The 142,787-nt window shown below is 42.1% G+C and overlaps 5 protein-coding genes, 1 long non-coding RNA gene and 1 other non-coding gene across 15 annotated transcripts; 4 read left to right on the top strand and 3 right to left on the bottom strand.

Moving 5' to 3' along the window:
* Window positions 1-40,972: 40,972 nt before the first annotated feature.
* TRNAT-UGU lies at window positions 40,973-41,045 on the top strand. Its single transcript has one exon. It is a non-coding gene; the product is annotated as a tRNA-Thr (tRNA).
* Window positions 41,046-41,276: 231 nt separating this feature from the next.
* HHIPL2 (HHIP like 2) lies at window positions 41,277-54,392 on the bottom strand. Its single transcript, XM_015857273.2, has 9 exons — window positions 53,925-54,392; window positions 49,665-50,317; window positions 48,566-48,709; window positions 47,888-48,219; window positions 46,542-46,668; window positions 46,073-46,218; window positions 44,471-44,552; window positions 42,569-42,651; window positions 41,277-41,830 (listed from the first exon to the last, which is right to left on the bottom strand). Exons 1-9 carry the CDS (start codon window positions 54,297-54,299, stop codon window positions 41,466-41,468), a joined length of 2,307 nt encoding a protein of 768 aa, XP_015712759.1. The 5' UTR covers window positions 54,300-54,392; the 3' UTR covers window positions 41,277-41,465.
* A 3,989-nt stretch (window positions 54,393-58,381) lies between these two features.
* On the bottom strand, window positions 58,382-67,512 carry TAF1A (TATA-box binding protein associated factor, RNA polymerase I subunit A). Its single transcript, XM_015857276.2, has 10 exons — window positions 67,304-67,512; window positions 66,839-67,008; window positions 66,342-66,455; window positions 64,778-64,976; window positions 64,303-64,433; window positions 63,312-63,470; window positions 62,193-62,259; window positions 60,891-61,011; window positions 59,567-59,727; window positions 58,382-58,716 (listed from the first exon to the last, which is right to left on the bottom strand). Exons 1-10 carry the CDS (start codon window positions 67,380-67,382, stop codon window positions 58,595-58,597), a joined length of 1,323 nt encoding a protein of 440 aa, XP_015712762.1. The 5' UTR covers window positions 67,383-67,512; the 3' UTR covers window positions 58,382-58,594.
* Window positions 67,513-69,386: 1,874 nt separating this feature from the next.
* MIA3 (MIA SH3 domain ER export factor 3) lies at window positions 69,387-92,163 on the top strand. Of its 7 annotated transcripts, none has more exons than XM_015857182.2 (29): window positions 69,387-69,578; window positions 70,177-70,310; window positions 74,883-74,969; window positions 75,953-78,884; window positions 79,533-79,799; window positions 79,969-80,078; window positions 80,848-80,979; window positions 81,601-81,622; window positions 83,191-83,279; window positions 83,427-83,504; window positions 83,593-83,703; window positions 84,519-84,590; window positions 84,807-84,911; window positions 85,670-85,792; window positions 85,902-86,025; window positions 86,858-86,907; window positions 86,995-87,085; window positions 87,213-87,351; window positions 87,775-87,876; window positions 88,015-88,075; window positions 88,185-88,220; window positions 88,312-88,379; window positions 88,773-88,870; window positions 89,010-89,141; window positions 89,329-89,397; window positions 89,529-89,605; window positions 89,752-89,823; window positions 90,446-90,608; window positions 90,961-92,163. In XM_015857182.2, exons 1-29 carry the CDS (start codon window positions 69,434-69,436, stop codon window positions 91,293-91,295), a joined length of 6,024 nt encoding a protein of 2,007 aa, XP_015712668.1. In that variant the 5' UTR covers window positions 69,387-69,433; the 3' UTR covers window positions 91,296-92,163. The 7 variants fall into 7 exon arrangements, with proteins under 7 accessions (XP_015712668.1, XP_032299594.1, XP_015712669.1 ...); XM_032443703.1 differs by having other exon boundaries at window positions 69,434-69,578; window positions 89,755-89,823; XM_015857180.2 differs by lacking the exon at window positions 69,387-69,578 and adding an exon at window positions 69,730-69,994 and having other exon boundaries at window positions 89,755-89,823.
* Window positions 92,164-92,570: 407 nt separating this feature from the next.
* Window positions 92,571-116,586, bottom strand: AIDA (axin interactor, dorsalization associated). Of its 3 annotated transcripts, XM_015857185.2 has the most exons (11): window positions 116,333-116,557; window positions 113,948-114,017; window positions 108,335-108,388; window positions 106,341-106,395; window positions 103,016-103,079; window positions 102,535-102,641; window positions 100,261-100,272; window positions 98,378-98,500; window positions 96,407-96,529; window positions 95,819-95,936; window positions 92,571-95,319 (listed from the first exon to the last, which is right to left on the bottom strand). In XM_015857185.2, the coding sequence occupies exons 1-11, from the start codon at window positions 116,440-116,442 to the stop codon at window positions 95,223-95,225; spliced, it is 933 nt and encodes a 310-aa protein (XP_015712671.1). In that variant the 5' UTR covers window positions 116,443-116,557; the 3' UTR covers window positions 92,571-95,222. The 3 variants fall into 3 exon arrangements, with proteins under 3 accessions (XP_015712671.1, XP_015712675.1, XP_015712672.1); XM_015857189.1 differs by lacking the exon at window positions 100,261-100,272 and having other exon boundaries at window positions 116,333-116,586; XM_015857186.1 differs by lacking the exons at window positions 100,261-100,272; window positions 116,333-116,557 and adding an exon at window positions 114,773-114,843.
* Window positions 96,536-99,215, top strand: LOC107311021. The gene is made up of 2 exons (XR_001553832.2): window positions 96,536-97,626; window positions 98,316-99,215. It is a non-coding gene; the product is annotated as an uncharacterized LOC107311021 (long non-coding RNA).
* A 60-nt stretch (window positions 116,587-116,646) lies between the features above and the next one.
* BROX (BRO1 domain and CAAX motif containing) lies at window positions 116,647-132,185 on the top strand. Its single transcript, XM_015857184.2, has 13 exons — window positions 116,647-116,811; window positions 118,050-118,180; window positions 118,944-119,050; window positions 120,209-120,305; window positions 122,254-122,349; window positions 123,004-123,076; window positions 123,411-123,516; window positions 123,947-124,036; window positions 124,459-124,544; window positions 125,379-125,460; window positions 126,193-126,343; window positions 127,639-127,798; window positions 128,288-132,185. Exons 2-13 carry the CDS (start codon window positions 118,080-118,082, stop codon window positions 128,372-128,374), a joined length of 1,236 nt encoding a protein of 411 aa, XP_015712670.1. The 5' UTR covers window positions 116,647-116,811; window positions 118,050-118,079; the 3' UTR covers window positions 128,375-132,185.
* The last annotated feature ends 10,602 nt before the right edge of the window (window positions 132,186-142,787 follow it).

Below are 142,787 nucleotides of genomic sequence, written 5' to 3'. Positions count from 1 at the left end.
GAGGCCCAATTTTTAAAGGGAAAACTATTCAGCAGTTAAAATTGCTACCAGAACTCAACTGTTGTCAGCTTCACTTTTTAAATCTTAATCTGCAGCTAGATTGCACAGGAGAGCTCATAATATAGCACTAATTGTGTGATATAATTCAGCTTTAACTAGCCATCTCTTTGACACTTCCTGAAGTAATTTGTCTGTAAATCATGTAAACCCATTTAATTACAGAATCAGTCAAATAAATTTAACCACATATCAACAGCTTGGAATTATAAGTAGCTCAGTTTCTACTCATAAATCTAGACAAAACTCACCAATCACCCTGGAGAACACAAGCATGGACAAGGTGGATGTTCTTGAATGTTGGAGGACTCAAGTATGCTGGCCTAAATGGCAGCAAAAGAAGGAGGCTGTGATGGCAGCATCTTTTAGTGTTTGGTCCCACAGTCAGAACAGAAATTCGTAGTAGGCATGAAACATCAAAGGGTATAGATTTTTCCTGGACATTTTAGTTACTGTTTATAAAAAGAGGGACTTCACTAGTTTATCTGTGAAATAGCAACCTGTTACATTCTGAGAAATAAGATGCACAACAGCAGTCCCCCTTTTAATTTCAATTATCAATTCAAGAGGAAACTATTATAATTCTTCATTAATGTAGTATCAACAGGGCCAACACCATTTAAAACAGTGTTAGAGGCTGAGTCTGTTAAAGATACATTCACACATTTTGTGAAGAGCTTTTCTCTTTAAAAGGGAAAAGAGCAAGCAGAGTCCCTCTACATTAGCTAATCCTTCAGGCTCTCATTTTAATAACCTCATTAACTTTATCCAGAAATTAGACTGGGTAATGCTAAGTCATAACAAAGGCTCCAAACAAACACAGGACACTAAAAAATGTGTGTCTTATCAATTATTACTTTCCAGCGTTGGATTGCATTTGGCACATATCTAGATAATATCTGGTTTATCCAATGCCTCTTCTTGGTAACTCTTGTGTGACAACTTTCAACTATGCTTGAGTCTAAAGTAACAAGAATTATTTGAGTGAGGGTACAGATGGTTTTTGGACAGAGAAGTGACTAATTTCATCCCTGCAATTCTACATCTTCTTTCATACCTGGTGTATCTAATTAAGAGCTGTTGTTGAAAGTGCCTTGCTGGGCAAAAGACACAAGAACATCCCTGACTCCTGCAGTTAAAGCTGGCTTCGGAACTACCCTCTCGCATCTATATCTTTGGGCTCTGGTGCTAAAAGAGTTTGGTGTTGGCCCGATTATTTAATCCAGTACAAGCTGCGACATTGTGCGCAGGTCATCTTAAAAGAGGAATGGAAGAGAAGTAAATGTCTGTAAATCATATAAGTCTGTGAAGCAATGGTTCCGCAGAAGAAGTGATCTGTACGTGCTGTTATTTTGATAAGTCAGTGTACTACACAACAACCTAATCACCAAGTGTACAATAAGCATCTTAAGGATATTTTCTAGACACAGATTTCATGGAAGAAGCTTTTCCACCCCTCTGTCTGTCAGAATATGAAACATTCACACCATTCCCTCTTCAGTATTTGGATGACTTTCAGTGTACCGGCTCACTTTATCCTTATATCTACCTGTATTTCAAGGAGAATAAAGAAATAATTTTCAGAAGGGATTTTCAAAAATAATTTACTACCATGAAACATTCTACAGAGGTATAGTTAAGAGCCTGGGCCCTTAGTCATCCATGCTTTTCACATTAAAATGAATGGATGAGATGGTTCTTCACATTCAGAATCTAAGACAGGGCCAGGAAACAAAAAAGTATCTGAATTTGGATGGAAATGTAATATCGTCCTCCAAAATTTTCACATGTTCTGGAGTGGGAATTATATTGCATTCCCACTCAGGCCTATTTGAAGCAATGGCATTTAAGTGATTCCAGATTTCATGCAAATTCCTTTGATGTCTTTCTAAATTGTTTTTGTATTGCCTTAAGCACATAGGAAGGTTTTGGCTAAGGATATCTCCTCTTAGCTCTGCCTCTCAGTTATTCACTCTTTGGCTGTACACTGAAGTATCCAGTACTATTCCTCCTTCCCTAGTCATCTTCAAAGGCAGAAAACCTAGTGCTTTTTTGTGGTGTTTATTCACCTAGGTTTGTGTGGAAACCAGAGGATAATAGATCAAGGGAATCATTTTTAGCTGTAGTGCTGGAAGCTGCTCGGGGCAGACAGGGACTAGATGCATCTTTTTTCCATCTAATCCTTACTGTAAATCACCACGTTCATTTCTGCCCCTTTTTCAAACTTCTTATAGAAAAGTTGGATGGCACCAGAGAAACACAAGCCTTATTCACTGGAAAATTATTTTCCATTGCATCTTTCCAGATAGCCCCAAACACATTCATCTGGAAGACTTCTTGATTTCACACTGATTACTGCCATCATTTATCCTCCAAACTATCCTTGCACTAAGATTAGGAGAGCTCCCTCTGTGCTCCACACCTAAATCCTCCTACTAGGACTTAGTCCCTACTCTGAGGAGCCTGAAGTCAAAATGAAGGATGAAATGCATGAGCAAGTTATAGAGTGATTTGCCAGAGTTCACACAGGCAGTGTAGAACAGAGCCAAGATCCAAGCCCAGCTCTCCAGAATTCCAGTCCCAGTTTCTAACCACTTCCTCAATTCAAGTAGTCCATTTTGGAATAGAACCCACCACATTTTTTTTCCCATCTCTCAAGTTAAATTTCAAATCCTTTGCTGCATTTCATTTGAAATAGTCTAGTTTCATTATCATTTCCAAACCACACTTGAAGACATCTGCAATTAGCAGTTCTTTTTATCTTACTGTGACAGCACAGGCTGTGTATTAAATACAAAGAAAGAGTCATAAAAACATATACCAAGATAAGCAGCTCTGCTCCTCATTCACTTTCTTCCAATACAGTAGTTCCTACACATGGTATATAATAAAGACAGCTCTCTGTTTCTTGATGCTCTGTGTTTTGTGTCATATAGACTCAGAAAGCAGCAGGGGAAATCACAGGTGTGTACAGGCACAAGTGAGAGCAAACTAAAATGAGAGTTTGGGGGGTTCATAACGTATTGTTATAACATATTATTTTTTCTGTCTCCATGGTGCCCTTTACCGCATCACTTCTCTGCCTCTCATACCCTGGCTGTAAGATGAACTCAAATAACATCAGTGGTACCAGCACATCATGCCAGAAATCAATTTCTTGAAATACTGTTTAAAAAGCCTTTTTTAACAGTGTTCTCCTTGACCAGAGAAGTGCTAACAAACAACACAATTTGTTGGGAACTGAATACAAAACCTGTAACTCTTTGAATTAGAAAATACTTGAGACACTCAGTACTATTGTTCTTCTCCATGAGGCGCAAAGGAGCCCTTCTCACTGCCCTTCTCTGGACACATTGCCAGTGCTTTGCAGTTGTTAGCGTCTTACAAGAATCATTAGGAACAAGTTGATTATCATCAAATTTTGGTTCACATATTTATAAGAAGTGATATCTATTGTTTAACAATAGAACACATTGTGTTATTAAAAATAACAGCAACTTTAGATCTATTTGAGATTTTCTGTGATTTTAAGCAGAATATCCTTTTTTTATTTTTTATTTTTATTTTATTTTATTTTTCCCAGGATCTAGAATTCCTGGAAAACTTCTTTTTTGACAAAAACAAAACTCTGATGCCTTTCTTGTCATTGAGACCTGAGCATCCTTGTGCACCTATGATTCCTGGAAAGGTATCAATAGTTCCTTTACAGAAAAACCACAGAGACCAACTCTAGAAAGAGCATAAGAGGCAGACTTGATCATTCTCTATGCCATTCCAGGAGCAATAAATAGTACCTATGACCTTTTACCAGAAATATTTTAGCCCATACTTAGAAATCTCCACCAGTAGTTTGCGCAGTGCTGATGTTAGAAAGCCTTTCCCACTGTCTAACACAGATTTCTTCCAACGGCATATTAGCCTACTACCTCTGTTAGCCTACTACCAGATACCTGGTACTGTCTGCACTAGGCATGGCGCACATCTCCTTCCTTAAAGCAGTTGTTTTACTTCATGAAGTCTCACATATCCACAGCTATCCTGTCTCTAGATTAAATAAACTCATTCTTCCAATCTTCCCTCACTGCCTGTGNTAGATCTCTGATATCCATTCAGTCCAAGTTTCCACATGGGGACAAGAACCAGACAAAATGCTCCAGCTGGTGCCTAACCATTGTGAAACACAGTACAAAAATTGTTTCCAGTGCTTGGGCACGATGGATTCTTGTTTATGTTTCCTTGCATCTCTATAACAGTCCTGACATATGTTCGGTCTGTTATTCACTATAACCTCATATCCTTTCTTGTGACTTCCAGATAGGCAGTCATTCCTCACCATTTAATCCTGCAAATAATTTATACTGAATCATAACATTTTGTACATGTTCTAGAATTGAGTGCCACTTAATTTGAGTGAATTCTTCTAATTATGATCTCTTTTCAATACTGATCCCTTCACCCAAACACTTGCAGCCTTTCCAGATGTGCATCGCCTACAATGTAATCTGTGTATTTTCTAGTTCCTTGTACAACTCATAGGTGAATTAAGACCTGTTACCTCACTCCTGATTATACTCATTATCCTAGAAAGCAGTACATAAACTACTTTCTTCATTGTGTTTCTTTATCTGTAAGCCTAAGTAAGTCATTCATATTATTTTCTTCACTAATGACCCAGTTTGTCAAAAATGTTCTTTTAATTAGAATAACAGAAAGGTGCTTTGGTATTGCTGTTTTTGTTGGTTTTTTTTAAATTTCATCCTTCATCTCCATTCCATTTAAACCAAAGGCTATTAACAGTTCCACTGTCTTTCCATCTGATATAATCAACTTTCAGAATACCACAGATCAAACAACATATATATTGAGACAAACTAGGTAAATGGCTATTAACTTGGAGAGAAACAAAGAGCTAAAGACATTAAACACCTTGGTGCTTGACATAGCTACCTTTTCCCCCCTTTCACACAATCACTGCTTTTTATTTTAAATGACCTCCCCATGTGTATTCACACTTGGGTGTCATCCACTATGAGCACTCACCCAAATCAGTTTATAAGAACTGTCACAAACCTTTGGCTAACATGGATTAGTAGCAGGTTCATTTTAAAAGGAAAAGGTAGCGCTTGTCTTGGGGAGAAGAGTGAGTTGCTTTTAACTCCACGCCGGAGTTAACATCCATTAACTGCACTGTAGTAACTGAGGTCTGCAGGTCATGGAGCACTCACAGGTGCACAGGGAGCATGGACAGATTTTTTAGCTCCATCTGATTGGGCACACAAGCTTTTTCTGGCCCACGACCACTCATTTCCTTTAGACAAGTTACTAGTTTTATGACCAAAAGAGGTTATTTGATGAAACTTTCTTTCCAAGCAGAGATGGAGCACATGCACCATTCCTACAGGTCAACTGTCTGCTGTTACTACTGTGTATAGCTGCAGTGGTGTCTCTGGGCAAAATTGCTTCACCCATTGCCCAGAGATTTCATGTTGCCTGGAAGAATAGATGGAGTTACAAATTGCATGCCCACTGTTTACTTTTCCTCAACAGAGACCTTAACTAGTTCTTCCACAGGAAGATAGATGAGTCAATGAACTATAATAGGGGCTCATGACAAAGGATTCAGCAACTCCCTGAATTTGTCCTTGACTTCATGATTCAAAATAACATAAACATTACACAGGAAAAGATCCCTGGTCCAACGAAGGGAGAAGATTATAATACGATTCCATTTAAACACATGATGGATTTCATTTGTTGGTCCCACTGCAAGCTTTGGAGTAATTTTTCATCCTGTGCTGTCAGATTTTTATTCCAGAGAAACAACAGAGGTCTGTTCATTGAACTAAAGAACAAGACAGTCCCAGCCATTTGGTCTCTACACCCCAGCTAACGACAGAAACTAAAAGAAAATGTTTAGTTAAGTGCCTTGGCCTGCAAGCTGGATGCAAACCAATGACATTAATAGCTCTCATTAGGACAGACATAAGGACTAAAGCCCAAGATTATATTTCCGTCATTGTGATTACAATAGGTTTCTAGTCACTGAAATATGTGTCCCAGTTTATCAAGGTCTCTACTGTTACTATTTTTTAACTATGTTAAAGCAACAAACAGTTCAGCACTCTCCATTTGTGATTCCAAGAGAAATAATCCTGATTGTATTTCCACAGTCTTTTCAACATCAGAGCTCCTATCTGTCATCAGCTTTTTTATTACACTTCAGTTAACATATTACAAGACAAAATTATTTCTCCAATTCACAATGTGCCACTAGCAATAGCAGTTCTATTTAATTAATCCTGGGGTCAACTTATTTCATTTAGTTCTGTTGAGTAGCAATGGTTTCCTATCCAGCAAATCTGTTCTCTCTTAGCCTACATTTACTCATTATCATGACCAAAATGCATTTTGATTTTTGTCATTTCTGAAGATACAAACTCAGCTCATCTTAGAAAGACTAGTCGTAGCAAAGCATTTAATAAAGGAAGATATTACCCCTATCATACAGGTGATAGGGTCACTGAGGCACAAAAAGATGAAGTGGTTTCACCTCAGGAAGTCAATGTAAGAACTGAACCCAGCTCAAAGGACTTCTGATGCAGTACTATATCCCATTATGAGATTCAGATCCTTCTTGTATTATTCTTGTATTATACTCAAGAAAAACCTTCTCAGATTCGAAAGGCTTGTTCTGGCAGCTCTGAAAAAAGATTGGTGACAATTTCTGCTTGAGCTCACACAGTGGATAACATCCTGGAAAAGAGAAGCTATGCCTCTTGCTCATTAAGTGATACACAGCTGTTTATTACCTGCAGTATCTACTCTGCCTTACAGGAGACAGACTGCTTAAATATGTAGATACACATATATATGAGAAGCACATTGATGAGATGCATCATTAAATCTTACTTGTTCAACCTAATTGAATCTATCTGAGACAGTAATAACACGAAAGAAATAGAGGAATTTCAACGCCTCTGTTCCCATTTTCTTTTTCATAAAAAGCTCAGTTCTGAGAGTAATTCACCAGGGCAATGTTTGAACGCTACAGTGCACAGATGCAGTCACACAGAAAATTAGAACTGTTTCCCCCCCCAAAAAAGCTATAGCACATAGCTGCAGTACCAGCTCAACGGTGGAAAAGTACTTCATCAGTTTAGCCTCCTTTCTTTCTACTCTGTTGGTGATGTCAGTCCGGCACTAATGCAAGGCCAATTAGCATATCACCTTCTGTGCTTGAGTGTACAAGTAAAGCAGCCGATGATTCTCTTCTGAGATTTTAAATAACCACCAAGGCTGAGCCAGAACCACTGCTTGGTAGGAAAGGTTTTGCATCATAACATACTCAGTTTCCTATGCAACACAAACAAAGAAATATGCCAACGAAGGCAAAATGGATAAATAAATAAATAAAACAGTCCAGCACAGAACAGATGCATTTCTCTGAGGGAAGCAATACAAACCATGAGGGAAGCAATACAGACCATCATTTTCAATATGGAAGTACATCAATAACTGGCATTAGGTTTCACTTCTGATCAGAACAATTACTGGAGAAGAAGATGAGATGTGAGGTCAAAAAGGTGAACAGGATGTTCACCCAGGTGAACAGAGGCAATATAACATCAATAGAAAAGGGTGAAAACACGAAAAGCCTAAGCCTGTTTCTCTATTGAATACCCTGTGTACAGACAGAAAGCAGGACTAGAGATTGCTGACAGACTTCACATAAATCCTAAAGGGCATCACAGTTTTGCAACATTTTGGAACTAGAAACTGGAATGTCTGTCTTTATCAGTCCAAGCAGTGACGGGAAAACACAAGCATCTTTGTAGTGCCCTGATCAAGAACTTCACCCCTGACCTAAACAACACTATTAAAAACAAAAAACAGGAATTCAAAACCAGCTGGACTTCTTTGACATCTCTCTTGAAGTTACAAGGCTACTTATGATGTCAACTGATTTGTAAAGCACTAGCATTTATCATTCCATCTAAATGAACAGCCTCTGTGGAAATCAAACCCTGATCACAACAAAATACTCCAAAAGACACCAATCAGTTCACATACAAACTCACAAACAGCTACCACCCACACCACAGTCCTGCAAGGTACTGTAGCCTACCTAACCATGGCACTCTGAGGACACAACGCAACCTGCAATCATCAGTGAATGCTTCACAAGTAGGCAGAACTATGACAGTTTTAGAAGGGTTATGTTAAATGAGCTTGTGACATGGACTGACTTTCAGCTCCGATCCAACTACACTCTTACTCATAGTCAATCACATCAACAGGTGCCAGACTTTACAGAGAAAAGGCAGATGATAATAAGTCAAATAGGAAGATTATACTGCATCTAGACCTTTATTAAATGTGGCTACACTGTGCACAAATGTAATTAAAGCTTACGTTTTGGTTTGGCAAGCAGCCTCTATAAATAGTCTTTCTGTTATGCTGTTCTTTTTCCTCTGTGCTTCATCAAAAAGACATCCTTCAGCTCATCCCCCCTCCATGGGATGATCAAAAGTTTTATAACCCTGCAAACCTTAAAACAGCCAAATGCTATAGCAGTAATATTTAGATAACTCATTTTGTGAAGAAAGAAAATTATCTTCAAGGTGATTTTCTCTCAGCAGCAAATGTTTTCTGTTTTCTTGCCTGGGGTGGGGATGCTTACCGGAGGGCCAGTGAGGCCCCATTCCAGCATGCAGAGTAAGGACAAAGACTCAATACTGTGGCTCTTTGCAAGTGGCGATCCATCTTCTAAGTGATCTATGGGAAAAGGAGCCTTTATTGAAAAACAGAGCGGTGGAGCTTGCTATTCTTTACTAGCTGATATACTCCATCTCATCATTTCTCATGGCATACATCATTTTGCTTAATTATACCTGATTTTTTTTCTTTTGTAGAAATAGTTCATTCCCATAGCACTTAGAAGAACCTGCCATGATGATCCAAGCCCGTGCTTCAGTGTTTTAGTCAATATAGAAGGCAAACCTACCAGCAAATAGGTTTTTAAAAACACAGCGATGAATAGAAATATGGTTTACTTTTAGTTCTACAAAGAAATGCATTCAGGAAACTCAGCAAACAACAAAAATCAGGAATGCAAACACCAGCTGCATAAACAACAAAAAGAAAAGATGACATCTAATAGTATTTATTTTAATACCAGATATAGCATCCAATATCAGTATTGTTGAACGTTAGAAAGCAGGAGTGCTTTAACATTCTAAATCTGGAGATTTAAAAAATAAAAAACAAATACATTTTTGATTAACAGATCAGCTGGCAAATCAATTCTGATAAAGAGAGATTTGAACTGAGCAGCAGCCCAAGATGGATCTGATCTTTGGAAAAGTTTTCTCCACAACCAGCCTCACAGCCTGAAAATGCCCAAGAAAATGTTAGACACAGAAAAAGCAACAGTGATACCACAGCTGAGACATCACGAGATCTTATCCCCAGATTGATTCAGAGCCATAGGGTAAAAACTATTTGCAAGTGCTATTGTCCATTTTTATGTCAGTAACAACCTTAAAGAGTGGTATTACTTATGCTACAGTGAGTCCAAATAAACTTCCAAAATGCCTCAAATTTGCCTGTCCCCAGTATGCACGTAGCCAGTGACCTTCCTTATCCTAGGAAAAGAATTCCAATACAGAACACAGTTTCAAGTAAGTAAAATGGAAAGAGAACTGAGCTTCTCCTTTCTAAATTGACAGAACTCCTGCCTCCCATTCCTAGGGCTGGACAATGCATGGGCACAGAACATCTGGGAATCCAGAAGTCCTCAATCCTCAAAGATCATTGCTTAAAATGACTAATCTGAATCAGTAAGGTGGATACAAGTAGTTCTCTATTTGCTTCCACTGGCTGCCCTTACTGACTTACAGTATACCACACTTTTAAAAATCCCAGGGTTCTTTCTTTGCTTCCAGAGAAAACACTTATTTCAGAACATCTTGCCTCCACAAAGTTATTTTTCCATTTTCTTCAGTCCCATTTATGCTTGCAGGAATGTCTGATTATCCATAAAATACCTTCTGACAGCTCAGATTCATTACTAAATTACCACATTTAAATTTTTCATGTGCACAGGGCAATTACTTCTATGAATGAGTGCCAGCAACATTTCACTGAATCTGAATGAATTTTTAAAGGATTCTAATTGCCACTTAGATGCCTCTATAAGTCTTGTTTTAAAGGCTTTCATTTCTTTTAGTCCTAGAGTTACCCACATGCAACAAAAATGTGTTCCCTCTCACATTTTATATCAGAAGCAAAGAAATATGAAACTGGTGGTGCTACACAAACAGTTGGACTGAAGAGTAGAAATGATTCATAGCCTAAGACTTGAACATGAATAATTACCTGTTACCCTCGCTTGGAGATTTTACATCAACTTACATTATTCATTTGGGCTTTGGCAGGGGAAATTAATGAATACCAAGCTGACAGACACCTTAAAAAAAAATGAAATTTTTCAAGTAGTTGGGCCAAGATTGTGCATCCAATGAAATGAAAAGGGATGACGTTCAAGAAATGCTTTTTTACCTCTGAAATGTTAAAAGGCAGAGATACAAAAAGCTGTTCAGAGAGGACGAGGACAGGTGTGCTTTTAATTACACTCTGAAGATGGGCTGGAGTTCTGCCTTATCTCCCAGCAGAGCGTCATCAGGAAATTGCATTAACACAGTCTATTTTTTATGCCAAGGTTGTTAATGAAAATGCTAAGCAAGATCAGAAATAAACTAATCATTGATGAGCTATTCCAACAAACTCCAGCTAGACTGATGTTTTTCTTTGCAGTTCCACATTCTGTGCACTGATCTTCAGCCAAGCGCTGGCCCACTTCAGTTATTTGCTATGTCTCTTTCCATTACCCCAGTTTCCTGTGAGTTTGTAGAGAGGCTTCAACTCAAATGATTGCTTGAAAACAGTTGGATTAATGCCCTTGTATATTGCCTAGAAAATCAACCATTACATTTAAAAAGAAGGAAGCAGAAATGTATGTCTAATATGTCTTTCGAAAGCTGTCATGAGTTTATTCTCAAAAGCAAAACCACCTGCTGCATGAAGAGCAAAGGTGAGCACAGAGCTCCATGCAGAGCTCACAGCTTAGAAGACCACTGAGAATGCTTGTCCAGGTCACCCCCTCTGGGTGTGCCAGCCAGTTAGGCAGAAACCTGGAGGTACCACAGGCAAGGCATTGGGCATAGAAATAGCTGCATCAGTGACAGAATTACAGCACCCAGATTTATGCAAAGAGAAAACTAAACTGGCTGCACATCCTAAAATGACTCAAAGATAAGTTGAAATTAAGGAAGAAAAAAGGTCTAGGAAAGAAGTTTGAAGAGGACTCCCTCAAAAGGAAAATTTTGCAAAATAAACTTTGACAAAGGGCTTCATTTACTTAAATTATATATGAAGCAAATGACTCACCATAATCTAAGACTTAGATTGGCTTGCTGCTTTTGCCACTAACCAACTGCAAAGATGTAGGCAATCAAGTGAATTTGTCCCTGTCCCTTCTCCTATTTTTAGGGGGAAAATATGTGGCATATTCAATTCTGTAAAGATTTTGAAATCTGCAGATAAGTGTGCTGCAAGTCATTTCAAAGCAATGTAAATCATCTGCTTCAGTAACCTATTACGCTGCAACTTTCAGCAAAGGCCAAAACCTCTGAGGGACAGTTGCCAGCTGTAAGCTGCACTTCAGCATCCAACCTTGCACAGAATCCAAGAGTCTTCATCTGCATCTAAACTCTAATTAACAGCTCTCATAAATCTGCATTTGATAACTTAATTCCAACACTGAATATTGTTCTCAACACTTCTCTATGTGTATTACCCAAAATACACACCTATTTAGGAAGAGAACAGTGCATCATAATACAGAGGCAATGAACAACAGGTCCCTTGTTGAAGCTAAACCAAGGGATGCAGTAAACTGCCAAGGCTATTCCCTGCTTCCCAGTGGTCATGTGTGCAAGAACTTAATGAAGCCTGGTCTTCTGATCAGTTCCAATACAGCTAAGCTTAGCTGTGGCTTCAGCCTCATTGGTGTGCTTAGATACAGATAAACAGTACTTAAATGTAATTTCATTCAGCAGGTAGCAGGCTCTGTTTTGCAATTATTACGGCTTGACTTTAAAGAATTACAGATTGTTATGAGAACTGTATATGTAGAGGAAGAACTGTTGTTTTTTGTATACATCAGGCCACAACCTCACATTTGCAAATCCCTCCAGTGTTTTGCATATCAGAGTCCTTGCATAAGGACTGAAAGAGTTTGAGCAAGCTGCCTCACTACATTCCCTTGATTTCCTTCTACCTCAGGTTCCCACTTTAAATTCCTCCCAGATGACCAGCAGTGAATGGCTGTGGCCTCCAAAGGCTTTGATGGACTTTCCTGTCCTGACATTCTCACAAGAAAGGTCTGCATAACAAAGACTACTATTTGTCCCAGTTATGGACTTATTAACTGTACCAGTAGAAGGTAAAATACAGAACGTTTCCATGTTTTCACTGAGACATAATTACAGTGTGGGAATGCCTGTAATAAAGGCATCTCACATGGTAACCATCTGAAAAATAGAGGTCGTTCCTCATTTGACTGTATGTCATGTTGCCCAGAAATTAAAATAAGCTGCATTCGTTTATTGATGAGAACACTGCAATAGCAAGAAAAGATGCTAAATTGAATGGCACCTGTCATTACTTCTTGTTCCATAACTATAACCAAAACCACTTCTTTCCTGCTAAAGACACAATGTAGCAGATTATCACAGGCAGAACAGTGAACAACAACCTACAGTGCAACTGGATACTGGGGTTTATCTAAGAAGCAAAGAGATCAGAGCTTTAACCTTGCCTGACTATCTCACACATTGACTTGCTATCCTCCAGGCTCTACTTTCTCTAATTCTTGACTTTTCCTCCCCTTGGGGAGATCGCTGATAGTCTGGGAAAGCAGGGCAGAAGATTGAGCTCTTGCTGTGTGGGCATTGGTAGTCACCAGTCTCAGGAGTAAATGGCCAAAATCCTTGCACACCCCCAAGAATTTGCCTCCATGCAGCTTTCTGATCTCCAGGATCCACACCCACTTCAAGGATCTTTTCTCCAGCCAGAATCTTCACCTTCTTTCCAGGTCTCTTTTTTTCCCAACACCTCTTTTTAGGAAGCCTTCTGATTGGCCTCCTCTTTCTTCCAGCATCCCAAGCCTCTGATTTTTGCAATCTAAATAGTCTAATGATCAGCCTCCTCACTTCTTGGATCTGTCTCAGGCCTGTTTATTAATCAGAGGATTTGGGACAATAATTGGAAGAACTATGATGAGTCACTATTTTTCAGTCTAAATGTTATCAAAACTTATAACCAGAGCATAGCAATAGTAGCTAGCAAGTAGAAGGCTTCTGCTTAAGAGCCTGAAAGTTCAATTTCAGACATTCCCCCTATACACACAACTATCTGTCAAATGCTTACATTCAAAGTTTAACCTATTTTTTCACATAAGATACAGAGAAATCTGTCAGCCATGTTGAGACAAACTGAACTCTGCAGATCATTTCCACATATGAGCCATGTATCCCAAGAGACCAGCACGATAACCAGGTTAGGTAATGTGTCATCCTCTACTCTTAGTTAACTCCCCACATGTGCTCTGGAATCAGTTCAAAAGAAACAAAAACGGCCTTAATGCAAAGTGCACTGAGGTCTGAGGGTGAATTTCTCCACTGGAAACAACTGGATCATGTCCCCATCTAGGGCTATCACACTGTTTGTGCTTTTGTCTTGCCTGCTCAACACTCAACAGCAGTAAAATAAAATATCAGGCCACAAAAATGAGAATCTCGATTAATTTTGATTTTCTGCATGTCAGTAGGAAAGTAGAAATTAAAAATATCATAAAAATTTACCCAACAATTTTAAACAGTTTTATGACTGGATAAATATTTCTCTCAAAGCTGACAATGGTAATTTATAATAGCTCAGGCTAGGAAGATTTAATGGATTATGTAAGACCAGAAAAAAAGAAACAGAAACAACCAGAAAAGCTTCAGGACTTCTACAGGACCTACTTTGTTCCAGTTAGACTGGTGGACCTAATAAAACTTTATCTGCCTCATATCCTCAGGCTACAGGAACTCTGTTATTCTTAATAACTTAACATCTTACCAACAGTGAGAATCAGACATGTTTCCTTTTAGAAAGGATGCGCAAACATAGAGAATCATGCTTTGGAAGACTTAACCTGCCACTCACACATCAGAACATTTTCTTTCCATGGGATCTCAAAGCTTTCCAACAGTATTAAGTGTACGTGGTAAGATTAATCTTAAAGTTCTCAAATGTAACAATGGATCGCATGGCTGATATAACTGCCTTTTCCTCAACAGATTAGAAGATTCTATCTGTTGAGTTTGTCAGTTACAGAAACTTTCTTTAATGTGCAAATAACCAGATATGATATGTACAATCAGAGCAGAGGCCACCTTACCCTGAAGCTTCCATCCGTTGAGCTACAACCCCAATACTGCAGTGCCCAAGTAATTCAGAAATCTCTCTTAATATAAATCATCTCTTTGAGATTGGGGATATTCCATTATCCCTAGTAAGCAGGTAAGGAATTCAGGCAGAGAGAGATGACCAGTCAGTCTAAAGACATCTGAACTTTACAGAACTGTTGTAATTTGAACTTTACTCATCTGAGTCCAAGTTGACAGTTCTCAGTCCTGACCATTCCCAACCAGTCCATCCTGGTGGGTCATCTTTGCCTTCACAATGCACCTTGGCAGGTCCTCTTCCTACCTTGCTGGAAGAACTATTATCCATCGCATTGCTCACCCTCTCTTCACAAAGAAATGAAGAAAGATCTTCAGAGCTAAAAATCCCCAAAACGTAGCTACATGCAGCATGGACAGTCACAACTAATGGCCTTGCACTAGGACTAACAGGAGACAACAATAATAACACTGAAAAAAAGAAAAAGAAACGCACTGCTTTCTCCTCTTTTTTTAGACAGCACATCTCTGTCTCTTTAATTACAGCAGCCAGGATGTGAACAGATGCTTACTACACCCAGCAGCCCAATGATTCAGGCAAACTTTCAGCTATTAGCAAATCCTTTAGGTAGCTGACTCAGGCAAACAAGATGTGCAGATTCCCCCCAGCTGATTAACCACTGGGTTTGCACAGGCTTGGCTCATTCACCACAGATGTTGGAGACAGAAATGTCCTCGGCTGACAGTCCGGTTCTCAGTTATATCATTGTTCTGGGTTGAAAACAAAAACATTAGCATTCACAGACATCTTGTCTGGAGTTGGGACAAAATACCCCACATTAGTAGGTGAGGAATTTCTACGCGAGATGAATCATAATTTGAAGTTATTGAAATCAAGAAAAGTAAAAGAAAAGAACAAGATGTGGGGCATGGTGATAACCAGCCCACATTTCTCTTAAATATATCCCATAGATTTATATACTGCTTACAGAAATCTCACTTATGAGGTCAGGCTCTGAAACTGCCTCCCAGGTAAACAAAATCCACGCAGATTTTCAATGATATCTAAACAGCACGTGAATTCAATTTCTTCAATAATCAAACCCAGCTCCCAGAATTTCCTGCTGCTGTGTCCGTTTTCAGCTTCCACAGTCATTTCATCAGACTTCATTTACAGCAAAGACACAACACACCCATTGGCTACTGCTCCTTCAATACCTCCAGTTTTACACCTTCTAGAAAGAAGATCGTCCCAGAATCTCATGCCACAACACATATGTGCCTACTGACAGCCTCTCCTGCACCAAGTGTGCACAGACAGCTCAAGAAAAGCAAAACTGATCCTACAGTCCTTAATCTCTCATCACATCTGTGCCTTTAAGCTGTCTTTAAAGCTGATCCAGGGACAAGGAACATAGAAGCTTCTTCCCTCAGAAACGATACTTGTGCCATCCAGTGTTGCACATATCTATTAAAAGCCATGTGGCCTTAAAAACCTTTGCGAGTTACTGAAGCTACAAAGTTCACGTGGCCCATTTGCTTGGAGGACAAACATTTGCTCTTAATGGCACAAAAAGGGCAGAAGGGGAAAATGAGAAGAAATCCTCCTTCCTACCAGGAAGTAAACCCCTCTGGGTTAGCAATGGGAGTAAAACAAAACTGCATTGCTAGTAATCTCTGTGGAAAAATCCATATTCTCATCTTGCATATGCAAATGCAGTGCCAGGCAATGACTTTCCAGATTAGCAGGTTGTAGTATCACCATATCCACTTACCAAACCAAATGATTTCCAAGGAATCAGAGCACAGATTTATCAACAGTACCCAGCAATAACATTCCCAGAATTACAGCACTCTGAATATTTAACAGGAGAAAAGTTGTAAATAATTATGTAATTACAATAAGAACTTCACTGCCTCTTAGGCTTACTAAAATAAACAGCATAAATAGTCATAGAAACAATAAACTATACTGTTTATCAAGTGATCAAGGCCTACCTTGATCTTAGATCTTAGGCAGGCAGTCAAGGCTTAGGCACAGCCAAGCCAATCTTGCTTTGTCACAGCCAAGCTGAGCAGAAGTTATACTTACAAATCCAGCTGAGGGACAGGGCAGCTGCATTCTGTGCAGGGATCAAACTCAAAGGGAGACACAGGATGAAGAGTTTTCAGGGGAAGATGAAGAGCTCTGGGTAATAAGGCTCTGCTTAAACTAAAGATTATTTGCATCTGTGACAGGATGACTAAAACCGCAGTTTGGATAGAAGAAGATGAGTGCAGAGATAGGTTTGTGAACGCAGGCCTGATCCAGGTCTATAAATACCTGATGTGGGGTATTTATACCCCAAACTCACACTCACAAAGTGGTGAGGCCAGGCTCTTTTCAGCAGTGTGTGGAGACAGAACAAGAGGAAACGGATAGAAACTGGAACATGAGTTCCACACGAATGTGTGCAAGAACTTCTTTACGGTGAGGGTGATGGAGCACTGGAACAGGCTGCCCAGGGAGGTGGTGGAGTCTCCTTCTCTGGAGATATTCAAGACCTGTCTGGACGCCGACCTGTGCAATAGGTTATCAAAAGCCTAACACACCAGTATTTTTATGTGTCTGTTCAATGTCATCATTGCCAACCTAATGTTAACACAGTTGTTGACAGGTAGGTATTGTCAGCAATGGGCTAAGCACAAACCTTAATGTGACTGTTTATTAATCAGTTCCATCTCACAAACCCTAATATAGCAAAAAGAAGCATAAATTAACGCCTGATCTGTTAGTGTACGGCTTTCACATCGAGAAGTGCACCTATTTTAAACTTCTTGACAGTTTTAGTTTAGGCTTTGGAAAGTAATATACTAGCTAAATGTATTAATGGTTTAACTTTGATTTATGTTTGGATTTAATTTGCAGGGAAGTTCAGCACTGCTGAAAGGTGCTGTATCAATAGAGCTGTTTTCAGCACATTTGTCTTACTGGCTCTCAGATGCGAAGCAACATTCAGCTTTGCTGGTACTCGGTACTTGCTCATTTCCCAACTTCTGAGGAACAAACCTAACTAAAAAATAATGTGGAAGATAAGCACCTTTCAGAGGGGAATTCAGCCACCTGAAATCTGCTTGCTTTTTCCCTGTTGTCTATAGAGAAAAAAGTAATATTCAAGGTTCAGGTACCCCACTCCCAGTAGCTCAGGTGGCTTCTTCCCTGGTTTAAGTGCTTGAGAAATCCTACTGCCTGTTTACTGCCTAAAATCCAACACGGTGAATCCAGATCTCCCTCTTTTTTAACTCTGTGGTATGCGCACAAGCTGAAGTGGAACTATAAAGTTCAGCTTAGCTTTAATATGAAGCAATCACAAACAGGGCTAGATAACGCCTATCACATTCCTTGCAATGACTGTGCACAGATGTTCTATATTAAAAACCAATATTTATTGAAATACTTTCAAAGTTGCATCAGAGCTCCTCAGAGTATGTTAAAAATAAGCACATGCAAAATATTACATGTAGCTGGGATTCAGGTTCCTGCACCAAAACTACAGACAGGTACACAACTGTTTCTTTTCTAATACGATAGTTCAAATCAATCCCCTTCATCTAAACACCTCTGAACTCTGAGGCTGTTTTTATCCCAAACTAAATTTGGCCAAATGATCGTTACCCTCCAGTGAGTACATGACCACATTCAGAAAAGTTCACTGCATGATCAGTTTATTACGTGAAGTAATGTAATAAACTGTGATTTAAATTTAATAGCCCAGGACAAATTTGCCTGTTTGTTCAATGGAGTGAACTCTTAACCTCTGCTCATTTACAGGGATCCAAGATTCCTCAACTACACAGAACGATCCACACTGCCTCAGCAATTTGTTAAGAAATATTTGTTTCCCCTAATAATAATAATGAGTAATAATAAAACAGCACATGTGGTTCTGATAAGAATGAGTGAAATAGGATGGCTTCAAATTCCTATCTGATTAAGAGACCATCAGATGACAAATCCAGCAGAAATAAGTATCTGCCTGAAAACCAGGGAAAGTACTTGATTTACAGCACTAAGTGGATGTCTGCCACGATTTTCACACACTTGGCTATTTGGCTGACCTCTCCCAGACTTATTTTCTGCTCACCAACAGATTTCACATGTTTTTAAATATGGTGACAACTGGGAATTCATAAATAATATATCTCCACAGAAATATAACTGCCATGTCTGAGAAGTTCCGGCTCCAGGCTGGATCTGCAGCAAAAGCCAGACAGCTTAAGTTTATAGCAGCACTCCACATTCTATGGCTAACCTGTTAAAGTGACCCCGCTTGTACTCAGCTGCCCAGGTGTGGAAGGCACAAAATAGCGGCACCTATACACAAGCATGAGGTACTGCCTCTTGTCAGCAGAAGTTACAGTAATTCACGACAAATTTAGGCAGGTTAATGCCACAGGAAAAAAACTGGAGCATCACTCCTACACTACAGGGCACACTCCCTGCACTCCTTACACTTCCTTGGAGAAAGCAAAGCACAGCGGTATCACTTGCAACAGGACTGTTTTGGAGCTAAATGTTACAAGTCTGGCTTGCTGGCTATCCTGCTATTCTTTCTTGTCTCACAAATTGTCTGAATTATTGTCTTGGATAAGAAATCTGAGAAAAAACAGGATTCACTCCATAGCCCAATTTTTTTGTTCTAGATTCAGTATGAAAAAGAAATCAGAAATAATGAGCATAGATGGGTGTTTTCACAGAAGAAATACATGAATAGACATCTCAACCATCTTGCCATCATCTCCCCTAATCTATTCTTATTTTTCTTCTGAAGGTTTGTTATGTTTCTATGTTTCCAGAGCTACTGTATGCTGTTTAAAATACCCCATAAGATCTGTCCTGGTCTGAAATCATCAGTCACAGACTGACTGATGCTAAAAACCTCTTCCTATGCCCCCTGCTCTGCTCCAAAATCATCAGATGCCACCACGTTCTGCCTGACTACAACCATAAGGCACCATCTGAGCAGTAACTGCAACCACACTCCCTTGTTACTCATTCCAGATTCAACAGATCTGCAATTATAATAAAGTCCCGCCTCTCTTCCTGTAAAATACAAGACATGGTTCACTTAAGGAAAACTGCTCAAAATACTAAATTAAACCACCTCAGACTGTCAGGTGAGTTAAGACTTCTCAGTATTCATGAAAATCTTAGCATTTTTAATATCTCAGATGCTAAGAGCAACTTCTAAACTTACTTTAAATATCCCATGTAGTCACCTCTGTGCAAGTGACTTATAAGTGTCCTATTTTATTTTTTTTTAAATACTGAGAAAAAAGATGAAAAGCAGCCACTGAGGTGGTTACCATCACGTGCAAGAGCCTGGTATTCTGTGGGTGTGAGAACTGCAGCAGACAGCCAAGGCCTTCTGGCACAGAGGAAGGGGGTCCTGTTACTCTCTTCACTCAAACATACAGTCCTTGAAACTGGAGATGGGAAAGTCAAGTCCATCTCCCAGTCTAACAAGCAAGAAGCATCATTCCCCAGGGCTTATCCACCCATCACTTTCCAATTACTCAAGTGGGGGATTCTTCTACCTCATGTCCTGGGAAAGTATCTGTTGGTGTAATGAAACTCACAGCTACACAAATTTCTGGCACATCAGCCTGTTTTCCTTCCCTTTGTCTCATTCCTTTACTCCTAAACATCACTCTGAAAGCATCTTCTCCTTCATGTGGCTGTCGACTCCTTTTCTACACCTTCCCAAATCACATGTGACTTTCTTAGGTATGATCTGGTCTAGCAGATCCCTAACAGACTGTACTCAAGCAATTCTAGACATCCTTTCCACAGAACCTCTAACACATTTAGGCTACGATGATCCTTGTATCTTGGTAAACTGCTGAGACATCACAGCGGATTTTAACCTATCTTAACCCCAGCAGAACCGACCATGGCAGAATGGAAGTACAAAAGAATATGGGCACAGAAAAGCTGTTATGTTACTGCCATCTCTGTAGCATCTGAGCCCCTTTTCACTGTACCCTAGCAAGCAGCTTCTCCCTCCTGTGGTCTGTCCTTCCATCCTGTCCCAGAAAAAAATAAACAAAACAAAAATACAATGCAGAAGGAAGTTCCAATCTGGCAGAGCTAATGGTCTTGTTTATTTTAATGTACCTTCGTCGTGCATCTGTACCAGTCAAAGAAATCAGTACTGGAAATAAAGAGCAAACTAGCTTGTAACAGTCATGTGCAAGATTGAGGACATCATCAGGATAGCTGGAAAATGTAGGGCAAGGCCAGATGCAATAAGTGAGTTATAAAACATGCATTCTTCCCCACTTGCAAACTAAGAGGGTTCGGTTCATTCAGTCCCTCTCATCTGAGCACTGCCCGTGCTGTGGAGAACTGGGACAACTCACAATGATGTATGAAAGCTCAAGTGCTAGTGAAGACATATCCACCCACTCCTCTGAGCACAGGACAGCTCAGACAGAGCAGCCACGTGGTCAACTGAGCGTATTAAGTGTTTCCTAATACTCTATGCATGCACTGGGAACTGTGATGGCTCTTTGTGAGACATTTTCCAGATACTGCCTGACTCTTCTGCAGAGTAGGCAGTTTGCATTAACATTTTAATAAATTGGGTCAATAATTGCAGTAAAAACCCCAGTGCTCCGATATAGTGCTAAGATGAAAAAGCACAGGGAACAGCACTTGTTTGGAGCATGTCCCAGCATTACACAAGGCCACCTTTGAACTTAGCAGGGTTAGTACTTGTAAATCTCATCAAACTCAGTCAGAAGGTTATATTCATCTTCTTGAGAAATCCCATGGTGGTTAAGAGTTGCAGTTCCTTGGGGACAGGGTTGTTTCAGGGCTTGTTCCTAGCAAAAGTCAGTGGCTGAACTGCCCAAGAAAGGGCTGCAGTCAGGCAGAAGTCCCAGGGGGTGCCAGGTTTGTACACTCCATCAGCATTGCTGCAAAACAGGCAGACCCCGAAAAGGTCCAACTAGCAAATGTGCAAGGTAGACACAAGGGCCTGTGAGGGCAAGGTCATGTTTCTCTCTGACCCACAGTATGTCCTGCTCTTTGCCCGGATGGATCCTGAGTCAGAAAGACAGATCCCACATCCTGAAGTTCATGATGTGTTCCTCTTGGGGAAAATTCCAGGGGCCATCTTTTGGACTGAACCCATTTTCCATCTCAGAGCCAGTATCCCGGCCACATCTTAGGATACGTAGCGCTTTCCTCAGCGTGGCAACAACACAATACATACCATGCAACCTACCTGCTGCTGACAGCAAGCTTTATCTAGCAAGGCAAACCACCCCAGATAATTTAACGCAATAAAATGTCCTTCAAACATTGTAAATCTTTTCTTCTGTGGGAGGGAGACAAAACATAAGAGTCTAAACAATCAAAAAAGTTCTTGCTGCTCTTTGAAATTAAAGCTTTCTCTACAGCATGTCTTTCAAAGGGTTGTAGCTGGTGGAAAGATCAGATACATTTTCAACACAGAAAATACCACACAAACTGCCTGTGAAGCAAACTATTTGCCATATGCTACACTTCCTCCACTGGCTGTATTTTGCCTTGTTGGCTTGCTAAATTACAAGGTCTTCTACTGCTGTGTGGCTTATTGCCTTAACTGCTGCTGAAAAGGGATCCTGAGGAAACAGCAAAGCATTCTGTGTGCAGCACACAGGAATGGCTGTCCATACCTGTAACGCCTTTGCAACACAGAAACTCTTCTTTCCTTGAGGGTATAACAGAAATATGTGCAACCAAACCTGATGTTGTTATAACTTGTTACTTGGGAAAGTCATATCAGCATTTATAGCATTTATTTGCTACTGGGTTCTATGGAGTAAGAACTTTTTTTTCTTTTTTTAAAAATATAAGTATATATATATATATATATTTCTCCATAAATGGGAGCAAGGTTCCAAGTTGTCTGAAGCAACAACTAAGAAACTGACGAAGATTGCTCCTCTGATCAAATACGTCATTTCTCAAAACGTATATTATGAGAAATACTTAAGAAACAGTAGCAGTAAACGTGACATTTTGTGAGATAAATCCCTGTCAGGTAAGCAGTTTTAAAAATCAATGCTGTCCAACACGTTGAATGTATTCTGTGACAGAGGAAATCTTTTGTCTGCACTGTATTACTGATGATGCCCTATCTAGCTTCCTTGTCAGACTACTTCTCTCTGATATTCCAGTATCTTGCCTGTACTATATCAGTGTGTAGCATGGTTCTTGACAAAAGCAAAGATACATACTTGACAGAAATTCACCTCTTCTGCCAGGCATAAAAGCTGGCATTCAGAGGTAGGTCTGTGGTGGGTTTCCACCATCACAAAGAAGAATGTCCTAGAATGGAATTCTGACTGGGAGATTTGAGTTTAAAAGCAGCTTGCCTCTTTGCAACAAAAAAAAAAATGACATAAAAACATGAAGTTACAGAATGAATGTACAGCAATGCCTGTTGGATTTTGCCTTTGAAATAAGCCATTTACTATACTAGCAATAAGAGGAAATAGAAAAAAGGAATACAGGTGGAAGCCCCTCTGAAACCACCAATAACAATAAAAATAACAGTTTGGCCAATTTTTTATATGCAAAGTTCATAAAAAAATCAGAACAAATTAAACCACTGCTGCTGCACTGCAGCAACATCAGCATTTGTTCTTTTCTTGAAGGTTTACCAGAAATGGGTCCAAATAGCGATTTCAGTTCTGGTTTTGTTTGAATGTTTTTTCATGATAAGGAGCATCTGATAAAACAATGCAATATAAATGATGTCCACATTCATTCACGTTGGGACACAGCCAAATTCAGCTCCAGATTTAAACTCCAAACATACCGAAGTTTAGATGCAGCCAAGCGTTGTTTTTTCTATTCATTCTAATTTTAAGAAAATTATTTCTAATCTCTATTTCTATTCCATTTCTGCTTTCTGCTGGGAACAGGGAGAAGTCCCAAAATAGGTGTATGCTGTACCATCCATTTATACACTTAAACAGGAAGGGAAAACACTAAACCCAGGAATGTTCAACAGGACTGTGAGTCAGAGCTGCAACTGGAACCTGAGTTGTGTACTTCCGGACCTTTAGTTATTTTAAACACAGTCTCAACATGGAGTTGGCATGAGATATTGCAGTTCTATTATAAACCAAGTACTCAGTAGCCAAATGCAGCTCTATTTCCAGGAGCTGTGGAAGGATATAAAAGCTTTCCTGTAGCCTTGCTACTACTACCCAGGGCCTGTATTTGTTTTGTGGTATGAAAAGAGATGCCTGACCTCCATGAATTGCAATACGGAAAGAAGAGTTGAGAGAGTAAGGAAATTAGTCTCTAGGTATTCTTCTAATTCTAGGCTTGTCCTGACATGGAAATATGTATTAAATTAGTGGTTTGTCCAACAGTCTGGACTCTGGGCTCTTGGATGAAACTGGCATTGCTCTGGTGCTGAGGGACTGCATCCTTGCTGGAAAGGACCCCACATCTCCCAGCATGTTCCTCTACCCAGTTCTTTTTGGGGGAACAGACTCCCCCTGCTGCTTCCTGACACTGTTCATGGACTTGAACAGCAGCCTCGTAGCTTTCCCCTAAAGGCCTGACTCCATCTAATCCCATACTGACACAATCTGAATATAACAGCCACCTGGCTCACCTTTTATTCATGGCTACATTCCCAAAAGTTCACTTTTTTTCTACATAATGAGAAAGGAGGAGGGATGCAGTGGCTGAAAACAAAGCCGTCACATGCTGTGTTCATCTAAGTTACCGGTGCACTGAGATCTAGAGATGGAAATCTCTCCCCTGCTTTCTAGCGGCGTGCATCTTAACATCTCTTTTCTTCAGCCATTGCTTTAATAGGTTCCCTTAATGAGCAAGTACCTTAGAGAGCAAACTAACCAGAAGCACAGATGATAAAAACACATTCCATGTGAGCATCTCATCTCACTTCCCTCTCTCCCTGTTGGCACTAAGATGACTGTATGCTCCATGTTTAAAGGACTTAAAAAGAAAATAAAAGTCAATGCCAACACACTATTTTCACATCTCATTTGTATCACAGATGTATAGTTTTCAAACAAAATCAGATCAGTAGTCCATTACCCTCCATCCATTTTAAGACATGGGGCACTGAGAGAAAGCATCTAAAACAAAACAAGAGGAACAACTCCCCTTTTCCAGGCTTATTAACCCCTCAGGACAGGCTTTCAGGAGTAAAAGATTTATTTGCAGCTCTTCTTTTGTCCTTAACACTAAGAAACACGGGACCTGGTTCTGAGCCTCACTAAAATGCAGCCAGGTACACAGCATAACCTTCAACTCCTACACTGCATGGGAGTAAAAGGCAAAGGGAGACAAGCCAGGCCAATTCTTGGTGCTAAGAAATATCCTTAGAATTCTTAAAGTCCTTAGAATTCTTAAAGCACACCTTTTCTTGAAAGTCTTGCCATTCATTCCTCCTCAGAGTAAATCATGCATCTGATTGTAAAGAAGTTACACCTGAGAAACTAGAATGGCTTTCCCCGCACTTCCATGAGTTCACACTACTCACAGATCTGAGGACAGCACAGAAGTGACAGGGCTGGCTCATTCCACTGTCTGACCTAAATACGTGTCCTTGTAAGGTTCTGCCACTGGCTTTGGCAGGACCTGAACAGAACAGTGAGGAACCCAGTTATTAGTCCAAAACTCACACCACCCTTACAACAAGCACAGACCTGTTCAGAGTACTACAGGATCTGCATGAGAACTTAGGAAGGAAATTATTCATTTCAGTTGGAAGGGACATATTTCCACTGCTAATGGATGAAGAACTGAGAGAAAAAAATAATAATTAATCCTTCCTCAGTCTCCTGCATGCATATTTCTGTGGAAAAAAAAGCAATTAGACCCCTAATATTTAGGTCAGCAAGCCAATTCCTCCCTCTCTCACTTGAGACAATGCATTATAACAGCAATATCCTCATGAGGTAAGAGAGTAAAAGACAAAATTCAGGGAAAAAAAGCATGGAAAAAGTAGAAATAAAATAATTTGTGAGTGTAAGCTCTCTCAGGTAGAAAATGAGAAGATTCCATACTTGCAGTCCAGCCACATACCTATCTGCGTATTGCATTTGTACAAAAATTGCAAAAAGAAAATGGAAACAAGCACAGTAGTTGCTGGAGAACGCATCCAAATATCATATAACCTTTGCTATAGTGTTCACACTACGTCCACCTTGGAAAAGCAGTTAGACCTTAGGAAAGGGAAAAGGCAACACACCTGGGAGCCATGAGGAAGGCAGTCTATGCTAATCATGTGGGGGCAAAGAGAGGGCACAGCTACATTCATCTCCATCTCTCCTTCTAAACGTGAAGAGGAAGTCACTGATGGATATGGCCAACACACACCTCACTGAAGCAACAAGGCTATTAAAATTAAATGTTATGTCTGTAGCATCAACTCATCTTTTCTCAGGAACATCAATTCTTCCTGCAGGCTGCTCTTGTGATCCACCAGGAAACCTACAGGAACACTGAAGTGCCTTTACATTATACCCTCAACTGTGGGACTGTAGCCAATTAGTTTCCACTCTGTTATGTCTGTGACGTGCATCAGACAACTAAACATACGTTATGTCTAGTTGAGAGGGGTTCAGTGTACCGCTTACCTGGTTCACTGCTGATACTTCATGTTCAGACAGGATGTTTTAGTCAGGGATCCACACCACACTGCATAAATATTAAGTACTAAACACTGTTACACGTCCCTGTGATGGGAAATTCCTTTTATTGCACAAACTATGCTGCTTCAGTGAACAGGCTTCAACTCAGTCATAAATGGTTCACTCAAATAGTGAGGTGATCATAAGGGCTGGGCTGGGTGTTTCATTTTTCCAGGAAAAAAAATGGTGTCTCTTTTGTTTCATTTGTAATCAGACGGTTGGGGTTTTTTTTGTTTGTTTGATTGTTTGTTTGTTTTTGTTTTATAGTCAAAATTCTACATTATCTGTCAAAATGCCTCTAAACAAATACTGGCAGCCAGATTCTTTTAACAAACCAAAATGCTGAGCTTTTGAAGGAAACAGCTCATATGAACACCATCTTTTGATGCCTTTTCAGAAAAGCTCTGAATAAACTCTTTGCTCTTCAGTTCACCCACCACAGGAAGGTGAGCAGAGAGAGCAGCTTAGCATCATGTCCATGGCTTCCTCCCTCCACTACTGGTACTGCTGCATGGAATCACAAAGCAACGCCTTAGCTACAGGCCAAGCCACTCTCAGCTTACAGAACTAAACAAATCTCTAATTGTCATCCCATGGCACCCTCTCCTGGCACTACTGCCATAGCACTATTACTATACATCTTCTGACAGTGGAATGTAAGTTCCAGCTCAGCAGAATTCATTTCTCATTTTGACCCACTGACTTCAAACCTTAGAACTGGGAGGAATGGGATGGCCTCCAGATATGTCACCCGATAAAACTTTGCTTTTTAGGACATGGAATGTTCAGGATTAAATTTCAAACCAAATCAATTTTAGGGTTCTCTTGTAAATTTAAAAGTGACTCTGGAGAATCAGGCCTGTTGAACCTTCTGCAGTCCACAGCATCTCTGGGAAATACTCGGTGTTCTTAGGCCTAAATCAATAAACTACAATAAATAAATAAATTGCCAGATTCATGTACACAAATGCATCTCTAGTCTCTAAACAATTTTAAATAGGAATACTTGCTTTGTTGGCAAAAATCTTGAAAACTGAGTCTGCAATGGCTTCAGCATATAACTGAAAGCATTCTCTGACCGCTTCTCTTTCCTTTCATTACCAGTTACCCTGCCTCCCCTTGCTGGCACTGAGTACAGATCAGTACTAAAGAGAATGAAAAGTTAGTGCTGAGTTTTCACTGTGAAGAAAGCTGTTATCATGGCAGCTTTTGGGCTGACCAGCACAGGGAACACAGAACACCTTAGGAGAGGGCCTTAATCATCTCCCCACTGAAAAGAGGAGTTTTCTCGAGCCCACATATACCATGTGTTCACCTGGCCTGAGAACAAGGGGAGCCTCATGTTTCATATTTCCATCTCAGAGAAAGAAAGAGAAAGCACCGGAATCAGAAGGCTAGAAGCCAGTACCGAAGAGGTAAGTCAACTTCTCCAACATGACTTTATTCCTCTGTACATCCTCTCATTGCTGCTGCAATGTAACCGTACATCTCTTCCTCACACAGACATTGCAAGCTTTTAAGTGCTATGCTAATCGAATCTTAACTATCTAAAAGACAACACAATTTTGTTTTAAAAGCAGAGTGGGTTTTGTAGATTTATAATAACAAAGCTACTAAAGAACAATGCCAACTGTTTATGGTTTGGATTTGGGCTGGGGGGAGTAACTTGTCTTTTTGCAAGGACAAGAAAGGAAAGAAAGATGTTTTTTTAGCCTGATTAATCAAAACTAATGAGTCCCTGAAACCTTATGTTTCTCTCAATCAGCAGTGACACTGTACTAGCCTTCCTCCATCAAAGGGCAGCCCAGGGGCCATCTAGCAAAACTTTGGTGTAAGTGATTCCAAATTTCTCCATAAAGTAAAGCTTGCCTATATTTCAAGACCAGATGGTTGAACTGTGAGACAATCCATCAGATGGCTCTGAAGTGTTTAATACAATTAAGGATACACAATCTGGAAATGCCCTGGGCTCAGTCAATTTGTCCACAGATTTCTGTAAAGCTTTCCAAAACAAACCTGCACAGCCTTCTTTTGAATAAGCATAATGATTTCTTAGCCAAGAGCAAAGGAATCAACCATGAAGGGAAGCAAACAGAACCACTTGCTAATGCCTCCTCACCCCTGTAAAATGCAAGATAGCAAAGGAACAGAAGATAAATAGTTGATAACCATCATGAAACAGGTTCAGTTTCTCAGAGGCAAACACTATGTGTGCATAGTTCTTTTCATCCAAGCAACACTAATTCTCTCTACACTCCCCAAAGACTTGCAGTTATAACCACTCCGCAGAAAGCAGCTAGCCTTGGTTTTCCTATATTGTTTTTCATCCAGAAGATGTTAAAAAAAAACCAAAAAAACAAAAAAAGACAGTATGTACTGGGGCTGCCTTTGTTTGCTTTCCATCTGTACCATCATCAGCCTAAAGGAGCAGCTCTGAAAGCCCAATGATTTTCCAGGCTCTGGAAGACAATTTGCTCTTGACACCAGGAGGGACAGACAGCTCCTGCTAGATAGAAGATCATGCTTCTCACTTCAAAACAGCAGAGCTGAGTAGAGAGCAACTGGAAGAGAGAGCAACTGGAAACAGAACCACACCAGTACACAGTCCTAACTACCCTTTGTCAGCCATCACACCAACAAGGGCTTGGTGGTACTAAGAACAGGATTATCCATCCCTGAGTCACGCCACTCACATTTGTACTTTTTCTACTCTGGAGTGAAAAGAGAGGCTTAGCATGTAAGACAATCCCCAAATAGAAACAGAGGAAATGTGAAAGAGTGCTTACCAATAACTTGAGGTACACTAGACGTAAAGCATATTGCGTATTTCTCCAAAACAATTGAGTGAAAACCAAGGATGTTCTAATTAAAAGACATTTAACTGCACTAGATCTGGGGAAAACCAACAGAAAAAACAAAACTCACAGGTTATATGATTGCATGGCTGCTAGTACAATCTGTGAGTGACTGATGTTATGAACTATAGCTCCTTGACTACTTTTAGGCAACATAACCAGCAGCAGCAGACAGAAAGGACTCTCCCATTTCCACTGGAACTGAGAGCTATGTAGAGCTATGCTGGCTTTTGAATTCTTCTGCCAGCACTAGTAGCATGATCAGAGAGGCAGATGTGAGAGCGACAGGCTAGAAGTGATCATGGCATTGCCACCTCAAATTGAATTCATCTGCCTGTAAGAGATACATGCAGCTTTTCTTCGGGTAACATTCTGTTTTGATCCAGCAGCTCAGGGAAGAGCTTGCTATGTGGCAACACCAGTATCATACTTACCACTGCTCAACAGCCAAACAGATGGGAAAAATACACAACTGTGCAGGTGAGAACTGTATTTGTTGCCCATGCTCAGCTGGAAAAATTACAGCCTGACACATTAGCTTCACTCCCCGCATCACCAAACTGTTGGGTAACTGTTTCTTTTCTACTTCAAATTTTGTTTTGTGATATAACAAGGCACATACAAAGTATCTTCTCCCATTGTGCAAGATTTAGGCATTACCAGTTAAATAGCTGGGTGCTGTGCAACACACCATGCCTAAGAGCAAGTGAAAACCTCACGCTATGCATTTTATTAAGTGTAATGAATGGAAATCATGCTTGTAAGAACAGTGTGAGACATCTGACACCAGAGTACAAGGGCTGGCAGGCTGTAGCAGGATTTCAGGGTGAAAGATCCAGTCTACCTAGCATCCCAGAACAGAACTTAGGTCAATAAGTATGCCTTTAGTGAAACCATATCACCAAGCTTGAAAATGCCTTCATCCCCCTTGTTATCCCAGACCCAGTGTCTGCAACCCAATTCTTCTAACAAATTCCACATAAACTATCTTTTAATTGCCCCTATCCCAGTTTCTGTGAAGTCCCTTCCTCTCTCTCACGGTGGGGCCCTTCTCTCATCCTTCAGCTCCTTCCCTGAACAGCATTGTGTGTAATTCACATCTCATAGTTTCATTGGACAATTGCAGATTACAGCTCTGAAAATGTCTCAGTTTCTTTTCCCTGCATCTGAGATGAAAATGAAAACCAGAGGGGAGCACTTGATGGAGATTTTGCTGATGGGATCACCTACAGTTTTCTCTATTGGTACAGATCACAGTTTATAAATTCAGCCATAAAGAATTATTTTTATTAAAAAGCATCCCACAAGTCAAATGACTTTTCCATCCTGCAGCATTCATGAGGGTCAGAAAGGATGTTAAACATAATCAGTATAGCTTAAAAAATACACACATAAAAACAACATCAAGATCCTGAATTACACAGCTAAAACCCATTTAAAATTGCAGGCCTAGACTGTCATAAGCTCAGACTGTCATTTAGCATAGATGAGAACAGCACAGTATAAGGCAGAATCTGTTCTTCACAACATAAGGATGGTACATGAGAGCCTCTGATTCTCTTCTAGAAGAAAGAAACTTTACCTCCTTCACTTCTACCTTTGACTTATCTGACTTGTATAAATTGCATCTCTGAAAGTACATCACCTGGATGTACCATAGCTCTACCTCTAATGCAGGCAGCAGTTCCAAGCTTGAACTTGTGATCAGCCCAAAGAGCTTTGAGGAGATCAGTCATCTGTCATGTTAACTCTGAGTATGAGATTCCACATTTAAAATGTAGCATAATTCATGCTGCTAAGCACAGAGTGCCTTCACCCGGGCCTAACAAAGGAGAAGTGTTTGGCAGGATCCCAGAATCTAGGATACACCCACAGGGACTTATAAAGCAGCTGCTGTCAGATAAGGTGATCATCTAAAGTTTGGCAGCTCCACCCAAGCACAAGGAGCATTTAATGAAGATGCTTCCTCAAGGACAAACTTTGTACTTCCACTGGTAAGGATGGATACCATGAATACGGGATTCTTTGCACCAGACAATGCCCATCAGTGTGTTAAGCTGGTGATAACAGCATCACAAGCACTCTCACAAATGCTGTTCCTACCTCTGAAGCTGCTTTTGTCTACCATGTGCCAGAAGAACATGTAAACATCAATACAAGCTGGGATGCAAGCACATTGATCCACAGAAAGAAAATCGGTCTTAGTGATGATCCTTTTCCAAATAACATTAAAAGAGAACATGAGCCTAGAGCTTCCTTGCATTGCTTCACAGGAGAGAAATGCTATAATGGGAACTGGGAGAATGAGCCTGGAGAAGGCATTTAAGGGAATAACCATAGGTCAAGAGAGATGAGATAAAGGTTTTCAGGCTCTGCCAATTCATCTAAACAACACTGTGGTCAGAACCTAAGGGCTTTGGGATTTTCATCTACATAATCTTCACATTTATTAGACTGGCAAGTTTTCAGTATTTTTCTCCTGGCAAAGCTGTACTTGTAAAAGGATGAGTGCTTTAACTGAGGTGGAAAAACCAATCTCTCCCTGCTTCCCCCAAATGCACACAGAGGACACTAGAAGCACACTGCAGCAGCCAATAGCTGGTGTTATTGATATTTTCTAACCTGCCTCCTAGTAGGTCAGGTGGAAAGGGTCTCTCTGGGGCTTCTTCAGAGAAAGCATGATTGATCTGCTCTTGCTGAAACATATTGTTTTTATAAGTGCCTCTGTAAACAAACTAATTAACAAACACCTACTAGACTGTATTAAATTTATTCATTTAGCAATGGAATCTGCACTAACTAAATCAGACCACTGCAATCATATCTACCTCCTGTGGGTTATCTAGTGGAGAAAGAATACCAGGCTTCTTTTTATTCACAATCTTCTCTCCTTTTCCTCAAACCCAACAACCCTCTGCAACAAGGATTTACACAGCTAGCAATCTGAAGGGGGTCACTGGGAGCAAACAATCCTAAAATGAACTTGGAAGAGGTAACTGGAGATTACATTAAACCCAGATTGGTGTGGTATGCTTATTACTGCAAATTCAGGAATTCAGAGGGGACAGTAATGTGTTATGCCTCCTCACTAAGCAAGCCAAAGTGATTTAGAACAAGTGACCATTAGCCCAAATTAAAACAGCTGAAACACGTAATTACCTGGACTTGATACTGACTGTTTCAAACATAAGCTGCAATGAACCACCTTCCACAGCCTGCAGTTCTGAATTCTCATGAACCAGTAAGATCAGAGATTTTCAGTAAAGGACCTGTGAAAATAACCCCTTGCCGGGACTGCTGAGGAAAATTCAATGGAGAAAGAACACCAAGGAACAGAGCATCTCTTCAGATTGGTTTGTTCTTCATTCACATTCTTAGACACTGAATTACCCATCATCCATATAAAATGATGTATTTATTACTGTCTGTTTTCGAGATTTCCCACAATATATACCAAGAACTCTCCTTCCAGAGAGCTCTCGGTCCAAATACATGTCTAAGCGGATAGGTACAAAGGAATCCAAGCTTCCTTCTTTTTTTTCTTAGCTGAGTGCACTAAAAGAACAGCTTGGGTCTGCCTACACTGGCTTCACAAACATGTTCAAGGATTCCAAAGGTTAAACATGGCTAATTACAGGCATAATAATGGTTTAGGAGTGCCCATGTACTCTCTGCACTAACACAAAAGCATCTAGTGGACTGGGGATTAAATTGGTACTTCTATATGACCACCACTGCTTTTTTTGTTCTTCACAGGACTTGAGAAGCGTGTATATTTGTTCTGGGAAGAACCCAAAGAAATTTCAGTCACTCATCACATAAAATCACAATAACTGAATCAATCTTGAAAAGCATTTCTCTTTTTAGTGCTGTTTTCTCCTCACAATAATTATTTATTTATCAGAAACAGGAATGGGGCAATTTTCATTTAGTTGAAGTTATGACCATTTTTTCCCCAGAAAATATCCTGAATGGTAATCTCTTGTTATTATGGGCATTAGTGCCTTCAACCTTGAAGCATCCCTGCTTTAACTGTAGAACTAAATGAAAAGTTAGTTATAAAACTGACAGGAAAACAGCAATCCACCATTGGCCAGGAGATTTATCGCACTGCCAGAATTGCTTCCATCAGAAGAAGAGCCAATTAAATAACAGCTAAGTGTAATGTTCAGTGTGATTTTGCCCATGGCTGCACTGGTGGAAAGGTCACCAGAACTTGGTCCTCTGTATGTAAGGAACAACTCGTTCTTTCTCTTGGTGATTTTTCTGGAACACTGATGTTGAGCTTTCCCACCATGCAGGAGAAATGCTAGCAGGAAAACAAGAATTCACACCCAGAAAATCCGATGTCTTAATTGGAAGACTGAGAATATTTCATAGATAAACGGTTAAATTATTCCTTACCTTTGTCAGGTAAGATGCATTTGATAGCCCTGAAAGTATAAAGCACTGTAAGACCTAGGAAATAAAAGGCAAAGGATGTTCAACATAACCAACATTCTCCTGCACTCAGTGTATGGGGCCATGCACTGGCCTGAGGTTTCCTCTGGGGCTGGGCCCCTTCTGGGCTCTGGCACCGGGTCTGGCCAGAGAGACTGTACTGCATTTTATAAAGCAATCTCTATATAACTTGACTCCTTCTACCTGACTATGCTTTGAAATTATTTTTCATTGAAAATAAATAAATAAATAACCTTCAGGAATATTGTGCAAAATGATGTGATATTATTAAACTATTGTGTATACGTGTTGATGTTATAAACGTGTGGGGTTTTTTATTTTTTTTTAATTGCATGGTTGAAATGTTACTAGTGGAGGTGTTCAAGGCCAGGCTGGATGGAGTCCTAGGTAGCCTGATATGGTGGGTGACAACCCAGATCATGGCAGGAGGGTTGGAACAGGGTGGTCATTAAGGTCCATGACAAACCAAGTCCCTCAGCGATGCTATGATTAGACCCATCAAATTAAGGCACACAAGAAGGCAGAGAAAAGGCCTATGGACTGTTACTATCCAGGCATTTCAGCTTGTTTCTGAATACCACAGATGGTGACTTCAAAATTCTGCTGATCTAGACAGGTTCAGATTCATATATACAAACTTCTCATCAGCTCCATCTTAATCCACTGGAAATTAAGTCATGCATTTACCAGTATAACTTGTAGAATGATCTGATTCTCACTTACTGGGCAAAAGTACTTTTGTATCCTGACCCCAGTCACTTCCCATCTCCAACCATGCATAAATATTGAACTAGCCTTTCCACAGGCTCTGATTCGGTTCTACTTAAAGCTGTGGAAATCACGAGCTTGATAAATCTACTGCCCTTCAATGAATCCTGATTGGAGGTTACAAGTGAGTCACTTCTAAATTTACTCACATAATAGCTAAGTAAATTAGAAAGAGCATTTCCAAACAAAAGAAAAGCCTTAAAACATCAGTTAGATAAATAAATCAAGATGCTCAGATATATTCTCTGATCTGTGGCAGGTTGAGGCATCCTTTAAAGAAATTTCAGTTAGGAAAATAATTAATATGCATACATAGGCTTTGAAAAGGATCTGCTGTATATAAAGAGCAGCTGCTGATATTTATGCCCTACAGAGGCTCACTTGGACTTTGATTACAACAGTCTGATGTTCAGGCTGTGAATTACACTCAAGAACAATTTATCCCCTCATGCAGATGGGATCTAACTTCATCAGTCTCATTTGACATTCTTAGTGGTGTTTTTAAAGCTTTTGGACACATCTGATCACAGAGTCAGCTCGACAGTTCTGCTTGAGGGGATTTGTCAAAGCCATTAAAGCTGAGATTGTAGCAAGTGTCTGAGGGATGTTGTATCACCTGCCTTAGCCTTCATTAGCTAGCTGGGACCTCAGTGACAGATATATCTGCACCATTACAGAGCTAATCTAAAAGACAAAAGCCTCAAATCAAAAGCTTAACACAAAACTTAAAGTCTTCAGAATTCTAAATATTCCATTCATTCCTTTCTCCATTGATTTTCAGCTCTGCATGATGCATTACTTTTAGAAAGCCAAAGAAAATTGTCCATGCCCTGAAGAAGACTGTCCCATCAGTATTTCCAAGAAAAAGCAGGAGAAATGGCAAAGGAGACGAAAGCAAGTACAAGGCTGAACTGTGATCCCAGACTTACTCAAAAGAAGGGAGGTTCAAAGTTTGGTCAACAGTTTGGTCCATCAGAAGTAAAGGAGGCATTTGGAAATAGCCAGTTACTCAACACCTACAAAACCTGTCATTCGTCAGCAAATGCAGGTTACCAAAGTACTATTGCTATTCTTGTTCACCTCATAAAATATATTTATAATTTGGTCACAGTGTATGCAGGACCTTTGGCAGTTCACAGCTGAAAACAAAAAGAGAGAAAACAGAACTGCAGCTGCCTGCGTAATCCTTACTCAAAATGATGACCAGCAATGGGAACCCAGGGACTGGATTGCAGAGAGAGATTTCAATATGATAAGAAAATTCATGAAAAAATTCATAAACTGAGCCTACCATTCATTTCAGTTTGCTTTTTGACATATGTTAAACTAGCTCAGTATCTAGGGATGAATTTATTGCTCCAGGAGAGAAGAGCTGCTGAACTACGTGTTTTGTCCACAAAACAACTGATAGGCCTGTCTTTAGACGGTACCATGCAAGTACAAGCATCAACCTTAACTCTAGAAACAGAAAAGGAATGAACTTACAGTAGCTCGGAGAAACACAACTTCTCATTGGCACATGTGGTAGAACTCATCGGTCTGATGCCCTCATTAGCCAGCTGGGAGACACAGCTTCAAATTTGTTCTCAATCTGATTCAGCTTTCATCTGTCAAAGCAGAACCTGTGATGTGTCTCAGCCTCCTCAAGATCAAGATCTTAGAATCATAGAACGATTTGTGTTAAGGAAGGAACTTTAAAGATCACTCAGATCCAACATCATCCTGATAGCTCTGGCTGACCAGGGCCACATCCAGCCTGGCCTTGAGTACTTCTGGGGATGGGGCAACCACAGCTTCTCAGTGCAGCCTCTTCCAGTGCCTCACCACCCTCATAATGAAGAATTTCTTCCTTACATGTAATCTAAATCTACTCTTTTTTAGTTTAATACTGTTGTTCCTTATCTTGTCACTATACTACCAGATAAAGAGTCCCTCCCCAGGACACCTGTAGGCTAGAAGGATGCTATAAGATCTCAGAGCCTTCTCTCCACACCAAGCTGAACAACCCAAGCTCCTTCAGTCTTCTCCATAGGAGAGGTGCATCAGTTCTTTTATTACCTTTCATGGCCATCACTAGAGTAGAGGAGAGGAGAGGGAGGCAATCACTTCCCTCACCCTGCTGGCCACCCAAATAAAGGTGGAAATAATAATTAAGGTCAACTGGTGGCCCAGGCTCCCTTGTAGCCCCTGGGTGCTAAATCACCTTGTTCCAGTCACTCCTCCGAAGCATGTTTCTGCTTCAGCACAAATGCCCAGGCTGCCCAGGAGGTGATGGCAGGTCTCAGCACACCAGGAGCTCTGAGCAGGAATACCTCCAGGCACACAAGAAAACAGGGTCACAGTATTCTGAACTAACTGCATAAGAGAATTACACACAGCCACTTTTGTGGCTCTGACTTTCAAACTGTTGTCTCTAGCAGCAAACATATGGCAAAATCAGAAATAGAGCTGGGAACAAAACGTTATTTTCAGTTCATTTGCTTTTCCCTGAAGAAAAAAGCAAATCACTTTGCTCTCCTTATTGTGTCCAAACTTAAGCAACAGTTATATTTCACAGTTGATATATTATTTATTATACATGCATTTTCCCTCCATCTACCATAAAAGAATTCCAGAACATTTTTTTCTTTGCCTGTGAGACTCCAATGAGTTTCATAGAAAAGGGAACTCGAGAAAGGTGACTGATAATTGTGACAGCATTTGTTAATCTTTTTCACCTTCCCCAGTAATAGAAACTCAGAGCAGACCCACATTTGTTTCTTGCTTGGCATCTTCCATTGAGCCAAATATCCAAACCCTTACTAAAAGGCCATGACTAAGACAAGGGCTCCAATCTCCAGCAGTGTTGGGACACATTCCCATTCCTACTTCCCACTGAAGTTCCAAAGGCTCTCAGTACCTACAGCTACACAACTTCTTGAAAGAAACTGCCATAAAATGTTTTAAACAAGAATTCTGATGCCTATTTAGAACTGTTGCACAGTGTATCTAAAAACAGCAATAGAAAAATGAAGCCTTTTCATTTTTCTTTCCTCTTTTTTTCAGAGATGGGCAGTTTCAGGCCATCCTGCTGATACGCTTTGATTCCATTACAGCCCACTTGACACCATCCAAATCTATTTTACGGTACTACAAGCACACACATCTGCCATCCCTGTGGGAAGTCAGAGGAAAATGCTGGACAGCTATGGAAACAGGGCACACAAGAATCAGAATCCATACCAGAGCATGGGGAGAGACAAGACCTCCTTGGTTCCTCTGCCTCACATTCATTCCCAAATAGCTGTTTTTCCAAAGAATCCAAAAGCTCCCTTGGAAAATGTGATCAGTGGCATGGCTTTCCCTGGAAAAAGGTTCATGAAATCACACTGTTTGCCAACCCCATTCCAAGTAACCTTCAAACCTGTTAACTGGCTTCAGCCAAACTTGAGAAGATTAACACCCTCAGAGACAGCCCTACATTCCTCACCTTCTGGCAGTTCTACAGCAGAGACCACCAGGTTTGTGTCCCCAGACAGGGAGAACTCAGCTGCTGTATATTCTTGTAGGCAGCCAGGCAACACAAACATCCATATGCATGTATGTACACACACAGACACAAACATATACTTTAAGTGACAGGCTGATCAGCATATGCAGAGTTGTGAACAAGCTATTTCCTACCTCGTGGAGTAAATAAAATGACATGTGAGAACAAGAAGCAGGGTAATGGCAGCACACAGCTTTCAGTGTGCTGTCTTTCTGGGGCAGCTGGCATAGCTGACATGCATGCCAGGGCTGAAAGGCACTATGCAGCCATGCATAGTCTGCAGGGAGCTCCGGGTAGGTTCAGCAAGGTTCAGGGAGGAAAAAAGCACAGTCAGTGAGATATAGATGTTACTGCACTTCCTTCAGCCACCTGAATCCTAACTGGATTTTTAATACAGAGCAGGGGAGAAGAAACAGTCTGGCTCCTTATGAAGGTACACAGCTGTCATGAAAACATCTTTCCCTTGCAGCCAGTTCAGCTTCAAGCAAGTGACACCTTTATTCTTCAATGATCTTAATCATCAACAGATATATCACCATCAGAAACACATTATCTTTACAAGTTGCTTCAAATCTGATCTGGAGAAATAACTGTGTAGCACAAAGAATTAGATTAGACAGTATCTCTTCTGCCTCAATCCCTCACATTAAGGTAAGTCCATAAGATGCATATTAGCCTCAAGAAAAAAAAACACTGCACACATAACAAGAATGCACAATGAGCCAGAAACAGAACTGTTACTCTGCAGTATGACTTGAGAATAGTGATAGCTTCCACATAGAAAACTGTGATGCTCAGACATGAGTGATGAGCACCAAAATACCCATTGGATGTGCCAGCCAATGAGCAAATAGGGATACACGGAATACAATTGTCTTTACATTTTCCTTACGTGCACTTTGAGCTTCATATGCAGAAGAGCAGGCAGGACTCAGCAACAGGCTGAGATGCTCCAGTGCTTAATATAACCTACAACCAGCTTCAAGGCCACCCAAATTCAGCTGGAAGCATTCCTCTAAACTACATTTTATTAAAAAACAAAGTAATCCATCACTATTTGCCAATTAAAAGGAACACATTAAGCAACTTTAGATTACTATAGAGTTTCTTTAAGAAACAAAACCGAAAGCTGACTGAATCTGTCAAAACAAAGAGGCCCAGAACATCACGTTGCACAAAAGGACTGAGGCAGTGCTGCAAGTCCCTTCTCACAGAGGTCGATGAGGAAAGGCAAGTGTGCCAGTTCTGCTGATCCATGCCTATGCTGAGATAATCCCTGCTGCACCCGGCTGCCCTCGGGACACAGAGCATCAGACGTAAGCAAGCCATGGCAACCTGTTAGGAGACACACCACATCTGCAGAGAAAACTGTCACTGCTTTTTACCTCAGATCAAAGCTGCCCAAAGCTCTCTGTGCAATAAAGGAAGGAATCCTGCAAAATACCGGTAAAACTGAGCTCAGGAGGGAGATGAGCTGGACGGCTGGCCAGGCAAAGGACTTTAGAAAATACCATAGCATAAGACAGTGCCTAGGGATAATTAACCAGCTGTCTGAAGAGCTATTCCTTTGTTTTACTTCTTCTGTTAGCAGTTGAATGCAAGATGTGGCAACAAGATATGGAATACGCACAAGATTGGCTAACTGCTCTTAACAGTGAGATGGATGTAAATTCACAGCAAGATGGTTGACATCTGCAGATTGACACCAGCTTTACACGCAGTTAAACACATATTTGTTCAGTGGGGCTGTTAAGGATATTCAAGCAGCTGATCAGGAACAAGTAATTCATTTTATTAATGATGGCCTTGGTCCAGACTGAGGGTAAGACTATATCTGTTTGTACACCAGCCACCTTATTTTCAAGCTCAATGCCAATGCTTGGAGTCCAAAAGGTCTAAGGTCTCTCTTTCAAATCCTGCTCCTTTTTAACAGCTTTCCTCAGGGAAGGGAAACTTTTCAGTGTGATGCTCTCAGTGACCTTCAGCATCCTCCTCACCTTGGGAGAGACTGTTACAAAACTGCTCTGAACAACAGAACAAACCTAAATGGGTTAATCTGATTAGGCAGTTTGCAGAGGGCCTGCTTGTCTTCACACTGCTTTTACTGAACAACTGCTATTTGCCCCCCCTATTTCTATTAGCAGTAATGCACTGAAAGGAATAGAATTAGCATCTGGTAAAGGTCTTATATAGTAAGGAGGACACATAAAAAGTTTACTCTTATTGTAAAATTGCAGATATTTTACAGATCGTACATAAACAAAGATCTTTCACATTTGGCACATCTTTAAAGGTAAACTGTCCTACAACTCTGGGTTTGGGGTTTTGTATGTTTGTTGGTGGTGTTTTTAACGCATGTTAGAAAATCCTACTTCTCAGCATTTTGAGTGTTAAACTATGAGAATTTTCCCCATCCCTTCACACAGTACTTAGGCTCCACCTAGTGGCTTCCAACAGCAATAGCGTCAGACAGGAGACTAAACACATTTAATTGCCTGAATGCTTAATTTTCAAGAGGTGTGTTTACTTGTAGAACTCACCTTACTCTCCTTTAGACATCTAATTCATCTTTCCATCTCCTTAGAGGTTCTCTTGGCCTTCTGACAAGAATTCTTCAGCTACTTTTACTCCCTTTTAAACACCTAAGCCAAACTAATCAAAGAAGGGCTTAGGTTGGAATGGAAGGGACCTTAAAGCCCACTCAGTCCAACCCCCAGCCATAGGCAGGGCTGTCCCCCCCAGCTCAGCTGCCCAGCGCCCCATCCAACCTGGCCTTGTCTCCAGGGATGGGGCATCCACATCTACACAGTTCTGCAGCACCTCCATGGACAGTGACTCCATTACCTCCCTGGGCAGCCTGTGCCACTGCATCACTGCTCCTCCTGAGAAGAAATTTCTCTTAATATTCAGCCTGACAACGGTTGACTTTCAGCTCAGGATCGCCGTTCTGTGGCCTCACACGGCTCCTGCTGCTCGGAGCCGCGGTGCACGTGATGAGGCGGCAGAACGCGGCGCGGGGCTGCAGGGCCCGGCACGTTCCCCAGCTACAGGAGGCATCGGCAGGGCAACAACTGATAGGTGGCTCCATAGCTCAGTGGTTAGAGCACTGGTCTTGTAAACCAGGGGTCGCGAGTTCGATCCTCGCTGGGGCCTCCTGTGGTTTTTTTTACCTCTTTTTTCGTGTTTTTTTTTTTTCTTTTTTTTTTTCCTGTAAGCTGCCTCTTTGCAAATCGAGTAGCTCCATTCCGAACCGCCTCCCCATTCTACTGGGAAAAAACACGCACGGCACGCGGCTGTAAGCTCACCCCGTGCTGTGCCTCGTGGCAGGTCTGCAGCCAGCAGGTGGCAGCAGCAGGTGTAGTTCATAACTCCAATGAAGCATTATTAAATGCACTTGGTGCCATTGAGGTTTAATAGAACACGTACAGACTGCTAACGCTGACAGAAAAGGAGGAGCACCCGAGAGTAACAGTGAGCAACCGAAGGAAAGAATCAATTCAGAGTGTTCATTCCACCACCTTAAACCTAATGTGCTTGTTTGAGGGGCGGCCGTAAGGTTCAAAAGCTGCTGTTTCATCTACTCTCCTTCCTCCTCCTTCCCAGTGCTCCCTTCGCTTGTGCAGATTTCTTTGGGAGAAGCTTCTCGGCTCCAGTCGGTTGGGAGCTCTTCCTTTTTGGCAGGGAAGGTGCTGGTGTTGTTCTGGGGTCCCTCGTGACCTTCTGCTGATTTTGCTTTGGCTTGTGGTGTTCAACACCAGCCTTGGTTTTCAGTGTCTTTTTATTGGACAGAGCTGGTTTCACTGTTGATGCTTTGATCTTGGAGGATGCCGTCTTGTTAGATTTCTTAGCAGAAGTTGTTGAGGCAGCTCCAGGAGGAGCCAATGATTTCTGAGGAGGTTTGGTTGGTGAAGGTTCATTAAGGAACTCGAGGACAGTCTCTGAGAAGAGTAATGGAGATGTTTCGTTATCCAGTGCTTTAAGGCAGAAGGCTGATATAGAAAATATACTGACACAAACTCTTGCTAGAATTACAGCTTAGAAAAATACCCGGCATTCTAAAAAGAAGAAACTGTCTGCATAAATGTCAACAGATCCTTGGAAATCAAATTTGTTTAATCTTAAAAATGATGGATGTTTATTTAGGAAAATAAGTCCTGAAAGAATGTAAGAAAGCCTCACACACTTCTCTCTGGCCAACTTAAATGTACAGATCTTTCATGTTACACCAGTATCTGGAAATCCCAGATAAGGCAGTTTCAGCTCGCTCAATAACACCATGTAACCTCTGCTGTGCTCCAATAGGACCTAGGACAGGGGGGAAAAAATAAGCTAAACAGAAGAACGGAAAGATGACTCCCCTAAATTTACAGGGGAAGAATGCTGTTATTTGACCCAAGGAGCTTGAATTTACCAAAGCCAATGCCTGGGCAGAGCCATCAATTCCCCTGTGATGTCTGCATGTACTGTTGCTGCACAACATTCAGGAAATTTCAGAGACCAAGATTAAAAGACACTGCATCTGGCAGCCAACAGAAGCACGCAGTGAATGTGATTACCTGACTTCAAGGTAGGTCCTGCTCAGCACTTTGGCTTTTAAAGCTCACTATCTACATCAATCACATACATGCAAGTCTGCCGACAGCTTTGTTTCTTGGTAAAATTAAAGCCCGACTTACTTGCACGTGGAACAAATGCTATCTGTTTGCTCTTTATTTTCACTGTCACAGGCTTGTATTTACATTTCCCTGGTGGAGCTCTCCTTGAAAAGAAAAAGAGAGAGAGAGAAATGCACAGATATCTGAGAAACTGTCCAAAAGTTTATAAGATCACTGAGTCCCAACCACACAGGGGTTTGGTGCCAATCCAGGTAGAAGCATGCTAAGCCACATGGAGTAGAAATAGAATAATCCCATAAAAAGCATGAAATTGCAAAGGACGATGGGGGGAAAAAAATCACCACTGGGGTATGGTCAGAAGGACAGAGTGCAGCCCAGGATCTGGACGTATCAGCACTCTGCTCCAGAGCCATGCTTTGCACACCCCAGACAAACTTGCAAAGCCAGGGCAAAGCTGAGCAGTTCTGCGTCCAGCCTTAAGGGAACCAGAAAATACATGAATACATTCCAGAAATCCACCTAGAAATGATGGATATGAAGCTCCAAAAGCACGGTGCAGAACTGGCTTGTTTCCACCAAGCCTTTCAGAGCAGTGTAAGCATCGTGCTCCTGGCAGGGGGCTTGCTGCTCCCATGGAGCCATCCTAATGCAGTGCATTACTGCATAGCAGCTCCTGGGCAAGAGGCCTCCTGCAGGGAAACAAGATTTCAGGGAGAATTGGGTGCTTAACCTGCAAGGGATGATCTTGCAACCTGTTTTCCCCTTTGCCTCATCAGGTTTAATATTCCTCCAGTTCATGTGGAGAGGAGGATTTTCACATGGAAAATTAAACAAGATTCAAGATTGCCTGCCTTCCATGTGGTAGTTCTTAAGGTTGACTCCCGCAAGCTGATTTTCCTTGCATAAAATAAGGGACAGACATCCCTGCAACCCTTGTGCCAAGTCAAAAGGTGCAGTAAGACATGGAAGAATCAGACTACCAGTACTTTTCAATTATATAATAATCAGAAAAAGGTCACTGTTAAATGTCCTGGGGAATGTTCATGGCTGATCTTGTTAAACTGCATCAGCGTCAACATGTAACAGCACAGTTCACAAGAGCCTTGGCCTCAGCAGCGTGTTCATCTGTTTTCCATTTAGATTGCTTTAGCAGCAGGGAACAGACACCACTGCTGTGACCACGCAAGGTAACACAGTCCTTCGCATACAGAAATTGGGTGCTATGAGAGTTGGCAGTATCTTTTTTCCTCTCACAGATGAACCGTGCCAGACAGATTTGAGTTAGAGAAAACAAGCCCCGGTAAGATGCTTGGTAAGACAATCGATTTGCACCTTTAATTTGCTAGTAAATGGAAATACATTCAACCCTTCACTGCTTAGGCTAGGTTTGAATTTATGAGATGGGCCAAGAGCCTTGACCCATATCATCAACCTTTTAGTGTGTTTTACTACTTGATGGCTTATCAATTCATTTTCTGACTTCCCTTTCAATATGGAAAGGAACATGATAGCCAGCCCAAGGTAAAATACAAAAAGAAAAGCCTCCTTGCTGTTATCAAATCAATTTTCTTTAATTTACAAGATATCTGGTTGAAGTGTAACCAAAACGTTCCCCTCTAATAACCTTGAAGAAGGTGCATTTAAATAATCACTGTGTGATACTTTAAGGGTGCAAACAAGGAGATATCAGGAGGATATTTGTTGATCCTCACTGTCCCAGACCTTAAAGTTACCAGAACTTGGCCCACTTCTGGGTACACAGATATGATAAGTAAGAAACAAGTTCACTGGAACTGAAAAGCTGTACCAAACGTACAGGGGGTCAATAGAAATCAAGGTCTGGACGTAGAAGTTAGTGAGATTGTGCTTCAGAAGTACTTTGAATTCTGACTCCTGTGATAGTTGGGGAATGTGTGGTGATTACAGAAGAATTTGACATTAAAAACATCTGTAGTTACTAACCTTGCAGGGTCAACAAATTTGTAAAGAGATCCGTGTGGCGCAAAGGCGCTGGGATAAGATGTAGACATAAAATACAGCTCACCTAAATGGAAGTGAAGAAAGAAAAAGCAGTTTCAGGTTCAAGTGTCCAAACTGATGCCCAGTTCCACTTTTCCTTGTTTCCTGTCTCTTCACTAGTTAAGATGGTCAGAAAGTAAACGCCTTTGGTCACTCTCGCTGTTGTGTCTTACTTCACCCTGTCCTATTGTAAGCTGACTTCTGGGGACAACAAGCAATCTCCTGGTTGCAGCAGAGTCTCACACAAGAAATGCAGCCCACAACCAAACACAGAGCATGAACAGGGCCTTCATGAAGACGGCCTTCAACATGGTTACTTTCCTATGTATAAAGACATGCTTTTTAAACTTGTTTTTAACCAAAGAAGCATCTGGAAGCTAGAAATTAAAGGGGAAAACCTCAAAAATATTTAGCCATCTCTCAGAGGTACAAAAAAAAAAAAGCATGCAAAGGATCTAAACTGGCTATCCACACAAGATGGAAGCTTCTTATTATGTATGGCTGCCAAGGAGAGCAACTGCCCTTGATGTCCTTCCTTTGGCACCCACTAAAACAATATCCAGGCAAATCATAGCAGCTTGTAAGCAAGAAAAATCTATTGTAGCATTTCAAATTACAGCACCTATTAGTTTTGGAAGAGCAACAAGTAGAAAAGACATTTAACACCCACTCGCCCCACACGTACTTAGAACAATTAAAAATCGTACATACTTTATGATAAAACATGATAAATCTGGCAAAGCACACCAGACAAATGACCCAGGATCTTTTTCTGACAAGCAAAGCTCCTTGAGGTCCCTTCCAACCCAGGTCATTCTATGATTCTATCTCTCTAAAGCAGATCTGAGTTCTCCAATAAATTTGCTCTCACTTTTTACATTGCATAGACCTTTGTCAGGAGACTATGCAGAAGTAAAGTATGCATTTCATCTCCGTGAAAGCCTTGTCATCACGACAAGCCTGGTCTCAACTATTTGCCTCTCACACCCTATTAGACATTTACAAACACTTATCAGATTCCCTGTCAGTCTTCTTTTCCCCAGGCTGAACAGACCCCATTCACTCAGCCTTTCCTCATAGGGGAGACACTCCAGGCCCTTTATCATCTTTGTGGCCCTCCTAGGAGATCCCTGTCATTTTTTAACTGGGAAGCCCTGAACTGGACACTAAATTCTAAGTGAACTGTTACAACGAAGGAACAAACTGCCTTGATGTAGCCTTCTCATTAATAAAATAACTAACAAAAAAGAAGGTGAATCATAAAATCAACAGCAGTTCAAACTCTGTAGGAACCTGGAATATTCCAAGTGAAGTTCACTTGAGGATCTGATTCCTAAGCTCCCTGAAGCCAGCCTGCAACAGCCTCACAGGGCACAAGACATCTCTGAATGCCCTACCTGCCATACTGAAACTGCTACAAACCTGTCCTGTAGCGCTTGCTCTTTAGCAACATTTGTGAGAGGCAGCAGAATTTCAGTGTTTGCCCCAGAACAGAGAAATGACAGCACCGTTTCCAATAAAGGTAGGACTGGCAAAATACTCTACCTGCTTCATCCTCAGCAAACGAGATGATGAATTTACTATAAGATCTGATCATCCTGGGGAAAGCACAAGCTTTTGTGCTACCAATGCAGATATCTTGCTTCTTCCACCTTTTTGTCTTCTCATCTTCCCGTAAAGCCATAAGTCGACTAGATGAAAAATAAAACCCTTATATTTTGGTTATCAAGTTTTGTTCCTGTCAAAATCATGCATTACTGACATCAGTGTCAGTTAAGACTCCATTGACTAGTATTGATCATGTCTTTCAGAAAAAAAAAAAAATCTTGAACAAAAGCAAACTCATCCTAAGGACTTAACTAGGAAGAAGCTTAGATCCTGAAAGCCCTTAATCTAATACACAAGCATATTGAGTTCTCATTTACTCCAGCTCAAAAGGACTCAGGATGATCTGATAGTGTTAAGATCCATACATAGGCAGAAAGGGAGATGCAGAGAAAAGGACTCATCTCACCCATTCATGAAATCACCAAAGATATAGAGGCCATTCAGGTTGGGCGATTCACATCCTCTGTACACATAACCTCCAGTGACCGACTTCCCCACATTGCGGCCATAAGCAAATATTGGAAGAATGTCATCTGTTAAACACAGACACATGAAAAAAGAGAAAATGTATATCCAGAGAGAATCAAAAAGCAATTGTTTAGTAACACTAATGGGCACAGAGTGACATAAAGGAGTGGTGGAGTACTGTACTTCTATGGAAGACAATAGAATCAAACAATTCCAAGTCAGCTCAGCATCTTCGTAGGCTTGCTGCCATTCTCAGAACAGAACATGCATGAATATACAACCTACAAGCAACTTCTGTTGTAAGATTTCTAAAGATAAATGCTTTGTTTCTGGCAACGTTAACACTGAATTCAACACTTTCTTGAAGCCCAGAATCAGATCCTACAAATTTATAGTCCTGTCTTCACTTCTTCCCCCAGCCTGCGTATTTCATCTTTGATCTTAATGAGGATACAGATCACAAATGCAGCTCATTAAAAATTAAAGGTAAAATCTAAAGCAGGTGTGTTGTCAATTAAGGCTTGGGCCATTGCTAAGAAAATAACATTTTTGTTTATTTATTTAGTTTATTTTTAAAAGAACCATATGAGTACAATCATACGAGAGATGTTGATGACAAATACTCTGTAAAGGCAAGTTTGCTCAGACAGATGTTTCAGAAACATCCATATGAGCTTGAGACCAGATGTTTTCCTCCAAGAACTGAAGGAACATTATATGACATAGTACCCATTCCTACTACCATGCTTTCCAAAGACCACCAGTATCCACTCTTTGTTGAAGGAAGCCAAATGAACTGAGTTGGTCTAGTCACACCCACATTAAGATCCAGAGCACAGAGTATGCCTTCTGCTGCAGCACTCTACTCACTGGGATACACTGGCTCTTCTGTCAGAGTTGTTTCATAGTCTCAGCATCAGCCTGGTTGCCCTACCTTTGCCAGAGCTATGGCTCAGAGCTTCTGAAGAAAGCCCTGAAGGAAGCAGAGCATCAGTTTTGTATGTAAACCCAATCTATTGGGTTTCCCAGGAAAGCAGTCTGGAAAAGCCACAGGCTTTGACCCTAAGTTCCACCTTCAGTGCAGGACAAGGAATTCCCTCCCTGAAGGAGGTGATCAGCATTTCATATCAACACTTCAGGGCTGGGAGAAGAGATTTCTGCTTTTAAGTAAACAGTCTCCATTTAACACACAACACATTTAGCTACATGCAAAAGTAATACTATAGCCAACTAAATAGAAGTAGTACAAATAAAATAAGCCTCTACAAGAAGCTTCTTCCTTACCCAAGGAGGAATTATGGCAAAGCTTTGTATCATAGCATTCAAATCCCTCTCTTGCTCTCCAGCCATAGTTTCCTCCTTTAACAATTATGTCGACTTCTTCAAACCTGTTCTGTCCAACATCCCCACAGAATATCCTCCCTCTTCCCTTTCTCGTAGCAGGATCCCCCCGGTCAACTGCACAGCGCCACATATTCCTGACCCCATACGCATAAACCTCAGGGCGAGCCTCGGGATCAGACACAAATGGGTTATCAGGAGGGATGCGATAAGGCTCGCCATCGGGACCTCTTCCATCCACATCAATCTTCAAGACTTTCCCCAGCAAAACACTCCTAAAGAGAGCAACAGATAGACAGATTTGCAAACATGAGTGTAAGAAACAAGTGAAAACATGGGCAGTTCCCTCCCTCCGTCCCCTTTCCAAAGGAAACATTAAGTGCTAAAAAGTATTAAAACAACAGCTGATATACTTTGCCACTATATCCCAGAAGACTCTTCCACTCTTCTCAGTGAACTGGGTCCCTTCAACTTTCCAAACACAAAATTGTAACTATGTTTTGAAATTATGAACAAGCGCTTCCCAGAAGCACTGTTACCTTACTCTTTCACACTGCCTCCTTTCCAAGCCCTGTGACTTGGTGGACAAGCTCAAGGTTTTTGCCTGCGCTCCCTACTTACTTGTTCTGAGCGTTCCCAAACTTCCCAAAAGGGTCTCCAGCTTTCCCTCCATCCCCTATGAATAGATACAGATAGCCGTCCACACCGAAGAGCAGTTGCCCACCATTATGATTTGCAGCTGGTTCTTCAAGTTCCAAAAGATTCCTGAAAGAAAACAAAACCAATAAAACCCAGTTGTAGTTACTGAAAAGAACTGACCATTCAAGGCAGGCCACAGAAGCAGTGCATCCCTACTACAGAAGCAAGCAAAATTTCCCAGCTGTGCAGATACCTCAGATATAACACAAGGGCTGAGCTACACCCCAGTTCCTGTGAGCCTGCAGTTTAAGGCAGGCTGCATGCCTCATAGCAGAGCATTATATGGCATCCCTTGATGAACAATGATGACCACAAGCCACACAGCACATTCTTGCCCCATGTACTACAGCTTTAACCTGCACTGCTTTAATACCTCTTGCACTAGCTGCAATGCTCACCCAGCACAACAGGCAGAGCAGCGTCACAGCTCACTTGCACACAAGCACAAATATACAGTGCATTCATCTATGGTGAAGAGTTGTTGCCCTGTGAGCTCTGACTGTGGAAGCTGGGTTCTGCTTTCTTATATGAGAAGCAGTTGGTGGTTCTGAGGGCTTCAGCACCGTCTTTGGAGTCTCATACGGTGACTGCAAAACTTGAAAGAATATAAGTCTGCTATTAACAAGCTCTTCTCTATAAATGACAATTAGCTTTGGCAGGGGGGTGAGGAAACATCAGAACAAATGAATGTATATTACTCTACTGAAACATCCCTTTTCTCCCAGAGCACAATAAACTTTCAAGGAATGTTGTTCATTATAAGCTTTAAGGCTTGAAGTTATTACTGCTCTTTTAAAATACAAGAGTACAAAACAGAAAGAGATTATTCAGAACTCTGGATCCTGGGTTCTATTTTCGTGTCTTTTTAGTTTGCTGTGCAGACTTCAGCCACCTCACCCCAGTAGCTTTTTAACAGACCCACTCAACATGGGAACAGTGCAGGTTCTGCAACAGGGAAAGACAGGAGCAGAGAAAATTATTTCTTACCATGGCACACAGTGGCATTCAACATAAACTTTACCTCTCTGAGCGTGGATCTGCTTTGTTGGCATCAGAGGCCAAAACCTTCAATTCACTGATTCTGATCTTTTCCACTCGTTTCTTATCCATATATGAGTAATAGATATAAAATTTCCCATTGTTCTTGTAGTTGGGGTGGAAAGCCATCCCCAAAAAGCCTCTCTCATCCCCTATCCATGGTGTTGCCAGCACGATACTTTTAATATCCAGAAATGGCTCCTCCAGCCGGCTGCCATCAGGTAGGTAGACCCAGATGACCCCCACCTGCTCAGCAACAAACATACGGTGGGTATGGTCGTTGGCATGCAGCATGAGGACTGGGTTCCTCAGACCACTGGCAACCTCGGTAAGGCAGAGCTGGAGGCAGCCTCTGCGGTCCTCCACCACCGAGCCCAGGTTGTGGTTGAGGGCTGTGTTCCTCAGCACGTTGGGGAAGCAGTAATCCTCATCATGCAGGCGAAGGAGGTTGCAGAAGCGAGTCTTATTCGTCTCACAGCATTCTTGAATGTGCTTATCATTAGTGAGCAAGCTGATGGCAGAATGGCAACTGAAATGAAACTCAGAGCAATAGTCGAAACAAAGTCCTGGAAGGTTTCTGAGAGGTGTCCGTGGGTTTTCAGCATCATAGAGATGTGCGGCATATGGAGAACATTCCTAGAAAGTAAAAGAATGCAGCTGTGCATATATCCAGGAAAAGCCAGTGCTCTTCTTTGTAGAAGTAAAGCAGTTAAATGAAAAATTAATAAGGTAGAGAGCACAATGAGTCATCTCTGGAGTAGTAGAAAGTCACTCAATATATGGCTAAAAGGAACTCAGAGCTTAGTAGCAGTTTCCTTCAGCAAGGCACTATCAGCTACACCTCAGTTACTCCCAAAAGAAGGACATCTATTTATGCTGTGGAATCTCCATTGCTAGAGGCTTCTATGGATTTAGGAGACTTTCCTATCAATCTACTCTGACCTTTCCTATTAGAAATCTCCCTTTGTTTCCTCTGCTAGATTTTAAGCTAGTATTTTATTCTCTGTCTGTTGAAAGCAGGTTACATTTGCTACCTTGCTGTAGGGATCTTTTGCACTATGGAGAATATTAGCCTTCATACTTGAGACTTCCCTGGGTCAGCAGTCCCAAATTTGGACATACCCTTTCAGTCAACCAGCATAACCACCTCTCACAGCTGTATTTAAGGTTTTACTTCATTAAGCCACTTAACACACCATTAGGCCTAGGAGTAGGTAAGAAAAAACAAAGCAGATACAGGTTCACCTGCACTTTCAGCACTGTGTGCAGCTCTGCTCCCCCACAAGCAAAAAGCCACAAGGACAGAAGAACAGACAGCTCAGTAAGTTGATAGCAGTTCTGAAGAGCTGTGAAGGAGCAGGTGGACAGTGCGACAGAGGTCTGTAAAAGTATTTGATATTGAAAAGATGAATGGGGATTGCTTGTTCATCCTCTCCACCAGAAGAAAAATGAGGGAGCATCAGATAAGGTGAGCAGGAAACCAGTTGGAAAAGGAAGCAAAACACTTTATTTGCCAGAGGAAATTGCAGTTGTTAAAGATACACACTGGTTCACAGGGAGTCTGGATGACCGAATGGAAGAAAAAGCCATTGATGATCAAGTGCCAAGAAATCACATGTGATTTCAGAAGTGCCTGAGCTGAGGAGAACTGGAAGCTGGGAGCACATTCTGTGCACTCACCCTCTTGTTACATGGTCCTCCAGCAGCTTTTGGCTACTCACCACAACCTCCTTTCAGGAGCTTTAGATAGCAATACGGTCTATCCTGAGCCTCCTCTTCTCCACACTGAACAACCCCAGTTCCCTTAGCTGCTCCCCATAATACTTGTACTCCAAACCCTCCACCTGAAGATAACTACACAGACAAGCCCAAAAAAGGAGAACTTCTATACCAGTATTTTTACTGCTACATTAAATAAAGCTGCTTAAAGAAAAATTCAGCATTCCTTAGACTCTGCAGAAACTCCAGGGATTAGAGGTGGCCTTGCAGTAGTTACTGAGAGTCTGCCTTCATTTTGCTCAAGTGTGTATGAAACAATACAACTAATCCAGATACACTATAGAGCAGAATCAGCAGAAGCTGCTGGAATAAAATTAACAACTCTTTGCTATCTTCTAATAGCTTTCCTGCAAAAAGAGCATGCATTCAGCAGTAAAGCAAGGCCTGAGATTTAAAACTCCCTTTAGAAATATGATGATTGTCTGCACTTCCTATCCCATGCTATGCTTTCCTATTTCATACTCATGGCTTTCAATCAGCTTTAAAAAGGCTTATTTTCCCTTTGGTTTATTGTTTGGCTTTGCTTTTTTCAGCCTCTCCTTTAGCAGCTTCCTGAGCAGGGACACATCCCCTCAGCCAGGAGCCAAACAGCTGTTCTAGCACATGGAGCAGGAATTGCATCCAGGGAGATTTCACAGCCTTGCAATTTGAACAACACCATCTTAAGAACATTACAGGCAGTTCTCAGAGTTTCATTTTCCATTTTTGATACACAGCTGAGTGTCAGACTCCAAAGGTACCGATGCCTACATCTGCTTAGCTAGAAGAACTACCACAAGATGAAGCAGCTCTACCAGCAAAGATATAACCTGCTTGGAAACCTTCCCAAGCCAGTTATCAAGAGAAACAAACCAGGTTTAGAATCACAGCAGGAAACTGATGATCCTGAACACATCCTCATTGAATCCTCTTCTGTCTGCGAAGAAACACACAGCTTATTGCAGAGGTAAAATGCACTCTGTAGCAGGGTGCCTGGGCTCTGCAGGACCACTGAGATTGCTGCGGTGACTACTGACTATTGTCGTATTGTGGAAGTGGTAGAATAAAAACTATTTTCCATTCCCTTCAGATGAGATCACGAGTAACAATTTGATCCAGCAAAATGACATCACTTAAGTGACATCACTCTGTAGATCTTTGCTTCTCTTCTATTTCAACGGTCAAATAACATTTGTCAAACAACCCAACATGGTTGTGACAGCACACACAGGAACAAACCTAACAGGAACAGCAAGACATAACACAAACCCAAGTTCCTCCCCATCAACAACAACTGAACAACGCTGAACAACAACTGAATTCTGTAAAAATAAAGTCATAAGTTATTACTTTGAAAAGTATCAACTGGGGAGAAGGGCTGTTGCTACAAAATAAGTTTATAACAAACACAAAAGGAAATTGTGCCCTACAGAATGAACAGCCCAAATCTAAAGAGGAAATAGCCACAGTTTTACAGTGTTTCTTTTCTACTTGGATCATGCAGAAAACATTTGTAACGCCAACATCGGCCAACCTGCCATGCACTGCTTGCTGGTTTACTGACTGTAAAGTGACAAACAGAACCTTGCTGTTACTCTACTCAGCCCTAATTCTGAAAGGTTTCTCAGCCCCCATGCAAATGCCAGCACCTTGCCAGCATCTAAAAGGGTGGTAAGATTTTGGTACACCAATAATGTTTTAAGGCAAAGGAATTTTTAACTAGAATAGTTTTAAGTGTTCTTAGTAAGAAGTGTGGCTTTTGGCTGGTCGGTGTTTTGGCATGCAGTAAGCACTGCTCTGCGTGACTAAGAGTTGTTAAAAAGGAGCTCAGATCTGTTCTTTAATTAGGGGGACAGAAAGGGAGCACACAGGGAGAACGGAGCATTGCCTACGGTCTTTTGTCATTGCACAGTGCCTGTTTCTGTGAGGCAGGTAGACATCACACAGACAGCACCAATAGAAACACAGCAGATGAGGACTCAGGATTTTGCTGCAGCTGCATGAAACCACTTGCTAATAAACTGCTGTACTTCTAACCACCACAACATCCGAAGCATCCTCAGCAGCAGGATCATAACCAAGATGTCTCCTTCTTGTGATCCAGGGATCTAAGTGCTTTGTCTGATGGTTCTTGTATCACTTCATCCTGTAGAATTTGTAACCCGGAACCTACTAACTGCAAGCAGAAAATAAAATATTGATCTATAGCTTGTTACAGGAAAACTAGCAGAGCAGCAGGATTCCCATCATCACCTGAATCGGGCAATGCTTTTATGAATCATTATTGCTATCAAACGTCACTATATCTTGCCAAAGCACTTTGCTAAATGCACACTGCAGATCTGAAGCCATTACTCTGTCTACCTACTTCACCCTACTCCCACACCTCTTCTCCCAGCAGGACAGCCACGACAGACTATCAGAACTACAAATGACCCCAAGTAAGCCCAAAGCACAGGACAAAGCTACGGATTTTCCACCCTACCTGACAGAGTATATCTTTGATATACGTTCCACACAGCGTACGCCCCCGAGGATCAAGATAATCCAGGATCTCACGGTATTTTGCTGCAATGCTATTGTCTTTCTCCCGGTCACAGCAGCCAAAGTTTTCATAGGCAGAGCAGAATTCCAGGTGAAAGGGAGGCTGGAAAGGTGGCCCATAATCCAGACACTGAGGATGCCCCAGAAGACTGCCTATCCAGCAGAACAAGGAGAGACAAAGAAAGATACGTGGGCAAGAAAAGGAAGCTCTAGAGCTGCTGCTTCTCCTTCCAGCGCCTGGCCAAACATTCACTCTCTTCAGTGTAGGCTTCCTGAGGTCAGATGTATGGAAACTTTGGACCTCTGGTTCATTCATTCTCTCTGCTTTATTAACTGCCAGCCACAGAGCTCAGCACTCACTCACTCAGGTTTGCTTACATTCTCTCTCCCTTTTTCTCTGAAGTTTACTATTTGGCTGGAGAGAAACCTTCCAGCCTGCCCCATTGGTATTTCACACGTCACATGGCTGAACCCTCCCCTCCCCGGACATTTCTCATGTCCCTAGAAGCACTCACAAATCTAATCCCTACAGCTTAGTTAAACTGACTGAGAAATCATTCCCCAGGAAATAAGAACATGAAAGTGTAACATGCGACTGCCATACACAGAATAAGATAACCTCTCCCCACTTGTAAAACAGGAGATGAATAGTGTCCAATTGCTATCACTTTGAGTCTGGTTTCATAAGGACTGAACGGGGATAACAGCTTAGAACCAAACTGAGGCAGTAGCTGACCATATGTACAAGTCATTCCATGACAAAACCGTTTCACAGAGGTATCGCTGTTACCCACAAACCTAGGTGGGAATTAACATGAAAAGATATTCAAGAAAGAGTGAAGGAGAAAACACATCTATGGTAACATAACCTGAAACTGATTGTAATATTATGTGGCAATTGTGTACTTAAGCTGATTGATCTTAGTGATGCATCTTGAAAATAGTTTAACATCACACTGGATTTGTGTTCACTTTTCTCTCTTGTGAAGAACATGCAGCAGCTCCTCCAGCTGGCTGGTGAAGCACAGCATCAGCTGCACATGCAGGTGCACTGATCTTGCACACACAGCCCTCAGCCTGGCATTCTGAGGACAGCACTTGCCTCACTCCACTTCCCATTTCTTCAGCATTGAGCTCTTTGTGTTAACAAACCTTTTCCACCAGTTTAAACTTTCCCTTTTAGAACTTAAACCTCCCTCTTCCTTTCCTAGAGATATGCCATCTGTAGACAAAATAACCCAGAATATTTACACGTGCAGAGAACATCACTTCCAAGTTAATGCACAACAGCAGAGGCAACTCACCTCACTGCTTCCATGATGAGTTGAGAAAGCCATAACAGTTTTACTCACGTTTAGATAAGGACAGAACACAATGTCCCACCAAGCCTACTGCTCGCTTTATCCAGGCATTCTTAGCTGAAGAAAAAAGACAGCCCACTGCAAACACACCATCTCACATCACTCTAAATGCAACAAGACAGGACCAAGTGGAACTTTCCATTTACCAACACAGATAAGATCAACTACGGAAAGCCCTAAAGGACTCCAAATTCAAAGCACTATAAAGCACACAAACACTGACTCAGCAGGGACTAGTTTGAGGGTCAGGTATACACCTGCTTAGTGCTGACACCTGTCTAGTGCTGAAAACAAAGCATTACAGTGCTCCAAAAGCAAATCCAAGTCTTGGGTATGTTTCTGTATCAGTCAGCTGCCTACAACACAGAACCTAGTGGGCAAGGGGGGAGGGAGACATCAAAACACAGCAGGCCAACACCTTAAAAGCAGCTGCCATCTCATCATTTTGCTTTTCTTGACCCTTAGTGAGGTCTTACTCTTAAAACAGAAAAGCGGAAGCCTCACAAACATGAATAAAACAACATGGAAGGTGAGGGCAGAGCTGAAGTAAATTGTGTTGTTGTGAAGTTGTCACGTTCCGTTTGAATAATAAAGGACAACACACTGGGTGCATGGACCAAAAGATTTGGATTCCCTTAGCAAGTTCCTTGCCTCAACATAAATGAGTAAAGGAAAGATATGTTATTTGCTTCATGGAAATACGTCAAGAAGTTTTGTACACAGGATGAGGAGTTAATTCAGAAGAAAACCAAACCTTGACCACAGAATTCAGAGCCAAGGCAGAATATTCCAATGCTCTAGGAGTTACATATTCCAAGTATGATGCACAGGCTTGAAAACACAGTATGGCATTCAATAGTATGAACAGGAAATTCCACTCAGGACTTGAGATCTACAGGTTTGGGCTTTTTTCAGGTGCAAGTCCTCCATGTAAAGAAACTTGGGATTTCCCATAAGACATGAAAGTAATACTCAAAGTTGTCATGTGAAAAACTCGTATCGTGCTCATCTTCCATTGCTGATTGCAGCTCTGCAGCTCCCTCCTGTCATAGAACATGATCCCTGGCAGCAATCCTGTTTCCAGAGGTCACAGGAGAAAGCTGTGAGCACAGTGGATTAACAGATTTTTCAAAGACATCAAGCTCCTCCTTGTTCTCACATTCTCCTTAGTGCCACACAGATCTCTGCTGCTCTCTCACATTTTTATCCCCTCTTTATTGAAAGGGTGTACATGTTTCCCACAGGCAGCTAAGGGGACATAAAGGGAATGAGCATCTAGTTTGGTTGCTCTTCTACGTCAAGTTGTGTGATATCAACTCATCTTCACACCAGCACAGAGATGAGGGAAAGTGGCACAGAAGACAAATACCACAAAACCACACCTAGGCACATCTCAGGGGAGTCATCTGCTCTATCAAAGGCCTGACTCTGAAGCCCAGAGGAGCACAGTGTCAGGCAGAAATCCGAATTAAGGACTCCAAGGAAGGGGCACCCTGTCTGGTTGCCCCCCAGGGCTGTCCCAGGAAAGCCTTAGTCCCCAGTGTCCATGCACAAAACCCATCACTGCACACACCAATTTCGATCACCCTTCAGACTAAAGGGAGCTGTTTCCTAGAGGTGCGGGATACTTCAGTAGAAGCAGAGCATTTTGAAATGACAGTCTAAATTAAAACAATCTAAATTCAGCTTAAGACCATAACAAAACAGTAGATCATCTCAGAACAAGGCAGTAGCTTTCTTGTGAGGGCAGAAATAAAGAAGCAGTTATGGAAAGTAGTTTGCACAGTTTAAATACTCAGAGCACATCACAAGACCCAACACCAGCCTAGACTAAACTCCCAGATAAACACTCATCTATTAAAAGCACCGCTGAACTTACCCATATAGTACTACACTGTTAAAGACATCTTTATTCACTCCCAGTGGTGCCTCAAGCCGGCCACCCAACTGAATTCTACAGACCTGTCATTAAAACAGAAGTAGTACTTGGAAAGATTTTTGTTGTTGTTTTTAAATGAACTGGCATGCTGCTTTGTGACAACATATTAACATTTGCTTTCCAAACACAGCAACAGCGTGCATTTCAACTCACAGACAGGACTGAAAAAGAGGTCCTAGCAAACCTCTTTGCAGGCTTTCCCTTGTCACCACAATACAACAGTAATCCCACCCTCAGCCCCCACCAACAATGCAAAGACATTCCCTGAGCTGAACACAAGCCACAAATACAGTGCATGGAAGTTTGGACACGTATACCCTCCTTTGGGTAAGGAACTGGCTAGAGGTCCGTGCCCAGCGGGTAGTGGTCAATGAAATTAAATCCAGCTGGTGACCCATTACAAGTGGTGTCCCCCAGGGGTTGGTACTGGGGCCCATCTTGTTTAACATCTTCATTGATGACCTAAATGAGGGGATTGAGCGTACCCTCAGTAAGTTTGCAGATGACACCAAGTTGGAAGGAGGTGTTGATCTGCCTGAGGGTAGGGAGGCCTTTTAGAGGGATCTGGATAGGCTGGATCTCTGGGCTGAGGTGAATGGGATGAGGCTCAACAAGACCAAGTGCCAGGTCCCGCACTTTGGCCACAATAACCCCATGCAGCACTAAAGGCTTGGGGCTGAATTACTGTGAAGAGGAAAGGGACCTGGGGGTGTTGGTTGATGCTGGGCTGAACATGAGCTGACAGTGTGCCCAGGTGGCCAAGAAGAAAAATTTTTAGGAAATCAGTCATAAACAGTAAGTTACGCAACATGTATAGTGAGAAAGTTGCTTTCATGCTGCATCACACACTGTTCATAGGTTAAGACAGCCTACTAATTAGGATTGCCACATCCAGCCCTGAGTGGATTTTGAGCCACGTTCCAGCAGCCATTTAAATCAGCATCCATACAACTGAACGTAAGATTCACTCCACAGTATCACCAACACAGATTCTATAGTATAATTACCAAGTAGTTCAAGGTAAGCCTGAAATTACTGATTGTTTGTATTTCAGAGAAATCTAAAACTGATAGCAAAGAAATTCTTCAGCATCATCTGTTGATTTACATAATTATTTTATTACAAAATAAATACAAACCAAATGCTTTTAACAGAAATATATATAAAAAATATCTACTGGAGTTGACAGCTCATCTCTTTAGAGCAGCTTTTAGACCAATGCCAATAAAAAAAAAAGCCAGTTTCAAAAGGGTAAAAAGAATGCAGCAAGACCATCAAGACACCTTTTAATCACAGTTGTACAGAGGAATCTCAAAGACCAGATATGCTCAGGTAGGCACTACTGTGCTTATTCACAAATTTCTTGAGAGTCCGAAACTTTTTCACCTGAGCTCTGCAGCCTTGGCGTGACACGTATTTAAAGTACTTGCAATCTAAGCAAGAGAAGAAAAAGCCATGTCAGCTTTGTCATACAAGCAAACAAAACACTTCTGCTTTTTAAGTAACACACAAGCATGCAAGTACCTATTAAATAAGGTAATAAAACAATCAAAGACATACACATTATCAACATAATTGCAGCATCAAATTACTGAGACCTAAACAGGCTTTCAACTCAAGAAACTGTTCTACAGAGTCTGGAAGGTAAGGTACAGAACTGAAAGAATAAAGCTTCTAATTAACTAAAGGCCCAAACTTAATAGATAAGTTATGCTCTCCACACCATATTCTCATTCTGAACTTCGTCACCACTTCTTGATTTCATCAATGTTTCAGTGAACACCACCATAGAAGTCCTGATCTTCATTTTTTTTTTTATTGGACAGTGACTATTTTCACTCAAGACCTCCTTCCTCCTCTTTTCTATGCTTCATCACTCACAAGGTCCTTAAGGATCACCTCACCCTCAGTATTTGCTAAGACATTGCTTAGACTGTAGCTCAGTGAGCAAACTTTCTGTAGCCTCAGGAGCCTGCTGTATATTTTTGAAATTGTGGTTTCAAGGTTATAAACAGAGTCTGTAGTATTGTGACTGCTCAACAAGGCCAAATAAAATTGAACTCAAACCTGGGATAAGGCAAGTTATGCAATGTATGTCTCTAAATGAGGAATATCAAACCATTTTAAATGTTTTTCTCCCATAGAACTTCAAAGACCACAGTCTTTCCTAGAAGAAAGAAACAGCATTCTTCCAGGGAGTAGACCAGCTGCATCTTATCTCATTAGGGCTAGAACTAGGTGTTTTTTCTAGTGTACACAGTGTGAAAGAACATTTAGTATTACCCTTTCCTAGTAGAACTCCAGCCACCAGAGCTTTTTCATACGAAAGGATTTCATTTTCCTGCCAATTCCTCTTTGCTAAGTAGCGGCTAAAATGGAAGGCTGGCCACCAGTCCTTTCTGGAGTTCCACTCCTTCTTAATCCAGTTAAGATGCTTCTCAGAACTGCAAAAAGGTAAAACAAGAAAAACTGAGATGAAATAGTAAAGAGGAGGCACTGAGTTTTATAATCAGCTTGGTGTGCTGGCAGACTTTGACACTACACTGCAGGCTGAACTATTTAAGCAGCAATTTTCTTTTTAAAAGAAAAACTTTGGATAAATCTATGCATAATTAAACACTACTGTATTTCATATACTTACCTTACTCCATTAACTCAGTGGAGTTAACTCGGCAGTGGAGACCTTACAGTATTTTACAATTGAAAACAGGGAAGTGATATTCCTATAAAGTGATTAAGATGCCCTGTATATTTCAAGGTACTCTGAAGTTGTGTTCTCAAAAGCAAAACTACAGGCAAAGTTGAAGTATTGTACCATTTTTCCTAACTATATGCAACAACACTCTCAGTTTTAATCCATTAACTTTCGGGCCTTCTGAGTATGTAGAGGCAGCAATAAAACAGCAAAATGGGTCAAGCGGTACTAAATTGATTCATTGTAAGTATACAAGGCTTAAAAGAAAAATTAAAACCTCTACTTTTGGGGAAAAAAAAACCCCAGACATTAGAGACCTTCTGAGCATGGATTGCCTGGAGATGGAGCTCCTGAAAACAGAGTCCTCCTCCCAACACACAAGCAAGTATTTATCAGTCCCCAGGCACTCTGACTTGGCTTTTAAGAACACATTGTATTCTGAAGAAGTTACCACCAAAGTTATCAAAGAAGAACACGACACAACAGCACAACGCACCACATCCCTTTTGCAGCACACTCATCCTCAAATCTGCTGCAACCAATATATGTTTAATAGCAGAAGACCAAACAATGTTGTTGGGTTTTTTTTCCTCCTGGAAGGAGAACAGTGACAGGCAGTAAATGTTATCCAAACATTTGAACAGCATTTTCTGCATAAACACCTCACCTGGTAATTCAGCTAATGATAATACTGGAAATTTAAGAATTTCTCTCAGTAATAATTTCTTCTTTCCTGCCACTGAAAGCATGCTGCAGCCAAGCACAGCCACAGATCTCAGTACAGGCCAGCCCACTCTTCCACTTGCCATCATGAAAGACAAAGACTACAGAAGAGTCACTTTGTCAACTGCCCGCAGGAGGAGATTTGACACATACATTCCTCTTTTAGCACCTTACATCAGTTACACTCACATTACAATTTGTTTCACCTGTCTCGCCAAACAACTCCATGCTTTTACACTTTCCTTCCAGCCAGCATAATCCAAGACTGCAAAAATAACTTCTAGCCCCAGTCGACGTCTTTTTTGTTTCTCTGGAAAGAAATTAGGCTGATAAATGAATCAGTTGGATTAATACGAACTTACTAGTAAGCAACAGGGAAAACATTCTCCAAACTGCCTTCCCACATACCGCTGCTTTCCCTATTACTGAGGGCTCCCCCCACTGCTTTCTGCCTCTTCCAAGAGAGAATGCCAAGGAAGTGTCCATGGGTCTAGAGCACACTTCACTGCAGAGACCCTCCTTAAATGCTGCTGACTCAAAGAGGCACACAAGACCACTCACTTAACCCACACTGCCTTCCTTACAACAGTTGCTGCTGTTGTAATCAGTGCTTCCAGCCGGTGCTGTTGTTCAACATGTTCTTCCTGTGGGAAGAGAACACAGCGCCCTGGAACATTTCAAGTGCTGAGATATCAAAACAAAGAAATTGGACTGATATGAATAAAACAGGTATTTCACAACAGCAGCCAATATACCAAAGGCGTTCTTAAAAGTGACCTACTACAGCACGTAAAAGCTGGAAATCTTTACCAGTATAAATTACTACTTCAAAAATCAGATTGTCTTCAAGAGCTACAGGAATTTCACAAGCATATCATGTGTGAACAGAAAAAGGGAGGTTTCAGCCAAAAGAATTTTTATTTTTCACAAAGAGGAACAACAGAAGAGGATAAATTTGATTCCAAGACATTCCATCCATCTGCTGACTTGCTAGAACATACCAGGTTGCAAGAAGATGCCCATTTTGGAAAGCAATTGATCAGCATGGAAAAGCAGTCTCCAAAACTGTCTCCAAAAAACTCACTTAAGATGTTGTTCTTTTGATAAATAGCAAACCAATGCATAAATCCATCTCAGCTCCTCCAGAAAAGAGGTACCATAATGGAAATACTGAGTTTAGCTTTTAGAACGGTGTACCTCAGAAATAGTGAAATGAGCATTCAGACTAGAGTACCTCCAAACAAATCATTTTTGAGGTCCTGACTGTGCATTACAACCTACTGCTTGGTCAGCCTTTAAACTTCAACATGCATTTGTTTACACAGCCTGTAAATACCTACTTAACTCATCTGCACTGAAGGTTCCTGTGATCAGAAAGTCACATTGGGATTTTTCTTTTAATAAGCACAACTACTTCAGTGCAAATTAGAACAATTTCATAATATTCTAGATTAACATAAAGGAAAAGAACAAATATATTTAAAGACTTACTTGATTTTTGAAGCATAGTATTAAAATCTATCATTAGTTCGTGAGAGGGAACAATATCATGCAAGCTCTGGGAAAAAAAAAAACAACACCCAAAACATACATTAAAATGATGTAAAAGCTTCTGAAGGCTTCTACCAAATCCAAAGCAGCAATGTCTGCAGAGTTCTTTAGTATTGTAGGAAAACTGTGCAATCAGGTACCCAATTGTCTTGATACAAATAATGACGACTGAAAGCTATTCTGCACATCTGTAACACTGCTTGGTGATAATACAGATGAAATGCCCTCATGACTACTGAAAAACCCTGCAACAACTGCAACGTTTCCAGCAGCAGCCTATATCCAGTGTCTTCTTTTCAGATAGCAACCCCTAGCCCAGTTCCAGCTCCCATCTGCTCTGTGCATTCGCAGGATGTATCAGACCAGTTTTCAGATTTGCCACTATCTTATAAAATTAAGCCTATAAAATTAATGTGAAAAATAAATAACACACTGTGAAGGTGAAACTTTACATATAACGGCCACGATCCAAGTCTAAACTCAATGAAGCTGTTTTAAAACCATTTACCCAAACAAAAGCATTTTAGTGCCATCAAGTGGCAAAAGAGGTTCAAAAACATTATTGGAAAAGTTATCAGTGCGCAAGGGCAACAAAAGGGGGAAGCTAAAGCAGCTACACAAAGGGCAATGATGCAGCAGGGCTTTATCTAACAGTCAGTAGAAGTAAACTTCTACTGAACCTTAAGTTAACTGCTTATTGAGAACAATGAAACTAACTGCGAGGTGGGATTGGTGTGTGAAAAAAAGCAAGCACCTCATCATTTATTCAACTCTGTAAAGATCAAACTACAATGGAAATTAATGCATGTTTACCTACATGTACTTCCTGAGCCATGGAAAATTGATCTGAGCTTGTTTACTGACCTTACGGTGCATCAATTACACATGTAGAACAAAGACAGTAAGGGATCCTATTTGCTCCACCCATTAGAACACCCCAACCCTTTGCTTCCCATTAAAAAAATACAATAAGGTAAATACTACAACAGGAGACAACTAAACCAACAGACCACTATGCAAAATGAACAACCACAGACTGCATTTATATGTTATATATACCTTGAGAGCAGATATGAGTGATTTCTTTGGTTCACCGTGTCTCTTTAGGAACTGATAGAAGTAAACATGAGCGTTGGGATTTGTGGGAAACTTTGCATTGTAAGCATAATCCGTTAATACTTCACGAGCTTCTTGGTGGTCTCCGTAGAATTCCATCAGCTAAGAAGTTAAGCCTGTCATTAGTTCACTTCACATTAGCAATTAAACACTTACAGTTCATTCTAGGCTGCTACAGAACTACCCAACAGCACCATTTGTATCTAGCAGCATAGCAAACTGGATGTGAGTTATAATGAAGTATTTTAATTTTACTGGTTACTCTTAACATAATTAACTAAAAATTCACACACAGAAGCAGCTACAGAGGAAAAATCACATTAGCACTTCCCTGGTTGTTAAAGAATCACCATCATTCCTCAATGGAAAAAAAAAAAAATGGAAGCAGACTGCCACGTCTTTGAAGAGAACTCGGAGAACTTGGCAGCTGTCAGCATCTAGTAAAATTCCATAAGAAACACTCTGACTTCTTTGAGTGTATCTGCACTTAGAGTGAACCTTTCCAATTCTAAGATTCACTTCTTAGTTAAAATTTGTGAGCAGATATTTAGAAAAAAAAAAAAAAACCACCAAAAAAACAGAGGGACCGCATGTTTGGCTTCCAAGATTTAGTACCACCAGAAAAACATCGTCCTGCCAAAAAGAGAACTTGCTTTCAGGAATTTAAACAAAGCAGCTGTGCTCCAATTTCTCTGCTAGCACCAGGAAAACAGAATGTGCAAGTTGGTTGCCTCTTTTCCTTGGCAGCTCACAGATAAAGCCCTTTTTATACACTACGCAGGCCCTGCAGTCCTACAGACATGCCTAAATCAAATCCAGAGGTTGTTTTTAAACTACTTGTCATCCACACACACAGCTGAACTACAGACTTGTATCTAAATGAAAATTAGACAGGCAAACACAAAAGGAAGAGACCTATAAAATACACTCTTACATCCACATAGGCTTTCACAAAGAGATCCCAGATTCCAGGTATTTTAATGATCTCCTTTAAGCTCACTGCTGCCTTCCGAAAGCGACTGTTCATTTCCTGTTCAACAGACAAGTCTTCAAATCCATCCTTCCCTATGAAAACATGAAAGAATGCCACAGAGTTAGCTTTCCTAGTTAAGAACTATCTTGAAGAAGTGGTGTACCTACAAGGTGATTACATTTTGCAAAGGGCTCCAGTCAATACTTTTTAAGAAAAAAAGGCATGTTAGTACTCTATTTTGGCACCAGAACTGTTGCAGGATTATCTGTATACCATCAATACCTTCAGCTTTTGAAGGCTAGTACTTCCTTTTGGTGCATTCATATGTAAATGCAGACAGAAGAGTAGCTTATATGGAAATATGACTGCAGCAAACAGCAATGCCTGCAAGAATAAGAAGTTTACAGCTCAATACAAAAGCAGTATTTGGACTTACCATGCTCTAACAGTATGTTCTTCTGATTGGACCAGATATAGTAGTCCAGCAGCCCCCTGTAAGCCTGAATCAGCTTCATTTCTTTATCCTGAACAGCTGTTTTTTCTCCAAACCTCCAACTCTCTGCCAGGGACAGGTTTTGGTAGGCTTCATCTATCAGTCCATTACATAGGAGATGAAAGGCATGCTCTAAACAAACCTGCAATTCAAGCAGTCCATACCACAGTGTTTCACATCATAAATAGAAAGAATCTCAATAATATAGTAAACACCTGCATGGAAGTGAAAGGGAAGAGACACTCATTACTGACATAAAAAAATAAATAAATAAAAAAGCAAACATGCAAAATATTTCTATTCGAAGCAGGTTTTACAGGTATTGTTTTATTCAAACAGTGTATTCATAGAGAGCTTTGACAATAAAAACCAAGTGTGGGAGAAGGCGAGTGTCAATAGGAGACTGAAGTGTGCACCAAGAATCATAGAATCATACCCAGGTTGGAAAAAACCTTGAAGATCATTAAGTCCAACTGCAGCCTAACCACAGTACCCTAACTCTAAAATCCCTCTGCTAAATCATATCCCTGAGCACCACATCCAAACAGCTCTTAAACACATCCAGGGATGGAGATTCAACCACCTCCCTTGGGGAGCCTATTCCAGTAAGAACTTAAGTATTTTTTTCCAGTTTGAAGATGGTGAAGAAAGATTATTAAAGGGTTCTTGAAATCTGTGTGGGTGAGAACCATCAATAAGGTAGTAAACGTTCAGCTGTAATTATTATCAAGGCAGCTGAAAGCACATGGCTCAAAACCTTGCTTACCGTTAGTAAACGCTGAATCTATTTTAGAAGAGCTAGAAGTGACCTGAATTTAGGGTTACACCGAGTTTCAATTTGCTATGCAACTGCCAAAAACCTGAAAAAGGAATGCCCTACTACACGATCATATTGATTAGGCATTGGATGAGAGTCCAAACTTTTAGTTAGTAAACTCTTGTATGGAACTAGTGTTGGAGACCTTGAACAAATACAATAGATTAAAAGATAGAAAAATCTGGAATCAAAAACAGTCAAGGAAATCAAAACAATATAAGCTTGAATAAGTTACCATAGGAAAAGAACTGGGGTTCTGAATGATACAGGTGTTCACAGAATAAGCTTTACTATTTTATATACAAATTAGCTACTTGAAAAGCAAGTGAAGTTTAACTACAACTGTTTGACCAGGAGCACAGGGGTCAAATTAAGGACTGAACACAAGACTTCACAGGTCTTAACATGTAATTAGATGTTAATGGGGAATGTATGAAAATGAATCTAACAGTTTTAAGAGCAATTAAAGAATCTAAGAGTTACTGCAAGCAGATAAAAATGTATCGACCAAATAAGACGCGGCTAGCCATGGAACAGCCCCTGAAACATCTTGCAACTATTAACTCAGCTACACTATCTTTTTTGACACTATTGTAACATTTCAAGAGAGCTTTCAGAAACAGTAACACTCAAATAGATGTTGAGGTGAATGTGTGGGAAAACCATTAAGACAGCGTTAAGTACACTCACCTTCAAATGCCTTTTTATTGCTAAAGTTTTCATTTGTTCAATGAAAGAGTTGAACTCTCTCATGTTTCTGTGGGAATAATTGAACAGGATTTCTGATCCTAGTCTCCAAATCATCTGTTGATTTGGGGAAAAAAAAGATGCAAAAAATCTCAGTATGAAAATGGGAGCAGTCACCATATATACAATCTTATCAAGCCTACAGCTACTGTAACATGTGAATAAAATGTACTTTTGCACCGCAAATAAAAAACGAGTATAACATTGTCTACTGTTACAGTTACACACATATCAGTGTCCCATTGTTTCTTCTTTTTAAACTGACATTCCATGGGCGCTTCACAACTTCTCATAACAAATATGGCACATGAGCAAAGCTTATGAAATCTGTATTTGTTTCATAATTAAGCTTATGGACAGTTAAAGAAAATAATAGCCCTGAAGTGTTATAGGCAAGTATTCTTTCAGCTGCAGAACAGTGCTAAGGGCCAGCAGCTCACCTCTGCAGGCCCCATGAATACTGTGGAGAAGTCTTTCTCCAGTGACTCTATGTAGGAGGTCAGGAACTCCGCAGCTCTCTTCCACTGCTTCTGTAGTAGCGCATCCTGGATGTAATTCAAACACAGCTCCTTGCTCTTCCAGAAGCTTAACCTGTGCTCTTTGGAAGACGCTAAACAAAGCAAAACACGAAGAAGTCAGCTAAACTCAGCAAACAGAGCGTTAACCAGATAACAAACTGCCTGCTATTTCAGCGTTATTTCAGTTATCTCTCTTACAGGAGCTCTCTCAGCCACTACATAGGATGATGGCAAGCTACGTGGTTTAGAAGCTGAGCACGCCTATTTTCTACAGGGGCGAACGAGACTGGAAACATGGAGCAGCTGGATTCCCCAGCTCGCCTCAGTGAGGGGGGGAGGCAGGCAGACCGGCCGTGAGGGGCTCCCACAGCGCAGCCTCGTCCTTACCTGCTCGGTAGAGGTTCCTTGGCAGCAAGGGCAGATACAGAGCCGGCTGCAGGGCGCTCCCCGCCCGGAGACCCTCCATGGCCACGCAGAGAGCGACCGGAGCGGCAAGGCACGGCTACACCTCGGCTGCCGGAGAGGAGAAGGCCGAGAGAAAGCGCATGCGCTCTGTAAGACGAGACGCAGAGCGGCGGCCATGTTGGGAGCGGAACGTCTAGTGCGCCTGCGCGCTGAGGGCAGCGGGATGGGTGTACTCGCCGGGGATGGGGCACCACAGCTCCCGTGGGCAGTGCCAGGGCTTCACCGCCCAATGAATAAAGAATTGCCTCCTCACATCTGGCCTAAATCCTCTCTCTTTTCATTTATAGCCATTCTCTCTTGTATCACCACAATCTGCCCATGACTCTGAATCCAAATCTGTGCTGTAGAGTAATAATAGTGCCCGTGCTTTCACAGGGTACCTGGATTTTAGGGATCTGTCTGCATTGACTACACAGTGTTGCATACAGCTTTGTGGTAGAACTTGTTTCACTCATTCTTTCAGCTGCTGACCGCATTGGGGTTCTTTGGGATGTTTTCCAAGTAAGAATGCAAGTTGGTTCCACTGTTCACAGAATCACATAATGACCCGGGTTGGAAGGGACCTCAAGGATCATGTAATTCCAACCCCCCTGCCTGGCAGGGCCACCAAACATACACCTTTACTAGATCAGGTTGCCCAGGGCCCCGTCCAACCTGGCCTTGAACACCTCCAAGGACGGGGCATCCACAACCTCCCTGGGCAGCCTGTTCCAGGGCCTAACCACTCTCCTAGTGAAGAACTTCCCCCTAACATCCAACCTAAATCTTCCCTCTTAACTTAAAACCATTTCCCCATGTCCTGCTATTGTCAGCCCTTTCGAAGAGTTTACTCCCCTCCTGGGAGTAAGTTCCCTTCAGGTATTGAAAGGCTGCAATGAGGTCACCCCGCAACCTTCTCTTCTCTAGGCTGAACAAACCCAACTCCCTCAGCCTGTCCTCCTGTTGGTTGCTTGGTTCTGGTTTCTCATTTTTTCCATAAAAACTGTGCCATGTGGGGATGATTAAATTGGTTAAATTGGTTCTTTACCAATGATATCTTCTTTGTCTATCCTTTACAGTTTGTCCCTCCTATGGATGTCTCACTGTTGTTAACAAAGTGTGGTGTTACATCCCACAACATCTCTGTTCTCATTACATCAGTATCCTACTTTCACTATCCCGCTTGGCCCAATTTACTTCTTAAAGTCCTAAATTTGTTTAGAAGAAGCTGTGTGTACATTGTTGGAATGAAGTAATTGAAGATGTAGGGAATGCTGCATGGTTGTAGTGATGAAAGTCATGTACACCTATTGACTGCAAGGTACTCATTATTGCACAATAAAAACGATGGCTAATGCAAGAAGTATGTAATGCTGTTTCTCTTCACATCTCCCTTTCTTGCCCTTGTCTTTACGACTACAGACACCGCTAACTTTTATCTTGGTCTTTCAATGCTTGATAACCTTATACTGACAGCGTTAAACAGCTCTGCCTTCACGAGCAAGTGGAGCTGGAGACCAGGCTGGGAATGAAGTCACAAGGAGATTAATGCCAAAGGAAAACCAGCTTTCCTTCCATTCTTCAGTCATCATACAATATAAGTTGAATATACTTACTTCCATACACAGTAGTGCTTTCCAGTCTTTTAAACCCGCCCTGTTTTTATGCTGTTATTCTGTATGTTTTTAAGGTTATGAGCGATGAGGCTGTGGAAACGAATGTGCCAAAAGCAAAACTCAATAGTCACAAGGACACAGTAAGAACACGAGCTGTAGTTCTAACGCAATTAGCAGCGTTGATCGCTGAGTGCCGTGATGGAAGCTGGCATTAAATGAGCGGCCTCACCATTTATCCGCTGGAAAGAGCGTTTTATTTTTCCCCCGACATTCGATAACCGTTCAGTAACGCTCAGTTACAGCACTGCCCCGTTCTGCTCTTCGCCTTTCCAGCTCCTTTTCCTAAGGAGGGTCCCGCCCGCCGCCTCCACCCGCGGCAGGTCCCTCCCCCGCCACCTCGCCTCCCGCGGCCGCTGCTGACGTGTCTGCTCCCTCCCTGCCGCCGGCGCCCGCCAACATGGCCGCAGCGGCGCCGCCGGACCCCCGGCTGCTCCTGGCCGTGCTGCTGCTCCTGCCGCCGCCGGGCCCGCTCTGTGCCGCCGGGCCCGAGCTCAGCCGCCGCTTCACCGAGCGCAAGCGCTGCGCCGACCCCGAGTGCAGCAGTGAGTGCCGCGTGGGGCGGTGCGGGGCGGGCGGCGGGGGGCCCGTCCTTTCCTCCGCTCCGCTGCCTTCGGGAAGGCCCCGCGGTGCCGGCCGTGGGTTCCGGAGGGGTGACTCTGGTGACTCTCCGATCTGTCAGCCCGCGTGGGGCCGCGGGTTGGCGTGGGGATGGGGCAGAGCCGCTCCGAGCGGGACGTGTTGTGCACTGCTCATCCTTCTGAGCTCATCCTTCGCTGCAAGTTTCAGAGCCCACCGGCTCCTTTTCTTCTGTGCTCTCCGGGTGGTTTTTATGCTTCGGATAACGTGAGCTTTATTCTCTACGAGACGAGTTTCAACCCGTCTAATTTAATATTAATAATTAGCCTCGTAGAGAGCTACTCGGATGCAATTCTCAAGTGCTTTATCAAGCTCTCCATCGGTGAGCTTGCATTTTATCTCCAGTCTTATATTTTCTCTTACGCCTTCATCTCTCGACCTGAGATTCACCCTGCGAGTGCAGCAAGACCTTATTTTCTACCAATTAGGGAAGGCTCCTGTCATAAAACTGTTATTTTTATTGTTATTATCTTAAGTAATACTCTCTTTATTTTCTCTCTACAGAGCTAATGTGCCGAGGGAAAGCAATGAAGGATTTCCAAGGTCCGGACTGTCGTTTTGTAAATTTTAAGAAAGGAGAAACAATCTACGTGTATTACAAACTAATAGGAATGTCAACGGAGCTTTGGGCTGGAAGCGTAAGTGCTGCAAAGCGTTTGTTCTCTTGCCTTTCTTGGTATTTTCCTGTCATAATGTTTTGTTTGTTTTGCTTTGTACAAGAAAACTCGTGTTTTTTCACCTGGAAACACAGTGTGATGGATGCCATTTGATCTCGAGGCCGATGTGAAATGGGATGGATTTGGATCAAACTCGAGGCATGTTAACATGGGCTTAAAAACTGTTTCTTTTAGGAAGCTCTCTTTGTGTTGAAGGACTTGCATTGCAGCACTGGAACTGGTGGCTTGTGAGCTGTCTGGAAGCTGAACTTCCCAGCCCATCTAGCGAGGCTTAAACCTGCACTTGTGTTTACCCATGAGGTGGTGTCTTCCTGCCCTCAGTATAATCTTTTAAAGATTTTCCCTTAGATGTGTCTTAATTACGTTTTATCTTCTTAATATTCAGCTGCCAATCCCAGTGCTCTGGGATTTAATGATGTGTGTGTTATTTGTCTGGTAGAAGCAGAGCTGAGATGCCCTAGAGGAAGAGATGTGTTTGTGGGCTTCCACTGAAAATCTGAGAGCTTGTTTAGTCCACCCCCCTGTTGCCCCCTGCCCTTGTTACTCCCTACACCTTCTTCTTGTATCTGTCCTTGCTGTGCCCTGCTGCCAAGGGAAGGCAGTTGCCTGTCACTGGTGGAAGCCACAGCTGGCTGTGTGCTGAGGGCCCAGTGGTTTGGTGATGGGCAGGACGTATGGCTTTCCCTGACCTGCTCAGGCTGGGTGTGGACAGCCAAGCTCTCAGCAGGAGCTGAATCCAATTAGAACAATACAGAAGAGAACGGAAAGCTGCAGCAGGCAGTTAAAGAAGAGTTCGTAATTGTATCGTGCTGGTTATTCCCTTCTGACATGTACTGGGCCATAAATAATCTGGTTAATTAGATGGTGGAGGTTTCCAGGGCTGCCAGTTCTTGAGATGAGGAGTAGTAACATGGGGTCGACTGTGCATCTCCTAGTGACAAGGTGTAGTCCAGACTGTAAGATCAAACAGCAGCTTTAAGGTAATTGCTGCGTTAATGTGCAGTTCAACCCTATTCACTGACTAGAAGCTCATGCAGCAGTTAGGTGTGTCTCCAAGATAAAAGGGTTTTATTTTTCTCTAAGTTTAACAAGTAAAAGCTGAAGTTGGTGGGCGTAGAGGTATGGTGAAACTTGTTTGCTGTCATTTTAAATGGTGTTACGTGCTTCTCTGTGCTTCTTAAAATGATACCAGGCTAATTCAGTCTCTTTCTCTCATATCTCTGGTCCTGCCTGCTGATGCTCAGCTGGTGATGGTGCAACTAGTTTGCAAATGCTGTGAAGGGAGCAGAGGTACCTTCCCATGCACATCCAGCAGGGGACTGGCACATCTGACCCTGCTGCTGACCCCGCAGTTGTGCACTTGTGGGTTGTACTGTGGTCTCTCATGCACCGTGACTTATGTCAGATTTGGCAGCTTGATTTATGGTGATCAGCCATGTCTGTTGTGTGCAGTTTTGGAGCTAGGGGAAGGCTCTTGCTGGCTAATTAAAATCAGGCTACCTAGCAGGCTCTGCGTTCAAACAAATTCCTTCTGCCACAGCCTGTTTAGTATCTTGTCGCATGACCTGGTGTCATTTGATCGTATGTGTTTACCCTACTGACTTCTTCCATTCGCTGGAATTTTGGAGGAAATTATTTATTAGAACCTAACAGAAACTATGAATTCAAGAGACAACTCTCACTTTGTGACCTTTAGGTAGGGGCAGAGGTCAGGTGAATGTGTGCATGGGAAGTTTGGATTGCTGCATGCTGGGGTTTGTTTCAAACGAGTTAGAAATACAGACTATAGTCCTGTTTTTAGAGCTGTTTTTAAGGAGCCATGAGAATTACAGCGGTATTTCTGACCTGCAGGGAGATGATCCCTTAGGGAAGGATTCACTAAAGGTGAACAATCTGTATCAGTTGGGTTTGGGCTTTATTTGCCATTGCAAAATTCACTCCACCCTCTTTAGGCTATTGTTGATTTTTTGCCCTGTGCTGGCAAACATGCTGCACTGTAGCAAAATAGAGCCTTTATTTTATGATCTCAGCCTTGTATACTTTATTACTTGCAGAACTTCCATTGACTTTGGTATTTTGCGTGTGAAAAATTTCTGGAACTCAACCATAGTATGTATTCTGCACGTGACGTGGCAGGCTGGTTTTGGCATTAGTACAGCAAAGCCAAATGCTAGGGGGCAATAATCCACAGACATTGTTTATTTGTGATTTTATGTTTCATGAATAACTCACATCTAAGAAAATATGTGAGTTTTTCCCCAAACCAGAAGGTGGAGCATATGTGGCACTGTCACTGCCCCATGCACCACATCCTACTCTACTACTATCCTTCTCTTTAGTGTTCACCTCCCACTGTTTACAGTGTTGTGTTTTGCAATGTAGATTTTTCTCCTGTGTAGTTCACCTGCCCTCTGCCCTCGTCTTTACCAGAGTCCAGAGCTCCAAAACCATGCAGGTAATTCAAGTTGAGACTGATCCTTTTTAGCAAGGCATTACAGCAAAGACACTTTAAGTTCTTGCTGCAAAAGGCCATTTCATCTTACAACAAAGATTTTTTGCTTTGATCCAGTGTTGAGAAAACTATTTCTGTCCTTCTATTACAAGAAATAGACTTTGCTGTGGATCACTCTCCACCCGGTGTCATGTATAGGGTAGCAGGATAGAAGAAAGGTAGGATAAATTTAGATTTCAGGTAAGCCAGGGAGATGTGTCTCATGACCCAGAGGGTGAGGAAATTTATTCCTGTCATCTCTGTATAAGGGAAGGGAAGGGAAGGGAAGGAGTGAAAGTGTCTTTTATAGTGATCTGGGTGCATCTGCCTTCTTTTCATGGTGTTCTTACTGCCTTTTCTCCATCATGTCTGTATAGAATGATAAATGTTTCCTTCACTTGCACAATGGAGCATTATTTTCCTTTACAAGACTGGACTTGTAGGGAGAGGAACAGATAAAATTTTGGGCATGCAGATCCTGTATGTTTCATAAAGCACATAAATGGCAAACTGGGTCACTGCAAAGGAGCTGTATGGTCAGTTAGGATTACACCAAATGAGTTTTAAATTGTGATGTCTAATTATAATGGTAGTCACTGAGATTAGTCTGTAAGAAGGCTGCTTTGAAGCTTTTGTTTTTAACAAAGATCATTTAAAACCGAAATACAAGTTCATGGGGAGAAATATGTCAGGATAAAACTGAACTATGCAGCACAAGGACAAAGCCTGCATCTGTTCTGTAAGAGCATGATTAGTTGTGCTGTGTTCACAAAAGAAGTGTGTGTGTTTAGGGATGTAATAGATTTATTTTTCCCCCTGTCTCTAACTTAGTGGTTTCAACTATGGGTGGGAAATAGTTAACACAGCAAGTCCTGCCGTGTACCAGTACCTGGCTTCCATAGTTTTAAAAAATGTTAGTTAAGTGTTATCTGCTGGATGCAGTTTTTCTCTTCTCTGTGTCTTTGTGGATTCAGAAAATTCCAGCCCAGTTGAGCCTGTTTTTAGTAATGTCAGTGTAGCAACACTTGTCTGCATATTCCAAACTATTTTAACATAATTGCTTTCCTTTTTTTTTTTTTCCCTTTAAATTTGATCTGTATCTGTCTGCTCTTCCCAAAGAAAGGTCATGAAAATTGGTAATTGTCTTCTTTCTCCTCTTCCATCAGCAACAACCAAGAAATGGCCAACTTTCTTTCTTCCAGATTTTTGGTCCTCTAGGAACCCTGTACCTTTCTGGGTGTGTCCACCAGGCACTAATTGCCCAAATTATCTAATCTGTGTAGTGATAGTGTGCTTTTAATATTGGCTTCTTGACAGCTGTTGTCAGAGCTCTCGAGCAAACAGTAATGTCTAGATCTTATCCAGTTAGTGATAAGGGAGTTTCATGTCTTCCACTATTTGCATTGGTGTAGCATGTTGCCTCTCTTTAGAACAGCTGTCTGTAACTAGTTGTTGCTCACTGCAGATCAACAGTGACATTGCAGAGGAGAGAATATTTTCCATGCAGGTTTTAAAATAGATGACTGTATTACCTCAGGGGCAGTTTTGAGCTTTCCTAACATCCACTTTTTTGCCTTGAACTTCAAAGTGAATATATTTACAGGCATGAAACATTGACTGATAGGGTTTACGTTCATGCACGAAGGCACTCTAATGCTTACTAACTGAGGAAAGTTCTGATGCAAATATGGCACTGATGAGAGAGCATATGATAGCAGTTAAAACACATGTGAGGCAGAGTGCTTGGGTTCCACTCCCAACTCTGCTAATTCTGTATATTGGTTTTTAAAACAGAAATCATAAAACTTAGCAACTTCACAAAACCGTGGTGAAATGTAAACATGAAATCAGTGGAAACTATTGTATGAACAAGGTATTGCTAATCGTCTTCTGCTCGCTGTGTTAAGTTTCATCTAGAAATACTAGAGGATGAGATTGACATGTTTGTTACCAGTGTCTGTAATTAGGATTTTAACAGTCACATGATTTCAGAAGCTTTTTTTTTTACCAATTTTTCTTTGCTTGCCTTTGTTTTCTGGCAGATTGGAAGTGATTTTGGATATTTTCCAAAGGATTTACTTGAAATAAATCACAATTATACCAATGAGGAGCTAGAGTTACCAACAGAAGTAAGTCTTATGTGTTATTATTGCTTTTTTATTTGCGCTTCGTACTGTTTCCTACGTCAGCATTCAATAAAATCACTGAGAAGGAGAATGGGGAGTGTCAGCAATCCTCAGTTACTCTTTCATTTCAGTAAGCAGCTAAGTATATATGTTCACGTATGTGTTGGGAGGTGAAATGTTTGTATAGATATGCATGTGCAATCACCAGCTCAAATTCTTGGCTCTGATGATTCGCTTCTCGAATAATGTTGGGTTTTTTTTGCATATAAAATGTATTTTGATTGAGTTTTAGAAATGCTGCTAGAAATGCTCACGCGTAAGTTGTCTGGTATGTATTCATAATCGTTTATTTTCCCAGCTGCAGAAGTTTGAAAGTGCTATCAGAAACAAGCAAAACCCATCTGCTATTAGTCTTTTGAGTTTAGACTTGATCCTTCAAGGCTTACACAAATGACTCTCATGTGGTAATAGCTAGTAACTCCAGATCTGCTACTACAGATGCAGCTTTAAAAACTGATAAAATTGTATTCAGTGGCTTGTGCTGCAGTTTATTATTTCAGAAACTGTGTGACAGGCAGCTGCTGCTTGGAGGGCATGGTCAGTTGAGAAGAAACCGGTTAATAAAGCTTGGGACAGTGACATTTGCTTTCTTCTCCTTCATGCATTCAGCAATAGAATTGTTCTTAATTGAGAATGTATGTGATGATTAAATGAAAATACTGTCGAGACCATTACTGGCTTCTCTTCTGTTCTTTACTAGAAGGTTTTAGAAGAGATAAAACCATTTACTTTTTCTTTAAGTTTTTATGAGTCTTTGGCAAAAGTTCCACTGATTTGAGAGAGAGTTTTTGTTAGGAATTCTGCATGGTTAATAACATTGCTGCTGTACCTCCATATTTCTGTAGCTGAACAAGAGGGTTGGGTCTCATCATTGTAAAATGTAAAATAAATAAGTAATAATGACTACATACTGTTTTTCATTTCAGGAAACAGACTTTGTTTGCTTTCAAGATGGAAGAGATGACTTTGATAACTATAATGTGGATGAACTTTTGAAGTCATCAGAAGAGACGATAGCAAATGAAAGGGACACTGAATTAAGAGATCCAGGGACAATACCAGCTGAAAGAAATGAGAGGGATGAAGAGGAAGGAAAGGTTGATACGGTAGATTTCCATGATGCTTTGGAGACAGACGAACTTGCCACCAAGGAAGACAAGGAAGCCCTTGCCGTGACAGAGGAGGTAGACAGTTCTCTTAAAGAAGGAACTGAAAATGCTGGGATGAACCCCACTGTTAATAGTCATGAAGAAATCTCTCAGGGAGAACAAATTGCACATGAGCACTTACAAGGAATGTTAAATGAGAATCTAAAAGGGCTAGAAAGTGAAAATACCAAAAACTCTAGTATTCCTCAGGGTGAAACTAGTCAACTTGACAAAGAGGGTGAAGAAGTCAATGCCTATACGCTTCTAAACAGAGAGCTCTCTGTGAACTTGAAAACAAAATTTGGCTCAACTGCTGATGCTGTTGTATCAGATGATGAAGTGACTCGCCTCGTTACATCGATGGAAAATGATTTTAATGAAGATTTGAGCAATAATGCTTATGATGCAGAGGAGGAGTCAGACTTTGTAGATCAGTCTGAAGAAATTCCTTTGCTGTCATTTATGACAGAAGAAGAAAGCATATCCCCAGTAGATTCAGAAGCTGATGAAAGCAATGGCTTTGAGTCAAAACATCTTAAACTTGATGAATATGCAAATGGTGCTACAGAGCTACACAACCAAAGAGACAATGAGGAAGAACATGATTCAGATGTATTAATTACTAAAGATGCCTTCAGTGAGAACAAGAAGTCAGGTGATAGTGTAAATACGGACGTGTTTGAATCTGAACAAACAAAGGAGAAGCGGGATGAAGCCATGCCAGTTAGCAAGAGAGAAGCACCAGCAGCACCTCAACTTGATGATCTCTCCAAAGAGCTCATTACAGGAGAACCTGTAGGTGCTAGTGACCCAGATTCAAAAGAAAATACAAACAAAACCGAACAGTTTGAAGAGCAGATCGCAACTGATGAAACGGTGTTGCAGCTTAAAGAGCTGAAGAGTGCAGCTGTGCCTGATCCTGGTGTTTTGCATAGTCCAGGAGATGGTCTGAAGTTCAAATCATCTGTTGAAAGTAAGCAAGATGCTTTAAGTCCACCTGCTGGTGATGTGAACCAAGGTCCAGAAGGAGTGCCACTTGCTGAAACAGAGAAAGAAGAGGAAAAGGATGAGGGTGATACCTTGAAGGAGAGCTCAGAAGGTAATTTTAAGCACAGAAAGTTATGGGAGAAAATGAAGGAGAAAGGAAAAGCTAAATATGAGCCTTATGGTGATGTTCCTGCAAAACAGGTTGAAGATGTACAACATGCATCGCAAAGTGATGCAGGAGATACTGAGCTTCTAAAAGACAAACTGGAGCAAGGAATGCCTGTGGTGGAAAAAGAAATCCTAAGACAGGAAGAAGATTTGAAACAAACAGGGGAGGATGATCATGAAAATCAAAGGCCCGTCTCTGTTAAGAAAGAACCAGAAACAGAGAGGGGAAACGTGAAAGAACACCCTGCAGATGAGGGAGACCCGAGCCGTAGAGGAGCTGCTGAACAACCTAGGCCATGGGAAAATGAGACCGAGTATTCAGAGGCAGATGTGAAAGAAGAGCTTTCAAGAAATCTTGGCAAGATGACGATACTTGAAGAAAGCATTGAGAAAAGTTCCCCAGAAGAAAAATCAAGAAGTGCTACACAGAATACTGATGCAGAGAATTCTACTCAGCAAGGAACTGTTCATACTGATAATGAAGGCTCAGACAGAAAGCTTGGCACAAGTTCAGCTGGAGAGCAAACCCTAAGGCTAGATTTGCAGTCTGAAGAGCCAGATGCTGAAGAAGACCCTGACTTGAAGCAAGAGGAAGAACTACTGGAAGATGAGAACGCTGCAAGTGCAAAGCTGTTGCAAGCAAGGCTTGCAAATGTACAGTTGTCCGATGGTCAGACAACTAGAAGTACAAACCCTGAATCAGGAGTACTGAGTGAAGCTGTTACAGGAACTGTAAATCCTACTTATGAAACGGGAGAAGAAACAAAGTCATTTTCTGAGGAAGCTAAAAAAATAAGCAGGGTGGAGGATGCACATGAGGCCGGAAACGAAGGGGTTGACAAAGTGGTGAGTGAAGATACCAAATTAGATGAGATTGAACATGTCAGGGAAGACGACAAAGAGTCTTCTGAAGCTGAGGAACCATCAGCTGTGGAGGAATATAACTTCAGACAGGACAGCAATGACTTTAACCGAAGGAAAGACCATCTCCTAGAGGGCATTTCACTGGGAGACTCAAAAGAGATTCAAATTTCAGAGGATACAAGAAACACCCACCAGCATTCCGCACATTTCCCCAGCCCTGCTGACATGTCAGCAGTCACCAATGACACTGTAACAGACTACAGTGAGTCTGTGAAGCGACTCACAATCACGAGAGATTTCCTTGATGAAAAGCGTGTGATACGCCTCCAGAAGTACCTTGGGCTCCAAAATGTGATAAGGATTGAAGCCATGTTTCAGGACATGAAGATAGAGATGGAGCTTGCTCGGAAGGCAAGCCAGAACATTGAAGAAGTAGAAAAAGCTTTGGATCAGATACTTAAGTCTTCAGACTCGAGCATTATGGATGTTGTAGGAAAGGTCCTGGATTCCAGGGTGGCAGAAAATCAAGAGGAGATGGTAAAAGAAATGGATTTGTATGATGAAGAAAGTGCACTGATGGACGATATTCAAGAATTAATATACTCTTTAAGAAGTAAATACTCATCTGCTAGCGAGAGTGTCCCACTTGCTTCTTTTCTAGAACAGGAGGAAGATCAGCTGTATGTTCAAGGTAAGATATCAGAATGTACGTATGTGGGGAGTTTGAGAGAGCTTTCTGTTGTGCATAAGCAGACCGAAAAGAAAAATAAATCATTGTTATCTGGTTTGGTGTTTAAATTGATAAAATGGAAGTAAAACCATATCCCAAACAACACTATGTACACTAAAAAAGCCTCTGTGTAAGAGAGGGGGATCTGAGGGTGAATATGGCTAGGAGGGGATATTCAGCTCAGGTGTTCCTACCATCTTGTTTTTGTCCACATTCATAAAAGAATGTGTGTGAGCATAAATACTGAACTGATCTTTTTTGTGGTGTTGGAACCAGTCCTTGAGTCTGTTACAGTCATGCTGTTTTCTAATTAACATGTAAGGTGGTAAGATGCGCCCTTAGCAAGACTTCATTCACAGCAGTAAATATGCAGTATGTGATTTCTGATAAAGCACCATTGAAAACAGTACAAATACCTCACTGCGCGGTCAGTGGTTGATACTCTGTGTAAGGTCCATAGAGACATTTAATTAGATGGCACTGAAAATCATTTAGGTTCCAGTTGGAGTGTCAAAAAGTATCAAGAAGGCTTAGTCAAATGTGGTATTTCACTTGTGAGCAAGAGCTGTACATCGCTTCAGTGCTTCAATTCTTGTCTTTCTGTCACAGGTGCTGCAAAAGAAGCTGAATACGAGACAGCTCCCGTCAGAAACTTACATGGCACCGATGAGAGCAATCAGAAGTTTCAGCAGCTTGAAGACAAGAGGCCATTTCTTCCTATGGAGGAGGAGGAGGAAACAGCTGTTAATATTCCAGCTGAGGATGAGGATAAGAGAGAAGCTGAAGATGGGTACAGCAGTGAAAGAGGATTGCCAATGGCTGATGCCTTTGGGGCAGCTGATGCAGGAGAGAGTGCCAATGGAGACAGTGCTGCAGGTAACCTTTGCTCCTGAAGAGGAGCACGGCTGAATAGTTCTGAGAGATATCGCGGGGGGTTTCACTGTTTTTATTGCACGTTGGTGTGATCCTGAGCTGTTACTAACGACCGCCATCCCCTCTAGCGGTGCTGCTGTGTAACCGCCGCTTGTCTCTATCCATTTTTCAGCCCCCGTTCCGGAGCTCTCTCCCTCCGTCCCTGCGGAGCCCATGGCGGTGCCAGGAGGCGGCTCCTCCCGCGTTGCGCCGCGCGGGGCGTTGCGCCTTTTGCTGCGCCAGGTGAGTGGCGGCGCGGGGCGATGACGCGTGTCGGGGCGGGCTGACGTGTGCCTGCACTGCCAGCCGGCCGGGAGCCGCCATGGAGCCGGCGGGAGGCGCCGAGCCCCCGGAACAACAACGGCTGCTCCAGGTGGGGGAGCACGGGCGGCCGTTAGCGGGGCGGGAGGAGCGCCCTGCTGCCCCTCAGGGACGGGCGGCTCCGAGGGGGGGATCCCGCAGCGCGGCGGGGGCCGCTCGTGGCACCTGACAGCGGTTACGGGCGCTGCTGGCGGGGCCGGGGGCCGCACCGAGCTGCTGTGCGCTGTGCTGCGTGGCCTGTGCATATGATAGATGGCATATGACACTGTGACAAGGGTGAGCGCTGGTGACAGAGCTGTCGGTGCTGTTTTCTTACCTCCGGCTGCAAAGTTGGTGGTTTTTTTTCCCCCCCCCGGTGTTTTTTTTGCCAGTGTGGAAAGGGCTGGCTGGCTGCTGGTGTGTGCAGATGTGTGTGCTTTGCGAGCAGGTGGGGGCTGCCAGGTGTCTTCCAAACGCTCACACTGCTGAGTGTTCACACAAGCACCGAGCTGCTGTGTGGTTTGCTTCCTCTCTGGTTTTCGGTTTCGTACATAAGTTGCAGACAGGCCCTCGATGCTTCTCAGGCTCTGTGAGAGGCATAGAAACACTTGTCAGACTGCTCCCTTTACCTGTCAGGCCTTCACTTGCTGCTTGCTTTACCCAAGCGCTTAACAGAGTCATATTCGCTGCCATTCATGTTGTTGGCTTTCAGTTGGCTGCCACCCTGCCTGAGGATATTCGTCCTGGGCCCGATTTCCACGGCCTTCCATGGGAGCCTGTCATTGTCACTGCCTTAGTGGGGATGGCCACACTCGCTGTCATTTTCTGGAGAACCTGCCTTTCGGTGAGTGTAGCTCATGGGTCTGCTGAGACTTCAGGGGCTGTTGGTGATGTCAACAAACCGTTTTGGCATTAGGGCTGTCAAAGCTGTGGGCTTTTCCATGTAGAGTGTTAGTATCAGTTAAATGCTGGGCTTCGCTGCTAAAATAATTTGTAGCTTTTTTTCTTACACTAAGAAAGTTTTCCTTTTATGTTACATATAAAAAAGAGCATCTGAGCTTTTGTATTGGTGTTTTGGAATGAGCAATTGCTGTGAAAGCACACATTGCTTTAAGGCAGGGTTGAAGTGAGGTGCAGGCTTTTTTACATTAACACATTCGTGATTGTTCTTTGCAAAGCAGTTTAATTTTCTTTATGCCTCGTGGGATGCGGCCACTCACTGTTATCCTTGTAGTGTCTGAGTAAACAGATACTTGCTTAGGCTCTAGGACAGGTCATTAGCCTGGAAGCTTTTATTAGAAAACAGCTTAAGCTTGTTTGTAGTGTTATTCAACTCCAGTTGGCAGGGAGGGATGTACTTTCCATGTGCTGCTTTAAACTGTGTGTACATGGTAACTTGCTTCCATAGGAAATATTAGTGCCTTTCGCATGTTGCTTATGGTTATTTTCCTTTTTTCTTCTGTAGGTAAAGAGTAGAATGTATCAAGGTAAGTTTCTCTGTGCTTTTTGGTGTGCTTGCTACTTAGGCACTTAAAAGTTTGGATGGTTATTTCAGAGGACTAAGCATTAATCTTCAGTTCCTTTCAAGGAGAGCACTGAGCTCAGGGCTATGGGGTCAGCTGGGCTGCCTACATGAGTCTGAGGGTTTGGAATATGTCTGTAGTTAAAAGAAACAGTGTGACCCACACCTGTGGGTTAAGGAATGGCGAGGAAATGGCTCAGTGTGGTTCAACCTGAATGTGATCCCTGGGTTAACTGCTATGATTGGAGAGGGGGAGAATGTTTGGTTTTCTGCCTTGCAGTGAATTCTCTCTTCCTCGGTGCTTCTCTTGCCATTTAGGGGGCTACAGGGAGCCCAAAACTGCTGTGCAATTGGGAAGGGACCTCATAAATGCAGATCTAAATATGTATGTAGATTGAAGTGTGTACAATTTATGGGTATTGAATAGAGAAAGACTTCAAAGTAGGGCAATTGCTGCAATTTGTATTTGAATACAAAATGAAAATATGAAAGAACTGGCTTTGCACCAGGTCTACCTATTTCCTCACCACAAACCATACTGCTTACTTGTCAGTACTCTGTAGTTTCATTTCAGTTATACTGCACTTCTCTTTCGTACAGTTCATGCGGGTTGGCGAGATGAAAATAGGCTGTTAGGATCATGGGAAGCGTTTTGTACCTCAGCAGCCCCTTGTCTGCCCTCCTCTCCTGGATCCTCTGTGCCAGGAGCCCCCGTGTGGGAGATGAGGGGAGGGAGGAGCAGCAGTTGCCATCACACTGTGTAGGATGTGGTTGGAACAACCGGTGCTTCTTGTTTGTGCTGCAGGATTTGCTGTGGAGCACGTGGGGTTGGGGTGCTCAAATGAAGTCATGCTAATTGGACAATTCTTTTAATTTATTACACTTCAGTTATGTTATTGCAGTGATGTAGGATGTGTCCTAAAGGTAGGTTAGAGAGAAACAAAATACGTGTCTAAACAACTTTTGCTTGATCACAGCCATTTTTGATGTCCAGAAGTAGTGTTTGTTAGAAAGGCATGTGGCTCCTTGGGTATGGGAACTGGAGTTCTTTCAGAGCTTTCATCCCATTCCTTCTGCTGACCACTCGGTTTCAATATTAAAGAAACAGGTTGTTGTTTAGGGAAGGCAGCTGCATCTCCTTGAATATCAACACACCAGTCTGAGACTTCTCCAGCATTCTATTACTTGTTTTGAAGCACCTCCTCTGTGTGTAGGCAGCACCTCACTCTGCTCAACTGTGCTGCTTGTGAGCAGCTCCCTCCAAGCAAATACGAGAGGCGAATGCTTTGCATCAGTGTTTAATAAGCTTTACTGTCTTGTTTGCAATCCTAACTTTAAATGAAAGCTGGAAGTGCTCAGACTCCTGCAGAATGAGCTGAGGTGGCAGGTAGTGGACAACTATCCTGGTCTGTGCTGTAGTCCGTTCTTGTATATGTGCCCTATAGTGATAGCTCTGGTTTTGTTTGAAGTACAGTTATTGTAAGCTTTGTTATCGTTATTGGAAGCTATTGTAAGCTTTCTTTCTCTTTCTAGTGACTGAAAAGCAACTGGCTGAGAAGATTCAAAACCTCCTACGAGAAAAAACAGAAATGTTAGACAAGTTTTCAGAATGTGATGAAAAGGTATCACTCTGGGTTCTTGTTCCTTGCTGATTTTCTTATTGGTTTAATGGCACAGTCAGTGCAACAGTTTGTATGCTTTTATTTTCCATTCCTACTGAAAGTTATGCTGAAAATGTTCTCAATTCTGTTGGTTATTTTCGTGCTTAGATAAAGCAAGCAAAGGAATCAATGAAAGCGGCCCAAGAACAGAAAAGCATCCTGTCAGATGAAATTGCGGAGCTGAGGGTAAGGAGCACTTAATAGTCTTTGTACTGAAACTGGAAATGTTAATAAAATAACTTTCTTTAGTTGATCTTCTGCTCTTTTTGTGTAGGACACTGTCAAAGGACTGGAAGAAGCGAATCATCAGCTAGATGACAAAATAAAAAGCCTGAGCACGATGCTTGACACAGAGAGAAAACAGAATGCGAAGAAACAGAAAAAAGTAAGAGCAGTCACACCTACGTCTTGCGTTGTCCTTACCTTAATTGTGCCCTACAAACTGTTAACAGTCTGGTTAACAGAGAGGTAGAGAAAATGAGATGAACCACCTCAAAAAGACCTGAAATTAAACGTAGGGTTCATTCCAAGTTCAAGCGGGAGATTCTCTCGACTTCTTTTGTCTTACAAGATTTCTATCAAGTTCTGTGGTTGTGCTTTCACACATAAATGGATTTTGAGCCAAAGCCAGGAAGTCCCATAACAGCATGGGCTGAAGGTTTTAGGTTGGTGAGAGTGATTTCCTTGTGCTTAGAGGAAACATTTTGTTCTGTAACAAATGAGAGAGTCTCTTAAGTGCCCCTAATTTACATCCAGAGGTGGTATTTAAAAAAAGAAAAAGAAACAAAACAAAAAAACACTTCATTTTTTTTCTTCCCTTTTTCAAAGCTTGATTTGCTGTAATAATAGTAAGTTCCAACAGGTTCTTGGGTGTTTTGATCAAAGGTTGTTGCTAATGACAGCGACACGTGGTACTTTCATTCTGGGCTGTGTTGGCATGAAGGGAGCTTTCCCTGCCATGCACAGGCTGAGTCAAAGGGGAAAGTTGGTTCTAATGTGCAGAGTCTGTTTCTGTTCTTTGCTTCACTGATAAGGCAGCGCCGTGTGCTTCTAGTCTAATGGCTGCTCTGAATGGAAATGTGTTGGTGCTCTGAATTTCCATCTTTGCTTCCAAAATGCATTGATTACAATAATAACAAAGTCAGGCTCAGCTCCCTCCCAGATCAATACACACTCACTGTTGATCTTTTTCTTACGTAGCTCTCTGAAACCCAGAAATCCTTGGAGAAATTTGAAGAGGCGTTCAACATGCATTCTGCAGAGCTGTCCGAGGTAAAGCATCATCTCTGTCCTTTCAACAGTCCCAAGTGTCGGTTCTGTACCAGGAAAACTCATACCTAGAACCTGATAGAAAATGCCGGCTTGGCAGATTTCAGCTGTTTGCGTGTGTGTGCCTTTTTCTTTTCTGTTTGCAGGTAATACGTAGCTCTTACTCCGCTACAGCTTGGTTTTTATGCCTCTTTTTGTTCCTTTTTGTTTCATATGTAGGTGCAGATAGCCCTTAATGAATCTAAACTAAGTGAAGAAAAGGTGAAAGCAGAGCTTCAGCATGTGCAAGAAGAGAATGCTAGGCTGAAAAAGAGCAAAGAGCAAGTAAGTTCTGCCAGGCGAAGCAATGTTGTTTCTCCTTTGATTAAACACTGGCACTTCAATCCCAGTTTTCTGGAGTAGATCTTCACAGCGTCTTCATTTTCTTAACACAGCAGAATCTCACATTTCATGTTAAGACTGAATTTAAAGCCCTGAATCCCCACAAGCTGTTTGTGCAAAAAAGTCTGACATCTCCATTATGCCAGTTCCATTGGCTTGATTTTTGGCAGTAACTTATCAGAAAGTTTATACCAATGCGGTGGTCGCTGTGTGCTCGAGAAATTGCTACTTGGGATCAGGGCAGAAGGATGTTATAGCAAAGAGCCAAAAATCAGTTCTGAAGCAATGTTAATGGAGATCCCCTTTAGCCCTGGAATGTCATGACAGCACTTCTGTGGGTAATCAAAAGTATCTGTCTTCTTTTTCTGTATGTGGCATAAATGCTGTTCTAACGTGGAGTGGTTATCTCTGAGCTGCAATTAACTCCTAATATTTGATGTGTAGGAGTAGTTTGTGTCTGATGTTGGAATATTAGAGGAGAAAACTTGAATTTGTAAAACCACCTAATGATAGGACTTGCAGAAAGACTCCAAGCATCCAGTTCTGCCAGTAGACCAGAAGTGTGTGCCATAAGTGTTAAGTTTGCTCTTCATCTATGGCCTGTGATGATCGGTTCTCACCCGAGCTGGTAGTAAAACAGGCTTCTGTTACACATTCTAAAAACAAACCAAAACATTGCCTGGCCTTTGTGTTTCATACAGCTGCTAAAAGAAGCCGAAGGTTGGAGCGAGAGGCACACTGAGCTCACTGAGCAGATCAAACTGTATCGGAAGTCTCAGAAGGACATAGAAGAAGCACTTGCCTACAAGGAAAATGAAATTGAAGTAGGTTCCTTGTTATAAGCTTTAAACATTACGTGTTGTGAAATGCTTCAGTATGCTTTACAAAATGCAGAGCAAATCTCCTTCAGTGATCCTTTAATTTCTGTACTAGGTTTTAACCAACTGCATTATGCAGCTGAAGCAGCTTGACACAGATTCAGCATCTGAGGCCAAGAATGACGGTGAAGGGCTTGAATGGAGCACAAGAGATGATCTGGCCAACGGAGAGTTGCCAGGTACAGTAGTCCAACCTGCTGTCTGATGCACACAGCAGCTAAAGCATATCAGGTGATTTGTACGTCTCATGGGGAACAAGGAGAATAATGTGTGCAGCTGCTTGTGCTGCAAGTGCATGCAGTCTTCAGACAACACAAAGTACTGAATGGAGAAATGCTTCAAAGGCCTGTAATCATTTTTACTTTACTCAAGTAGGTGTAATGACAGTTCTAAAGATGAACTGTATAGAAGCTCTCAATTAAGACCATTCTGAAAGCTAAAAATCTCTGCCCCGTTGTTGTGCTACATTTATGTTTAATATGAGTTTGTAGTCAAGAATCGCGGTTATCTCAGGATACCTTTAGGTAATGGTGTCTTTCAATCTGAAAGACTGAAACAGCAATTGGCAAAACTGTTTAGGAAGTTGATCTTCCTTGATAATGGACACATTCACAGTGTGATTCTGGGGCACTTCTGTCTCTGATTCCCTCCCTCCAGCCTCCTGAGTTCTTCTAATCCTACAGCATAATTAGGCAGAAAGTTCTCGTGGCTTGAATTTCATAAACTGTGTCCAGTAATGGACACTGCTCACACTAATATTATAGCGGTGGCTAGAAAGAAAAGCTGCCAGGAGCAATCTTCTGGAGAGCCTTTTGGAGTAATTCTGCCAGTTCTCTTGTGCTGGGCAGTGAGCTGCTGTTGTGTTTTGTTGCATTTCCTACACAACTCCCTGTCTTTTTTCCTTTGGACCGATCCCACATTGAAAGGTGGGGAATGTTATTTTTAACAGCTGTAGAGTTCAGGGAATTGGGATTAAGAAACAGTGAAAACAAATGCATTTTTCTCTTCTAGATAATGAGAAGATGAAGACTCAGATTAAACAGATGATGGATGCCTCCAGGGTATGCTACACAAGATGATGAATAAATACAGTTACATTACTGCTATGCCCGAGATTGTAAACTTTCTGCTGATCCTTTTTTTTCCAGGTAAAAACTATGTTATCTCTAGTCGAAGAAGACAGAAATTCTCTGCAGTCCAAGCTGAGTGATGAAGTAGCAGCGAGACATGAGCTGGAGGGTGGGTAGACTTAGTAAAACAATGGCTTTGAATGAAATGCTGTTTGCGATTTAGAAACAACCAGAACACTTAAGTTGTGTAACAGTTCCAGTTGCAAATTCCTCACTTACCTCTGCTTCTCCAACAGAGCAAATAAAAAAATTAGAACACGACTCCTCCTCACTGCAATCAGCCAAAGCTCGGCTGGAAAATGAATGTAAAACACTACAGCAAAAAGTGGAGATCCTCGGTGAACTGTACCAGCAGAAAGAAATGGCGCTCCAGAAGTAAGCCTGCAATTACTCTTCCATGAGATTGCTAAATTGTTTGAGTGCATGTTGATGGCTGAGGTGGATGAATCACTAGCACTGAAGAACTACTTATGAATACAGATGCATGTATCATTCTTGGATTACTTTCTTTTCTTACTGAGATGTCTGTAATACAATCTCAGTTTAGCGTGGAAAATATTAGGTAAGATTCAGGGATGTTTTCAGTTAGATGATGTAAGACTGAGGTTCTGATGGCGAGGCGGTTGTAAGAGAGGAAGACATTAGGAGCCTCCTCAGTACATGCAGAGAAATGTCAAAAACAGTACAGTTAGTGAAGAATAAGGTTAAAGAGGGTGTGAAAAGTTATCACGTAAGAGATAGAGGATGGGTAGAATGGGTGAAGTACATTTTTTAATCTGTTTGTTTTTCCTTGTGTAGAAAGCTAACACAAGAAGAGTATGAGCGCCAGGAGAAGGAGCAGAAGCTGTCTGCTGCAGATGAAAAGGCCGTGCTGGCTATCGAGGAAGTGAAAGTTTACAAGTAACTTTGGTTTCCTGAAGGCTGTTGTTTCTCTTTATTTCAGCTACTGAGGAAAAATCATTTAATTACTCTCTTTTCCCTCTTCCCCCCCCCCCCCCCCCCCCCCCCCCTTTTTTTTTTGTTTTTCTTTTCATAAAGGCAGAGGATTCAAGATATGGAAGAGGAATTGCAGAAAACAGAGAGATCTTACAAAAACCAGGTGAATTGTCTGCTACTTTCTGCATCATTCTAATACTCTGTAATGAGTTCTAGCAAATCAAGTTGTCAGAAGAAAAGAATTAACATACTTCTTTTCTTCTCTTCTCAAGATTGCTGCTCATGAGAAAAAAGCGCACGACAACTGGGTAAGAGCGTTCTTCCCTTTTTGATACGAACATCTTGTATTTGGCTTCTGGCTGATGCAGTTAATGCAGCTGGCAAAACTTTCCCTGACAGCTTATTGCCCGTTCTGCTGAGAGAGCTCTGGCTGAAGAGAAGAGAGAAGCAGCCAACCTGAGACAGAAGTGAGTACAGTACAAGCTGCTTTCATTGCTCTGGGATCATGTTGTTAGGCAAGGAGGAGCTTAAATTCTGCAAGGTGCACGGTCAGCCTGTTTCTGTATGTGGGAGATGGAGAGGTTGGTTTGATCTCTTTGGAGATCAAATCTCTGTGGTGCACAAATGAATAACAACTTTAAGCTTTGAGCTTGTTTTGATGGTTAAAATAGGATTTCTGGGTAAAAGCTCAAACATGTTACAAAGTAGTTTCTGTGATACTGTTACTTGTAATACAACAATACAACAAATACAACTCTCATGTATGTATTATTATGTTATATGTATAGTGTATAGACATACATGTATATACATGTGTGTATATATATACCTATATTTAAGTTACTATCTGTTGAATTTAGATTAATGGAGGTGAACCAAAAAATCATCATGCTTCAAAGACCGCTCATTGTAAAGCCAACTCCAGGCAGACCTGATCGCCAAGTCCCACCACGCCGAGGTGAGTGCTCCTGTTTCTCCCAAAGCTGTGGTCTTAAAATCAGTCTGTTCTTAAAAAAATAATCCAAAACCCCAAAGGCTGTGATATAGTAACAAAACCAATGTGATTTACTTTCCTTCGTTGATTTTTCTTGCTGCAGTGCCCTTAAGTAGAGATGGTTCTTTTGGTCCATCACCTGTGAGTGGAGGAAATCCGTCACCCACACAGATGATGGAAGTTCCCAGTAGGCCCCTTTCTGCTCCTCAGAGGGAAGGCTCAAGAGCTGAATTTGGTAAGCAGAGAGTGTTCCTTCCTGTCTTGTGCACCTTACACACTGCAAGCCCAAGAATGCTAAGGTCTGATTTTGGTTCTAGGGGTTGTGTAAGTATTGATATCTGCTCTGTTAATACACAGATGGATTTATTTTGAAGTAGCTCAAGCATGTGTTGATTAGAATCTCTGGTGTTGTTTCTCTTAAGGTACAGTGGTAGATGGCCCCCCCGTTCCACGGAGGCAACCAGAGCTCCCTGGAAGGATGTCTGTTCCTGGTAAGTTATATGACCTGCCACCAATTGCACAGTGTACTCACTTAATCTTTCACATCAGCAATGGATCTTGAAGAACCACATTCCTTTTCCCAAAGCATGACTAAGACCTGCCTTTGTGGCTCTCTCTGCAGATCTTGGGCCTGCTGTAGCATCTCTGATCAGCGCTGGGCCGAGAACCTCCTCTCCTGCCACAGCAAAGGACAGGGCGGTAAGCTGAGAAGGAAACAACCTTCAGGAAACGTTTCTAATCCACAATTCACTGTACTTCCTGCTGCTGCTTTAATTGTGTCATGTTCTATCTTATGTCCTCCTGTCACTACTTTATTTGATGTCTGCCCCTTTCCCCAAAAAAAGCAGCCCTCTCCCAAAGAGCCTGAAGCCCCCTGTGTAACTACTGCTTCACCTTCATCCATTGAACCAGCTACAGTGAGTATTCAGAGGCTGAACATGGTGTTGCACTGCTTTCATGGAGAAGAATAACAGGCTTGGTGTTCTGAACTGCTCAATAACAAAACACTCTGCAGAACTAACTAAATGCTGATACTTCTGTCTCCAAAGGTTTCTCTAATGATGAGCAGCTCCTGTATTTTCCTTTTTTAATGTAATTAATTGAATTAGACCTTTCTTTTAAGGGCTGCAGGGAAACGCTTCATTTCAGTGTGACTAAGATAATCTTAAGTATTCTTGTAGTATCTCACTGCAGTTCCACATATAACTTTGGCCCCTTCACCAAAGGGGCATCTACTTGAAGATGCTTCACAAGAGTGATGAATGCCTTCAGCTAAAGCTGTACTTGAAAAGTTTCTCATCTGAGAGGATGCACAAACTGTTGACTCCTAGGTAGTGCACACGGTGTTGTGGTTGAGGGGATGATGATGCAACATGCCTCTTTATGTTCTACTCAGTTAATGAGTTTTGGGATGTCTTCTTTTCCTCCCCCTCCCCCCTCCAGCTTTTGGCCTGTGGTGAGCAGTTGCAGCACTCAGTGGTGTCAGTATTTCTCCAATGCAGTGACTAACATGCTGAATATTTACCTCATCTCACACAGGTTAACGTTGGACCCAGAGGCCCCCCTTCTTTCCCAGGGACGCCTGTCATGAACTCTCCAGCGATGGGACCTCCACCTCAACCACCTATTAACTATGGTCCACAACCAGCTCCCTTTCCTGGACACTACGGGCCTGGACCGCGACCTCTCCCTGTGCCCCTAGGTACAGTTGCATTGTCTTGTGCTCAAACACACCTTTTCTCACCGAGAAAAAGCACAATGTAGAACATGGAATCCCATCTGGTAGCAACAGTTTGCCATTCTTCATGAGGTTTAGCTGTCTTGCTCTGGGTGTTTGGATGAGTGGGTTTTTCCTCAAGTCTCTGTCACACCAAGGTGCTCTTCCTTGATTAGGCTGCAACACAAACCAGCAGCCAACAAGCACTAGAATAATATTAGCAACTGCCGAAGTCTTGCACGTGGCAGTGACCTATGCCAGAGCTGCTCCAGCAAATTCAGAAATGAACAAGTCAGATCCAAGTGAAATTTAACTCCATTTTCTCCTTTCCTTCCAGTTTGTGGTGCTCCCTTACCACCACCAGCTGCAAGAGATTTCTTACCTGGCCCACCCTTAGGAATAAGAGATCTGCCTCCTGGCCCACTGCAGCCGCCCCTTCCAGATCCCAGAAGCTACAGACGTGGGCCCCCTCTCTTCCGGCCTCCAGTCCCTCCAGGCCCACACGATTACCCGCCAGGTCCTCCAGGCCCACCACTACCACCGCCCGCCTCCAGGGACTACTCTCGGAGCAGAGACTTGCCTCCAGCCGGACCCAGAGACTACCCTGCAGGCCCCGCACCGCCACCGGCAGGCTCAAAAGACTACGCACAGCCTCCTGTGCAGAAGCCCTGACTGCAGCCCCTGGTTGGTCGGCAGCTCAATGGAACGGCCTCCCGCGTGCTTCCTGCGCTCAGGAAGTTCTACAGCGGTTCTAGTCGAAGCCATTTGTCTCATTTCAGTATATCTCAGTTTTTTCAGGATTGATTTTTATCCAGTCGCTGCAAACATCTTACGTGCATTTATGATCACCTTAAACTCATCCATCCTCTTGGGCTGCAAGAACCTTTCTGTGATGGACTTGAATCTACTCTAAACGTGCAATAGAACGGAATACCTGTGTGGCTAGTTTTAATTAAATGTAGCCTTCGTTACCAGTCGGTGAATGAATTAATTTCTTGAAAGATGTAAATCAAATCATTTCCTGTGGAAATAATTTTTAAGTAAAATGCCATCTTACCTGCCTTCTCCATCACGTCATGAAGCTGCAGTTGTTGTAGGCCAGGAGTTGACATGAGGACTGGGAGCTCTGCTTTTAGTTTTATTTTTCTTTTTAAAAAACCAAACACGCAGAACTGTCTGGTCAAGAGATCAGAAGCACAAATGACACTGTATTCAAAGGAAAGATAGAATAAAAAGCAAAATTCCTTTTGCTAAACCCTGAAGGCTTTGTTTCAGTGCCATTGTTTTGTTCAGAAAGAACACTGGCGTTTAGTCGTTTAAGCAGAGAACGCTACAGCTACGACCACGCTGAAGAACTGAGTCACAGCTGAGGGACTGCGCGTGTCACAAGGTTTAGGGCTGAATGAGGAACTTGTCAGACTGACCAGCACAAGGCTGGATTGCTTCACACACCAAGGGATACAGAGCTCTGCTGAGGGCAGGAGGGAGCTGGAAGCTGGATGGATGCCTTGAGGGCTCTTGGGCTCCACGGTGACACAGGTAGGACAGAAAGGTTAGGGCTCCAGAACCCAAGAAATTTAACAACCACTTCCAATACTGACCTGCAGCACTCTATGCAAGGGTGGGGAGGTCAGTTTGCATCTCAGTATCAAAGAGTAATTCAGCTTCCTCAGCACTGAGTCTGTTCTTGATATTTATACAATAATAGAATCTACCTTTTGCTAAAGCAAAGTGGTTTTATGTAAACCGTATTAAACTGTATTCTTTCAGTCAGTTAATCCACACAGAACAGTGGACAGCTTTATAAACATACCTTACACTTAGAGATTCAAAGAAGTCCAGGAATGTAAAACTCAAACACAAGGATGTTGCAGTAGGTGGCACAGCACATGGGCCCACTTTGTGGGGTTTTAACAGCAAGGTGAAAAAACAAAGGGAAGAGAAAACTAGGAATAATAAAAATCTAATGAAGGCCATTACAGCTTTACTGCCAGAGTACAAGCAGCCATTAAAGTTGCCATGGAGGTGTTACACAGTCTTACAGTTCAAAAGTATTAAGCTTCAGATTTCAGACGAAGGACAAGATAGGCAGAACATCACTAAAGCATAAAATCATACAGGTAGGAGCTTGTGGTGTGAGGGGTAGTAGTCCTTAGTCCTTTCCGTGAGTAACAGTTCACAGGAAAATGAAAAAGCAACTTCAAAAAATGGCATTTCCCGCTTACAGCCATTAATTCACAATGAGTTAAATACAAAGCTCTACTCGTGTATTTAACAAAAACACCACCCAGTTGACATTTGCTATAACTGGAGTTAATAGGGACACATAGAGGCTGGAGAGGAGTCACGGTAAGTAGCTGAAACAATGGGTTTGGAATTTTAAGTGAGAACATTCAGTGTGAATAGCGGGTAAGTCAGGATCTTCCCAACACCAAGCTCTGTGATGTTCAGTGTCTCTTCCCTTCCTCACCCAGCAAGCCTTAGTTAAGACACCCTAAAGCCGGAAGGAATCATCCTCTGGGAGCACCAGGAGGAGGCTGAGTGCACTGAGTGTGCTGTCAGTCACAGGCAGAGGAAACGCATGATTTACTTCAGTGCTTTCACTGGGCACTGAGTGACGCCAGAAGCAGCGAGAGGATGGCAGGGACAAAGCCAGGGCTGGTGCCTGCAGAGGGAGACGCTAAGGCTTGGCACTCCAGATTCCTCGGTCAGAAAGAGACCTGAACCAGCCAAGGACTGTCGGCAATTAACCCAGCTACTGCCCCAGCTCAGGTTTATTTGCAGCCACAGACGTTAAACCAATGCCTCTGCTCTATCCTTTAGCAGAATTTGAAGGATTTAAAAAAGAAAATACTTTTGTGTGGTATTTAGAATGCTTCATCCAGAGGTTTCTGCAGCTCACACGGAGATCTTTTCCTGGGCTTGATATTTGGATGTTATCGCAGCACAACACCATTGGGGTACCACAAAGACCCATAAACAGGAAAATTCACTTGCACTTTTTCTTCCTTCAGGAATAAAAAAACCCAACAATCTCCGACTACTGGTAGTATCTGAAGCAGCGTTGCTGGCTTTTGTAATAATAGCTCACCAGTTATTCAGTGAGGAAGACTGAGGGAAATTTATCCCTACTTAAGCCAGAACCAAGGGAAGGTGAGAAAAATCAGCACATTCAAAAATAGCTTCTTCTCCTCATAATATGTCCAAGAGCCATCTACAGGCAGACAAGGAAAAGTAACACCCTGTCCCTGTAAAGCAAACTGCAACATCTCGGGGCTACGGGTCAGAGAAAAGAAACTGGTGGGACACCTGCATCCAGACTGCCTGAAATAAAGCTCGTGTTTGGCACTAGCTGGGGAGCTGGGTCTGTTGTTAGCATAGCAGAGTAGTTAGGCACTAGTTAGATACATAATAAGTATATCAAACATTAAAGTACTGTATTAAATATATGAAAGACTTGACTGGGGTCTACTTCTGTCCCTTTATTAGGTCAAAAAGTGAATGCAAGTGTGTCATCGTAAGCCAATGTCCTGCAGCTTATCACACACTGAACCAAAAATATAGAAAATAAATGCTAATCCTATCTACTTACATAAAAAGGGAATTTTTGGAGTAAGTTTCCAGACTTGCACAAAACATGCAGAAAACTATTTTACGATCATTTCCATAAGAACAGCAGTTTCTTGTAAAAGGAGGGGAGGGGTCCAACCCAATAGCCAGATCGACTTCAACAAAAGCTCTGGAAAACTGTTGGAACACTGAGGGGCCCGTCCTGCTACGACTGGAATGGAGAAATACCCACTGACGTGAAGACGAAGCCTCAAAGAAAGCCTTCCTCCTTCCCCCACCCATCTTCGCAAATCATTCTGTGACAAGATACAGACTAATCAGCTCTAGGGAGTAGCTGTGATTTAAAGGACTGTGATACGTACTGCGTCCAAAACTTGGTAAGAGTGGATCAGGCAAGGCTAAGAACTAAGATTCAACTGTTACAATCATAGTTCAGCTTTCTCATCTGCAGTCACCCTCTTCCTGGCCCAAGCAAAGCACAAGAGCTGGCCGAGGAGCTCTTCTGCAGCCACCTCACTCGACCCATCCTCCTCCCACTCGCTTCACCATCACTTCCAGCAGCTCAAGCTCCTTCCCACCCCACCTTCTCTTCCTCCTGCTCTTCTGCTACCCAGGACTCTGAAATGCAGATGAGAGGAACTACAATAGCACAGCAAGTGTAAACAGGTTAGTAGGCCTGCCACGTCTTTATTGCTACAGGTCTGGCAAAAGGGCGGTCTCCGACCTTTGGTGGAGTTAGAGGCAAAAGGATAATAATGGTTAAGATAAAGGTGACGAACAGCAAAATTAGGAAAAGCAGTCAAAATATTTCAGGGCTTTCAGAAAAACCTGCATCTGGAAGGTACTGAAAAATTTTGCACTTGGATGGTGGGCTTGCCTCTGACCCTGAAGTAGTGCTGTGCAGTGTGTGATGGTCCCGTTTGACCTACTGGCATGAATACAGTCATTTTCCTGCCCTTCGAAGCCTAAGGCTACTACACACAGCTACCATGACTTGAGGTTCAGTTCACAGAAGTCTCACAAATAGGGTCATTCCTTGTGCAATGTTTGATGGAGGTGAAGGTAAAGTGGTTTCTTGGTCAACAGTTGCAATTTCTTCCTTTTAAAGTCAGTGGGCTTTTTGTACCTGTAACCACAAGAAAGTGAGTTAATGCAAGCACTAAAGGCCATGAGGAAGATGAAAGCATGCTAGAAAGCTTGTCCTGTCCAGATCCTATTACCATCATCTTTTAAATACAACAGATAAGATTGACTGGAACAATAATGAATGGATTTACAGGAAGAAACTCAAAAAAGAACCCCAGCCAGCGCATATTCAGTTCAGCACCCTTCGCACAGAAGAATAGAGAACTGCGAGGCTCACTTTCTTCCTGAAAGAAAACCACAAAGCTTCATATAAAATTCAGTTACTAACACCAGCATTTCTGCTGGAAATAGTCTCGTTTTTGAGAAGGGTCTCCAGCCATTTTATCTGTCTAAAAGCATGTTATCTTCCCTTCCTATTAAAAATAGAATATTCCTTACGAAACTCAGTGCAATGAGTTTATTGAGCCTTCCACAACGCAACAATCTACACACCCTAACTAAAGTATAGTTCATTTCCTCTATAATATTCAGTAACTTACAGTTCTATAACAATTGCCCCAGGTTTAATTTCATCCATCTCCATGAAAGCAAAGCACTTGGTGCTAGTAAACCTTTTCTTAGGCTTGTAGTGTTTGAATTCAAAGAAAATAGCTGCACCTAGAGTGGAAAATGGGAGAAATGTTAGCAATTATGGCCAACACTCATCAGAAAGTTTAAGTGCCATTAAGATGCTCTGTGCAAGCTGGATGGAGTCACCTCCAACACTTTGTAATTTCCTTCCAAGAGACACTGTGTTCTCACAACGCTCTCACAAGAGTTTGTACCCTTCACTCAAGATTCATTTCCAGGGAACTGTCCAGCCACTGGGAAGGTCACAAAGAAACAACACCCATGTAGCAGAGCAGGCTGCTGCTTCGTATTTGGTTTGATTCATTCCTCCCCCACCTTCAAATCACCGCAATGATTGATTTGAAAGCAACACGATGCAGAGGTCTTTTTTCATCTTCATCTGGAGCTTCAGCCCTGCAGCAGCAGCTCATGCTCAGCCTGTTTGTTAGATCAGGAGCAACCCGTGCCTATGCTTTCCAAGCTCCCCAACCCCATTTCTGCTATCTGCTACTACATACCTTTAGTTAGTTTTTCAACATGTTTCTGAATCTCAATGTCCACATTAAAATGGACATACGTGTCCTCTTTCCTCAAAGCCACTGGAGTATCTTGCACGGGAGTCAGATCTATTCCATTCAAATCTGTGAGAAAGAAACAGCATGAGAATGGGAGAGGTGCTGCCTGCAGGCCCTGCTTTGCTGCCCAGATGCAGTGTGTGTTATCCCTGCTGGATCTGGGCTGGACTCCAGCTGCCAGCACCAGTCATCACAGACAACATTTCTCACGAAGCTCCTGCTCCCTAAAAATCTTGAGGAATGAAGAACCGAATCACAATCAGTTGAGCAGGTGATAGGCCCCTCCCGCATACACTTTCTGACCACCTGTGCTACATCACAACTTCTCAGCTTGCAAGCAGAGCACCATGTCAACACAAAGCCTTGTTGGAGATGCAAGCCTAGAAATATACAGTCTTCTTCAGCTCCAGAAAGGGAACAAAAGCCAGCTCTGGAGGCAAGCAAGTTTTAACAATATGCAATAATTAAAGAAAGGCAAAAACCAAGGGGAAGGAACAACAGATCTCTGCTTCACAAATTCTTTGCCAGGATTTGATCTGAGAACTCTGTTAGTGCTGGTGTTTTCCTGTTGGCCAAGAGAAACTCAGCAGGAAAGAACAGATTTTGATTAAACCACATCCATCCAGCTGCCCCACCACTGAAGGCACCCATCCCTCAGCTTGCTGGCATTCTGGAAGCAAAGAAAGACCCAAAATGACTGGAGAAATGCAGCCTAGAAGAATAGTTACATAAGCTAAAAATAATGCTGCAATGCTGAAAACACAAGTACTGCATGTTTTTAAGACTCTTGCCTTCCTTTTGTCAGTCACATTTCAGCCTCACCGCTGAAAAAAACCAGACAAAGCAGGGTTAGATAAAGCTTTCTGCCTGTATGTTTTGATAAGTAACATTTGAGAACATCCTGGGATCTGACTGACATTCAGTACTGTGTCCCTTGTGCCTGTCAGAGAACTCTGCCAGATGAAGCAGCCTGATCATACACCTAATAAGTACTTCAGCACTACTTTTGGAATCTAATAGCACATCTAAAGGACAAACACAGAGTCACTACCACAGCTGAGCAGAGGCTTTTGGCTCAGCCACCAGCTTTCATCTGATAAAGAAAAATCATTTGCTTCCAATGATTGTCAAGACGAGCAGAAGTCAAACAGGGTGAGTTAAAGGTAAGCAATTCTGACTATAGTGGCTTCCTGCTAACGGATGGGGAAGGGGCAGATGCTCCTGCTAATGAGATTCTGAATACCAACAACCTCGCTCTCAAACATAAGCCATCAACCATGTTGTCATCTTAAAACTGCGGATCTGCAGCTGAGAGAGGCATTGATTCTTTCACACTCTCAAAAGCTCTCGAAGAAGAGGCAGTCAGCCCCCCAGACCAGATGAAGTATTTTAGTGCCAAGGCTAATATATATATTTTATATTTTGTTTCACTTTCAGACGTTCCTTCCCAACTTCATATTAATTCCTCTAAAAGCTCAAACCTTGGTAAGAAAATCTTTGTTCTACAGAAGTAATTGGTTTAATGATAGGGCAAGAATGGAGCCATTGAGCTGTGGTTTGCTGTCTCCAGGAAGCCCAGAGACCAATAAGTGTTGGGGAGTACAAGGAATCCAAGCACTTACATTTAAAATCAGCTAAAGAAGCTGAAATAGATAAGAGCAGCCAGCCAAGTCACTGTTACTCAGCTCACAGCTCAGGAGCAGCACCCCTCAGTGCAGTGATTTGCCTCCCACTATCTCCTAAATATAGGTTTTTGCCACCCTTGAATCAGCCTTAAGTCCACAATGTAAAATGCCCTTAAGAACAATTGCTATTCCCTGCAGACAGAATGTAACAATAAAAATCCGTACAGCTTTCAGGAAACACACGCTTTCCCCAAACTGGAAACGAGGAGCCAGGAACAGAAATCATTACCCTTCACACTGACTGTGATGTAAGGATCAATGCACTGCCCAGCATCTTTCAGACCAATTTTCTCTATGTTGATGGTGAGTAATGTCATCCCGGGTTCAGATGGCAATCTGGGTAATAAAGTACCTGAAAAGAGTAAAGCACATTGTTAACCTTTGAGTCACCTTACAACAGAGGCCACGTGCATCCCAACACCTCTGGAGGATGGTGCTCTCCAACGGGAGATCCAAACCCCACAAATCCAAACAGCTCTTAACCCAACAGCACACAGTGCTATAGGAACGCATGCACAGCCACACATAGTCTGACCGATCTCAAAGTCTGCACCAAGAAATCCAGGATTGCTTCAAGACAAATGAATTCATATGGAAAACCAAAGCCACTGATGTCCTGAGAACAGAGAAGAGCTTTGTTTAAAGCGTTCTTTCTTGCCCTCATGCAGAGTAACTCATGCGTGGAATTCCATTTATATAGTTTTTAAGGATTAAATTTGGGAAGCTGGATTCAATCTGCAGCTGCAGGAAGTTCAGGCACTTAATCAGGAGCACCCACCCCACCGAACATGACTTGGCTTCATGCTGAACACTTAAAGCTGGGAAAACAAGGAGGAAAATGGCATTGTTGCAAATCCCACTGGATGCAAGGGAACCAGAAGAGAGATTCTTAACTTTGAGTTCTACGGGTCTGTACTTAAATGAGAGCATTAAGGAAGGAGTTCCTAGCAGGCAGAAAATGCTTAGACTCACGAGCAAGTTTAAATTCAAGTTTTGGTTTTCTAATAAAAAGAAAGTTATTCCTAGGCTTGAGATGTAAATAAAGTATTAGTTTCCTTTGGCAAGTTCCAGCTGGGTTTTCCTTCATCCCTTTTTTCCTTTGATCCCCTTGAAGAGTTGGAGATCTGAGGTGTTTTTGTCATATTAGAGGGACTAGCTTTGTAAGAAGGAGCAGTGTGTTCTGCTGCAGAGCTGCAGGGAGATCTCATGGCATTCCCACACCCAGTCCCCTTTCAGGGCAAGAATCAAGGCCTTAATTCACATCTGTACCTTCCCGTCCTGGTAGAGCCACGTCCCAGACATACAGCACACCTGACAGCGAATCATGGCAGTATCTGACCCACACTTCTGAAGCAATGGGATGTGCTTCTGATCATAACATAAAGAATGCTTCAATTGATTAGAAAGCATTTATTTCTATCAAGAAGCACACACACACTCTAGTTCATCTTGGTGCTACCTCCTGAAGAGATGTTTGAAATAAAAATAATAACAATAAAAGAACATCCACAAATGCATTCTTGGTGTGCATGTCAGATATACAGAAGTAAAGCAACCTAAAGGCTCACTAACACCAGGACCAGGCGCCCAGTCTCTCCATCCCCAGCTCCCAGTTCAGAGAGAAGGCAGCATGTCTCCTGCTGGGTTCACAACAGAAATAGATCACAGAAGGATCTACTGCCAGCACAGCACTCTAATAAAGGTACAATAAACAGGAGAAAGGCAGAGAGGAAACCTTTGCTGTTAAGAGGCTGCAAGGCATTGCTCAGATCATCTTCACAAAGCCTGGAAGTAGAACTACAAGCATACTTTTAATGCAAGATTTCCTCTTCAAACACGTATTCCACAAAAGAAAATCCTACTTTGGGCTACACTGCAAGTCAGCACATTTTTAGTAGCACATTAAGACTTCTAGAGAGCTACATGTGACACCAAATAGGACTTCCTCCTTTTCTGGCTCTGAAGGGAAATTAAGACTAACCACACTGACACCGAGTAATGCAATCATTACCCCCAAGATTTGAGCTTTGAAACTAAGAGCTGAATGATGAACATCACAGTTACATGACCACGATCAGAGAAATAACAGTATATGCTAAAATGTTATCATACCTTCACTGGCTCCTGGGTTAGATGAATTGTGCAATGTGATAATGATGAAGCCATGCATGTAGAAGACAAGACAGTTAGACAATACAGTTATGCACTACGGATCAAAGGCATACTAAAGCAGAGTGCAACACAATTACAGAAACAAAGAACTGTAGTGGTTGGAAGGGACTTCTGCAGACCACCTGGTCCAACCCCTCTGCTAAAGCAGGTTCCCTACAGCAGGTTGCAAAGGAAAACATCCAGGCAAGTTGCAAGTATCTCTGGAGAAGACACTCTGAGAAGCCTGTTCCAGGGCTCTACCACTCTCAAACTAGAGAAGTTCTTCCTACCATTTGTATGGAGCTTCCTGTGTTCCAGTTTATGTCCATTGTCCCTTGATCTGTCACTGGGCATCACCACCAAAATGAGCCATCCATTTGACTCCCACCCATGAGATACTTATAAGCTTTGCTACGATTCCCCACTCAGTCTCCTCTCCTCCAGGCTGAACAGCCCCCTCCCCTCAACCTTTCCTCATTCAGGAGATGCTCCAGGCCCTCATCATCTTTGTTGCCCTCTGCTGGACTCTCTCTAGACATTCCCTATCTTTCTTGAACTAAGGGGCCCAGAAACGGACACAAAGTACTCTTAATTCAGCATGGAAAGTCCACTTAAAAAGCTCACCTCAAAAGACTGCAAACCGCAATTGCTTAAGCCTCTATGCCCACAGAGAGAGCAACCAATTAACATCCAAACAGGTCAGAAACACCACACAAATTCAATGGGAAAACAAGAGCTGTGTTCCAGTCATACAGAACCACCTTAGGGGTTCAGATTAATATACAAGGAGGTTTAAATTAATGCAGAAATTTCCAAAAAGTCAGATAGACCATGGAATAGATGACAATGGAAAATGTCAGTAAGAAAATGAGGTGTGAGCAACTTCTCTAATAGCATCATTTTACAAAGAAGTAATTGTGTAAGAAGGCATATGCCCCATAGCTCTCTTCTTTCTGAGTTATTCTGAAATAATAATTTAGCTGTACACAACCTTACAGTCAGCTTAGATTCTTTCTTAAGCACATGAACAGTCTCTCTGTCGACTGTATGTAGACAGCTCCACTAGCATGCACAGAGAACTACAGTAATAGTTATGACCTTATTAGTTCACCAGCACACCAAGAGTTACTTACTCCAAGTGTCTCTCACTTCTTTCCCCAGCTTAAACCCTGCATAAACAGTGCGCTGAAAGGTATAAACAAAACAAACCCAGAAGTATCCCTCTTAAATTTGACATTTATCTAGTTACCTGGAGACGTCAAAGAGCAGAATACTTAAACCACTCAGAAAATCTAGAATTGAGAACGTTTACACAATCCAAGAGAAATCTGAGACTGATATGTACCATATAGACACCCAGAGGAAGCTTAAATGAATCTTGTGATAGATGTCGTACTTAAAACAGATAGAATGCATCTTAATAAACAGATTTATCAGAGTTGATAGCAAAGATCAAGACAGCAGTATGTCAGCAAAACAACATGCCCATATATTATAGCCTGTGTGCCTAGAATAAACTTCTCAGCTCTTCCAGCCTTAATTCCAGTTCCAGTTCCCCTATTTATTATCATCTTCTTGAAATAAGAAGTTTTCCACTCTGCCCCAAAGCTAAAAACTTGTTTCTTCTTCAAAGAAACTACATCATGAATGAAAGAAAAAAAAAAAAACAACAAATCCCTGTGCTCTGTCAAATTTGCAGGTACATCCATTCCTAAAATGCCTTTATGTGAACAAGGACTTCATGCTAGTATAGCCAAAGCTACCCCTCTTCTCCTCCAGCTTGGCTTTACTCCAAGCTACTGTTTTACTAGCTGATGCAACAAAGGATTAATGAGCAATAGCTCCTCACATCTCTTAGCAAGATGTGATACTTCTTGAAGCAGCAAACACTGCCACAGGTTACATTTGAATGTGTTCAGAGTGCTTCACATAATACCATTAAGAAAACACGTGGAATGACTATACTGAGTTCGAAGAAAGAACAAAGACAAATGATTTGAGGTAGATGGCAGCACCTTGCAGAACATGGGTACAACCGTTCTGCAACAGGATATAGTTTGCTGAGAAAAAAAGTCCATTGAACACCTTCATGGTTTTCCAGGACAACACTAGAGTTTCCAGTACAGCTTGCTGCTATTCATCCAAACTTGTAAAATCAAGATGGAGAAAAGGGCTTCTCAGAGACAGAATTTACACACACTGTATAGGTTGGTAATGGAAAGCTGGTGTTCCTACCTGGAACTCTAGCAGGAAAAGAGTCTGGAGACCCTGCTCCAGCTCCTCCTTCCTCATCATCCTCCTCAAACTCCAAGTGTTCCTCTTCTCCTGGCGCTAATATCTTCCTGTAAATGCCAAAAAGATGACTGTGACCAAAGATCATTCATCCTCTGATTTTCAACTTGCACAGCAGCATCTGAGTATAAAGCAGGAGCACCATATTTCAATGTCATTTCACTTTTCTGATTAGCTACTACTGTAGAAAGCTTCCTACTACATATAGCAGAGTCTAAAACCAGGAGATCTACAGAGATGTAGGACCTCCCAACTACTGATTTTACCAACATTTTACTTCAGTTTTAGCAGAAATGGGAAAACTAGATTTCAAAACTTCTTATTTTTCTACCTGCTTACCCAATGCAAGGCAGCAAGTAGGCAGCTCTAAGAAATTCTCACGTCTCAGATGCACACCATACAGTGATGCAGTTCTCTCTCTTACCTGAGTGGGACAGGCTGAACATCAAAGGGGAACTCCTTATTGTAAGTGAGGATATTCTTTAAGACTGCAGAGAAGGAAAAAAAGCAAAACCAGTAAGAATCTCTATCCATAAAAAAGCATGTAACACTTTGCATATTATAGTAAAAAATAACAAAAAAAACTCTGCCATGCTCATACTTTGATCATTAATACAGTCCTGATGAAAAGGCATATCACTAGGACTTTCAGACTTGCAACTGTGACTATACAAGTTCATCACCACATATTTATATAGATGGGCATGTTAAACACAGTGACAAAAGCATCATAAGGAATAGTGACAGGCCCCTGGGGCAATGGTACCTTAACTAGTAAGAGTAGGTATTTCCAGAAGCATATAAACAAACATTTCATGATGGCTAACAGGCCTACGAAGAGAAGAAAGCTTTCAGAGACAGGGAGCGAGAACCCAGGCTGGGCAGCCTTCCAGCACAGCTGAGGTTCAGGAGAACTCTCTTACTCTTGGAGAGAAGCATCATAATGAGACAGAAAGTGAAACTGCCCCAAACAGAAAAACCTCACTGAAGTAGAATCTCGTTCTGACCATGCACACATTAAACAGAAGCAAAAAACAACCCTGCAGTTGTTCTCCTTCCTTTTTCCAAAGTTTGGTGTGCGTGAGATTTTCCCCTTTTCCCAGTAATGGGTTTCTCCCCCAAGAACATCCCCTGAAAAAACCTTCTTGCAAATAATCTCAGTTATCACTAGAGGGCATAAAGTGATACCAGCACTGGGAGAAAGAGGTGAACAGCTTTACAGCATCTGAATCCTCGACACAGCCCGAATGCAGAGTTAAGGATACACACTCCTGCCACAGAGCTGTATCTCCACGTGTACAAGTTGGTATCAGCCCTGCTTATGACAGTTTATTCCTCTCCAAAATCCTGGCAGCGTTAGTAAGAAAAATGCTACACAGAATGCTCAGATCAGAAACGTTTCTGGAAGTATCACCCAAACTCTCTCGCTTTTACAGCAGAGCAGTTTTTAAATCAAGTTTTTAAAATGCACTCAATTCTGCCTCATCACCAACAGTAAATAACTGCAGTTCTAACATCAGGTTTATAGACCACACACCATCAGGTAACTCTCACACCTCAGGAGGTCACCAAACCAACCCACCAAAAGCCACTGGTTTTCAGCTAGAACATTTCCTGATCCACTTCATCTCATCTATGCACAAATGCCAACACATGCACACAGCCCATCCACTTCTACAGTGTATTTAACACTGGTATACGCTCTCACAAAGAGAATTTGCAAGTTCCAGTGTGTGAGCAATGATTTCACACACACAGTCTCAAAACCACCATCTGTATGTACAGACCCTCCTGCATGTTATCACAGCACAAGAGATTCAGTGACAAATCCTACAAGCAAATAAAACCAGTCATCTTCCTCAGCGTGAAATGCAGGCATAGCAAGTAAGAGGAGAGAAATTGACAGCACAGGGGAAAAAAAACAACCCCGAATCTGAGGGTGTCTTTGTAACTCAGTGTCTTTGAGGACTGATGGTCACAATCACCACTCAGCTTTAATACAGTCATTTGTATGAAGTGTGGGTTGAATGGGCTTCATGCTGCTGAACCGTGTTTTGACAGATAGAAATCAATTCTCAGAGGAAGGGTAAAACAAGCCACAACACTGCAACTGAAATTTGGGCTTTTTAGAAAAGCGGGCATCTAAGTGGAAGTTTTAACCTTCAGTATTCACTTCCTTTGATTCATAGAACAGTGTGATCAATTAAAACACGACTCCTACCAACCACTCACTCACCAGTCGTTACCTAATGGAGTCTAAGATCTGCAATCACTAAACTTACTCCAGCACTTTAAATATTTTGTAAACAGACAGCAGGGAGTATCTGCATGAAATAATACCAAACCAGAGGATGCAGAGGCAAGACATGCAGCACGCAGAGCAAGAAAGACCTACTAGTTTGAACACAGCATTAAAGCCTTTCCTGTGTGCATGGTCCTCACAGACCTAGCAGTCTCATAAACTACCTCTATTAAAAGCACTTGGACCTCAGTTCCACATCCTCCTTCCCCACAACCTTTTCTATATGATGCTGTGCTAATTACTTAGAGAGCCATAATGTAGAGAAATTCAACTTACTCAAAGTGGCAACACCGTCTGCCCATCAAAATTATCCTCAGTATCTCCCTAAATGATAGAGGTGTGAAAAGACCAAACCCAACCCATTCCCCCCCCCACTCCTGAAAACAGATCTTCCATACCTCCTATTCTCCAAGAAGAACAGAAACGTTGGCATTGATGATGATATTGCCTAGATATGGAAGCACTGATCACAGAATCACAGAATGACCCAGGTTGGAAAGGACCTCAAGGATCATGTAGTCCCAACCCCCCTGCCTGGCAGGGCCACCAAACATACACCTTTACTAGATCAGGTTGCCCAGGGCCCCGTCCAACCTGGTCTTGAACACCTCCAAGGACGGGGCATCCACAACCTCCCTGGGCAGCCTGTTCCAGGGCCTAACCACTCTCCTAGTGAAGAACTTCCCCCTTACATCCAACCTAAATCTTCCCTCTTTTAACTTAAAACCATTTCCCCGTGTCCCGCTATTGTCAGCCCTTTCGAAGAGTTTACTCCCCTCCTGGGTGTAGGTTCCCTTCAGGTACTGAAAGGCTGCAATGAGGTCAAGAAAGAAGCTTTGAGAATAAGTCGGTCAGTGTTATCGAAAGGAATATGTAGCAGATAAAAAGGTAATTCCTACATGAAAAATAGTGTTTTTTTTCCTCGATAAACATACCAAAAACTGACCCAGGATCAGATGGGGAAAAAGCAACAGCATGCAGAACCCTTCAAAGGCTTCAACTTCATTAGTCTCACAACATTACTCTGGCTTAGCGGCAAGTGATTGGCTACCATAAGCACAAGTTAAATACTTTCAGAAGAAAAACACATTCAATTCTACAGGCAGGAAGCTTTGGAATTCTGTTCAAATAAGTTACGTGCAGGTAAATTGTCCCGCTGAATATACAATACAGTGCTGATAACTTATGTCACTATTCTGTGCGAAGTTAGCAGGATCCAAAGCACTACAGGAAAAAAAAGCTTAATGCATCATCTGAAACATTATAGGGCTGCAACACTTCAAAATTACCCACATTATATTCCTTAATACACATCAACTTTTGTTTATGTGGTAACAGACATTTGAAAGAACTACCTAAAAACAACAGTACTGTCAAATCACACAGTGATCAGTATTTGTATTGCTGCAATTATGAAAGTCACTTATAGTACAAAGATATTACTTACTTGGTTCCAACTTCTTCAGATCCTCAAGCTTAAATTCATCCTGTGATTGAGTGGACTAGGAATTAAAGAAAGAATTAATCTTTTCTGTATCTTCCCCTCAGACAAAGCTAATGCATTTCAAAGTAAGAGTGCAAGGTGTTCCTTTTATTCAAGTACACTGTTATTTCAAAGCTATGTCTTAAACAAAAAACTCCACAAAACGTCTTGACTGGAGGTTACATTCATAGATGAAGCAGAAAGTAGCCAACTTATCATTTGTTGACAGAAAATGTACCCGTGTTCCAACATAAAATAAAGAGATTACAAGTAGCTCATCAAGCTTTCATTCCCATCACAAACAGGCACATTAGGACAAAGAGACTTGTTTTAATTCTTCCCCAGTCAAGTTGTACCGAAGCAAGATCACCTCTAAAACTGCAAAGCAATGCTCCTAAAGGAGCCCACACAGTTCAAGACATACTTGGAGCATTATAACACTGGCAGAAATTACAGAATGAGCTTGACAAAACAACTCAGCTGACCTAAGAGCTCACCACAGGGGTTCTCATCTCTTTCTCCAACTGTGATGATACAGCTTCTTCATCTGGCTTCTAGCACATCTGCTTCTCTCAGCAAGCCGATTCACTTACTAACTCAGAAAAGTTTTTCTTTACTTTTTATTCTGAGTTAGTTCAGTTTGTCAAGCTGAAACAGCAACTTCTGAGATAGGCGGCAGAGTTAGTGAAAGAAAAGTGTAAGTAAGGGGATTGACATTGGACATCCCCTTTTAGGTACGGAATCAGGTCTTAACTATTGTGTCACTGCACTCAAGGTATCTGTTAAGATTACCCATTGTTTCAATGTTTCCTTAAGGCCTCATTATTGTCATGGTTTTCTTGCTCAAGCATCAGCAGGGACCTAAGAAGTCTCTGGATTATAGAGTTTGATTCCGCAAGTCAGCAGAAAGACAGTAAAGCTGCTATGACCATACTGTCTGGAGAAGAGGTGATGACCACGCTCATTATTCTCCACTAAGAAATGGCAACAAAACCGCAGCGTGTGAAACACACTGAAGCAAGTAGGTGAGAAGTTGCAGTATCCTCTCACTAGGTTCTGAAATCCTGGAATTACTGCTAAAGAACCAACTGCAAGGAAAACTATTCTTGCAAGACATCCCCCCTTCAGTTCAGCAGCCTCTCACACTTCTGTATCTTCTGTTCTGAGAAGTGCTTTGACCTATGAAATCAACCTACAAAGTAACAAAGTGCCCTTATCACAAAATCACTGCAACACATAACAAATGCAGTGCTGTTCAAACAGCCCAGGTAGGATCAAAAGAGAAAGACGGGAGAGCTAATCAAATAATTCTGGCCACTGCCTAGCATCTAGACTAGTCTGCTCACACCTCACTTTCATTCTCAGCTCCAGAATGCCATACTGACTGAATCTGCAATGTATTGAAAGCTCTCAAAGAGCTGAAGGCAGCACAAAGGCACTGCTGCACTATTTACACCAACATGAAGCTATTAGTAGTGATGCTATTAGTAACTTGACGCAAAAATTCCCTGTCACCACTCTTGATTGGGAAAGAGTTATTTAATTAACTCAAATTACCCAACTTACGAGTTCATCCCTCCATACCCGCATTCTCTTTACTCAGGACACAACCCTTCTTGCACTCCATTATGATCTATGAAGTGGGCAGCTTATTGCAAGGGTGACTCTAAGGGTCTCTTTACCCTCGCAGGCAGGTTAGACAAACAAGCTCTGCAGGTTGCAAATGAGGCAAGCAACCAGAGACACAAAACCTGAACTCCTGTAAAAATCATAATACATCCTCACACAAGCAGTTAAAGGGTCTCAGGGAGCTGCCTGGGGCATCACACTGACAACCTGGAAAGTCCAAGTGTTCAAGGAGCTATTCATTCTGCTTCCAGAAGTTTTGCCTATGTCTGAAGACAGTACTAAATTTAATTACCACCAAGTACGAAATCACATGGAAAAGAGAACGGTACCTGCAAAGCTGCACTTCTCAGTTCCAAGCATGTTGCAATTTTAGCTATGGTTTTCTGAAAATAAAAGCATAAATAAGTATTGAAACTGCATTAATCCACGTTCTTATTTATATTAAAAGCATGTTAATAGTAGTTACAAAGAGTTCAGATCTACTCCTCAGTATCAGATTATCCAGCATCAAAAGCTCTTCAACACACAAGCAAGATTTTCTCAGAGTGCAATACATGAAAATGAAACATCTGCCATTTACCTTCTCTTCCACAGCTCATCAGTACAGATGGGGGTCATTCACTTAGCAGAAACTGTCATAATACGTACCACACCATAAACTGTTTATAAACTCAACTATTCCAAAGTGATAGGAGAGAGCCAAAAAAAAAGGAAATCCAAACAAAGCAATGTTTGTACCTTCTAAGAACTTGAGTAGTCTGCTGCAATGTGCCCCTCTTAGGAGCCATGCTTACAGTTGCTTTAGCTTAGTCTCAGCAGGGCAAGTCAGCCCTCCTCAGACATCAGACGCCCAGAACGTCAGCTCAGAAAAACTGTGATCCATCTTCTTCTGAAGGTTTTGGAGGGAGATGAAGCACAAAGGTAGAGCAAATTTCTGGTTTTCCCCTATTATCATTTCTATAATTTGCTAACGCATTTAAAGTCTGAGAGAAGCGTGAAACAGATTTTATTTAATTCAATCCTGCCAGCTGCCTAAAATACCCCCAAGCAAAACCACTAAGTAATTTGCCATTCTGATTTTAAAGCACAGAAGGGAAGAGCTTCAAAACAGCCCTCCACTAACAGCTGTGCTTTTAGGACACCACTACTGAAACTTTTATGCCTCACAAAACAAGAAGCAGGAGCAGCCATTGCAGTTGATTCTATTACTACCAGGTGAAAAGCATCAAGAGCAATTCAAACTTGTGTAGTATGTCAAGTGGACGTACCTGCATGGTTTATCTTTGTTGGTTTTGACCATCATAGATTTGTTAATCAACAAAAATGTTTTGGTATAGAAAAAGTCAAGTTTATCTGCACAATTCTCAGCTCTCTTGGACCTGCAGCACATGCAGCAATGTGCTGCTGCTCTGTATCAGAATTCCCAAACTCCACAGTATATTTGCATGCAACGTGGCAGAATTCAAATACCACCATTTGTGTGGAGGTCCATCTCACAGTCCAGGTTCAGTCAACACACTTCTACCTTCCCAAAACAAATCATTTTACTTAACAGAGATTCACAGCTGCTTCTCCAGCAGAGACAGGGGAAAGACACTTCTGGATTGGAAAGGAATACACACAATCCTGGGTAAATTTTAACACATTCAGTCCCACATTCCATAAGATGGTGAAGGGCCTGGAGCATCTCCCCTATGAGGAGAGACTTAGGGAACTGGGTCTGTTTAGCCTTGGAGAAAAGAAGGCTGAGAGGGGACTGATCCAAGTTATAAATACCTGAGCTGTGGGAGCCATAGTGGTGAGTCCTGGTCTCTTTTCAGTAGGTGCGTGTGGATAGGACTAGGGTAAGGGTGAAAGTACAGCATAGGAGAAGTTCCGACGAATGAGCGGAAGAACTTCTTTACAGTGAGGGTGCGGAGGCATCTGGGAAAAAACAGGCTGCCCAGGGAGGTGCTGGAGTCTCCTTCTCTGGAGATATTTAAGACCCGCCTGGACGCCTACCTGTGTGACGTGGTGTAGGGAGCCTGCTTTGGCAGGGGGGTTGGACTCGATGATCTCTAGAGGTCCCTTCCAACCCCTACAATTCTGTGATTCTGTGACATTCAGGTTCTACAGATTCACATAGACAGATTGGGCGAGAGGAGATCAGGTAGTGCTACTGAAGCAGATTCTGCTCCCCAGGGAAAGAACACACTACAGCTGCAGCATAACATATGGAATGCCTTTTTCTAAGAGAACATCTGGAAAGATATGTTTGCATGGGCAGAATCTCAAAGAAGACAAAGGTGTGAAATAAAGGATAAAAGACAGGAATGTGTAGATTCCCCAAGGAAGGGAAATCTCTGAGCAAAGAGCATGCCAGCTCCACGTTACATCAAACATCCTCCAACTGCACCAGAAAAAGAGCTACAAGTGACTTCGCAGGGTGCCAGCTCACAGCCTCCACTATGGAATCAAAGCTTGTGAATGGATTTACATGTGGCTCTTCTCACTGTCTTGTCTGTCACTGTCTTGTCACTTCTTCACTAGGAGAGTGGTTAGGCCCTGGAACAGGCTGCCCAGGGAGGTTGTGGATGCCCCGTCCTTGGAGGTGTTCAAGGCCAGGTTGGACGGGGCCCTGGGCAACCTGATCTAGTAAAGGTGTATGTTTGGTGGCCCTGCCAGGCAGGGGGGTTGGAACTATATGATCCTTGAGGTCCCTTCCAACCCGGGTCATTCTGTGATTGTGTACAGAGCACAAAGCCCACACCATAAATTTAGGTCTCAAGAAACACTGCTCAACTCTCTCCTACCTCACTCACAGGGATAGCTCAGCATCACTAATTCACTGAGAAGCTCAGCAACACCATTTCCAGTCCCACAGATATTTTATTCTTACCATTGCCTGAACTGGAGACCTCATAGCAGGATAAACAGCTATAAAACACATGCCCTCCGGCTCCTGGGGGCTGAAGGGCAAAAATGCCTCTAGAAACAGATTAATTGAAGAGAGTTTGGGATTCTTAACATAGTAAAGAATAGGTTTTATATGGAATCTATTGAAACATGGCAAGCTCCCAGCAGGCATTATTCATAACTATTTTTTTAAGGGACCACACCCAACCCAAAAGTTAAAAATGCAGCTAAACACTGCTATCATTTTCAGCTGCAACTGTCCCATGCAAAGACTCATTTTTGCAGCAGGGAAAACATTCTGCATCTCATTAAAAAGACTGAAGTCATTATTAATTTTGCTAGTTTAAAGTTGTGAAGATACAGTTTTATGTAAACCAGTGATTAGAAAGGGAATAAAGTCAGTTGATTTCGTAGTCAAGGTTTCTTCAGTGCTGTAGTGTGAGTAATGACTGTGCTAACTGTAAAGCAGTCAAAGATGTTTGCATAAATACAGAGCCAGAGCAGAGTTTGGCTTTAAAGAGGAGCCCAGGCTGTTAGGAGACCACTAGTTTAATGAATCATGCTATGACTGTGCAACAGGGCTCTTACTGCAGTAAGCTACCACTGCACTAAAAGCATTGTTTTCCAATCTGCAGTAATAAAGGCATACGAGAAACAACAACTGAGGTCAGCAGAGGGCTTGAAAGGTCAAATTTACTGCTTAGAGAACTAAGTAGCCATAGCTGGAGGAAAAGTGACAGTTACAGCCAAACCCAACTAGATCAGCTCAGCAAAGCGTAGCAGTTGACCATGAATGAAGGCAGAGTTTTAGAGGAAGAAAGTAAAAGACAACAGCAGAATGCAGATGTTAAGAGCGAGGTCAGCCCATCAGACAACAGCTGATAATATCCAACACTCACAGCTTCTAAGTGATGAAACTGCTGCACAGCCTCCTTAGGACTGCTGCAAAGCAATTAGATTTAAACATCTAAGTTTTCAACAAAATCCATAATCATTAATACGTATTACAGCACCACCAGGTTTGCAAGCCAAGACAGAGACTTTTCTAGGTACTGAAACTCTAGAATGACACGCAGCAGCCAATGGAAGACAGAAAACCCAGGGAACTATGAATTCTGGAGACTGGTTTTTCCTATCAAATGAAGATGCACAACATCGTCCAAAACACACTCAGATCACTAGCAAAAAGGCAAGGTGTGTGAATATTGAAATGTCTGGATTCTTACCTAACTTGATATCTTCATTAGCAGGTGAACGATAACTGCTCACGCTACATCTATGAAAGAAACTGGTGGTATCTATCAAGTGTTGGTAAATGACAGCACTGTACAATTACATTAGCAAGTGGCACACCATCAAGTATGATGTGGCCACATCTGGACCGTAACATCATCTGTGATACACGAAATAAACCCAAACATGTTAAGTTTATACACACAGTTGGGGTCGAGAATTTTAACTGAGCAGTGTTCCTTCCTTGTGGTTGCAAAGCCAGAAGTTCCAGCACTTCTTCCTTGGTACAGAGGAACCATGGCTGAAATCCATCTGTTCCACATGGTACGTCAAGTAAGAAACAGTGACAATCCCACTGTAATTCTCAGTACTATCTATGGTCCTTTAGAAAACAGCTAGCTGTAATTCCAGATAAAGACTGGAAGAAGGGCAGACCAAGCAACTGGAAATCATAATTAGTTTCACAAACTTGCCTTCTCTGGTCAATGAAATGTTATGCACAGCCCGGCCCACGGCATCAGATAAGTAAACTGAAGCAAACAAACAAATATGAATTCAGATAAACAAAGAAGTTGTTCTTACATAACAAATAGTAACTAGAAAAGACAAGAAATTAGGAAACGAGTAACTTCCCAGAGCTGAGATGAAAGAGCAGGGCGGATGCCAAGACAGGAATGTATTTCAGTATAACTAGCTGCTCAGCTATGGGCATTTTTGAGAGGGAGCAAGAGAGGAGATATACTTCTAGTTAACTAAACTGACTGAAAACCCAGAAGTGCACTAAACTCTATTCCTGTATGCTGAGTGAATGATACGAACCAATCCTATTTTCAAAAGTCCCCACAGAGGAGAAATGTGCAGTAAAAATGGTAATAGGCAAGAACTATGGAGAAAGATATCAGGAAGGGAGAGAGTGCAGAAGTAATGAATGAGTGAGCATCTGCCCAATGTTAACAAGGATCCTCCAGTTCGGGAAAGGTGCTCCCAGCCCTGCTCCAAGATTCTGACTCAGTTTAAGCCTTATCCTCTGCTTCACAGAAGGGCAATAGAAAAGGCCGGTCCTTTGCTCTTTTTGATGGTATACATCAAGAAAACATTTACAGACCACTGTCAGACTGCACATAGAGGTGTATTTCATAGTGATAAATGATCAAGTTAATCTGCAATTTCTGTAGCCAGGGCTTGTTTTCAGGACAGGCGTTAACAAACACAGACTCCATTATACCCCAGGTCTTGTATTCTGCTGAAGATGTTTGTGTGTGTTGGACTTCAACACACATACTCCTCCTAAAACCTGTCACAGAATTGCAACAATACTCAGACAAAAAACAGCCTTTTCAGCTGAGAGAAGGGAGGAAAGAGGAAAGACAGCTCAATAATCTGAAGGGCTATAAATAACACTGAAACTAGTAAGGAATATGCAGCTATGATCCTTTCCAGTCAGGCATTACATGTTAGGCTAAGATCCTCCATGCTCACCCTCAACATTTACGGCTCAAGACATTTTGCATTCAGTCTTCATAACACAAATCACGCTAACGTTGTATAAGCAAGTAATCAAAAGGTCACCCAGAAAAAAAGAAACACTCAGATTATGAAGGACTCTGACCAGCATGTAAGACATCAGACGCTCAGTATTACACAGCAGAGCATCTGTCACATCTAATGACGGCAGCAGTTTCAGCTGCACTGGGCTCTGCCTCTGTTATTGCATATTAAGAGAGGAAAACAGGTATCACAAAGCTCAGGTCTGCCAGACACAAAAACAACAACTGCGAGACACATTCCTTGACTACACCAACAGCAACGCTTACCTTCTGATCTTCTGTGAATTCTGAGTTGTTGTGCTGAGACTGAGCTTCTTTTTGGAGATGTCTCGCTAATCTGGAGGAGAAGGAGAGAAAATTCTACAGTGAGAGGACAGCACAGAACCCCATCACCACTGCCACGGTGTCCAGAAAACATGGCACAGACTGCTGCTCCAAGAAGCTTCTTCACAAAGATTTCTATAGCCACAGCAGGCCACACCAAATACAAACTAACAAACAGAAGACAAAGTATTATGCAGGAAAAGCTACTTAGAGTGTGTCAAAAAATAGAAGGTATGAGGGTCCTTCTAGCCAACAGCCCCTTCTATAACTATCATAAATTACACTGCCCGTGGAAAGGACCCACTGAGATCCAAGTGCTATGTTTCTCATGGAGAATGTGACTGCCAAGAGTAATGGCTGCAGACAGAGGAGCAGCAGGTAGCCCAGGCAATGGCCACACACTCTCCCACTGAGGGATATGGGGACATTGTGGCTGAAGCTCCCAGGGTGCAGCAGTTCCCATTTGTGCCTGTCAGCATCATACGCAGAGCTGCAGCTCCACCCATTACCACCACAGAGCCCAGTGTCAAGGGGTTTGGGAAGTAACAGCAAGCAAACAGTTCATGAAAGCGAAAGGAAGCTAGAGGGAATCTATGGGAAGAGTTACAGTTTCCGTCTAGGGAGGAAGGAGAAAATTAAACAAGCGAAACCATGCGATTGGAAACTGCAATTGTTGCTGTTCTCTGTGAATATATACATATATTTAAGGGCAAGAGAGAGAGAGGAGTTGAGGGGAAAACCTAAGACAGCAACAGGCACTGTGGACACCTCAATACAATCTCTTCGTAATTTTGTGCTCCTAAAGGAATCCATCTTCTTGCCATGGATGCGTGGGCAATAGTCCAATGGTGGGAGGTGCTGCTGGTGGCTGAGGGCTCCCACATGAGCGTGGGTCAATCTTGGCATGAAACTTCCAGACCTGAGCAGATGGAGGCCCCCTGGACAAGGGAGGCGAGCAGTTATGCCAGGAGCCATTAAAACCCTGAATTGAACTCACTTAGACTAGAAAGATCTTTCTCAGTGTAAGCAAGCTCATCACAGTTTATTACCATTCTTCCTACACTGGCAGTTGCTAACAGCATCTAAACCAGCTGCACCAGCGTGATCAAACTTCCATTTAAAAAGGCAGCAAGTAGCATGAAGTCACGATGGGATGTTTCTCCAGAGCTAGAGGCTGGTATCTCACCCTATGCTTCTTAACTCTGGTTTCTATCCTACGGATCAAAGCTGTTGTTGGTCTACCTGCTACATCTAAGAGCAGTGGATAAGCAGACTGGAAAGGTTCTGCTCCTCCCCAGGAAATCCCTGTCATCCTTTGATCTTCTCCCTCCTGGGGCCACTGAGTTTATCTGCTGACTGCTCCTCTATTCAGAGGCTCAGTGGTAAAGCTTACAAGGGCAGCTCACAATGGTGCTACCCAGAGGAGCTTTCTTACAGATATATCATGCTGCTGCTATGTTGGAATAAAGCACAGGCACCAAGATCACCTCAGTTCTTATCAGATGAAAGAGAAAGGGAATGAAAACCATGCCTCAGCTCTTCCACCGGTCTGGCTGCAGTCATTAAGTGAACTTCTCAGCAAAGCAAGCTCTGAAGGAGAAGCCTGAAGACTTTCTGTTCTGAGGGGATTTCCTTGAAGGAAACTAACCCCTAATACTGCCTAGGGGCATTGCAGCGTTAGGGTCACAGAGCACTCCTCATGGATGTCTACCTAAGGGCAGATGTGTGCAGTAACAGCTTTTCCCGAGCTGCAGCCCACCAGCAAACAGCAGATAACCGAGTGTCCATCATCCCACCCGCTGAGGGACTGCACGGAGGAGATGAGCACCTCACGATGCAGCGTCCACCCGGTATCGGCACCCAGTTAGGAGCCAGGGCAGCTGCACCTCCAGCCCCGAGCAGCTCTATTAGACTTCTCGGACGGTTCCCCTATGGCTGATACTCTACAGGGAGAGAACGCTCGGGACTTCTTCCACACACCCAGCACAACAACCTCAGCTCCCAGCTGCTCGCTCAGGTTCCCGCCATCGCTCATGGAACCCCGCAGCAGCGCCCACCCGCACCCAGGGGGCTTCGCTCCTGCAGGGCGGGTCCCGGCCACCCCCGCTCCCCTCAGCCGGGGTCCCGCATCCCGCCTCGCCTCTCGGGGCGGCCCCGCGTTACATAACGGCCCCGACGGCAAGGCCGGGGGTGGCCGCGGCCTATAGGCCCTGCAGCCGACCGCCCCGCCCCGCCCCGGGCTGCCCGGCTCGGCGGTGCCGGGCGGTAGGGAAGCACTGCAGGAGCCGCCCGCCCGTTTCTCCGCGCCTTCCCCGGGCCCGCACTCACATCTGGTACTCGTCGATCGCCTCCACCAGCTGCCCCCAGGAGTCGAAGTCGGTGCCTTTCCTGAAGCTGGCGCCCCAGCGCTGCAGGAGGCTCCGGGCCGCCTCCGACATAGCCCCAGCACTAGGGCACCATGCTCACCCCGGGCCGGGGCACCGCGCCGGGCAGCCGCTCCCGCCAGCCCCACGCCCGCCGCCGGCACAGCCCAGCCCAGCCCGGCCCGGCCCAGCCGCCGCGACAACCAAACGAGGAGCCGCCTCCCGCCAGCGCCGCCCAGCGAGGGACGCTGCGCCGGCCGCGCCCGCCCGCGCCATCGCTAGCGAGGCACAGCGCTCAGAGTGAGGCCAGTTCCGCCTCAATACGCGTCATGGCGGCGGGCACGTGAGCGGGCAGGGCGCTGCCGCAGCTGAGACGGAGCTGTAGCGCCGGGCGGGGATCGAGCCGCTCCTCTGGGCCCCGCAGCGCCCGGCACAAGCGTCCCGGTGAGTAGCGGGGCTCCCGTAGGCCCCTCTCCCTTCGTCAGCCTATAGCGGGTGCGGCGGTGGGGCTGGTACGGCGCGGGCCGGCTGCCGGAGCGTGCGGCCTGGCCGGCACTACGGCTGTGGGGGCGTTGGGGCGGTAAACAATAAGCGGAGCGTCTGAGGGGCGGGGGGTGGGAGCCAGGGCGCTGCCTGCTCTGACAGTGCACCTGGGAACGGGCACTGTGGGGTTGGGGGACACCCCAGGTAAACAACGAGCAGGTCGGGACAAGGAACTTCCTGGTGATGCCCTAAGGCCCGGGCTCTAGCAGGCGCTGTAAGAAGTTGATTCTTCAGCAGGCCTCCCGGGTTTCAGCTATGCTACACGGTGTTTTAGAACAGGGAATTTACAGCCCTAAAAAGGATCATAGGGGGTTTAGGTTGGAGGGGTTCTGAGGGTGTTTCCAGTCTAACACTGGCTGTAGGGTTAGAGTAGGGTGCTCAGGGCTTCACCCTATTAGATCCTGAAAACCTATAACCCATACCCTTTAGTGTAATGCATCCCCATCTCTTTAACACCTCCAATATAGTGACCTCAATGAATTGAGATACACCCGCGTAACAACTAGAAAGATCAACACAGCGGAATGGTGATACAGGAGACGTAATATCAAAGGGACCAGTGCAATGCAAAGTGTTACAAAGGAAAAGCATTCACCCACCTCTAAAGATTCAGGCCTGCAGGGAAAACTCCACAAGGAAGGAATCTCCAACCAGGTGTCCTTCCCTAGTGGCAGTCAGACCTTAAATGGGGTCTAAGAGAGGTGTGGCCAGGCTCCACCCCTTCCAGTCACACCTTCACCTGTGCTCCCAGGGCTGACTGGGTCTTTTCCCCAGGTACTCAGTCCGTGGTTCAGGCCATGACCCAACAGTTCCCATACAACCTGTAAATGACGTGGGAAATACTTAACCTTGCACAGGAGGTAAAAATTGTTTTGAGTAAAAAAGCATGCAGTAATATAGAACAAAGGTATAGCTTTTTTTGCTCTCATAGAAATAGTTGCCACGTAGAAAACAGGTGCTCCAAGAGAATGAAATTTTAAAACTAAGCGTATGGGTGGTGAAGGTTTAGAGTTTCAAATAGAAATAAGTATATTTAGCGTAATAATATATGGGACTTTTCAAATTATTTTAATTTGTGGACTGAGAAGCACCTCAGCTGTACGTGTTCTTACAGCTGCTCGTTTCTTTCCACGCTTCAGATTTGGTGTAAACGATATTACTGGAGGAAAATGACTCACTGGTTTCATCGCAACCCTTTGAAGGCTACAGCTCCTGTTCAGTTCAATTATTATGGGGTAGCAACCACTCCAGCTTCATCGAAGATTTGCAAGTAAGTGTGCTCGTAATCAACTTCAGCCTGTCTCTGTTTGGAGGATGTCGTTAAAAGTGATGGTTATTCTTCTAATTTGTTCCGAAGATAACTAGAAATGTGTGGGCTGAGAGACAATGAAATGCTGATTGCGCTGAATGCTTAGTTACAAAGAATGAATTATCCAGTTTTCAAGTTTCTTAGTGTATAGCGAGACCTATTGTAATAATACAGAGGCAAAAGACTAAACATTTCTTTGTCTTTCTGGTGACTGTGCATTCCTCTGCAAAAGGTTACTCTGTAAGTGAATAAGACATAAATGTTTCATTGTAGTCAGATATATAATGAAAAGAGACCACGCTTTATTTTGCAGATCTGTTCTTATCTCTTCATATGCTCACCCCATTCATACATTGATGAATGTTCCTGCTTGTTACTGCTCTTTCCTCTACCTGCACCTAACCTCGTGGTAGATAAATGAATATTCTTTTTAGTCTGTTATAAAATTTATAAATAACCATTAATTTATTTCCTGTTATTCATAGTTATCTGTTCATAACATATTGTGCTTTTAACAAAGAAAATCAACCCTATGTACCAGAGGTGAAAGGATTTCTGTGTTTATTATCATCTTCCTTTCAGAGTACCTTTCCTTATGTTAAGGTAGCCGAATTGAACACTGATTTTAACTTCCTTAGCCCAAAGAATGGTGGTAACGTAGGTGGATTCAACAGCATGCTCTTATGTAGAACTTCTTAGTTTTCTTCTTCTCTTCCCCATGCAGTGACTTGAGATTATCTCGAACACGACTTCTGGAGCTGTTCACAGACGTGAGCTGTAACCCAGAGATGATGAAGAATGCAACTGACTTGTACTTTTCGCTCTTGCAAGGTAGGAATGTGCAGAATGGCTAATAAATCAAGTATGTAGCTTAAGTTTTAATAATGCTTCTCTGAACATGTGTTGAACTAATCTTCTGTTAAACTCTGCACTTCTCAGGAAGGAGAGTATTTTTGTGGGTTCTGTGCTTAATGCCAGTCACAGACACTTGCTGGGCCTTTTGTGCAAGTTTCCGTGTCCTTTTTCATCCTCAGTAGAAAGCATTGGCTGTCTTATCCTCTTGCTCTTACCCTCATTGTGCTTCCTGTTAGAGGAGAAAGTGTCATTTCTTAAACCGGTGAGTTGCTCCTGAAGCATAAATTGAATCTATGGCTTAGTTAATAAGGGTCACTCTTCAGTGTAAACTCATGTCTTATCTAATACTAGGCAATAGAACTTGTTGCAGACTTATGCTTCTGCTCTTTGTCTTAGGTATATCCCTAGGTTCTTATTTTCAGTAGTTGGCACGTTTCCTTGAATCCCTCCTCCTGCCAATATTTCAATAACTCTCTCAGCAGTTTTTTGAGAACTCTCAGACAAGTTACTTAGAATCAGATTTGCAGGACTCAGATGATTGATGAAAACTCAGTTATTCTTCAGACTGCGGAAAGGGAAGCAGCTCAAGTTGGTGTAGTTCCCTCAGTCTCTTGAGCGGTGTAAGAAAGTAAGTCATTTTCTCTCTCCCTGTTGACCAGACAGCTTTTCCTGGACTTGACTTATCATTGTTACAGTAGCAGGGAGCAGCCATAAGCATCCTGTACCTAGCTGGGTCAAATTCCCAGCTAGTCATCATGTGGTACATGCAAGGCTTTTCTTGAGCTATGAAGGTTTGCAGTCCTACAAACTGAGCTAATGAAAGATGCCCTTGCCCACAGTATGAGATTGGACAAGATGATATTTTAAAGGTCTCCAACCCATATATTTCCTAATTCTGTAAGCTGGTAACCTGGTGTGCGAAGACTTTCTTCTGGTTGCCAGTTTGTGTTTTTCAAGTCTTACTCTCAAGATGCTGAAGAATAAAAGTCTCAGGAGGTATCACGTTTTGAGCAGGACAGTAATAAATATTCCTTTATCTGTGTTCTCACCAATTCTCGTTCCTTCGTTACTTCTTTCTGTTCTTTATTGAAATTGGCTGTCAGTACTGTTTTGTTTTTTGATTATTTTCTTTAGGTTTTATCCTTTCACTGGATGACTCTGCCCAAGAATGCAAATTGCGATATATTCAGAACTTCAAGTGGACAGACACATTACAGGGACACGTGCCATGGTGTGTATGCTTTTCTGATTGCATGTTATGCAGTTATTTCCTTTTTGTCCATTACAAATGTGCACATATGACAGCACAGATGAATTAAACTTTGAACATGTAACAGAATTATGAACATAAAGTAGTTTCCAACAGCGTGTTGCTTTGCATTTTTTCTTAATTGCCATGCTGTAATAGGTGTTCTGCAGCATCTGTTGGCTTTATGTAGAGGCATGGTAGTGCTTGTTAATGATGAAAGACCCCACAGTGCTTTAGTTTGTTTACAAATCTGCAGTTGGCTAATGCAGTGCAAAAAATGCAGTGCAGAGCTTCAGTATGAAAGCATAGTTTACTACAATTTAAAATTTTTTCATTTGGCACTGCTGTCTTCTAAATTTTTTTATTTAAGTTCAGATGATGATCAAGGACTGACTCTTGATCTTTTCTTCTGAAACTCCTAGTATATATATTCCTAGTGCAAACAAACAAAGCAGCTCTTTAAGTAGGAATGTAGATCTGGAGAGAACCCCCCTGGATTTTGGAAAGGGTCCAGAGGAGGGCCACAAAGATGATCAGGGAGCTGGAGCCTATGAGAATATGCTGAGGGAGTTGGGCTTGTTCAGCCTAGAGAAGAGAAGGTTGCAGGGTGACCTCATTGCAGCCTTTCAATACCTGAAGGGAACCTACACCCAGGAGGGGAGTAAACTCTTGGAAAGGGCTGACAATAGCAGGACATGGGGAAATGGTTTTAAGTTAAAAGAGGGAAGATTTAGGTTGGATGTTAGGGGGAAGTTCTTCACTAGGAGAGTGGTTAGGCCCTGGAACAGGCCTGCCAGGGAGGTTGTGGATGCCCCGTCCTTTGGAGGTGTTCAAGACCAGGTTGGACGGGGCCCTGGGCAACCTGATCTAGTAAAGGTGTATGTTTGGTGGCCCTGCCAGCGCAGGGGGGTTTTTGGAACTACATGATCCTTGAGGTCCCTTCCAACCCGGGTCGTTCTGTGATTCTGTGATCTCTTGATGTCATAGGCAATGAAGTTGTTTAGCCACGCTTACAAATCTGTCATGCTTTATTAAAAGTTGTGCTTTACTTCCTGAAAGCTTCCATTGCCCTTGAAAGATACTCTGCTGGTCAGGGTTTTGTCATGGATGTAAGCATTTGTTCTGGTGCCAGTATTATTCTCCCCACCATCACACCTTTCTTTTTAATGCTTACTGCCTAAACTGTATTGAATTTAGGATTGCAGGTTGCAATCTTTTCAAAGGCCATGTTGAGGGTGGTGAGACACTGGCACAGGTTTCCCAGAGAGGTTTTGAATGTCCCTTCCCTGGAGGAATTCAAGGCCAGGCTGGATGGGGCTGTGAGCAACCTGGTCTAGAGGGAGGTGACCCTGCCTACAGCAGGGCGTTGGAATGAGGTGGTCTTAAAGGTCCCAAACCATTCTGTGATTCTATGATTGTGTGTTTTTAGCTTTAGAAACTTCCTGTTAGTTGTGCATGCCAGTTGACTGCAGTTATATAAGTACTTGCAATAACGTTTACTGGAGAGAGATGTAATAGACTCTGACTTATTAACTTAGCAGTTACAACTTTTAAAGTAGACATTCCAGAGCAAGGCTTTCCACAAAATGTGCAATTAAAAAAAAAAAAAAAGAAAAATAAAAAATGTCAGCCACACCCAAAACTAAACAAATCTCAAGTTACTGCTTTAAAATAAAAGTTCCCAAGTGGTACTGGTAGGCATCCGAACATGGAAAGTTAAAATTATGAACTCTTAGAGGGAATAAGTAAAAACTGAAGTGTCTTCTAGGCTGTTCTGCAAGTAGAAATGTCTGAATTGGGAATTGTTGGTTTGTTGGAAAGCAATGGCTACCTCTGCTGAAAATGATCAGGAGAGAGTTTGTCAGAACAAAATGGAAAACATTACATTGTTTGAGGGGGTTATTCTTTTTATTTTTCTCTCTTTCTTTAGCGCCCAGCAGGATGCAGTGTTTGAACTGGTTTCCATGGGTTTTAATGTAGCACTGTGGTACACAAAATATGCATCAAGACTTGCTGGAAAAGAAGAGTAAGTGGTTTTTGGTTTTTTTTTCTTAGTAATTGTATTGCAGCAATATTCCAGAAGAATCAGCAGGTTCAGAATTTAGACTGCTGTTATGTATGTGCAGTGGAGACAAGAGGAGTTCAAGAAGATGAATACATCTTCATTCACGTGCTTTTAACATCAAAATGCTCTTCAGTCCTTTCTTTTGTTGATGAGCAAATAGTGTTAATACCATTAAGCCACGGTGTAGAGAAAGTGTAAATTTTGTGTAAGCCCTTCATCCTTCCTGCTCTAGATACCTAAGTACGAAGTTCAAGTTCTTAAAATCATAGTCTGCTGACTCGCAGCCCCACGGGTTTTTAATGCTTTGTCTTTTAACGTTAAGGCTCCCTTCTACTTAAAAGTTATAGGTTTCTTTTTCTTTTCTATTTGATTTTGTAATGTTTGAATGCTATACAGAGCTTTTTGGTATGAGAGCATCACAGCACTGGAGCAAGTTACATAGAGAAGCAGGGTGCTTTCCATGCCAGTTTCCAGATTCTGCTAGACAAAGCCATAACTGACCTAATCAGCTGTTGGCCATCGCCCTGTTCCAAAGCTGGAGGTGACACTAAATGACACTTAGGTTCTTCCCAACTAAAATGTCAGTGATTTGTTCTATATTTTGTCCTTTCTTAGCATAACAGAAGATGAAGCAAAAGATGTTCACAGAAGCCTGAAGATAGCAGCTGGGATTTTTAAGCATTTGAAGGTAGAACGACTGTTGTTGTTGTCTGTTCTTTGAGTACATTTTTGTCTTAGAAAAGTCTTTGCTTTTCTGACGAGGTTACAGAGTAAGCAAATACCTTGGACTGCCTGGATGATTCAGGGAAGAGAAGCATGTTAGTATATTTTGCTGTTGTTCAGTCCCTTCTTCTCAATGGAAGAATAGTCAGTCTGTCTACCCACTAGTATCTACAACAGTGCAGCCAGCTGGTTTGGGGCCTTCACTGAGTGTTCTGTTGTTCTAGGAATAAAAGATGTGCTTTGTATTGACAACAATGATATTGAGCCTAAACTGACTTAGAAGTTTGCTTTATACTCAGGAATGTCATATTCCAAAATTGATTACACCTGTAGAAAAAGGAAGAGATTTGGAAGCTCGACTTATAGATTCTTACATCATCCAGTGCCAAGCTGAAGCTCAAGAAGGTATCTTCAAATATATACTTCTTATTGGGGTGGGCTTTTAATGGAGCATGAGTTACAGTTATAGGCAGAAATGCCCCAAATCAGTTTGTTACTACAAGTTTAACTAATTTGGAAGAACCTATATGCAACATTGCTTCCCTCTTTTTCTCATCTTTCATGCGGTCTCCTCTGTGCTTGTCTAACATGAATTCCCTGTCCTTTTTCTTCAAAATATTTGCAGCTCACTGGTTAGTCTTTAGACTAACAGTTTTTCCAGCTTTCCCATTAACTCACAGCTGGTCTGCTCAAGAAACAGGCCATCTTCATCCTGTAGCTTGGACACAATATGTTTTCTGCTCATATAGGGGTTTTGAAATGCTAAATGCATCCACTAATGTGGAGTGATGTTTTCAATTAGACTTTATACGATAGTGTGGGATTTTTTTTTCAGTGACAATTGCTCGGGCTATTGAGCTGAAACACAATCCAGGCCTAATAGCTGCCCTTGCTTATGAGACGGCTAACTTCTACCAAAAAGCTGGTAAGTGTCTTGTTTTGTATCCTTAGTGACCTGGTGTGTGTGTGTTATTGCCAGCAGACATGCCTCAACCTCTTGTTAATAGCAAAATTAATGCTATTTCTCAGTGGATATGCTTTGCGTATTTGGTCTATTCAGTGCATTAATGGATTCAGGTAGTGCTGTAACAAATGCATTCTGAAAAGACCTTCTGTTTTTGGGGGAGTTTTTTTCTGTAGCCAGTGGTGGGGATATACTGGTGAGTGGAGAGAAGATGGAATGGTGAGACTATGCAGTAACAGCAAACAAATGGTTGATGGTCATTGATTTCCAGCTACTTTGTGGTTAGGATCTGTTGCTAAGTTTATGAATGTTGATCTTTGAGTGGAGTTGGGGGTATTTCCTTTTTAATGTTTTAAACTCTAGTTTTACATGCATATTTTCAGATCAAACATTATCCAGTTTGGATCCAACTTATGCAGGTAAATGGAGGAAGTACTTAAACTTGAAGTCCTGTTTCTATATGGCTTACGTAAGTACTTCGTTGATCTAACTCACAGTTTTTAGTGTTGTCTGTGGGCTGGATTGAGAGTGGGATTTACATATTGCCTCGACTTTATTTCCTTGCTGTGAAGAGACGCTCTGCAGTGTTGGTCACATTTGAAATGTTTCTGCTGAGCCTGGTGGAATTTCCTCAGTGTGGAGCTTATTGTGACCTTTGAAGCAAATCAGGTTGAGTGTAGTACTCATTTTCCATTATATGTATCAAAATCTGGTTCTAGGCATAATTCAGAGCTGCTCATGTTTTCTGAAAGTCCTGAAGGAAACTGCATCAAATGTTAAGTGCCATTCCAAGTGCTGTCCTCTTTGACGTGACTGTCTGGTATTATAGCAGCACTCGGGTCCTCATCTGCTCACTGTGCCGGTTACTTCCTGTAGCCTGTCATGGCCCATGATCTGGGTGTAGAGTTGGAATCAAAAGTTCTGAGTGTCTTCGTAAACTTCCTGGAGTTCCTGCTTACTCTGGGGTGGAGTTTAATACTGCATGCTGATACAGTGAAATCTGTACTAGACTGTATACTGCTACTTGTGGTTTGAAAGCCTTCATGAAGCTCCAGGATGCTCATGGCTAGATGTGAGACATCTTGCTTTAGACCCAGCTCAAGTGTTTGTGTTGAACTGTGTTGGTCAAAGTAAATGTACTTAGTCATTAGCGAGTGCTGCTTTGCCTTGCATTCCCAAATTGTCAGCTGTCTGCAGGGGATGGCAGCTTCAAAGGCAGCCAACTGATGTAAGGAAGGACAGAAGTGAATTGATTTGGGAAGTGCTTGGTGATGCTGATAACGATTTTGTCCTCTCTCATTAGGCGTACTGTTACCATGGGCAAACTTTATTGGCCAGTGATAAGTGTGGGGAAGCGATTAGATCTCTACAAGAATCGGAAAAATGTAAGTGTGACTGAGACTGGATCATAGGATCTGATGGCATGCCCCCTCTACTTTGCTATATTACGGGTGGTTTTGCTTCTTATAAACTTAAGCTTTTATCCTTTTCCTGGTTAAAATCTGGCACACGAATACAGAGTTACTGTTCATACTGTATGGTGTAGAGACAGGTGGCTTTTGCTTTTGTATCCCAGCGGCCTGTGCTGCTTAACTTTACCACATGTAAAAATGCTCAATAATCCAATTAAAAACTTTTAAAAATAGTAAAAGAAAAAACAAAAAAGTAGAGTTAGAGCAAACTGAATTGGATTATTTGTGGTAAAACAGATAGTGTGTTTTTTATTGTGCCTGCTGTTTAGAGATGAGTGCTTCTTTTCCAACTCCATATTAAGTATTGTTTATTTTTGAATGTCAGCTCAGCATGGATACCTTCGTTTCTATTCTTGTTCTCTACAGTGTTGCACAGTTTTCAAGCTTACTGTTGCATTTTGCCCCAAAAGTAAGAATATTTCCCTTCTCTCTACTCAAAAAACTGGTTTTCTTTTTCTGTTCTTAGTCATTTTTTGGATGCAGTAAATCTTGGCTGGAAGTGCTGCCTTTTAGTTTATTTTTGTTTCTGAGAAGTAAGAAGACTGAAGAGAGTCTGTTGTCTCTTAGAGCTCAAACAGTGTAGATCAGAACTGTCACTTAACAGACTTGTTTAATTGATTTTTATTACATTTCTTTCTTGCACAGTTTTTGCTAAGGCTGAGGCATTGTGCAAAGAATATGGAGAAACCAAAGGGCCTGGGACTACTGCCAAACCTTCTGGACATCTCTTCTTTAGGAAATTAGGAAGTTTGATTAAGAACACACTTGAAAAATGCCAGAGAGAGAATGGATTCATGTAAGTAATTTGGGATTGGTACAAGACTCTGTATGGCCTGTTAATATCTTATCTGCTGGTTTTTTTTTGCTGTTGTTTTTCAGGGTGAGGTAGTAAATGTTATTTTCCAATTCTTACACTGTAATAGAGCGTAACATGTAGTTTACAGAATTACAGGTTTTTTTCTCTCTTACTGGACTTGTATGTGTCTGTGCTACCACTTTCTCTGTGTAGGTTGGACTGACATAGTGGAGAGGTTAAGCTGCTTCCTTCCTTTGTGCCACAGCTACTTTGTTCCTTTGTCTTCTACACTGGAGAAAGTCGTGCAGCAGTTGCTGTGTTGCTTTAGTACCCTTTTCCCTTGTGATGGATTCTAGTAGAAGAGAACAGAGGGAAAATTGACAAGACTGGTGGCTGATTCTGATTTACTAGTGGGAAGATGAAGCAGTCCTGTCTTCCATGAAGAATATACTTAAGATATTAGGAGCTTTACAAGTCTAATTAATACTACCAATAAGACTGTCAGCTCATGCTCCTTCCAAGAAAGAGTTTGGTAGTGGTTTAAAATAGCAAGATTAGTTTGGCTTTAGAATTCTCTTGGCGACTTCTTTCTCCTTTTCTCGGCTTTTATAAACGTAGTGTTCTGCAGTAGGATTATTCCCCTTTTTACAGAATTTGAGAACCAGTGTGGTGGGGGAATTGACTAAATGAAAAGACTGTCAAGTATGCCAAACTGAACTGCAAATAGGAAAGGAAACTAGAGAATCAGGAGGCTGTTGGGGGTGATATGCCTGCCACAGAGCTCTGTCACAGCACAGGAACTAAGGTAGTATAGTAATAGTCAGTTTTCATCTATTGTTAGTTTGCCAAGGGGAGTTTTATACCCTCGTTCAGGCTTTGCTTTGTATCAAGTCTTTGTAAGTGTTGCTGCTAATATGCAGTCTGGCGCATTAAGGTTGGTCTTGTAATAGTGGAGGAAAAAGAGCTGCCCCCTTCATTTTTCTTGGGTAATGTTTTCAGATATATGTATATATATATTTAAGATTTTTCTGGACAAAAGGTATTCTTCTCATTGAGGTACTGGGAATGATGGGTGCCAAGCAGGAAAGAACACACCTGGCTCTTAGGGTTGAACAGTACCAAGAAGGAACTACTTATGTTGCAGATCTTGCTGATAGGATGCATGCTGGATGGTGCCTTCATGAAACGGAATGAGTGTAGTGCTGTGAAAACCTGGATTGTGTTTCTTTAGAATTGCAAATGAAGCTTCCAGAGACAGAGTGTTGTTTTCAATTTGTTACTGTATTCTACCACAGCTATTTTCAGAAGGTGCCCACAGAGGCTCCCCAGCTGGAACTGAAAGCAAACTATGGCTTAGTAGAGCCTGTTCCTTTTGAATTTCCTGCCTTGAATGCACACTGGACTCCTGAAGCGCTTGCTGCATTTGATCTCACTAAGAGACCAAAGGATGACACTGTAAGATAATCTTATATATCTTTCTTTCCTGTTAGCGTTATTCTGTCTATAATGAGTAACTATTTTAGTCTTGTATAATGTTTCTCACATCAGTAGGAAGAGATTTTGATGCGCAGCTACCTCCTGAGCTCACGTTTCCCCTGTGCAAGGAAACAAGTTGGTTAATCCCTCTGCCACACTATCAGCTACTGGAGAATAGGGGTTATATTTTTCTAAATCCTGAATAAGAAGAAATTCTTGAATGCATATAAGACACTGAGATGACATGGGCCAGAATGCTATGGAAAGATCCTCTTAAGAAAATGTATTATTGAAAGATGCTGAAATAGTCAGCGTTTGCCTTTTTTCCCTTGCCTTTGCTCGAAGTCTTTAGCCTTGAAAAGAGGGAGAGCTGTTAGATGGGGATATGTAAGTTAGAGCTGCTTGAATGCTGTGGAGGCCCAGTGGTTTGTACTTGTGGTATTTAATTTCTTTTTTTCTTGTTCTCAGGCTAAACCAAAACCAGATGAAGAAGTAAAGCCTCTGAAGGAGCCAGATATAAAGCCTCAAAAAGACAGTGGATGCCAGATTTCTTAAGTGCCATAGGTGCTTTGAATTCATGTTAAAACTGTATTAATTGGACTCCAGGGCTTTTATTCCCAATCTCCCTTTTTCTGGTGGTTCTTTTTTAATTTAGAAGACTATGATAGCTTACTTTTGTTAGTATGCATCTATCTAGCTTAAGGATGTGACACATTTCTAGCAGTTTATTTATATCTGACTTATTTTGGTTTTGGTGGGGTATCATAGAATGAATGAGCTTAAATGTTCCTATTGTGCCTCTAGAGAGTTTCTTTTTGTGGGTTTCTACCCACAAGTAGCAAAGGAAATATCACGATTGTAATGCTCGAGGATTTTCCATTAAAATATATGCTATTTAACATCACGTTCTGCAAATGGAAGTTTGCATGAGAGGTTATATTTATTCGGGTTTGTCATACAGGCTTAGCATCTCGACATGATATAATTCACTTAATTGCAGTGAGTGAAGAAAGTGTAGGTTGGTATCCGGTTTTATTTCACAGGACTTGGAAAATCTTAAGTTTTGCATAATTGGAGCACAATGTATATTCTTCTGAAACTATGAGCCTCTGTTCTTTCCTCTCTAGATTAAGGTTCTTGTATAAGATTTGTGGTGAGGCACTTTAGCTTGTCTGTCCTTAAATTAAAATCCTCTACTAGCACATTGTATGTGGAAGTAATGCAGCAAGTAATAAGGAAATACTTTAAAGTGATGCATTGCAACAACATTCATTCATAGCTTTTGGAATTTTAAAGTGCTGGTAACTGTGAAAGTGGCAGATATTTGAAGTCTCCTGACACTACAAAAGCTCAGTTTGAATACATGAAGTTGTAATGCATAAGGCAGTAGAATGGTAACTAAGATGCTGTGTTTCTGTCTAAGTAATGTCTAAAAGAAGCTGTTAGGGTAACAGGTGAGATTAGATAAATTGCTGAAAGAACAGCTGTGAGACCAAGCTCTAGATTTCCTTTATGCTATTTGAAAACTGCTATATCTCAGCTTCTGCAGTAGTGCACTGAAATCAGCTCCTTTTGAAGAGATCTCACTGAAACCGAGCTCAGTCAAGACTGAGAAAGTATTTTGCAGAACTTGCTTTTTCTGTATTTGCCTACTGTGGAAAATGTGAAAGCATTCTTTAGTACTGAGCACTCAACACCACCCATGTCAACAAAACTGTAACTTTCCAATTTGTTGTAGTGGGGGGAGGGGGAGGGGAATACAGTGCATGTATTGAAGTGAGAGCCTTGCAGTCTCTAGATACTGGTTACTGCATTTAACTGCTACCTGAGAAGGAAATTAAGCTTGAGAATGTTCCCGTTTCAGGAAGACATGATGGCATGTGCAATTCACGTGACGTATGCTGTAAAAATGTTCTTTGCATTGTACTGTCTGGATTGGTTCTCTTTCCACTGTGGTGTAATTCAGTATTTTATTTCCAACATTCCATTGGACCAGTGTAACTTATTTAGTTTATAGGGCTGGAGCATAGGCCTGTGGAACTACAACCTTGTGACGAGGTTAATATGAGCCTCAAGACTCTTCCCAAGGTACTGGACCAAAGTGCAGAATTCACTGCTGTAAAAGACAAAGAGGATCTAATACTGGCTGTCGTGGTGAATCAAATGCAGAACTTGCACCTTCCATTGACGGATTTTTCTTTCAGCCAAGTCTGTACACAAAAATATGCATAAAATCAACTGAGCTGCTTCTTTGGAAGAAGTTTCTATTCTTTAAGGGCTTATGTGGGTAGAGATAATAACTATCAAGAAGAATTTTATGTCCAAAATAGGTCTGTTCTCTTCCGATGCTGTAGAAATAATTGGAGTATATTTTATGCAGAGTTATTCAGATCTGTTTGTAACTGATTGGCTGAGGTTTCTAGATGTCTTGTATTGTTTAAAAACAAACAAAGTTTGGCAGAAAAGATTTTTAGTCCTTCTACAAAGCTTATTACAGCTGTAGTCATCTGCATTTTCCTAGCCCGCTCCCTCTAAGGATCAAGATGCTGTAAACTCCATTTCAGAACAGCGAATTTTTGTAGTTGCTCATTGCTCTGGAGAAGTCTGTGTGTATCAATATTGACGTGTCCCAGCCCAGTCAATTTTCTTTTTAGACAGACTGCATTCCAGTTTTCCTTCTCCCCTCCCTCTCCATCTGCTACGCTCTGTGGCACAGGCTTACCTTGGTCTGCTATTGCACATGTAGATGCCAGGACTCATTTCCAGTGAGCCTTTGACCATGGGTGTATTTCAGTGTATAAATATCTTAAAATGAACAAGTCATGACTAAATCATGACTAAATCATTCCCAAACAAATGCTTAGGGAAGATTATTTTAAGGCCTTGTAATTCTTAATTCTTTGGACTTTTTCTTCAACCAAGTGGTTTGTTTGATTCGAGTTCACTGTAAATAGTTCAGGGCATAACCAAGTGGGTTGTGTCAGATTATGGCATTACTTAAGCCGAGCCGTGTAGCTTCTTCTGCCATAGCTGTTTTGGTAAATATGATGTAGTAGCTTAAAAATAGACTAATGGAACAAACTAATTCACTTAACATGTGTTGCTTTTCAAGACAAGCTTTGTTTACTTGTAGTTAAAATCCTATGGTGAACATTGGATAGTTTTGCCCAAGAATAAGGAACTGGAAACTGCTTAGTGTAAGAAGTATAGAGTGTGGTCAGTCAGTGAGCAGTTCTCTTTGGTTTTGTTGGATGGTGGCAAGAATTACTGTAAATAATATATAGATTGCCTGTTGAATGTGCTCAAGAATATAGGTGAATTGACTGAGAGTTTCAGGAAATTTAGAAGCCTAGCAGCTGTGTTCTTTCAATTATGATTTCTTTTTGTAATTTTTAAGAGTGAGGTATTTTAAAGGATGACTTTTTAATACTCTTTTGCTGTAAGAGCCTGTTTATGTGGCCGCTCTCTGGTTTAGAAGCTCTGCTGGGTAAACCTTCAAATGATGTTGGTGTAAATAGTCTTTATAAACTTGCACTCTATCTGAGATAGGACAAAACTGCAACTGAATAAAATACTGGGTGCTGGGCCCTCTACTTCATCCTTTTAGAATGTATTGGTTGTCTTTAATCTTCTACAAATCAAACTGCTAAGCTACTTGTAAGCTCTATATTTAAATACCTCTAATACACTTCTTCCACGTTTCTGGGTTGAGAGTAATCTCCACCCATCATGTGAGACTCCTAAAACTGAAGGACTGCATTTGGCCCTCAGATGCTGATGCCCACCTCCAACTGAATTCAATAGAGGAGTTTTGCCTGTCAGCCCAGGGGTGATATTTGATCACCTGATGGTTCAGCATGATTAAGTAGTGTGTCTGTAATGATGGTGCTGGTTCATAGTATAAGCAAGAGAACAGATACCTGTATCTGTGTAGGGTATAGTCACCTTTGCACTTTAGAATTTCTGATCTTGCAATTTTATCACAATACCATATGACTGTAAATATTCTTTCCTGTCCTTTTAGTTTGGTTGCACTGATTTCACTGCTGTGTTGATACGATTTCTATGAGAAACGTTACTAAAATGTATTTTTAACTGTCTGTGTATAAAATAAACTCATGAAGCTTATCTCTGCCTTCAGTATTCAGGGAACACAAGAGGAGGCAATAACCCCTCTATGTTCCATGTGAATTCAGAGAAGTTGAAAGTTTCTCTGTACTGGCTGAGGGCTGATACGTTACACCTTATCAGTGCACCTACTGTCTAACTCCTGTCTAGCCTGAAGCTCCAACAGTAACGTTAACTCCTGTTCATGTGTATTACTTATCCCTTTAAAAATAAACTAAAAGTCCATTTTTAAGAGTCACTGTGTTGTCACAGCAGTAGCAGCTGGTGTTGTCACATACTTCTCATAGCGGATATTTGTCTCTAGATTTAGTGTGCAAAATGTAGGTTTTTCTACAGTGGCTGAATTTATTCAAGTCTTTTTCCGCTGGTAATGCTCTGAAGATGAACAAATGTCACCTGGCAGCTGAGGGACCCCTGGATCAGCTCTTTGCGTAGGAAGGCCTGCCTCCTTTGGTGCCTGGGCCCTAATGGATTTCAGTCTGTAGGAAGCAAGTCTGTGCTGTGATCAAACCTCAGTCAAACCAGTTCTGATGAGACCAAACCCAACAGCCTTATTCTATGAAGGCAGTCACCATGAGGTCTTCAGCTTTGTGGTATGTAACCTCAAGTTTCAGAATATTTAAACAGTGTGATCATGTTTTCTTTCACCATTCAGAAAACTAAACATAGTAGCAAGAAACAGCATCTATTTTGAATGTCACTTTCTTCAATTCAATATGAATGTAATAATTATATAGAGAATACTTTGGCTCTGTAGTATGGCCACGGGGAGTTGCATGAGTTGAGTGCATAGAGAGATTTCAATTATAATGAATCACCTCATGGTTGGTTGTTTTTCTTTGTTTGTTTTTAGTATTAAAGTGTGAGTCTGTGTGCCTATACAAAGTCCTGGTGCTTGATAAGTCCTGTGAGGGTGCGGGATATTCTATATCTTCTGGTTAGGGGCTTTAATGCTGTGTGTGTGGCTGGACACTGCTCTACATTGCCAGCAGGTGGCACATGAATCGGGAACAAATCTTTTTCAGAGTTATAGCTGGCTCTATTAGTTCTATGTAAACATATGCTGGAGCCTTCTAGCCCCTGAGGGTTTAGCTGGGTTTCTAGAAGGCAAAACTAGACTAAGGGAATTAAATGCTAAAGCCTGCAACAGCCTTTTTTGAATGCTTCCCTCAGCAGTAGCAATTTACACATACGTTTTGTGCTTTATTCTTTCTTCTTGCTCCGGTTTCTCTTTTACCTGTTCTTAGGCTAATGTAAAGTTTGCAAATAGCCAGGGCCCACCCACAGTTCAAATACAAGCAGTCCTTGCATCCTGTAGCTTTAGGGCTGGGTTTCCTGATTTGAAGCTTCAGAAGGTAACTCCTCACTGACCTTCTGCCGTAAGGTGGATTTGGGACATTACTCTTGTTAAACACTATGGTGTTAATTTCACTGATTTGTTTGCTGTTATATGTTTTGTACTCTTCCAGCTTTCGTCCAGTAAACAAGTTACATTTATAAACACTGAAAAGTATATTTTTCCCTAGCTGGCTTACAGCAAGAGAACTATAAAGACTCGTGATGCAACACAAAAGTAAGTGAAACCAATAAAAGAAAAAAAGTAAATAAACCTAATAAGCATATTCTTAAATGAATGGTAAAGTGTTGAAGGTGATGAGCTACTGTGTCACCCTTCCACTGCCCTGAAATTGCATTTCATGAGATTCTGACCCTTCTGTATGATGCGGAATTTTGTCCTCTTTATTATTCTTCTTTTTAAAGAACAGACTTGTACCCTCAGTATCTACTGCACCAGAACCGTGCTCCCTGTAGATACCGTTTGTTTAGCAGGAGGAGGATGCTGCTTTCCACAAGAGTGAGGAGCACAATGAAGTTGTCGATGGAGCCTGAGGATTGTTTATTTTGCAAATGGTGAGACACTGGAAGAATACAGCATGGAAGAGAAGGAGCAGCAGTGTGCTGATGTGGTGAGCCCCACATTGTTTCTTCATGAACCAGTGGGGAGTGCAACATGAATGAAGCATTGTTTCTAGACTTAGCTGAGCTGAAAAATGATGTTCTTACCAGATGGAAAGGGGAAATGTAATTTATAAAAATACTTAAAGCTGATCTCATTTTGGCCTGGTCTTGGAAGAGATTAAAAACCGCTTTACTCTCACAAGCACCTCCAGGTGGTGCATCTCCGCAACATACATCTTTCCAAATTCAGATTTCTGTGCAGCTGTTACCTATCTTGACTATCCTAACAAAATATACCATTTGTGGTGGAATTCTATGAATGATATAATAGCTGAATCTAACCATGGTCATCAGCCTGTGAGAGATGGATTTACACAGTGGCAGGCTTCTTTGCAAAGTTTCAGATCACTTCATATTATGAGCTAGGTGATGCAGGACTGTGTTTAGTGCAGCTTCATGGATGAGTTTGTCCTTAGGCTTTAAAGCTTTCTGCTCTGTAGTCCGTGCTCTCCTGGGGGTCATGTCTGTGGTTTTGGACAGTTTAAATTGCAACCACTTCATTTCTTTGGAAGTTCAGGTTTGTTCTTCTTTTTAATGATTTCTTGACTTACTTTACCAATGGATTAACTGGAATGCATTTGCTGTTTTATCTCTTGCTGGAGATAATGTAAACCTTTTCTTCCCATCAAATAATATAATCAATCAACAAATAATTCAGAATAGGTTGCTTGATATCAGCCTACTGGTCTTTTACAGTAGCCTGAAAGATGTTTTCCTTGCCTTTGGGTACCTGGAGCCTTACTGTGAGCAAAAGAGCGATTAGAAAATAGTAAGAAAAAACCTGGTTATCACACAGGTAGGTAACAACCAGCTATGTTAGGTGCACCATTAATTGTGTGCTGCCTTCATGTTTAGAGCAATTTGGCAGAAAACATGTGAAGAATCCACAGAAGAATCTGAATGGAGTGATTGTAATTAAGGATAGGCTGTTTTGTCTGGCTCTTGCCCCCAGGACAGATCAAATCATTCTCGATAGGCCTGTCAAATTTATTCCCAAAGACTTCTGGTCACTTTTACTGCCTCAGCTCACTTAGTAATTGATTCTGGTGGTTTGAAATGCTTCCACCAAAAATTCTTTATTAACGTAGATCATGCCTTCTACGTTTCAAGTTTCTTTCTTATCCTATCAACAAATCATCCTCTTGTCTTTCACCGTCTTTTCCTGTATTTGACTGTTACCATGCCTCCCCTTAGCTTTTCTATCTGTAGACTAAACACCGTGCCTCTGCATCTTTCTGCTTTAGTCTTATTTCCTGAGCTATTTACTCATTCTTGCTGCCGTCCTCTGGACTTTCTCTCATTTGTCCACATGCTTTTTAAATGTTGTCATGCCCAAAACAGAACAGAAGCCTCCAGCTGGGGCTCACCAGGACAGAGGAGTGCATAACTGCTACCTAAGCAGCTGTTTCCCATCTGAAAACAGAACAATATTGTCAGAAATTTTCTTGCATCCTGGTAACTTTTATTTTTTCCCCCTAAAATGTTTCTCTCGTGGATAATGTTTTGAACTGTATTCCTGTTGTCCATACTACTCACAACTGTTTGCCAAATTGTATTCGTAGATGCATCTATTGCGTCAACCCATCCGCTAATGAAGGTACAAGTTATAGATGTCCAAGCCAAAGCCTTGTTCTGTGTATCCCTCTGCGCTGACAGTGAAACATTAGTAGCTAATCCCTGCCTGTTCTTTCACTGAAAAACAACTTTTCTTAGGCAAGTCAGACCTGTGGCTGACCCCTTTCATTTGAAGCAACACCATGTTGCTTATTGTCATTCCTTCCTCTCATATTTGCTACACTTTTTCCTATAGTGAATTTTCGAATGAGCGCCACGTCACCATTCATAGCATTATGGCTGCTGCTTAGATTAGTTATTGTTTAGGACTACACAATGTATTAATTGTAATGATTACTGTCAAACAGCAAAAAGGCTCTTGAGATGGGGAGTTAAGTTATGTAGAAGAAGTATTAATGTCTATACCTAATGTGAATTGCATCCTCTGTCCTTATGCAAAGTGAGAGGCTTCAATTACAAGATCCTGAACCACCTGCCTGACCTTAAGATAACTGCTCATTCAAGGGAGCATGGGCTGTTTTCAGTGTTTTTTATACATCTATGCAGTCATTTCATTTCTATGCTACATTGAAATGTAATACAGAATGGGGCCTTACCATCTCCTCTTGGGTTTATAAGGAGTGGTGGCATGGAAGTATCTGAATGCTCTGCATTTGTATGTTTTTATGATGCAGAGATGAGTCAAAATGGTCAGCGGTCAACTAACTAAGAGTGCCCAGCTAGAAAGGTCATGGGACATCTAGCATGAGATGCTGGGGATAATGTTCCTATTGCACACTTCTGTAGCAGCTACTTATGGTCAAGGCTTCTGCCAAGGGACTGCAGGTGTTTCAATTATCAATTATCAATACAGATTCCAGTAAGTACTCACCAGGTAGCTATGAACTGTTAAAATCACATGGGGATTACATGGGAGCTCTAGGGTAGAGGCTGCTATAGCATCTACCTTTCTCTGTCACCTTCAGGCAACCTCTGCTATACAAACATATTTTCTTCTTCATTTGCATCTTCCAGCCCCTCCATTACCACAGGTGTGGTTCCTATGTGCAGCATCATCCTTCCCCCCGATATCCAGATCCACACCAAAGGCAGTGCCTGCTCAGTCCAACTGATAAGAAGGTGCAACTCATATAGGGAAATGCAGGCTATACGGTCTCTTTTCCATTGTTCAACATAAGTAAGGGGTTTAATGAAAGGATGCAGTGAGAAACATTCTGAAGCACATCCTAACTTTGTATTCTGTATTATTTCTTTGAGCTAAGTTCACTCTAATGTTGTCTTTTCAAATAGTTGAAGTACTCTGGAGGGAAAAAGAAGAAACAACAACAGAGAAAACAACCAACAGTATTTCTGAGGATTGCCCTATGTGCCTTCCAGACATGAATCTTCTCAGCAGCTTGTGTATTTGATCATGGGCAAACATTCCCAGGAACAGCAAAAGCTGGACCTGTGACCCCTTCTGTCGGTTCTCAAAGCTCTGAAACACTCTAGTTCCCCCACAGTTTATGGCTGTTAAAACAATTTTTTTTTGTAATCACGACCTGGAGAAAACTCATTATTGTTTTACTTCTGCCCATGTTTTCAAATGCTAAGAAGTTCCTTTCTTCCCCGTGTGGCACAAAACAGCTCAGCACTAACAAAAATGAAGTGAGAAGTCTGTGACTTTCATTTCTGTAATAGAATCAGTGTGATCTATGAGGTGTATTAATTAGTAGGTAGTGAGTTAGTTGGGTTGGAGCTAAATTATAGCAGTTATATGAGGTGCGGTTGAGCCTTGTAATGGATGAAACCGAGATGAATTTGTTCAATTGAAACGTAGCATGAATGGTATTTTCTGGACAGCAAGTGAAGTGGGATTGACTACCCCAGCAATACTGGCCAGCCCTCTGGAAAAGATTTAAAGGCAGGGTTATGAAGGAGATAAGTAAGGAGGAGACTCCCAAGTAAATTTTCGATAGCGTAATAGACCGCTCCCTGTGTCATCTTGTCTGCTGATCCTTAATGTTCACGTGGGTGAACACAGCTGTGCCATTTCCTGCTATTGGATAAAATGCCCTTTGCAAAAAGCCCCTGAGCAGAAGGGTGACATTCCAGGTGTTATTTTTCTTTTGTGCATTTTCAGCTTGTGAACTCCTCAGAGGGAAATGTGCTGCGCTATTGGGATTGAATGAGCCTAAATATGAATATGCAGTAGAGGAGTACAATAGAAGATACAGGAGAGGATGTGCTTTATTTTACTCTACTTCTGTGCTCTATGCCAGAAAAAGCTGGTTTAGATCTTGAATAATTTATTGTTGGAGTAAATTTGGTTCTGTAATGCTGTTTCAATTAAAGTTATTTGGAAGCTTTAGGAGAATCTGAAGTGTCATTAGCTTGTGTCCTACTACGTGCTCCAGTCCTGTATGGTACGTTCTGCAGTTACTGTGTTTAAGCTGGATTTTGGTTGCAAATAATCCATGAAACTGAGCAGGTAAGAAGTTGACACAGCCTTGGGGGTTTGTTTCCCAGACTGATGAGGTGGGGGGTGATGCAGGTGTGTAGTCAGGTTGTTTTAGTGTTGCTTTCTGATAGCAGAATCAGAAATCAATGTTATTCTCGGCCCTTGGGATGAATATTAACCCAGATTTGGGGGTAGGAGTACAGGATATCGTGTTAGCAGTACATCGTAAGGAAAAGTCTTGAGAAATAGAGAGGCGCCTTGGAAAACAATGTCTAAGCAGGAAGGACTCTTGGGAATGCAATTGATATAAAAACCATTCCCTAAAACCAAATTATGGAATGCTTTTCTTTTGCTGTCACCAGCTCTGAAAGTCTCTATGAGCGTGTAGCTCTGTTGCAACACTTCTGTTTTGATTAGTGGTGTTGGCTCTTGGGTAACACAGCTGAATAATGTAATGCAACTCCAACTAATTCCTGCCAGGAACACAATAACCTGCTCTGCTTTGTTATGCTGAGAGAGGTTATTGGCTGCTGTGAGAATGGTTCAGCGTTTAGTTGGTCAAAGTCCCTGTGTTTCTTGAGGAAACTGCTGAAGGTGGATGAAAGTTGTTTTGGAGTCAAGTTTTTCTAGCAGTAAAATCGTTTTAAAAAATGAATAAAAATAAAAATACAGGCTTGTTTTAATATAGAGCAATAGAAGCTTATGGACTTTGTCATTTTACATTCACCTCGTGTCTCTGAAGGCTGAGTTTTAATTTTGGAGGTGAATCGGGCATGGGCTCTTGCAATTTGAGCACGGTGCATCTTCCCCTGCGGCCTGAGCTGCCAGCTCGCTCCAGTTGTTCTTTAGAATGAATGACTACTTTGAAAAAGGGATTTTAAAAAATGTCAGTGTTTTCCTAAATTTGCTTTCCCAAATCTTAGGTGAGTCGGAACTGAATTGTAAAAGATCTCAGCTCTGCTCATGTTTTCTGCAATGTTGATTTGAGCTCAATTCTTATTCATCGAATGCTGTTCTCGTTTATCTGTAACCTCCTTAAATCTGAGCCTTTGGCACACAAACCCATTTAATTGTTATTTTATCGGGTTTAGGTAGGGGAGGGAGTGGAGTCATCTGAGAGCAGCAGGGTAACAGAGGAGGCTTCATGGCTGGAACCCCATGGGAAACCTGAGCTAGAGGAGAATCCAGTGCTCCAGAGGAGGGTATCTCTGACACCAACTTCTTGTAGCTTTTTTCTGCTAAAGCGAATCTGGTCCACTTCAAAAGCGTAGTAGCAGATCAGCAGTTGGTGTCTCTACACTGTTGTTTTTCAAGATTTGTTTTGAATATGTTTTCCAGCTTCTGCTACTGCAAATATGTTGGTCTTGCATCACCATGCGAACTACAGCTATGAATCAGCTGTGTGTAGTGGAGCTTCTATACTCATGGTAACTGGAAGCACTTGGAACAACAGTATTTGTCCATTTTTTTTAGTGGTTGTACCAGGCCAGCAACCTCCTTATGAGATGCAGAGCGCTGTCCTAAACCACAGGGCCTTGGGCTTTTTCAGCTACTTGCGTGTGTTTAAGAAAGTGAGAACATCTGGAGGAGTGGATTATGACAAACAATACGCAGGATGAGTTTCCTGGACACCACTTTGAAGGGCTTTCTAAATTATGTGTTACCCTGACAGATCCATGGTGCTTGATGAGGGGGAAAGCATTCAGACTTGGTTCTTCATGGGCCTGTGCAATTTCTAGTTGGTGATGCAGAGTAAACAAAGTTCTCCAGTTGCTGTGTTGTCAGTTGAAAATGCAAATCTGTGCTGCTCTGTTGTATCTGCCAGCACCTTAATTTTCCTTTGTTATAATGCCTTAGACTGAGTGCAGTTGTTTAGAGTCAAAGGTTTATAAGGAGTTCTATTCCCCCATTGAAGCTGCTTTCTTTGAGCTAGTGGAAACCAAACTTCAGAAAGGCAATCACTGGCAGCAGAGATGCCTTTCATCTACATGCAAATTGCTGTGATAAACCATGCTCGAGTCTCACTGGGAAGATTGGAGATGACATAAGCCTCCAAGCAAAACTGAGGAGTTCAGCCCATTTCTGCATAACAAGTGCTGTAAGCAACTGAAAGCAATGAATTTTCCATCACTTTCTCATAGGCTATTGAGTATCTTGGGCATTTCTGTTTCTTCCCAGTTTCAGAATTGAAGAGTTGAATCCTTAACCTTCAAACTCCTGCAGCATAAACTGGTGGGCAGCCTCAATAAATATTTCAGCTCCACAGGCCTGTCTGCCCAACTGGGTGAGATAGTGAAATTTAAATGATTTCCATTACGTGGCCCTGTGGTTCTGTGCTAACTTTGATAACTTTACCGTGCATCAGGTCCCAGGATTTTACAGTGCCAGGCTGTGGTCAGTCAAAGCAGTGGAATTTATTCCTGTCCAGTCCCATTAGCCATTCTCTCATCTATTTTTTCTTTCTTTTTTCCTTCATCTTTCCCAGCAGAGGCTGTGGTGGAGGCTTTTGTTTCTGATACAGAGCCTTGAAAATGCCAGAGGAACCAATCCTTTCTCTATTATTTGTATTATTTTGCTTTTGTACAGAACTTCAGATATAAGCAAACGTGCTAATGAAGTTCATCCGTTCCCAGGTCTTTGCTGAGCCTGATACAAGAGCAGGGGGTATCCCTTCAGCCCTGTAGCCTGTGTATTGGCCTTGCACTTGCAAGGGAATGCCTGACTGCAGAATGTTATGGCTGGTAGAGTTCCTGCTTCTAGCAGCATAGGTTTACCCTTCTCTGGGTGCTCTTGTCCTTGCTGCATGGAGGTTCAGCAGCTTCACTGCAAAAGTTACCCATACGAGACACCCAAGCTTCTTAATATATACCAGCGTGCACCATACTGTGACCTGCAATGGTGATGAAGCAGCTTGATGCTCTAAAGTGTAGAAATTTCAGAAGGAAGGGTGGGATTTACCATCGGCGTTGAAAATCCAGGCAGGCATCATGAAGTGACTTGTCTCCAGTACTGCTCAGAGCTTCTCTGCAAACCAAGGGGGAGACATGTGGGAATAACTGAAAGCAAAATGGGTTTAAAGGGGCCCTCTGTATTTTTGGGAGAATCAAGGAAGGATCAGGTGGATTGTGAATTTAAGTTTCCCCTTCAGCATCTCCAAAGGAACTCTATATATCATGTAACTTCTCTTTGCACCGCCTAGTCCTGGAGTACAGGCAGGTATCAGTGAGCTGGTGCCAGGGATGATGCTTAGGAGAGCATCTGTTTCACTGCCCACTCTGTATCTTTGACTGGGGAGTTGCTCATACCATCTTTGTCCTGTGAGGAAAGCATAATGATGCTTGCAGGCAGCCATTTCTGCCTGGGTAATATGCGCAAGAGGATCCGTTCCACCTTCTTTACTTTTTGGCTGGTTGCCTCTCTTTTCTGTTTCTGTTTGGTACCTGATGGTATCTGTGTTGGCAAGCTGTGGGTAAGGGTGAGAAAGAGGAAACAAGTGGCTGAGGCCTGGAGGGAACCTTTAGGGCAAGGCTGCTCAGCTGTGGAACTGGTACCCCAACTCAGTTGGGCTCCACTTGATGAAAAATGGAGTCAATTACTTCTTTTTATGAAAACAACTGAAAGGATCTCCAGTGGCATCATTTTCTTGCCCATCTGTGAGCAATCGTGACTATATGCAACCCATATTGCCAATGATTGGAGAGTAAAACACGGGCCCCTTGTCTAACTGCTCATTTTTGTCACCCTGGGGGCTTGAGGTTGCAGCGCAGGCAGCAGATCAGTGTTGGTGATGTGTCAGGTGTCATGTCTGATGTGGCAGCAGTTCTCTATGTGCCTCCAAAGAGGCAGCGGAGCTGTGATGCATCTGCCTTGTTCCTGTGCTCTAGCAGCTTTAATTGGTGATCAAGTCCTGTTTTGACAGATGATGCACAAACGCGAAATAAAAGATGATTTACCAGCAGGAAGCTACCTGCATCTCACAAGAGATGATAACAGGTTACTTATGTGCTGTGAGTGAAGGGGAGGCACCAATGCCTCCGGCTGAGCTGGAAAGAACACAACAGCTGTACAACAGAGAGCTGAGCCTTGAGTTACACACAGCTTCCCCAGGACCCTGTGTCCAAAGGCACGATGACCTAACTGGCTTGGGACTTAAACTAGGGGGTGATGGATCATTTCTGGCATTACCCCCCATGCTGCTGCAAGAGTGAGAGTTTGGAGTTGCTGACCAACAGAAAGAAAAACAAACTCTGGGTTCCAGTCTACACCTCTGTTCTTTTGCTAACCATTTAAAACACCTATTGAGGAAAACATCCAACTGATCCTTCATCCAACCTACAAAGGTGGATTCTAGTATGATGTTGTAAGAAGCCTGTGCTAAGTGCTTTGACAAAAATCACATGGGCTCTGAAATGAAATCTTATTTACTGTGGCATTACTAAAGTGCTGAATAAACAGACGAGCTCAGAAGGGCTGGTAGGACGTGGGTGGGTGAATAAATGAGCTTTGATGTTGGTGTCAGTCAATGCTAATTCCTATCCTTTGAAGAAAGCACGATAAACGTAACTGCCAGGAATGTGATCTGAAATTGCTCTAATTAAATTAAATTTTCCCTGGAATCAAAGTAATTAAGCACCTTGCTCTGTCTCCTTCCCAGCTCGACTAATTCAGATCATAATGGCTTTCAGATCCTTTCATGACTAGATGGTTTCTGAAACATATGGAAGGATCTGAGTATGCAAAAAAACCCCAAAAACTACTGTAGAAGATTCTGTGCACATATACGGTTTATTGAATTTTTTCACTCCA

Source organism: Coturnix japonica, chromosome 3, assembly GCF_001577835.2.
Source record: "Coturnix japonica isolate 7356 chromosome 3, Coturnix japonica 2.1, whole genome shotgun sequence".
NCBI classification, from domain to species: domain Eukaryota; kingdom Metazoa; phylum Chordata; class Aves; order Galliformes; family Phasianidae; genus Coturnix; species Coturnix japonica.
Note: the sequence above shows the minus strand (reverse complement) of the source record. Positions and strands in the feature narration are given on the sequence as shown.

Bases quoted from the DNA above. Each gene is read 5' to 3' on its own strand.
- TAF1A (XM_015857276.2), bottom strand. From the start codon at position 67,382: ATGGAGGGTCTCCGGGCGGGGAGCGCCCTGCAGCCGGCTCTGTATCTG. The intron at 66,456-66,838 runs GTGAGCTGCTGG...CCAAATCAACAG, and splicing joins TATTCATGGGGCCTGCAGAG to ATGATTTGGAGACTAGGATC. The intron at 61,012-62,192 runs GTAAGTCTTTAA...ATTTCTTTCCAG, and splicing joins TACTATGCTTCAAAAATCAA to AGAAACAAAAAAGACGTCGA.
- AIDA (XM_015857185.2), bottom strand. From the start codon at position 116,442: ATGTCGGAGGCGGCCCGGAGCCTCCTGCAGCGCTGGGGCGCCAGCTTC. The intron at 108,389-113,947 runs GTAAGCGTTGCT...TTTTATTTTCAG, and splicing joins AATTCACAGAAGATCAGAAG to AAAACCATAGCTAAAATTGC. The intron at 102,642-103,015 runs GTAAGAGAGAGA...TGGCATTTACAG, and splicing joins GTTCAGCCTGTCCCACTCAG to GAAGATATTAGCGCCAGGAG.
- HHIPL2 (XM_015857273.2), bottom strand. From the start codon at position 54,299: ATGAATGAACCAGAGGTCCAAAGTTTCCATACATCTGACCTCAGGAAG. The intron at 42,652-44,470 runs GTTAGTAACTAC...TTTCTTTTCAAG, and splicing joins AAATTTGTTGACCCTGCAAG to GAGAGCTCCACCAGGGAAAT. The intron at 41,831-42,568 runs GTAAGTCGGGCT...TACTCTTCTCAG, and splicing joins AGCATTTGTTCCACGTGCAA to AGACTGTCCTCGAGTTCCTT.
- BROX (XM_015857184.2), top strand. From the start codon at position 118,080: ATGACTCACTGGTTTCATCGCAACCCTTTGAAGGCTACAGCTCCTGTT. The intron at 124,545-125,378 runs GTAAGTACTTCG...CTCTCTCATTAG, and splicing joins CCTGTTTCTATATGGCTTAC to GCGTACTGTTACCATGGGCA. The intron at 127,799-128,287 runs GTAAGATAATCT...TCTTGTTCTCAG, and splicing joins AGAGACCAAAGGATGACACT to GCTAAACCAAAACCAGATGA.
- MIA3 (XM_015857179.2), top strand. From the start codon at position 69,745: ATGGGGCAGAGCCGCTCCGAGCGGGACGTGTTGTGCACTGCTCATCCT. The intron at 78,885-79,532 runs GTAAGATATCAG...TTTCTGTCACAG, and splicing joins AGATCAGCTGTATGTTCAAG to GTGCTGCAAAAGAAGCTGAA. The intron at 83,280-83,426 runs GTATCACTCTGG...TTTCGTGCTTAG, and splicing joins TTTCAGAATGTGATGAAAAG to ATAAAGCAAGCAAAGGAATC.